General features: G+C 33.6%; 18 protein-coding genes across 30 annotated transcripts; 8 read left to right on the forward strand and 10 right to left on the reverse strand.

Annotated features, from left to right (window-relative positions):
• Nucleotides 1-2,019: 2,019 nt before the first annotated feature.
• Nucleotides 2,020-5,660, forward strand: Sec63 (translocation protein Sec63). Its single transcript, XM_014239824.3, has 6 exons — nucleotides 2,020-2,366; nucleotides 2,941-3,650; nucleotides 3,712-4,234; nucleotides 4,300-4,426; nucleotides 4,511-5,127; nucleotides 5,197-5,660. Exons 1-6 carry the CDS (start codon nucleotides 2,243-2,245, stop codon nucleotides 5,373-5,375), a joined length of 2,280 nt encoding a protein of 759 aa, XP_014095299.2. The 5' UTR covers nucleotides 2,020-2,242; the 3' UTR covers nucleotides 5,376-5,660.
• Nucleotides 5,661-6,229: 569 nt separating this feature from the next.
• On the reverse strand, nucleotides 6,230-12,764 carry Sh3beta (SH3 domain binding glutamate rich protein Sh3beta). Of its 2 annotated transcripts, XM_036364712.2 has the most exons (8): nucleotides 12,675-12,764; nucleotides 12,321-12,595; nucleotides 10,075-10,545; nucleotides 7,869-7,941; nucleotides 7,715-7,803; nucleotides 7,406-7,487; nucleotides 6,495-7,319; nucleotides 6,230-6,404 (listed from the first exon to the last, which is right to left on the reverse strand). In XM_036364712.2, exons 2-7 carry the CDS (start codon nucleotides 12,363-12,365, stop codon nucleotides 6,727-6,729), a joined length of 1,353 nt encoding a protein of 450 aa, XP_036220605.2. In that variant the 5' UTR covers nucleotides 12,366-12,595; nucleotides 12,675-12,764; the 3' UTR covers nucleotides 6,230-6,404; nucleotides 6,495-6,726. The 2 variants fall into 2 exon arrangements, with proteins under 2 accessions (XP_036220605.2, XP_014095281.2); XM_014239806.3 differs by lacking the exon at nucleotides 12,675-12,764 and having other exon boundaries at nucleotides 12,321-12,654.
• Nucleotides 12,765-12,987: 223 nt separating this feature from the next.
• On the reverse strand, nucleotides 12,988-14,302 carry Dhps (Deoxyhypusine synthase). The gene is made up of 2 exons (XM_014239812.3): nucleotides 13,979-14,302; nucleotides 12,988-13,925 (listed from the first exon to the last, which is right to left on the reverse strand). The coding sequence occupies exons 1-2, from the start codon at nucleotides 14,168-14,170 to the stop codon at nucleotides 13,023-13,025; spliced, it is 1,095 nt and encodes a 364-aa protein (XP_014095287.2). The 5' UTR covers nucleotides 14,171-14,302; the 3' UTR covers nucleotides 12,988-13,022.
• Nucleotides 14,303-14,583: 281 nt separating this feature from the next.
• Nucleotides 14,584-16,316, forward strand: UbcE2M (NEDD8-conjugating enzyme UbcE2M). 2 transcript variants are annotated; one of them, XM_036364721.2, is made up of 4 exons: nucleotides 14,584-14,758; nucleotides 14,858-15,099; nucleotides 15,660-15,961; nucleotides 16,049-16,316. In XM_036364721.2, exons 2-4 carry the CDS (start codon nucleotides 14,994-14,996, stop codon nucleotides 16,187-16,189), a joined length of 549 nt encoding a protein of 182 aa, XP_036220614.1. In that variant the 5' UTR covers nucleotides 14,584-14,758; nucleotides 14,858-14,993; the 3' UTR covers nucleotides 16,190-16,316. The 2 variants fall into 2 exon arrangements, with proteins under 2 accessions (XP_036220614.1, XP_014095291.1); XM_014239816.3 differs by having other exon boundaries at nucleotides 14,584-15,099.
• A 277-nt stretch (nucleotides 16,317-16,593) lies between these two features.
• MED24 (mediator complex subunit 24) lies at nucleotides 16,594-23,943 on the reverse strand. Its single transcript, XM_014239802.3, has 12 exons — nucleotides 23,745-23,943; nucleotides 21,726-21,812; nucleotides 21,490-21,647; nucleotides 20,784-21,427; nucleotides 20,531-20,723; nucleotides 19,611-19,783; nucleotides 19,338-19,534; nucleotides 19,109-19,278; nucleotides 18,487-19,039; nucleotides 17,795-17,907; nucleotides 16,821-17,381; nucleotides 16,594-16,751 (listed from the first exon to the last, which is right to left on the reverse strand). The coding sequence occupies exons 1-12, from the start codon at nucleotides 23,862-23,864 to the stop codon at nucleotides 16,652-16,654; spliced, it is 3,069 nt and encodes a 1,022-aa protein (XP_014095277.2). The 5' UTR covers nucleotides 23,865-23,943; the 3' UTR covers nucleotides 16,594-16,651.
• LOC106621096 (chaperone protein DnaJ) lies at nucleotides 21,912-23,676 on the forward strand. Its single transcript, XM_014239811.3, has 3 exons — nucleotides 21,912-22,441; nucleotides 22,528-22,728; nucleotides 22,782-23,676. Exons 1-3 carry the CDS (start codon nucleotides 22,138-22,140, stop codon nucleotides 23,501-23,503), a joined length of 1,227 nt encoding a protein of 408 aa, XP_014095286.2. The 5' UTR covers nucleotides 21,912-22,137; the 3' UTR covers nucleotides 23,504-23,676.
• Nucleotides 23,944-24,664: 721 nt separating the features above from the next.
• Atg18a (Autophagy-related 18a) lies at nucleotides 24,665-30,042 on the forward strand. 4 transcript variants are annotated; one of them, XM_014239808.3, is made up of 7 exons: nucleotides 24,665-24,848; nucleotides 25,807-25,956; nucleotides 26,018-26,189; nucleotides 26,259-26,845; nucleotides 27,189-27,347; nucleotides 28,666-28,793; nucleotides 29,675-30,042. In XM_014239808.3, the coding sequence occupies exons 2-7, from the start codon at nucleotides 25,886-25,888 to the stop codon at nucleotides 29,821-29,823; spliced, it is 1,266 nt and encodes a 421-aa protein (XP_014095283.1). In that variant the 5' UTR covers nucleotides 24,665-24,848; nucleotides 25,807-25,885; the 3' UTR covers nucleotides 29,824-30,042. The 4 variants fall into 4 exon arrangements, with proteins under 4 accessions (XP_014095283.1, XP_069968153.1, XP_014095285.2 ...); XM_070112052.1 differs by lacking the exon at nucleotides 29,675-30,042 and adding an exon at nucleotides 25,699-25,738 and having other exon boundaries at nucleotides 28,666-28,977; XM_014239810.3 differs by lacking the exon at nucleotides 29,675-30,042 and having other exon boundaries at nucleotides 24,668-24,848; nucleotides 27,204-27,347; nucleotides 28,666-28,977.
• Nucleotides 30,043-30,699: 657 nt separating this feature from the next.
• On the reverse strand, nucleotides 30,700-32,299 carry sds22 (protein phosphatase 1 regulatory subunit sds22). The gene is made up of 2 exons (XM_014239814.3): nucleotides 32,147-32,299; nucleotides 30,700-32,091 (listed from the first exon to the last, which is right to left on the reverse strand). The coding sequence occupies exon 2, from the start codon at nucleotides 32,079-32,081 to the stop codon at nucleotides 31,065-31,067; it is 1,017 nt and encodes a 338-aa protein (XP_014095289.2). The 5' UTR covers nucleotides 32,082-32,091; nucleotides 32,147-32,299; the 3' UTR covers nucleotides 30,700-31,064.
• A 192-nt stretch (nucleotides 32,300-32,491) lies between these two features.
• On the forward strand, nucleotides 32,492-39,253 carry ERR (estrogen-related receptor). Of its 3 annotated transcripts, none has more exons than XM_014239805.3 (3): nucleotides 32,492-32,901; nucleotides 35,357-36,048; nucleotides 36,863-39,253. In XM_014239805.3, exons 2-3 carry the CDS (start codon nucleotides 35,434-35,436, stop codon nucleotides 37,820-37,822), a joined length of 1,575 nt encoding a protein of 524 aa, XP_014095280.2. In that variant the 5' UTR covers nucleotides 32,492-32,901; nucleotides 35,357-35,433; the 3' UTR covers nucleotides 37,823-39,253. The 3 variants fall into 3 exon arrangements, with proteins under 3 accessions (XP_014095280.2, XP_069968145.1, XP_069968146.1); XM_070112044.1 differs by lacking the exon at nucleotides 32,492-32,901 and adding an exon at nucleotides 34,690-35,277; XM_070112045.1 differs by lacking the exon at nucleotides 32,492-32,901 and adding an exon at nucleotides 34,690-35,190.
• A 400-nt stretch (nucleotides 39,254-39,653) lies between these two features.
• Uxs (UDP-xylose synthase) lies at nucleotides 39,654-42,008 on the reverse strand. 2 transcript variants are annotated; one of them, XM_014239829.3, is made up of 4 exons: nucleotides 41,770-42,008; nucleotides 40,854-41,696; nucleotides 40,641-40,765; nucleotides 39,654-40,580 (listed from the first exon to the last, which is right to left on the reverse strand). In XM_014239829.3, the coding sequence occupies exons 2-4, from the start codon at nucleotides 41,545-41,547 to the stop codon at nucleotides 40,035-40,037; spliced, it is 1,365 nt and encodes a 454-aa protein (XP_014095304.2). In that variant the 5' UTR covers nucleotides 41,548-41,696; nucleotides 41,770-42,008; the 3' UTR covers nucleotides 39,654-40,034. The 2 variants fall into 2 exon arrangements, with proteins under 2 accessions (XP_014095304.2, XP_036220613.2); XM_036364720.2 differs by having other exon boundaries at nucleotides 41,766-42,008.
• A 202-nt stretch (nucleotides 42,009-42,210) lies between these two features.
• Nmt (N-myristoyl transferase) lies at nucleotides 42,211-44,933 on the forward strand. Of its 2 annotated transcripts, XM_014239825.3 has the most exons (4): nucleotides 42,211-42,375; nucleotides 42,436-42,734; nucleotides 42,922-43,574; nucleotides 43,685-44,933. In XM_014239825.3, the coding sequence occupies exons 2-4, from the start codon at nucleotides 42,527-42,529 to the stop codon at nucleotides 44,249-44,251; spliced, it is 1,428 nt and encodes a 475-aa protein (XP_014095300.2). In that variant the 5' UTR covers nucleotides 42,211-42,375; nucleotides 42,436-42,526; the 3' UTR covers nucleotides 44,252-44,933. The 2 variants fall into 2 exon arrangements, with proteins under 2 accessions (XP_014095300.2, XP_069968147.1); XM_070112046.1 differs by lacking the exon at nucleotides 42,211-42,375 and having other exon boundaries at nucleotides 42,395-42,734.
• A 906-nt stretch (nucleotides 44,934-45,839) lies between these two features.
• On the forward strand, nucleotides 45,840-53,201 carry RecQ4 (RecQ4 helicase). Its single transcript, XM_070112037.1, has 7 exons — nucleotides 45,840-46,215; nucleotides 46,279-46,954; nucleotides 47,114-49,622; nucleotides 50,626-51,387; nucleotides 51,855-52,030; nucleotides 52,181-52,497; nucleotides 52,564-53,201. The coding sequence occupies exons 1-7, from the start codon at nucleotides 46,114-46,116 to the stop codon at nucleotides 52,795-52,797; spliced, it is 4,776 nt and encodes a 1,591-aa protein (XP_069968138.1). The 5' UTR covers nucleotides 45,840-46,113; the 3' UTR covers nucleotides 52,798-53,201.
• Nucleotides 53,202-54,702: 1,501 nt separating this feature from the next.
• On the reverse strand, nucleotides 54,703-57,455 carry LOC118681162 (uncharacterized). 2 transcript variants are annotated; one of them, XM_036364710.2, is made up of 3 exons: nucleotides 57,119-57,455; nucleotides 55,952-56,124; nucleotides 54,703-55,891 (listed from the first exon to the last, which is right to left on the reverse strand). In XM_036364710.2, the coding sequence occupies exons 1-3, from the start codon at nucleotides 57,339-57,341 to the stop codon at nucleotides 54,764-54,766; spliced, it is 1,524 nt and encodes a 507-aa protein (XP_036220603.2). In that variant the 5' UTR covers nucleotides 57,342-57,455; the 3' UTR covers nucleotides 54,703-54,763. The 2 variants fall into 2 exon arrangements, with proteins under 2 accessions (XP_036220603.2, XP_036220604.2); XM_036364711.2 differs by lacking the exon at nucleotides 57,119-57,455 and adding an exon at nucleotides 56,832-56,963.
• Nucleotides 57,456-61,931: 4,476 nt separating this feature from the next.
• Nucleotides 61,932-67,222, reverse strand: MEP-1. Its single transcript, XM_014247576.3, has 6 exons — nucleotides 64,619-67,222; nucleotides 64,280-64,558; nucleotides 63,935-64,201; nucleotides 63,691-63,870; nucleotides 63,236-63,617; nucleotides 61,932-62,554 (listed from the first exon to the last, which is right to left on the reverse strand). Exons 1-6 carry the CDS (start codon nucleotides 67,220-67,222, stop codon nucleotides 62,550-62,552), a joined length of 3,717 nt encoding a protein of 1,238 aa, XP_014103051.2. The 3' UTR covers nucleotides 61,932-62,549.
• Nucleotides 67,223-67,230: 8 nt separating this feature from the next.
• Nucleotides 67,231-76,636, reverse strand: LOC106627450 (uncharacterized protein KIAA1143 homolog). Of its 3 annotated transcripts, none has more exons than XM_036364701.2 (4): nucleotides 76,400-76,633; nucleotides 76,213-76,345; nucleotides 74,150-74,495; nucleotides 67,231-67,259 (listed from the first exon to the last, which is right to left on the reverse strand). In XM_036364701.2, the coding sequence occupies exons 1-3, from the start codon at nucleotides 76,505-76,507 to the stop codon at nucleotides 74,230-74,232; spliced, it is 507 nt and encodes a 168-aa protein (XP_036220594.2). In that variant the 5' UTR covers nucleotides 76,508-76,633; the 3' UTR covers nucleotides 67,231-67,259; nucleotides 74,150-74,229. The 3 variants fall into 3 exon arrangements, with proteins under 3 accessions (XP_036220594.2, XP_036220595.2, XP_014103052.2); XM_036364702.2 differs by lacking the exon at nucleotides 67,231-67,259 and adding an exon at nucleotides 73,878-74,062 and having other exon boundaries at nucleotides 76,400-76,636; XM_014247577.3 differs by lacking the exon at nucleotides 67,231-67,259 and adding an exon at nucleotides 73,878-74,086 and having other exon boundaries at nucleotides 76,400-76,636.
• Nucleotides 76,637-80,136: 3,500 nt separating this feature from the next.
• Nucleotides 80,137-83,831, forward strand: LOC106627429 (uncharacterized). Its single transcript, XM_014247536.3, has 4 exons — nucleotides 80,137-80,343; nucleotides 80,821-81,902; nucleotides 81,966-82,177; nucleotides 82,245-83,831. The coding sequence occupies exons 2-4, from the start codon at nucleotides 80,859-80,861 to the stop codon at nucleotides 83,635-83,637; spliced, it is 2,649 nt and encodes an 882-aa protein (XP_014103011.2). The 5' UTR covers nucleotides 80,137-80,343; nucleotides 80,821-80,858; the 3' UTR covers nucleotides 83,638-83,831.
• Nucleotides 83,832-87,290: 3,459 nt separating this feature from the next.
• Nucleotides 87,291-88,877, reverse strand: LOC106627430 (uncharacterized). The gene is made up of 5 exons (XM_036364698.2): nucleotides 88,776-88,877; nucleotides 88,671-88,688; nucleotides 88,496-88,615; nucleotides 87,708-87,754; nucleotides 87,291-87,613 (listed from the first exon to the last, which is right to left on the reverse strand). The coding sequence occupies exons 1-5, from the start codon at nucleotides 88,821-88,823 to the stop codon at nucleotides 87,427-87,429; spliced, it is 420 nt and encodes a 139-aa protein (XP_036220591.2). The 5' UTR covers nucleotides 88,824-88,877; the 3' UTR covers nucleotides 87,291-87,426.
• A 4,828-nt stretch (nucleotides 88,878-93,705) lies between these two features.
• LOC106627422 (uncharacterized) lies at nucleotides 93,706-100,570 on the reverse strand. The gene is made up of 3 exons (XM_014247519.3): nucleotides 100,230-100,570; nucleotides 94,064-94,206; nucleotides 93,706-94,007 (listed from the first exon to the last, which is right to left on the reverse strand). Exons 1-3 carry the CDS (start codon nucleotides 100,315-100,317, stop codon nucleotides 93,795-93,797), a joined length of 444 nt encoding a protein of 147 aa, XP_014102994.2. The 5' UTR covers nucleotides 100,318-100,570; the 3' UTR covers nucleotides 93,706-93,794.
• Between the last annotated feature and the right edge of the window lie 10,364 nt (nucleotides 100,571-110,934).

Raw genomic sequence — 110,934 nt, forward strand, 5'->3', positions numbered from 1 at the left:
GTTATGCAAATGGTTCCAAACGGTTTTCTGGCTTATCTTTAGTTCCTCAGCAATTAAATAAGTGCTCACGTGGCGGTCTGTTTCCACTATTTCCATGATTTTATCGCAATTTTCGACGACAGGCCTCCCGGCGCGTGGTGCATCTTTGACATCGAAATTACCGGAACGGAACCTAGCAAACCACTTTTGTGCTACACGTTCGTTTACAGTATCAGGCTCATAAACTAAATTAATTTTTTCAGCCGCTTTGGCTGCTTTTTCGTTTTGATCGAAGAAAAATTGTAAAATATAGCGAATTTTCTCTTTGCTGGTGTCCATCTTTCATTGTACAAATCATGGTACCCCCTCCCCCCCTTTACCAAGGATGACATGATGCGAGACTCTCTCATATTCGATGATTTTTCTATTATTCTCTTTCCCTGATTATTAAAATCAGGGAATTTCGAACAGCTGATGTCAAAAAAGGCGGGATGCCAGAAATAAACCAGCTAAAAATAACTAACAAAAGCAGTGCGAAACGAAATTTCAAGGAACGACACAAATACATTTGAATAACGTGCAACTAAATTTTATTTGTTAATTTAATTTAAAACGTTCATTATAAAACCATGATCTTTTATTATGACTTGTTTTGTTTCTTTGTTATAATTTTTTTTTTATTTATATGCAATTTTTTTATGTTATATGATTTTTAAAAAATTTTATAATATAAATACACGTATATAGGGATGTATATGCGTTATAAAGGCCTACTCGGGGACGGAGCACCTAAATATAATATTGAAATACAAAATACCCAAACGTTTTTTTTATAATACCCAATCCATTTTCTTTCGACAGTGGCATGATTGGCAAATGTTATAAAAAATGTGGGTTTTGACAGCTCTCTCTCGATTCAAAGAGTCTCGCATCATTTCATCCTTGCCTTTACGATGCTCAAAACATTGTATAAATCCACCAGTAACCTATCCTAAGATTTGCACTAATCACACGCAGAAATGTCCACTTGGTACGGGTTGCCTCGAAAGCTCTTCTACTAAAATCACACTTTGTACGGGTTGCCAACCAATATTCTACTACTAAAACGTCCAAATGATAGAAATCTGCTATAGTGTGTTGCCGCGCTAAGTTTTATAATTTATAACTTTAAGCTTTAACTTTTTTTATATTTATTTTTGTTTTTGCTAAAATTAATACCAGTAGATTGTTTTCCCTTTTCGAGTTATAATTGTTATGAAAAGTAGATTGCTTTAGAACTGTATATATTATATGGGTGATTATAGGCCTCCTGAGGAACCGAACACCCAAAAAAGATCGATAACGCGCCTATATTGCAAACTCAGAGGTGGTAAGGAAAAACAATAAATTTATAATAGTCTTTTGTTTCAAAAATATTCTTGAAAGTTTTCATTATTATTTCCATTACAAATACATGTTCATAAATAAATTGTTAAACTACATCCTTTTATTTAAAACTCTGTGTCAAAAAAAGGCATATTCGATCAGGTGATCGCGGCTGATTCACACTAATAGGAAAACAGCTGATTCTTTGGCTACTTGTAGGCTTAAAACTTTACTAGAAAATCTTTTAGCGCAAATAAACACGCTTTTAGCGCCGTATAGTATGACATGATGCGACACGAACACTAGTACAATGGGCAATAACGTCATCTCTTAGATAAAAACCGAACGAACTTTTTACTTGACCACTATTTATATATCCTTACAATTTAAGCCAACTCCAGATAATTATTTTATTACTAGGTTTGTTAAATTTTCGCTAAAACATTCATACCTTAAGGAAATTTTCTGAATTTCTTTTATGAGTACGATACTCACAGTATTTTCAATCAATTTATGTATTTTTTATATATATAATTGCATTTTTATCATAATTATTATTTAATTGTAGTTAGCCATTATATTGCATTTTCCGCAAAATTCCTCAATACAAATAGATTTTCATTAGAATCCGCCAGATGTCGCTTCAAGCATAAAATGACATTTCATTTGACACACTTTGAGACAGACGTGTCAATAGACAACGAAATGAAGATTGATGTTTTGTTCGCGGCGCAGAATCTTTTCACATTATTTTTAATTTTAACTAAAAAAAATTACAAATCTTAAAACAAAACTATTGCCCCGTCGCTTAGCAAATACTAAATTCACCTGTTGTTATCTAAAAAGTGCATCAATAGAAACTTGTTAAACAAGAAGTCGAGAAAGTTTGTAAGTTAGCATGGCGGGGCAAAAATTCCAGTATGATGAAAGTGGTGGAACATTTTATTATTTCCTACTATCATTCCTCGCTCTAATACTTGTACCAACAACCATTTATTATTGGCCACGCAAGAAAAAGGAAGGTAAGTTCTTTATTGGGAGTAGTGACTTTTTTTTAAACTGATTCACTGAATTTTCATCTTTGCATATGAGTAATTTCAATGTAGCACATAGGTTTATGTTATATTATTCACAATCCAGTAGTTAAGCGGAAATCCATAACCATAACCGCAGTCGACACGTTCTATTAAGAAGCAATGTCGTCGTACTTGGTGAAAGCGGCAAGTTGTATTAACAACAACATCAAATTATCACGATGTGTCAAGATCGGTGAATCGAATGCCAAGCGTAATAATGTAAAAAGCCCGACTTGATAAATTAACTGATTAAGCTGACAATTGTATGTGGGGTAGAGAAATATGTGTTAGATACATTTATTATTGCCAAGTTTACACAGATATATAGTGCATACGCGCGTTGAAAAAGCTCTTTCAATAATTGTTACATTAAAACCCATGCATATAATTTTTTAAGCTTTAACTATCTTAAGCTATCAGTTAGGTGAATATGCTACATATGATATTAAAGTATAATCAAAACTTTTCACAAACCTTTTTTTTTTGTATAGTTGTTTACATCTTTCCTATTCTTTTATAGATGTTAATAAACGGAAAGAGGAATGCTTATGCCCAGACTGTATAAAGAAAAAAGCGATATTGGCGGCCGCAGAGCCCTATCGTTTGCTGAAATCATTACTAATTAAATTGTGTTTGGTATTTGGTTGGGCACTGCTTGTATTACTTGCATATCGCGTGTCACAATTTGATTATGAAATGGCCAGTTTCGATCCATTTGAAATTCTACAGTTGCCCCCCACCGCCTCCATGGAGGAGATAAAGAAAACGTATCGTGAATTGTCAAGAGTACTGCATCCAGATAAACCAACTGGTGATGAAAAATCGTTCATGATGTTGCGCAAGGCATATCAGGCACTCACAGATGAAACAGCCAAGCAAAATTACGAGAAATATGGCAATCCTGATGGACCCGGTGCAATGTCCTTTGGCATAGCGTTGCCATCATGGATCGTTGAGAAAGAAAATTCCGTATGGGTACTTGGTCTATATGGCTTGATATTTATGGTGGCTTTGCCGTCTGTAGTAGGCATGTGGTGGTATCGTTCAATACGTTTTTCAGGTGATAAAGTTCTGTTAGATACCTCGCAAATGTATTTCTATTTCATACATAAAACGCCACATATGTTATTAAAGCGCGCTCTAATGATACTTGCTGCTAGTTTAGAATTCGATAAACGGCACAACTCGCAAGTCGTTGAAAGACAATCGGACAACGAAGAAGTACCAGCAGTAAGTACATTATGTTTTACATTGTTAACAAACTTGTAAAATAATTTCTTGTTTTCATTAGCTCATTCGACAATTGCCTAATCTAAATGAAAAGTGCAAAGAGCACCCTCTCTGTCGGATGTATTCGATCAAAGCACGCGCTATATTACACGCTCATCTCTCACGTATTCCTCTTAGCGCAGAAACACTAGAGAAGGATCGTCAATTTATTGTTAAAAAGTGTCCATACCTAATTCAAGAAATGGTGTCCTGTGTACATCAATTAGTTATGTTGGCGTATGCGAGACGAGTGCCACGTCTTCCCAGTATTGAGACTATAGAAAACTGCATGAAAATGTCTCCTATGATTATTCAAGGTTTGTGGGACTACAAATCTCCTTTACTTCAATTACCTCATCTCACTGAAGATCAGCATCTTTACTATATCAACAAAAAAAGACATATTAAAAATTTGCAGCAATTTGCACAGTTAAAACACGACGAAAGTAGGCAACTGTTAAAAAGTCTCTCCGACTTTGAGTATGAAAATGTTATGAGAGTTTTGGGGAAATTGCCACTGATTGATTTCTCCATTCGCTGCGAAGGTAAAAAAATAAACATTTTTAATCGACCATCTGTTTTCAAATAAGTATCTATATTTTTCTATTAGTTATCGATGATGAGAATACAAATGTTGTAACTGCTGGTGCAATAGTTACGGTAACGGTAACATTAGTGCGTAAAGACATGAAGACCTTATTTGGTGATGCCAAAGTACCAGAAAAACAAGGTATCAAGTAAGTACCATCCGTATTTTTTCCAAAAATTTCTATTATATTGTATATGTTATATACGCATTTTTTTCATCATCTTCTTTCTAGGGATGACGATGAAGCAGCAGCCGGTGGTGGAGGTGATGAAGAAGAAGGCGCTTCAGCCGCAGCTGCGGTACCAGTTAAAAAACAATCTGCTTGGGGTAAACAACGTAAGGGTAAAGGTGGTAAGGGAGGCAAGAAGTCTGCTAATAATCAGAAGCGGAAAGCGCCTCCTGCTACCGTCGCACAAAGTAAAACTACAGCATCTACAAATGCTGACAGTCACGAGCATAATGACGACTCTGACTCTGATGCTGATGCGAGCGATGTGGAGGAGAAAGATTGCTCGGGCGATGAGTCAGACAGTGACAAACCACATAATAATAAGAGTGAGACATATGATGATGATGATGACGATGAAGCTTGGGAGAGGCTACAAGCCAAACTTAATAAACGTGAAAAGCTTGAGGGTAAATCTCGTATATCTCACACAGTACATTGTCCTTATTTCCCGGAAGAAAAACAGGAATACTGGTGGACATATATATGCGATCGTAAGTCTCGTTCGCTACTCACAGCTCCATACCATGTCACAAGTCTGGTGGATAAGGAGGAAATACAGTTGAAATTTACAGCACCGCGTTGGCCGGGTCTGTATACATTTACAGTATGTTTAAGATCAGGTATGATTAAAAGAAATGTGCATGTATGTCTTGAATGCGATTAATTAGAAATTAATAAATTTTCTTTAGACTCGTATCTGGGCATGGACCAACAGCAAGAATTGAAATTGGACGTTAAGAAAGCGCCCGTCCCACCTACAGATCACCCACAATGGGATCTTAGCGAATCGGAGCCAGAAAATAATGAACAGCACGAAAACTCAAGCGACTTCACGACTGATAGTTCCGAGGATGAGGGTACTGACTAAAAACCTTAGATTGTATTGCAATTGTATAATGATCTTACAATATTTATAGTTCATTTTTTATACAATTTGGTTTTCAAATCTTTTACTTTCTTATATATGTTTGAATTGATTGGATATATTAAAGAAAAAATAAGAATTGCTGGGCGAATTCAACTAAATACTAATAAACTATGATTAAGAATAAATTTTTGAAAGCATAATATTGCTATGGTTTTTAGAGAAAATAGATACCTATTTCAAACAAAGAAATAAAATGTGAAAGAAACCTAAAAGATAATACAAAAACAGACGAAATCTTTTTTTAATGATAAATAATTTTGCTAGTTTTGTATTTACTTATTAAATCCAATTATACAATTTGAAATCAACACATGGAAAGCAAGAAATAATAAAAAATGTTTAATAATGTAAATTATTAAAATTGATTGAAAACAAAATAAATCAATTTAATTCTTATTTAGTGTTAGTTTTATGCGGGTGATGGTGGTCGTCATTAGTATAAGAAACAAGAAAACCCGTTAAATTCGTTTGCACCGAAGTGAGAATACCTTCATAATTAAAAAAGTTTCCATACAAGAACTTGATTTTGATCGGTCGGTTTGTATATGAATATTGTAGCATTGCTTTGGATAATATTCCTTGCGAAGTTTCCTTAGATGTCCTGTCAAATGAAAAAAGTTTTCCCTACAAGAACATCACTCTGATCATTTAGATACTTTTCATATATATTTTATATGGTGTCCGACGTTTCCTTTTGAGTGTTACAAAATTCGTGACAAACTTAATATACTCTGTTTAGGGTAAAAAAATCATCAATGAAATAAATACATACAAAACTTTAAAACACATACAAATTTCTTCAACTTAAAACTCAATATTTATTGACTGATGAATGTATATGTATAACAGTGAATTTATTTAATTCGCAGCTGCACGTTTCTCGCTCTCAAGTAAGTCTTCCACTTTGGCATGGGTGACATTATTCCGCCGACTGGTTTGTGTGACCCTTTCATTGTCGCTTACTTTATACTGGCAAAAATTTAAAAAAAAATATATTTTTTTATTAAAGAAGTATGTATGTATGTAAAGTATGAACGAAGTAAGTAAGTAGATAATTACAAGGAGTATGTTGTCTTGTGTTTACTACGTTCAGTGCCTTTTGGTGATTCATGATCAAATTTACAAATAATGACTAATGAAGTGCTTGGGGATAACTTCAAAACCATTTTAATGTGAGAAATTAAGGACGGTGTATTTAATAAAGAAAAGTTAATTAATGTATGTGTATTATAACCAAAACCTAAGCAGTCGATCGCGGAAGAGGTTTCTCTTAATTTTAATGTTATTATCACTATTCAATATCATCGTGATCGTTGCTAGCAATCTCTTCCCTTATGTCATCTTTATTTGATGCGGTATCTTTTTCCTTATCAATAACTTCTTCCACTGTGCTTGATTCTTCTTCCTCATCTTCTTCTTCGCTCGTTACGTTCTCTTCACTTGCATTCTCATTATCATCGTTATTAGATTCTACAACATTTTCCTTTTTATCTTCTGCTGTCTTTTCACTCTCTTTTTCAGCAACTTCATTTGTGTCTTCAACATTCCCAGCACCATCATTGCCGGTATTATCTGTTTCTTCGTTTTCTTTTTTACTTTTATCCACATCATCCTTCTCCTTGTCTTCAGCATTTTCTTCTTCTTTTCCAGCAACTGGCTCGACTTCTTCATCTTTGTCATTATTGGTAGCTGCGTTCTCTGTTTCTAATTTTGCGGTTTCATCTTTTTGCGTGTCTTTCTCCTTATCCTCTTTCAAAGAATCTGTTTCCACCGCCGTATTTTCTGCTTCTGTGAGACTTTCTTCTTTCTTGACTTCCTCCGTTGCATTGTCTTCGGCTTCCGATTTAATATCCGTTTTATCTTCCGTTTCTTCACTGGATTTATCTAATGGTTTGCAAAATTATTTAAGTAGTTTTGTTTTGTTTTAATTATATTTGCGTATATTCAACCTTAACACTGTTACATTTTACCTTTCGCAACTTCCGTTTCAGCTGTGTCTTCAGCATTTTCGCTTTTTTCTTCGTCGTCGGGTTTAGTTTCCGTTTTTTGCGTCTGATTTCATGATATCAGTGATATTTTTATAAATCCATTATAATTAATTAGGGTATTTTTCCAATGTGCGGGGAAAATGGAGATACATATACATACATAGGTAAAGTATTAAAAGTGTTCAAAATGGGTATATTCAATATATAAGGCTCCGATTCTAAGCAATGCAATGCATTGGTCATGCAATTAGCGAAGCATTAAATGTAACGGCTAAATATGTAGACACAAACCTCGTTCGGATCGTCTGCTCCATTATTTGGTTTTGTATCGTCACTGTTTGACTGCTCCTCAGTCACTTCTTCTTCTTTTGCAATCTCTCCTTTGTGTTGTAAGTTAGTTAGTGACTTTAAAAGTACTTTACATATATATATGTATGTAGTTTACCTATGGATTTGTCCCCTTCTGTATCGGCTTCGGCCGTTTCGGATTTGTCTTTCTTTTCTTCATTTTGTTCCACCTGCGTTGCATTTTTCAAGATCACAATAAATTATTCAGTTTCTTGTTGGCAGGTTAGTAAAAGAAAGCTCCAAAGCGGCGATATTTTTATTGGCGTTGCAGTTCTCGCTAGACGACAGTTACACAAACGTACAAACACATGTTACATGCATACCGCGCTACACATAATAACGCTTACGTCTATCAAAACACATTAAACGCCAGCGCAGTGCGTAATAGTTAAATTTAAAAGCACATTAAGAATTTCTTCAGTAGTTTTACATGAGCGTTGAAACTGGGAATAATCAACTAATGCGTGGTATATACCTCCAGCACACTCGATTCGTCTCAAGAACCTACTACCATCATTTAACGTTAAGCATACAAGTATAACGTACATGGCTATGCTACGTCGCGGCGATTTAATTATCTGACTCAATATCCAGACAAAAAAAAAGAAAGTACATGGTTTTATTATTGTATAAATGTATTTTATGCTCTTTACATAGCAGTCGTTTGTGATATACATACATAATAATATTGAATTGATTCCTTCAATTAATTAGATTTATCTTTTCATAAGCATGTTCCTTTTTCAACCAATATGGCAAGTGAAACTAACTGTCATACGTTTATGAGAGCAAATGTTTATATTAGGACTTGGTTAACAATATTATTTGCACACAATTATTATGGTCTCATATTAATTATAAATAATTTCAATTATCAAAAGTAGGAAAATTTACGTTGTTACTTCTAAGCTGTAAACTAACAATTCAACGTTCATTTGTTGTAATTGTTTTAGCGACTTCAATTTATAACTATTATTTGCGCCCCTTTGTGACGTGTGTTTAATTTTGTGTTTAAAATGTATTTCCAGTTTATCATTGATGTTGATACTATAATATATTTCGCTCCCATGAAGAAATTCTTCGTTATTAAATACTTGCGCATGAATCAAATATTGTGTATAAAAAAGTTATTTTTATTTATTAACAACTGATCTCAATCTCGCGGTAAAACACTTACTATCGTATGTGCAAAGTAGCAAAGTATGTACTGCACACATACACAAACCCATAAAGATTAGTATTACATGCAATGAATAGAACCATACTAAAAGTATGATATATCATATCAATGATTAAAATTTAATCGTTATTGACGTTTTAAAGATAAATGAAAAGATACGTATTTAGAACTTGTAACTTGATTTAAAAAATAAACCACTAAGATAAGTAATAATTTTCATTGGATATAAAATATAAATTAAAAATGGATATAAAAATTAAAAACGAATTATATGTTATCATTTATGGGTATATATGCATATTATAAAATAAAATTTTTAAATAATTCCAATCGAAATTCACCCCATACAAGTATCGGTTTACTTATACATAAGTGTAAACTTACTTTATTTTATTCAGAAATTTTAAGTTAAGCACGAATACACAACTATTAATAATTTAAAAATTCAATTTTGTTTTTATGTTTGTGTTAATTTAACTTAGTCAAAACTCAAACTCGCGTGAGGGTATGAGAAGAACTGTGCCTTGTAACCGCATTGGCGCCCAACAAAATTAGGAGAACTATTCACTTCACTTTCTTCTTAGTTACGCCAGTTTGCTATATAAACTATGTAGATATGTGGTAAGAATTAAGTAAATCAACTTTTTGACTAACGAATTTCATATAAGCATAAATACTGTTCTTGTCTTTTTTAATAAACACAAGCACAATTGCTTATTATGTCATACAATATTTAATGAATATAAATATTTAAAAAAAAAAAACGAAATAAATACATATGCATGTTATGTACGAAATGATTATTTATCATACTGTTTGTTAGTTTGTATCGTTTGCTATTCCTTTTTAAATTTACGATAATTGTTACTGTTGTTATTTGCACAATAAAATGTTAAATTATAATTAATTTAATATTGCAGAAATCAAAAGCAAGTAAGCATCAAATATAGTAAAAAATAAAATGAAAATTAAGGTTTTTAATTACATATGTATACATCTATGTAATGTAAACCATCGTTAATGCTATTAGGCTATACAAGAGCATTACATTATTTGCTTGTCATTAGCAATACTTAGCGCTTAGAGTGTAAGAATATTTGCAAAAAAAGTCGACTGTTCAAACCTCAGCATTCTTGGTATCGCCATCACCGTTTGCACTTTCCCCAGCATCGGCAACGGCTTGACTGTCGTCAGCCGCTTTACCGGCATCTTCACTTTCAGCTTTCTCTCCCACATTCTCCTTGTTTTCGTCATCTACTGCTTTTACTTCGCCATTTTCTTGCTTCAACTCCAGCTGAGCACTAGAAACGGCTGTCGTATCGGCCGGTGCCAGCTTCAAGAACTGCTCCAATGTATCTATTTCATTGGCCAAATCGAAGGCATCATAATCCCCGCAATATTCTTCCTGGTTAAATATTTGTGGTGGCAGTGGATGTCTTGGATCTGGGTCACTTACTGTCGCACCATTGCTGGTCGACTTTGTTTGCATCAACTCTTTTTCGCTTTCTTTGCCTGGTTCTGTTATGTCCACAGTATCGTACTTGATATTCTTGCTGTCTAAAATCATCAAAACACGTTGCTGGCGTTTTTTGACCTAAAAATTTAAAGTGCATGTGTTATGTTCAACTCTTCTAAACTACAGATTTGAAACTCAATAAAACCAGCCAAAGAGGGGTAATCTTTGTAAAATTGTTTAATGAGTAAATGTGGTAAATAATATAATAAGATTGTATAATATATATATATTTTTTTTTGATAAAAATTGTGAGTGTTGTTTATAAACGTTTTTAATATTTCATTATACCCAGTAAAATGAAATTAAAAGGTGAAAGGGGAATTAAGGCAGCGCAAGTTAACAAAATGTTTATAATGCTTCCGATTGTATTTTGAAAGAGACCGCTTCGAAAATGGTGTTCACAACGCACATACATACATATGTGTGTGTGTATGTTAGATTGCGTTTATGGTCATGTTAATATGATATCAGTAAGAAGCAAATAAATTCCTTGTGATAATATTATAAATATTTATATGTTAAATATATGACACACGTATGTATACCTAAGAATATGAAGCTAGATAATATTGATTAGATAACAAATTTGATATCAAACCCAAAATATTTCGTCACTATCAATATTAGAAACTATTTCATATGTATGTATCTTCAAACATAGATGTGTAAAAGGTGGACATCCGAATAGGAAAGATCTGTCCTTTTTAAAAATGTAACGATCAAGTTATAATAATAAAATTGAACAATAAGTATTAAATACTATAGTTTTCATACATAGTGTAGGGAATAACTGAAAGCACTAAACATTATAAAACCGGTTTGAACTAAAATGGTATACCAGATGACTTAACCGTTTGGATTGATGCGCATATGTACATATTTCCAGCAAATAACTGAAATTTATAAAATTTCAATTCAGAGATTAAAACAAATTAAATCAGTAAAGTGAAGTCGACCAATTTGGTATGAAGAATATATAAAATAACATTTTTATAATGTGTTTTGTTAAAAAAAACTTTTCAAATTTTACTCTGTATATTATCGGCAGGTATAATTTTTTTTAAAGTTGGGATCTGTCCTTAGGTACTTAAATATGCATGAATTTATTTACTTGCGTATTTATATATATATATATATATATATATATGTACGCTACACATAAATTACCTTTTGCCTTCTGAAATGATGGCACGTAAGCATATAACATTTATGATTCATATCAAAGAATGAATTTTACTTAAGAGCAGTCATATGCTATATGCAGACTCATATGTATGTACATATGTGCGTCAAATTGAGTCTACATTGCGAAAGAATAGTAATTATTACTTCTTATATACTAATCAATCTTTGATCGTTGTACAATGATTTTCGTTTATCGTATGTAACGCATTTTAGTTTAACAGGTGGTGTCTTTAAATAAAAACCAGAAGTGAAGACCACAACACTACCACACAGCTTAAAATGATGACAAACTACCACAAACACCTTAGCAGTAGCGGCCATATCAACGCATGTATAAAATTTGATCGTTCGCCCACCAGAGAACATAACAAAATCCACTTGACATTTAAACTGCTAAATGCAATCGTTCCGTGGATGGTCGTCCAGATATCTAGTATATGTTCGTATTTGTTGTTCAAATCACCCAATTCCTTTATGAGTTAACCAACTTTAATCATCTCATAGTAGAATGACCCAAACATAACCAGATTTTACATTTTTATTTGCACATAAATTAATATTTTGTCGAGTTCTGGGCAGCTAGCCCCACCCGCATACATTTCTTTTACACGATAGCCGCAATTGCCAACATTATTGGCACCTTATAACCATATCTATTATATCCTTACCTCTTTATTTCCGGACATTCCGCTTACATAAACCTTTAAGACCATTTTTAACTTTGGATTGTACACCGACTTAAATAATTGCAAATATTTTTAGAAATTTTTTAATTTCCTCAATGTCTACTTTTCTTTATTTTCGTCACTGTTGCCGTTGCTCTTGCCGCTCCCGTTGTTACTTTCGTTGCTATAACTCGACTGCGACTCTGTGTTGCTGCCTGCCTGACTACTTTCGACACGTTTGTTGAATTCAATTCCAAATAGCCAACATATGTGTTTTCCTTTATTTTAATTATAACGATATAAGCAATGTTTTTTTTAATACTTAAATATTTAATGCAAAGTAAAAGTGAGAAGTACCTATTTCTTTTAATTATACATTTTTAGCCCTTTCACACAAAGGCAATTCACAGAAGTGTTAACAACACTATTCACCAGCTGTTGGAAATTTATCTATCTTTTTATTGCCGGACTTACACAATTTTATAATTATTTAAGATATGCAGAAGTTTAAAAAAATTGTTTTGTTAGTTATAAATTAGATTTTCTTATTGTTTGTAGCTGCAAAAAAAAAATCTTCACATAAATTTGAGTACTGTCGAGTTAGCAATCCGACTGAGGTTAGTCGTTATTATTAAGCTATATTACTATTACTAATTAAAAATCCGAAAAATTTGTTTAATTTTTTTTTATTTAGATATAAAACAATTATTGTAGTTCGGTTTCCTTTTTTGCATTAAAATATCTTTTAACAAACGTCTCACCGACAATTAATGGCACTACTAAAGTAGCTTCTGCATAGACCTTAATAGGTGAAGCTTCCTTCTTTATTTTACCCCAAGATATGGCCTCATCTGGACGAGCTCCACTATCACTGCCATCGAATTCCGAAGCTGTGTTAATAAAAACGGAATAATCGGCTCCATTTCTCATCAAATTCGCATTGCATATGTGATGCTTTATGATACCGCCACCAATTATAATCATTCCAGATTTGGTGGCTTTCACAGCCATAGTGTTAAGACGTCGCAAATCGGACAAAATATCTACCACTAATCCTGGGTGACGGAAAGAGTGGAAATACATCATGTCACCTAGGCTACCATCGGTAAGCGCCGGACAAAATACAGGTATTTTATGTTTCGCAGCCCAATAGTATATTGAGCTTGTGTCATTTATCCTTTCTCCAAGTCTTTGTATAATACGAGAGGGAGACCAAATCATGCCTTTCGTTTTTTGCTCTTCAACCATTACATCAAGTAACGGCATAAGCCAATCCTCGAACTTGCAATAGTTATCGTTCGGTACAAGTAAATTACCTATACGATTTATCCCACGATCCCGTAAATCTCGTCCAGATAATTCAAATGAGCCCATGTATGTGGGTGCTAGACATTTAATAAAGTCTTCCTCAACGCCACCCGCTGTCGTCACTACACAATCCACCATTTGGTGTTCAACGAGGAATCGCAATGTCTCACGTAATCCGGACGATACTAGATTAGATGTGAATCCAAGGAAAATTGTACAACTATGTTTTCGTCTTATGAATTCATCTGTTTCATGCAAATCGGCTTCTTCAGGCTTCAGCGGCTGCTGCCTACAATCAAGCTATGAATATTTTAAAATACATAAAACTTTCCATAACAAATTGTTGACATTACCATTTGATTGATTTCTCTTATTGCCAATCCAAGATTAGTAGCTTGAAACCCAGTGTTAACATACGATTCGAATAATTTTGAGTAATCAATTCCTTGGTTCCAATCATAGCCCTTTACAATGGGAGTGTTTTCCGGTATATTTTCACTTCGTTTAAGTACCGCTTCTTTGGCGATATCTGGTTCAACGGACATTTTCTTTTGTATGAAACCTATGTTCACTAAAATTATTAAACTTTAAATAAAAGATCTAAGAACTTTATACCAATTAGACATTGTTTTGATTCAATTTGAATGTTCGACAATGGAAAGTACCACATGCTTGCGAATGAATAGGGTTAACGCTGCTCCCAAAATATATGCGCGAACTTGATATGAAATCATTTAAAGCTGGTAACTTTGCAGTTTAAGAAATAAAAATGTAATACGTTTTTCAAATATAAAAAAATGACTTTATTTTCGGAATAATTTAAGTAATCCTTTAAATCCGAACCAAACTCAAGTCCACAAACTCTTATAATGTATTAAAAAGAATAACTTTTCTATCTGGCTATTGATAAATAACGACTTTGACATTCCACATAATAAATGGAGGACGGCAACACTACAACTTACTTTTTGGCATTTGCAAATTGAAAGTCAAAGATTTGGAGAAACTCAGAAAAGAACAAATCCATATAGAATAATCGAAAAGGATTTTTGGTGTTGGGCTATTGGGATTTTAAAAGTAGTTTTACAAAGTGTACAATAGTGGGAGTGTTGTTCGATATAGTGGAGATAAATGTATGTAGCACGGTGCAGAAAAAACGCATCATCAAAATTAACAACAACAAATTGTGCCAGCGCCCTGACTCCGACCCTTTTGTGAATCTTTAATTGCAGTATTTAATTAAACTTAATAATAAACTTAAAACTGTCAGAACAAAAGAGAAACTGGCAAAGAGCTGCAAAACGAAAAAATAACAAAGTTACACTATAAGAAAAATACGGAAGTGCACGGAGGAGCAACAGTAACGTTATGATCAAATTGTTTTCACTGAAACAACAAAAAAAGGATGGCGAACAGTTGGCTCGCACCGGGCAGCAAAAGAAAGCATCAGCTGCGCAGCTACGTATACAAAAAGGTAAAGTTTATTAAAAATATATATAATTTAATTATTGATAAAGAGGAATTAAAAACCAGTATCTTTAATAAAAACCAATTATTTCCGTAATTTCAGTATGCATATAAGCATGCGGATGAATATAGCTTTAGGCTTTTTAAATAGTAATGATCATAAAACAGTGGATATAGTTTCCATTGTATATAAATCTTTAACTAGTCAAGGTAAATGGAACGATTCGGGTTTATGTTTACCTTATGTCCACTAAGAAATTTCGGTTGTTCTGTTGAGAGTTGGGTCATCAGGTTAGACGTCACGGTTTTTATTCACTGAAAGGCAATTAGAAAGTTTCTAGTCATACAGTGCCTACAAATTTTAACTAAAAACTAAATTCAGTAGAACAATTTCGACTTCTTTGTTTTCTTAATTTTATTAACCTCAAGAAGTGTAATCAAAACTAGACTTAACTCAGGCAGCAAGCTTATGGTTTATCTTATCAATGTGGTTTATAAAGTATTTAAAAAAATTGTTTCATATGCCTTGATGACTATTTTAAAGTGATTTTATTTATTTTTATATAGACATCAACGAGTTAAACCTGCCGAAAACATGCGCCACTGAGTTTCCCGATCCAAATGATTTACTCAATTTTAAGCTAACGATTTGTCCTGACGAAGGTTTCTATAGAAACGGACGTTTCGTTTTCAGTTTTCGTGTAGGACCCAACTACCCACATGAACCACCAAAAGTAAAATGCGAAACACAAGTCTACCATCCAAATATCGATCTAGAGGGCAACGTCTGTTTAAATATTTTGCGTGAAGACTGGAATCCAGTACTGACAATTAGTTCTATTGTTTACGGATTACAATTTCTATTCTTGGTGCGTTAAACCTGTATATTCCATAGATCACCAATACTAAAATTTTTATAACTTTACATTTCATTTAAAATATATAATACTTTACAGGAACCTAACCCGGAAGATCCACTGAATAAGGAAGCAGCAGATCAATTGCAATCAAATCGTGCGCTTTTTGAACGCAATGTCTTAAGAGCGATGCAGGGTCATACTGTGGGTGATACCCAGTTTGAGGCATGTCTCAAGTGATATCGAGAATCAACAATTTAACTTTAGGATCAGCGTCTGCCTTCTCAACTTTATATTAGGTTTTGGTGGGCGTTTTTATATTAATTTAATTTTCAATATTAATTAAAGAAGGAAAGAAGCAAGTTAATTTGATTTGATTTATTTGTGTAGATTAGAAAGGCCGCACATTTAATTAGCGAAAATCGTAAGTAATATCTCTCATATTCCACAATTACGGATTAAGTAATAAACTTTGTTTTCCATCACAAACATAGCAGTTACAGAAAGCATAAACAAGATTGTTATTGTAGTATATTAAAAATTTACTGAAACTTTCACGCAAATGTTCTTAGGACGAGACTTTTTTTTTGACCAAGTCCTAATTATTTACTATTAGACTTTCATAAAAATAATTAAAATTCATCTTTGGATGTACATATGTATATGTATGCATGTAGATATATTTAGTCACATTTGTAAAATTTACAATTTCAAACTGTTCTCTTTTAAACGAATATTACGCCAAACACTTAAATCAGATACAGCCGACTGCCGTCCAGTTGGTGTCCGGAGATCATTAAGACTAAAATATATCAATAATGTATGTACATATATCACATACGTTAATTTATTTGAATTTTTAATTACTTACCGACATATCAAGCCGACACTAATATCCTCGGTTACCATAATTTTGAGTAGATTTTGAACGAGTTGTGTAGGCAGTAATTTGAGTACCGGCCGTATACGCTCTCCACCACACTCGACCAGCAAAGAAATAAAACGATATGTAAAATACACTTTTGGTGTCAACTCGTCCGATGTTACAAATTTCTGTAATACTTTAAAGATATGTTGTACACTAGATTGCAATGGCTCTTTAAGATTTGCGGATCGGGCTGCATCGCGGGAAACCGTCGGACCAGCATTATCAACATTACTAACAACACCGGTAGCTGACAATAGGGGATGAGTGTCACTAAGGAAATCATTCGAACAAGAGTTATCTGAACCGGCTTCCTGATTCAGTTTTCGTAATTTCGGTACATTATTTAAATCCAAATCAACGCTGTTGCAATCGGCTTCACTAGGCGTGCGCGTACGCTTTTGTTGTAAGTTACCAATAGCACCTTGACGATGCTCCAGTGCAGATATAATGCAGTATACGGAGAGCAAGGCCAGAACATGTGACTGAGGTTCATTTATTTCTCCGCTAGAAGTAGAGAACGAGAGTCAAATTAATGGACTTTTTGCTGTTATTTATTTAATAATATGCATAGTCCTAATATCCAAAATCCTCAAATTTGTGAGTATGTAGAATTTAGATCGGCAGAAATTACGAATAGCAGTTTAATAAAAAGCTGTATAATAGCCATGCATCACTGTGGATAATAGAGATAAGGGCACACTAATTGCTTTTAGCTGAAATTTGGTTCTCTTGGAATGTTGCTTTGACATATTTTTAGCTTTAATAGCACAAACACACACACATGTATACGAATATGAACACATAACATACATATATTATAATACAGATTCGATTTTATATTCTATTAAAAACCATGTATTTGTTTACTTTCTTCTTTCAGTATCAATAATTCTATATATAACATTTAATATACTCACCCAACCATTTGATGCGCATATGATGGAATTACGTCCTTTAGTAGCGCCTCAGTGTTGCGTTCAATGTCCAAGTGTAAAATAGCAAATACTATATCCATAGTCTTCATCATGTCCTTTTGAAAAATAAAATCATAAAAATTCAAATTGTAAAATTCTTGCGTTTGGGAGTTAACACTTTTTTTTATACGCAAACTGGATATATTAAGTTTGCCAACGATAGGATTTAGATATCGATCTGAGATTTTGCACATGTCTTTTTTGCACCAAGAAACTGCTCATTTGTCGGAACACCTTAGGATATAGCTGTCATACAAACCGATCGATCAAAACCAAGTCCTTGTATGGAAAATTTGGTTAGTTGACAAGATATCTTCACGAAATTTGGCATGGATTATTGTTAAACGCAACAATACAATATCCAACCAAATTGTTCGGATCGAACCACTACAACATATAGCTGTGATACACACTGATCGATCATACCATTCCTTGTATAAGAAAACTGTTTTAGTTGACAAATTATCTTTATGAAATTTGGCGTAGATTATTGTTTAAGACAACGCTACATTTTTCGTACATATTTCTCAAATTGGACTACTATAGCAATCATAGCCTCGGTGCGTCCGAAGTCAACGTTTTTCCTTATTTTATATTAAAATTTGGAAATTCAAATGAACATGTGTACTAATTACCTTTGTATATTTGCAGGTCATTATTTCTTGTACCAAATGTCTTGTTAACCAAGTTGGGCCGCCAGACTGCAATAAAGACTCCAACACCTGTGCGGACATTACTGGCAACCAGCCATGCTCTGTCACTGTTTTCCACACCTCACGAAACTGATCAGAAAGTGGTGTTTGCGACACCAAATTCTGTGTGAGCGTTATACTACGTGATTTGGTATTGCCCGAGGGATGTGCATCTTGTTGCATTTTACGTATTATTTGAAAAGACAAGCCCAGGCGCTCTTTTACATTTTCCTGTGAAGCCATCTCTTCACTGCTGAGTGGTGTTAAAAATTGTTGTATCATATTTAATGGCTTGAGCAGCTCATTCTCACGAACTGAATACATATAAGCGCATAAAAATGAAGTAGCGCACACGGAGAAGGAGAACATTCTACGTTTGATATTCTCTAATATACTTTTCACATCAGTCGATGTAAGTATGTCTTTTTCCCATGCAATAAGCACATGATTGAGCACTCCCGGCAGATTTAAGCATATATCTTGCCATGTGAGATTGCTGCAAAGAAAGCATTTATTATTGCAATCTTCACGAGGCATATGAAAATTGTAATTGCTTGTTACCAACCTGTTTTTATGTTGTGCTTCGGGGCTTCGCAAACTCAATAACAATTCATCCACAATTTGTTCGTCGCAGAGTGCAATCATATTACGTGGATTTTTCGGTTTATTACGTTCAGCCATGCATTCACGCACCCACTTCTCGAAGAAGGAGTCACCATGTTCCGATAAAACGACCTGCAAAGAGCTAATGGTTTTTAATATGATCTTATATGACTTGAGTCTCATACGCTTACATCAGATCCATAGGTTTGTACTATAAATGTCAACATGAGGAATGACACATCAAAAAGTGTTGAACGTATAATTGAGGGTTTACCAATTTCACCGGGAACCTGTTTCGAATTTTCATTACACTGTATCAGTCGTGTAACGAAAGTTTTTAAACGACCTTCTACTGTGGCCACAGACAATATCAAATCGAAACTGTTACCTATTTTTAAGTATCGGGCGATAATCAAATACGTGTTTGTTGTAATTATTGTTACAATATAAAAATGTTTACATACCGACTAAAACTTGGCAGAGCACACCTAATAGCGCTTCCTGCACTTTGTTGTAATCGGTGCTTAGTGTCTTAAGTACACCGGATAGCGGCACTTCTGCGCGTATGATGAAATTAATTATTGACAAAGCTTGGTTGCCTGTTTCACGTTTTTGAAGCATCAATGACGTGCTCTCTCTGCAAAATATTAACGTTTCACATTAATTATTTAGGATTGTAATTATTATGTATATGAAATAATAAAATTATTTAAATTTTTAAAATTTTCTTATAATACTTCCTAAATAAACATATATTAGCAGGGTCGCGTATAATGTATTTAATAAATAGTTAAATTAACATTTATATAAAAATTTTTCTTTTGCAGTCCAGAAAATCATAATCGAAAAAAATTTTTTAAGTTCTAATCCCAAGTACTGGAGTCAAAAATTAAAAATAAATTTTTAACCCCAAATACCGGATTGAAAATCCAAAAATCGTATTGAAAAGGTTTATAATAAAAAAATGTTTTTAAATTTACATATCTTTTTTCTTGTGAACTTTATGTTCTACTATCATGAATTGGATATTTTTAATTTGTTTTTGGGATTAAAAATTAAATTTTTTTATACTATACTTAGTTTTAAGTTGGATATTTCATCTTATTTAGCTTAATAACATCTAAGTAAGCAAAAATAGTAGTTAAAAAAAGAAACTAAGAATGAAAGTATTATGAAGAAAGTAATTTTAAATTCCAATACGAAGATATCCAAGATATAAAACTTACTTCAGATATTTTGTATTAAAAATTAAATTTTCTATTCAATCCCTAATATTTTGGATTAAAAATTAAAAATTTAATTTAAAAAATAATTTTTACAATTCGCAACCCTGTATCCCTATTACTAGCCTTATCCTGTATTTATAATTTCATATGTTACTTGCCGTTGTGTAGCAAAATGTTTAACATGCACATCAGTCACCAGATGTTGCTTAGTCCAATCGTTCAATAAATACTCTATAATATTGCACGAGCACTTCGTATCCATTAAATCGAGCAGCAAATTATCTTCTAAAAGCAGCTCAAAAGCCTCAACTACCTCAGGGATATGATCGGTGGGTGTTTGCTCATCATTCGCTGAAAACACAAGATAAATTAAATACATTTCCTTAACTATAATTAAAGATTTAAGCTTACAACGTTGAAGTGTATGCAATTGCTTGATGATGTGTGGTACTTTGAAGAATGTGAATGCGCCCCACAATGTGTCACGGCTAACTTCCACGACATTACTCAGTGAAATGAAGCCCGCGCGCACAATTTCGTAAATTAAACGCGTGAGTGAATAGTTTTTGAGCCGCTGTATCATTTGCAGTTCAGCGACAAAGTATGATGTGTCATTACATGGATTTAATAATACTTCCACCGCCAAGAGCGGTTGTACGCAGTAGCTTATTGACTCCACACCTTTTGAATGTAGACGTGGCATAGTTAACTTGGTAGCATCTAAATATGCCAGCTGTTGCAGCGATTGTGCTATAGACATATTACGCGACGATAAATGGCTACTGGTTAGTATATTCTTAAAGCCATTGTATTTGTCACGGATTTTACCATACACTTCAATATCATCATAACAACCGATATAAAATATGCCCATTAAGTATTGATTGGATATAAATTTGTCGACAATAATGCATGTCCGTTCAAACATATATGATTGTTCAGCGGTAATATCACCGCCAATTTCATAGTTTTTCATGATCATAGCAACTATTTGCATTATCCAATATACTAATGAAGCAATTGCGTTTGGTAATATAGCCTCTTCTGGTTTGTTTCTGTTAATAATGCAGAAATATTAGAAACGTTAAAAGAAGTAAAAAGAGATAGTGAAATTTACCTGCATGTTACACCATCCATAACATCTTCTAGGAATTCTAATAACGCTGTAATGCAATAAACACGATCGAAATTATCGTATTTCGATATTCGTCGTAAAACAGCGGCATGTGAGACCAAATTTGCACAGAGACAGTGTTTTAAATAATTTAATATTAACTAAAAGTATACAAAAGATATGGAAATATTTATGAAAAAAATTTGTGTTTATAAAATAAGTGAATAGAAATAACTTACCGGATTGGCATTCGAGCCCACCAAAGATTGCTGTAGTATACAATCAGCTAAGTTATAAGCATCACCACTAACTCCGCGTGGAAGTACCTATAAAAAATTCAAAATTAAAATATTTAATCTTTAACAGAAGAACTTCGAAAATACGATAATGATTTTATATTCAATATATATAAACCAACTTGTCAATGGACCTAGACAAAGCAAGCTGACGCATTTTTCAGACGTCTACAATATGAAAACATTTAATTATTTTAGAATTTTTTTGTCAACGGAGCGAGCGAAAGGAAAACTGATAGTGAAGCATTGAAAAACAGACGAAATATATTTTTTACGAAATTTTACGAATTGCTTTTATTTAATTAAAGCTAACAAAGATACTTAGTAGATAATTCTAATTAAATCTGGAAAAACTATGAATGTTTTAAATTCAATTCGTCGTGCAATACTACAAAATTTTCTCAAACTAAATAAATTACAATTGGCTACTGTTGCATATCAATTTAAAGTTGAACGACCAGTTTACTATCCCGACAGACAAAATGAAATGCAACGGTTTAGTGAACAACAGAAGTCACAATTGGTTGCGGAAACACAAGAAAAGAAGAAACTTCCGAGAGATTATTACTACAAAATACTCGGTGTGAAACGACTCGCATCGACGCAGCAAATCAAAGCAGCTTATTATACGTTGGCAAAACGATTTCATCCAGATGCAGGTAGAATTTCTGGGCATTCATAATATTATGATTTTTTTATACATATTTTATATGCTTTGTGATTTGATGACTTTTTCGATTTATAGGTAACTCGCCACCTCACGAGTCCAAAAGATTTCAAGAAATTTCAAATGCTTACCATATTCTAACAGACGAATCCAAGCGTCTCGAATACGACCAGTTGGGCATGGTAAAGGATGAGCAATCATTTCTGCATAAATTCACAAATTCGGGCATCGGTTTTACGAATCGCAAGGGAGAGGTTGTTCTACCCACAACTCGCGAGGGTAAATTGAAAATATATACAAATATTATGATATAATTTTATACTTTTAAATAGAAATGATAAAAATGACATCTGGAGAATCTAGGCTGGAGCTTACGTTTTTGGAAGCAGCCCATGGTTTAAAGAAAAATATTGACTTGCGCTTTCTTAAGAAATGCCCAGCGTGCAACGGTAAATCACCACAGCTCGTCAACCGTAGCAAACCCGAGCTATGCAGAAAATGTCAAGGAATTGGAAAATTAACCAAGAAAACTGCCACATATACCAGTATTCAAGTTTGTGATCAGTGTCATGGCAAAAGATATATCAATCGTAACGAATGCGATATATGCGAAAACCGTGGCGTTGTGCTAGAGACAGTTCGAATTGTAGCACAAGTACCGCCGGGAGTAAAGCATGGTGAATTAGTACCTGTTGATAATCCAAAAACGAAACAACGCATCCATTATCGTGTACAAGTGCAACCGAGTGACATATTTCAACGTATTGGCAACAATGTACTTTCAGACAAGTACATTACTATTTCGGACGCAGTATTGGGTGGAACTTTTAAAGTACGTGGCATATACGAAGAATTGGAAGTTAAGCTAGATCCCGGAACTGAGAGCCACACCACAAAGACGTTAAAAGGCAAAGGTATTAGGTCTCGTGATGGCACTGGTGATCACATCATCAACTTTAAAATACGTATTCCTCGGCAATTAAGTATGAAACAGCGTCAACTAATAATGGCATTAGCCAAAACGGAGGATCACACATTTGAACGACCTATTTAGTGCAGCATATATGAAGTAATTGAATATGCAAAGCCGAAACTGTCAAATACTAGTAAGTTAGGTTTTTAGTTAAAATTTTTGGGTATCCGAAAATTTAAAGTCTTTTTAAGAACAAATATTTCAATTGTTTCTTTAAAAAATCTGTAATTAAATGCACATATTTTGAATTGAAACATGGCTTCCTTAATTCGACTTTTCTTAATCATATTATTGCAGGTAGTTTAGTATACACTCCTCTTACTCGCTTAATATTGGTACCCCAAAGCGCAACATTCCAACGTTCACGCCAAGCGCGTAAAATCATCAATTTCAACAGACTTGTTTTACTTGGTTTTTGTAGTTCCATTGTATTATCTTTCATTTTAAAGATATTGGAAACAAAATACAAATTGTATTCACTTAGATCACGAAAAACATTATTTCAACCTAAAAAATAAACAATAACTGAACGGTGATGTGTCAGATTGTTATTTATGTATCGAATATTGCATGTTACCGAAATCGATTTTTCCAGCAGTCTCCACTAGCGATACCTTAAAAGTTGCGTGCTAACTTTGATTCTGTCCGGTATAATTTTCAAATTATTATGTATAAATTATATTTCTTCAATATTCTTACATTTTAAGTGAACAAAATAAATATTTAATAGTGAGTGATATACTATTAATCATAATAAGACGAATTGTAACATTGACGTAGATATCCGAATAATTATCGTAATAACCTTTGCCGGCCAGGGAACTTAGAGAAGTTAGTTCTTCCAACTTCTTCTAAGTTCTCTGGTTTGACACTTCAGTTTTTATGTTTTCAAGAATTATGAAGAATGAAATGAGTTCCATTTGTTCATTTGTTCTCGTTATTGTGACATAATTTTGAGGACAGTTTCCAATTAAAGCCTTGAATCATAATTAAATATCTATGAAAGTAGTTTGCACAGAATTAGATATTCTATCCTCATCTAATTCACAATCGGTTCAAGAAGTCGAACTGGGCTTGCTTGTTGTCATTTTGTTAATGATTTTCTCCAGATAATATATTCCAACACAAAAATATTGCCATTGGAAATAAATTTGATAGTGTAACGGACATTAAAAATGCTTGTCAATCATTTACTTATCGCAAATTTATCGACACAAATAAAAGCATATGGACATCAAAAAGGCAAACAACAAGAATAGACGTACAGATGACAAAGATCATCAAAACAACTTCGACCACTGAAAATTAAACAAGTAGTTCTTTAACTTGTTATTATTAAGAAATATTAAAGTTTTAGTTGGTTTCTCTACAAAGAGCGCGAAAACTGTGAACTGAACATTATTATAAGGCAGGAAAATCCAAGAAAGTAAGTACATACATACAAATTATTGCTTATTTTGTTTTTTTGATTAAATTTTCTTTATCAGTCAGCAAGCTTTTCTCTACATAGATTTGTTTGCTCACTTTTGTCTTTTTGTTTTGATTAAATAAAAATATAAATTGCATTCATGATGTATTCCAATATATGGAATGTATGCACATATAATTTTCAGCAAAAACATACAAAATTAAGTAATTTTTTGTCATTGCGTGTTAATAAATTATTCAATAGATATGTATATGTCAAACATACATATTTATGCAAATATGTGTATAATCGAATAAAGGAAACACTTCGTAAATATTAAATGACAGCCAAAGTTAATTCAAACCCGTATCAAATGTGTTAAGAAAATGCTGGTAAAAATAAATAATTTAAGACGTAAGACTTTTATATAAAAAATAGTATATTTTAAATGAAATTGAACATTCAATACAAAAAGATAATTAAATAAAATTTTGATAACATATGGTGAACATTCCTCAATAACGTCTAAAAGGAACCATATCCCACCATAAGTACCCTCACATAATTTATGCATATTTTATCTGTGAATTAATATAAATTTTTTCACACAAACTTTTTGAAAGGTATGTGTGTATATGCCCTGAAACTATGTGTCTTCAGTAGCTGAAGATGCGATGAAGGGTTAACATTTTTCAACCTGTAACCTAGTGTCTTTGTAATATGTGAAACATATTAAGATTTTCTTCGTCTTTCTATATGAGAAAAGTTCTGTTGTTAAAGAAGTATAAAAGGTGTATGTTATTTATAATGCAATCGAAAAAATTTTAAACCTTTACTAACATATGTTCACAATTTTCATATTATATAGGTTTCCTAAACTATCCTAATATTTTATTTATTTAACACAAGTAAGTTTAAAGATTCAAAATCTCTATACAAAAATGTTATATTCGTAATATTTAAAAACAATTTACAGTTCATCATAAACTAGAATAAGGTGAAATCTTTTTGAACACAAAAGCATTGTTTCGTTGTGACATATATTACTTTGGATAATGATGAATCTATTGGGACGCCCTGATATTGAAGCTGGCGAAGTTTTTGTTAATTTCAATCAAAATGATACGTGAGTTAAATTTTTTTGTTTTTGTCTAATAAAATAACTAAATGTTTAATATATTCTTTAGATCATTGGCAGTTGCAACACGATCAGGTTATAGTTTATACAGTCTTAGTTCAGTAGATTTAACATTGGATAAAATATACAGTTGCCACACAGACGAGATATTCCTTATTGAGCGCCTTTTTGAAAGTTCACTGGTTGCAGTTGTCTCTCAGCGGTCACCGCGAAAGCTTAAAGTAAACAAACAAGTGTTTTTTTTATATGTTTTATAATGTTTTAATTATTTCGTTTAATATTATTATTAGGTATGCCATTTTAAAAAACAAAGTGAAATTTGTAATTATTCATACTCAAATACCATATTGGCTGTTAAATTAAATCGGGAACGTCTAATTGTATGCCTGGAAGAGAGTTTATATATTCATAATATCCAGGATATGAAAGTAGTCCATACGATACGTGATACTCCGTGCAATCCAAATGGTCTCTGCGCACTTTCTTCCTCATCAGAGCACTGTTATTTGGCATATCCGGGAAGCGTCACCTCTGGGGAAGTTCAAATTTTTGACGCAATAAATTTACATGCCAAGACCATGATACCTGCTCACGATTCACCATTGGCTGCATTGGCATTTAGCCCGTCTGGAACTGAGATTGCCACAGCTAGCGAGCGTGGTACCGTAATTCGCGTTTTTTCATCTCTTGATGGCAGCAAGCTGTTCGAAATGCGTCGTGGTCTCAAGCGTTGCGTGGCCATTGCATCGCTCTCGTTTAGTACATGCTCAAAATATTTAGTGTCGAGTTCAAACACGGAAACCGTACATATATTTCGTTTGGATCGGTCAGCTGCCGAACAGGCTGACTCAAAACAAACATCGGATGATTGGATGGGGTTCGTTAAACATATATTTGTTATTATTACATTTTTCTTGTTTTAAGTGTTACTATTTTGCATTGTACCTTTTGCCTTTTTTTTTACTCTTCTATCGTTCTTTTATTTCTAAAACATACATTTTTACTCATATGTTTTACGTTTCTTTTTCTTCCTTGAAAATCGCACACCCGTTCTCAACATCCAACATCTACACCTGTTTTCAACACCAACCAAACAACTCTCAACTATCAACCATTACATAATACCCTAATTCGACACCCTCGCCACCTTTCATATTTTGTCATCATTGTCCAACCGTTTGTCGTCGCTCTACCCCACGTCAACTCTCTCATGCTGTTAGTTACTCCTTTTTTAGATATCTCAGCAAAACTGTGACCAGTTATCTGCCCACACAAGTAACGGATGTATTCAGCCAAGGTCGAGCATTTACATCGGTAACATTACCGGAGGCTGGTGTTCGGCGTATGTGTGCAATCACAACAATACAAAAACAACTAAGGTAGGTTCACTTGAGGGGGGAAAAGGTTAATTCTCGCAAAAACAGTCATTGTTTTGTACATTTTTTGTGCACATGGTACATTAAATTGTGAAACTCGAAGACTGTGATATTATATAAAATAGTAACAAAAACATATTAAAAAATACGGAAATGGCAGCAATTATTAGAACGTGTCTCAGATAAAAGTAGAATTGTGGTGCGCCTTATAACTTAATGCTGGCTCATCCGAAATCAAAAACTCAAGCTTCGTTCGTTATTTCACAAAATTTCAAATTAAAATTTTTTTTGGAAAGGAAAAACGCAATTTTTGCCAAATAAAAATCAGCTCATTTGTTATTGTAAAATAAAAATTATTAATAAATTTGCAAATAACTCCGGCTAAAACTCATTGAAAGTTATGTACGGGAATAGTGTTCACAATTTTAAAAGGATCGCTAAAGTAGTTTTAAAGTTATGATGGTCACCGCTTTTGAAAACACGAATTGAGGGAAAGACACTGTAAATTTTGGAACACTAACAAAATATGATTTACATAAAATGATCATAAGGCATTTAATTAAAAATTTTTAAATGCAAAATAAAATTTCAATACCTTACCCTAGAGGTATAGCCGTATAGCCGTTAAAGCCATTAGCTGCCAGTTATGCAATATTTGTATTTGGATGACTAGATGACTACGAAGTTCAAATAAACTGAAGAAAAATATTTTCTTACAAAAATAGCCTATAGCTTTATCTCCAGCGGTGGCGGTATGTGTACTTAGTTATACATATGTAGAAATACCAAAATAGGTGCTCGTAAGGGATTATATATGCTTTCTATTGATCGATTGTACTTAAGCTGTAGACAATGTAGGAGCACATTTCAGCTTTTGTTTTGTATGCATATGCACTTACATACAGAATTGAATTGTATTTACCATTGTGTGCTTGATAACATATGCATGGTTTACAGGTATATTTTGGTCGTACTTTCACAACATACTGCGATATGTATATAGATGCTTTTTAAAACAAAACCAAATTTTTTTTCACTCGAATACCATTGCTCAAAACAAATATAAATGAGAATGTAGAAAATATCGCATGTTTTTTGAACCATAATTATGAAATTTTGATGATTTATAAAAGTAATAAGAAACGGTTATAATGGTATAACGACTATTTTCTGGTATTATTACTCAATATTAAAATGGTTTTAAGTTCTTAATATCCCATATCTAAAGAAATCGTATTTCGGTTTTTTGGCCTAAAATATTTATTTAAAATTTACCAAGCATACTTATATGTATTTATTTCTTGGCTTTTGTTACTTTCAGACTTTTGGTAGCATCACAAGACGGATACTTATATGTCTACTCCATACCCTCAATTGAGGGTGCTGAATGTCAGCTTATTAAAAAGCATGATATACGCCTAGACGATTCTTATGCAATGGATATTAAAGGCAGGATTTATTACTAACTTTTCTTCCACACATACTACAATTCCATTGCTCGACGTCATAAGCTAACATAATCACACCATAACATATAATTAGCATAAAATAAGCTTAACACATTCATTTACATACATACATATATTCGAATAACAGTTGTGCTCATGAAAACTCACAAAATCTTACCACGCAATTCAGTTGTACTCATTTTCTAAAAAATTTTGAGAGCGTAATCAAAATAATTATGTGATTTGTTACATTGGTAGAAATACTAAATCGGAAAAATTAAACATTTACTTACAATGGCCTTAGCTTTAAACAACAGATCGCATTAAACTTTTAACGTTGTTGTTGTGACTCCATAATGCATTAGTTTGCTGGGGGGTCAGTTCTTGGCCAGTTCGGCTAAGCAGACCCTGCTGTCCTGGTGACGGATAAGTCACTCATTCTTTTGTTTTTTTTTATTATTCTGATTTGATTTCGATTTTACCCATTATTTCTTTATTTTGATCTATTTGTTATTTTACTTGTTTTTATTTACTATTTTTATTTTTTATTTACTTTTTTTGTTTATTTACTATTTTTTTTTATAAAATTTTTTTTTTTTACTATTTTTTTTTATAACATTTTATTTTTATTTACTATTTTTTTTTTATTTACTATTTTTTTTTTTATAAATTTTTTTTTTTTTTGCTATTTTTTTTTTATAAAATTTTTTTTTGTATTTACTATTTTGTTTTTTTTTTTTTATTTATTTTTTTTGATTCGTGAACTTTTACTACTAACGACAGTACATTCATTCGGTATAAAAAATGAGTATCGCTGATAACGCTGAGTTTTGCTGAGGACCTACTATTATTATTTTAAACTAGGTAAATTTTCTGTTACAGTTGATTCGCCGCAACCGCTGGGAGGTGCAGGTGCTGGCACAGCTGTTACTGAAGTTATAAGTGAAGATGAGTCATCTAAACAGAGTACAGCCAGTGGAGCCACTTATGCTTCTGCAGTGAAAGGCGATGAAAAGGCCGTACAGCCTTAGATGTGTTACACTTTTAAAGATTCGCTATTACCACCACGAACTTCACAAACTACCTAATTCTGCAAATAAAGTTTTTTGCAAAAAGAATATTCATCAACGTCGATTGGGTATTTTTCTGTGGCAATGTGATGCAGTTTTTATTTTATATAAACCTAGGGTTAGTGCTCACAATTTTATCTGTAATTTACATTTTCCAAAATTAAATTTTCATTTAAAGAACCACTTATTGTTCTTAACTACAAAATTAGTAATGCTCGATCGTAAAAATGGGTATATCTTTTGTTTATAGATTTGAATATTGAGATTAAGAATTAAACTAATTAGCTTAAACATGTCTATATTTATAATAAAAAAGATTTGGTACATAAAAGCTTATACCTTCCTCTCCCAATATCATTTTTTTTATATCTCAAATGTACACCTGTGCATTTTTTAAATTTTGTCAACTTACAGTAATAAATAGTTGTGTTTGCATTTGCTAATATACATATATAAAACTCCAACATATTGGTAAAAAAAAAAATGAAAATAAAGGTTAGCTGTAAGAAATTTTGTTTTAACTTACTTTAATAAAAAAAAAATTCACATAAAAAAAATATATACGAATTTTATATTAACATATTGTAATGCATAAATGTAAAACTGATAAGTGTATATATCATTATAATTACGACGAATATATTAAAGTTCAACATTTTGTTGTCCTCACGCCTTGAATTCTTCTTCTGTGGATATTATTCGACACACTTTTTTGTGTAAAGAAATTAAATTTAATTAATCAAATCATGCAATTCAAAGTTTCTACGCCTGATTAGGACAGGAAAACACTTGAACACACTCAAAAACAAGCTTACCCATCTTTTGAAACACATGCCATTATGTTTTGTATATGTTGTGAAATCTTTATTTAAATGTTATTTATTCGCTTTACAAATACTTAACTACGAATTTGTCATCAAATAAGAAACAAATCCAGCACTCTATGCATACACTTGTATGTGAGGGAGGTATGACTAATTTCCATTAAAAATGGTAGACGATAAAAATGCAATTATGCGATTCATCAGTAAAATATTAAAAGAAAAATGTATAATATAGTAGAATAATTTTGATTTTGAATGTTTGCTGCCAGGCTTTCGAAAAAAATTAAAACTAGATTCAGATAATTTTTTAAGTTTCCAATTTTCTTCACATTGAATATTATTTTATTAGTACATAAAAATTACTTGAGATAATAATTTTTACCGACATAGAGTGGCGTCTATTTTTTCAAGCCATGGCAAAATGGAACGCAACTTGAAGCGATACATCTTATCTGTGGCTATGGGATTGTGTTCCAAGTAAACAGTTTTAAGTTTTGTATTTTCTTTTAGATTTTCAATATTTTTCCAGTCGGAAACACTGTTATCATTTAGCCATAATTCCTCTAATTCTTTTAAATCGGCAACGTTGTCTATTGATTTTAATCTATTTTTGGCCAAGTCTAAAGTGTCCAAGTTGGTATTCGAATTCAAATTTTCAATAATTTCTATACCATTTTCCGATAAATAAAGTTCAGTTAAATTAACCAATTTATCCAAATTCTCGATTTTAATAATACGATTAGCTTGTAAACTTAAGCATTCCAGATTGACCAATGTGTCCAAGTTTTCAATTTTAGTTATCTTATTCTTGCCAAGGTATAACTGGCGTAGATTTACCAGCATTTCAATATTTTGAATTTTACGAATTTTGTTATCACCCAATTCTAGCATAGTCAAATTAGTTAACATGCCTAAGTTTTCAATAACTTGTATCTTGTTAGCACATAAAAAAATTTTCTCCAAATTAACTAATTTGTCCAAATTTTCTATTTTAGTTAAACGGTTAAAGCTCAAGTCTAACTGTTCTAGATTCACTAATGTATCTAGATTCTCAATTTTAGTGATTTGATTATCGTAGAGTTCTATTTCTAGGAGCGTTGTCAATGTGTCGAGGTTTTCAATTTTCTTAATAAGATTCCAGCGTAGGTAAAGACGTTCAATACATTTCAGTGGTTCAAAATTCTCTAACTTATCAATACGATGATGGTTTAAATCCAATTCCAAGCATTCGGGGTCAATTAGTACAACGTCTTCAATGGAAGGAAGTGGCTCTTCAATAATTTCTGTTTCGACAGGCGGCCCAATTGATGGGATCTTTGATATTGTGTCAATAGAGGTGTCAGATTTCGTGAGATCTGACAACGCTCCATTTTCTGCTGAGTTTCCATCCGCCATAGCTTAGTACCTAAAGCAAAAACTATTAAATCCTAATAGTAAAACTTATTAATTGAAAATATCACCTGGTTTAAAATCAGTATAATCCCGCATAAATAAATGAAAACTAATGCGAAATCATATAGCTACGACGTTAGTGTTGCCACAGTATATAATTACACTCAAATTGAGTTTGAAAAATATTTAAAATGAAATAGGACTCTTTATTAGTTAGAAATTCTTAATAACTATTAAAGTTAATATAATATCAAGTTACAAAGCTTTGAGATACATCTAATAGAAAATTTTCGGAAAAAATTTATTCTTTATATTAATAGAGTTGGATGAACTTTTGAGATGTCTATTGATTCCTAAAGATTTTTCAAGTTTCTTTTACTGTGACATTTATAAAAGTTCTGTCTACAAGTGTATTCGTTTAATTTGCTCAATATTTTTATCTTTTGAAATTGTTTTCTTGAGTATTTTTTACATTTAATTCTCATAATGAGTAGTAAATTAACATAAATGAGGTGTAAAAGGCAGTTAATAAAATGAACAGCGGTTGTGGATAACACCAAGTTGGATATATTTTGTACGAGTCAATGTTCAGACAATCTATACAAAAATAGTTGCCTGAAAAATCGATGTATCTGGAGTTTAAGGATCGTTAATTTTTGGATGGATCATACTGAGCGTTTTGATATAGTCATCATATCCAAATTTAATTGTATTTGATTAATATCACGAAACGCTTCTATGAAGCAGGACATTGGTTTGGGTATTTCTTATTCGGCACAGCCATCAATAAACTATTGTGCATCAAAAAAATCGACAATATCTCGTAAGTATATTAAATAAATATTACATATGTATGCATATATATCTAAATTTATACACTTGTGTGAATTTTTCTCATTCTGTTACCTTGATAATAACTTTAAACGGAAGATCCCACGATTACTTTCGAGATAAACAAATTAATACCTTCTTACTGGAAACCAATGTCTGGTGGGGAATTTAATGTACATATGTAAATAAAATTTCGAACTTTCGCAGATCAATTCATCTTGAATGATGAAGACCATTACTTTGGTCAGTGTAGTAGAACTTACTAAATTTTTGAAGTCTTAAATAAGATTTAAGTTTTAAATTGAATTTGTAGTTTGAGCCAACTGTGTTTACTATATATGCATAGGATATAACTGTGTACAATTTTCGCATATTTAGGTTTATACAATACCATAAATATAGTTTCTTATAAAAGTAGTTTAGTTTTTTAATATTTACCAAGTAATTTATTTGAAGAACGCCTATTCTGAGGGTAAATTTTAATTATCATTTAAACCCCCATTGATATTTGTATATATGTACAAAAACGTAACTCTTAGTAATTAATAAAAACCATAAAAATATGAATTAATATATCAATTGTTTTTTGCTACGTCATTTTGAATACAAATTTGCTTTATTTCATTAATCAGTACTTGAAGCTTGTCGCCAATCAAACACGCGCATTCTGAGTGATAATGGCCTTTTCGTTAGAGCTATCATATTTAAATAGTTAAACTAAAACATTGGTACCTATATGATTCTGCCATTTTCTTATTTTAATATACTCTCAACAAACATACGTACATATGTGCGTGGACTGCATTTGTGCTATCCTTATTAGATTTACTGTTATAATATAAAGTAAAGCATACCAAGTATCAACAAAAGAATATACATATGTGTTAGTGTGCATAATGTGTACATGTATGTAGCTAAAACAGAACAGTCATCTAAAGCCCACAGTCGGTTATTAATAGCCTTTTATATTAAAATAATATAAATATATATATATATTATATATACATATAAATATTGAATATAACTCATAGCTAAAGCATATGAAGAGTTCGACTTTATCATTAAGTTAAAAATGTGTCAAGTAGCATTTGATAATAAATAATTTTTTTTATTGATATTTAAGAAATATGTACTCGTGTATACCCATATGTACATATATTTACCTAAAATATTTTTCTTTAAAATAAGTTTTTGTACAGCTATAAATGCGCACTCGTAGTAATAGTTATAATTTACAGTTATGTTAAAATACAGTAAATATAAATATCTATATACCTATGTATGTGCTAACTTGTTTACATATTATTTTGACCTTTAGTGCATTTAAATACGTAGTATCAACGGCTCATCACTACAAAAAGAGAACAAAATTTTTTTGCACATGTGCACATGTACATACATATATACTTGTATATACGTACATAAATAATCTAACTTAGGTGAATCTCAAGTACCTTACATAATTTACGATAAAACTATATAATTTAATTTCTCTTAAAACTCTAAAATTAATCTTTGACACTCAAGTTGTATGAAATATTGAATTGTTACTTAATCAAAAAGCAAAGTTTTATCTATTGTCTCATCTAAATTCCTTATCTGGTGTTGGGATGCAATATTTCCACCTGAAAGTATGATCAACAGTATTTACTACAACTAGTTGAACTAAGTGATTTTTTTTCTAAGTGATCTTTCTCTTCTATTAAATATGTACGAAGCCATTTCTGATCGATTAATAAGTTTAAGAAGTAGTAAAAAGTATTTAAATTAATGTACTTTTATTTTTATTTTACTTTGTTTTGCTTTGACTTTTGAACTTGAATATTGATTGCACTTTTTTCCATTAGGGCGCTTCTTGATCTTCCATGAAATAAATGTAAGCAAATCACTCTACAAATTTTTTGCATTTACATTTGTTGTTCTATACTTTGTATGCGTTTGTAGTGGTGCGTTATCAGCATAGGCACAATGCGATTACATCTGTAATTGATATTTCTCACTTTTTGTAAGTTTCAACAACGCGTGTACTTGCCTCTCTTCAATGAGATGTTTGTACTGTTGTACAATGTGTATGCAATGCACTTCTTTGTTGAGGTTTTTTTTGTTTTCCAAACGTGAGTCTTAAATAATGCCGTGAGTTTAAACATTTGTGTACTTGCTATCCACTTTTTTGATATAATATTAAACATGTATACATACATATATACATATATATATTTTTATTCATATGCTCGTATGTGCAGTATAGTACTTCTGGAGTGGAGTAAATGATCGCTTTTAGGTAAACCAGTCTGAATGTCATTGGAAGGTTTACTAGAATAGCTTTTTGCAGCTTTTAAGCCCTCAATGAGATGAACATAAAATTCAAGTAATATTTTGAAGCTTTCTTTAAAATTTATTTAACATATACAATATTTTATTAATGCTTATACGTTTGTTTCCAATAGATATTCAAAAGACCGACAATTCCAAGGTATTATAAAACATAATTGAAATTCATCAACAGGAACAAAAAGTTCCTACAATGTCGGAGGGCGGTGTACTCCACATAAAACAGGAGTTGGATATTAGCACCTCATGTTGCAGTCCGAGCACGTCTACCACAGTAGGCGTAAATCGCTCGAATTCGTATTCAAATGGCACCAGCGGTAGTACAAGCAGCACTAGTAGTGGCAGTGCGATCAGTGGTGGTGGAACAGGTGGCAATACATCAACCAGCGGCAACAAATCTTCACCTTCAGTGTCTCCAGAACGTCAATTGTGTAGTTCAACAACAACGCTATCTGCTGATTTGCATAGTGTCACCCTAACGGGATGTGAAGCAAGTACACCAATTGCCTTAAAATCAAATGATTGCGGTGTTAACAATACTAATAGCAACAACAGTGCTGGATCAACTGGTGGTGGCTCAATACGCGATGAATTACGCCGTCTTTGTTTGGTGTGCGGTGATGTTGCATCTGGTTTTCATTATGGTGTAGCTAGTTGTGAGGCATGTAAAGCGTTCTTTAAGCGAACCATACAAGGAAATATTGAGTACACGTGCCCTGCTAATAATGAGTGCGAGATTAATAAGCGCCGACGTAAAGCCTGTCAGGCGTGCCGATTCCAGAAATGTTTGCTGATGGGTATGCTAAAGGTAAGTTTAACCCCCTGTGTATTATTCTTTCAAGGAGTTTTTGTACCCTGAACACGGTGTAGTAAGTTTGTCACGAAACTTGTAACACTTAGAAGAAGACGTTGAAGACAAAATAAAGTATATATAATATTATATATAATAGATCAGTGAGACGAACTGAGTTGATTTAGCCATGACCGTCTGTCCGTATGTATATAGGTGAACAAGTCGCTCAGTTTTTGAGATATTCATATGAAATTTCATATGCATATATCCTTTTCTTCTGAAGAAATGAACAACTTATTCCAGTTGTCGATATCGAACCACTATTGGAAATAGCGGTCATACAAACTGATCGACCAGAATTTAGTCCATGTAAGAAAATGTTGTTTATTTGACAAGATATCTACTTGAAATTTGCCATGGATTATTGTCCGAGACAAGACTATAATTTTCGATTACTATTGCACATAGTTGTAGGGTATTCTAGTTCCAGTGCAACCGAATTTAACTTTTTTTCTTGTTTTAATTTTATTTTACTATAAAATTATAGAAAATCTATTTTCGAATAAGAACAATAAGAGAAGGCATCATATTGACATAGACAGGTGATATTAACATATACGTACATACCATATTCCAGGGGCTAGAAAAAAATGTAAAATAAAGCTATGAATTCAATGTGAAACATTTATTTGTCTCCCATACAATGGAATGCATTTATAGTATATTTTGAATGAGAATTTTAGGTTTAATATATGTCTCCAACTATATAAAAATATAATTTTAGTTGAAATAATTAAAAACAAATCTCAATACCTTCTATATATTTTAGGAGGGCGTACGTTTGGATCGTGTGCGTGGAGGTCGACAAAAATACCGACGAAATCCCATTTCGAATTCATACCAAACCATGCAACTGCTTTATCAATCCAATAGTACCTCACTGGAAGATATCAAAATTCTTGAGATACTAAACGCATATGAGCCAGACACTTTAACGGTGCAACAGCAGCAACAACCACATACCACTACCGAAAGTAGTAGTAACACGGGCACCGGCAAAGCCACTCAGAATACTTCTGTCAAGTTGGAACAAAATAATTGTAGCAGTGGCGGCAGCAATAGCAACAACAGCGAAATATTGTCTTCCAGTGCACAACCAGTATGCATTTTTCAAAATAACAATTGTGATGCCGAAGAAATTCTTGCTGTCCTCAGTGATATATATGATAAGGAGCTGGTAAGCGTGATTGGCTGGGCCAAACAGTTGCCGGGCTTCACTGAGCTGCCGCTGAATGACCAAATGAAATTGCTGCAAGTTTCTTGGGCGGAAATTTTAACATTACAGTTAAGTTTTCGTTCACTGCCATTTAATGGCCGCCTGTGTTTTGCAACAGACGTATGGATGGACGAATTGTTAGCAAAAGAATGTGGGTATGCTGAGTTCTATTATCATTGCGTACAAATTGCTCAACGTTTGGAGCGTTTATCACCACGGCGCGAAGAATATTATTTGCTTAAAGCATTAATTTTGTCTAATTGTGATATTTTGCTGGACGACCAAAGTTCATTACGAGCTTTTCGCGAAACAATACTTAATTCATTGAATGACGTCGTGTGCTTACTGCGGTATGGGTCCGCAGTGTCACATCAGCAGCAGCTGCTCCTTCTTTTGCCAGCATTACGACAAGCGGACGGCATTTTGCGTCGATTTTGGCGTGATATTTGTCATGAGGGCAAAATAACAGTGAAAAAATTGTTTGTGGAAATGCTGGAACCAGTGTCCAGGTGAAAATGTCCTTGTAGAAGTTGCAAGTTATGAGTGTTCTTGTATATAAATATTTCCCCATTGTTGTTGTAAGAAAATATTTCACCAGAAACAACACTTTTATCAATAATATATATGGAAACTCAATTTAGGGGTAGAAAATTAACAGTTCAGTTTTTCTCCGTCTGTGACGGTGTAGTGGGTTTTTGTGGAGTGTTAGTGGGGCTTTCAGAGGTTACAGTATCGAATTTATTTCTAGCAACAAGTTTACAAACAAACCACTTTGTAAAAAATCACACTTTTGTTACAAATTCTTTCATGAGAAATATAATTCAGGCCATTCGGAAAAAAGTGCATACTAAATATTACAATTGGATTCACAGAAAGAATTTAGAGAAAAGTAAAGTTTTAGAATTGTAGCGTGTCATATGGTGGCTTATTCATGAAAAACTTTGCTTTTTTGTAAAAAATATCGTCGTATATAATATACTAGTTTTCGGGAGTTTGGAAATTTTTGATTTTTAGCATTAATAATTACATATGCATAATATCTTGTGATGATATATGTATCATACATTAGAAATTTGTGTACTTAGCTTTTGTGAGATATATATATACATATATACATATATATATATATACCTATATATATATATTTGAGCGACTCGATTTTTTTTCTATCAAATCGCATATGCGGAAAATGTCTAAACCGGTTTCGAGTCAGCGGCCACCTACAAATCAACCCGCTCTATTAATATATAATATTTTTTCCCAGCATAAAAAATTCTCTATATACATACAAACATTATATTTTTTCCCAGCATAAAAAATTCTCTATATACATACAAACAAATTATATATGCATATAGAAATGTTAATAAACAAATTTACTTCTTTTATTTTATTTTTTTTTTTGAATAAGCTTAATTTCGTTAATGAAATTGATTTTAAATGATACTCAATTGAAAGCCTATAGCCTTGGTGAAAGCATTGTAACAATATATATCTAAAGATGAAATGCAAAGTTTTATTCGCGTTTCGATACGGCATATAGTGTACAATATTGCACAATAAATCAAAATACCGCAAATGGTATACCTTACGAAATACCTCCTTTATAACAGTCAAAATAGAAAATATAAAAAAAAATTCTAATAAAAACCAAAATACATATATTTGTATTGTATAACCCATATATATTTGTATGTATGTGAATTCAATATACATACTGACATATATGAATAACAAATACTTTGTAGATGAATTTTTGTAAATAATATATAAATTAGCTTAGTCACTAAGGGCCAAGTAGCTTTTAAGTGGTAGTAATAAAGTGTTAGATAATATTTAATGTGTATCACAGTAATTTTAGAAAATATATATAATATACATATACTTGATATATTAACGACCAACTGTTTGCATATTTCTGAAAATAAAATACATAATGATTGAGCTGCTTTCTTTTGATTTCTACTATGTGTAAGTAACTGCATTACGATCGTTGATAAATGTGTGATTTCTAAATAGGAGTAGTTGTCTATGGAAAGTTAAATATAAAAACATATATTTTCCCACAATAGGAGAATTTCACAGATTTCAATCCGTTCCGCGGGGATAATGAAGTTTTATGGATATTTCGCTTGAGGAAAACACTCAATGGTTTAGTACTTCTTGCCTAGATACCAACACTATTTAATTTTGGTTTGGTCAAAATTAGCAAACTTTAAGTTTATAATTAATGATGATCCGAAAAAATATTTCCATTTGGGAGTTTAGCGAAAATGTTAGACCATTTGCAAAACCAGAATAATCTCCATAGAATATGTATCGTAAAATTTATTGAACGTTAATGTGTTATTGCTTTAGAAAATTTATTAAGTTTTTTAAGGTCTAACATAAATAATATAAAAAACAAACTGTAAGAAACCACAACGTATTTATCTTTTGCATTGGACTAGCGAAAAATAGCTGCCTTCTTGGCATAGCGTATGGCATGAGAATCTCAAAGGATATGTTTTACAATAATTAAGTGACTAAATACGAAACATAAAGTCTAACTTCTATTTACAGAAAAAATATCTTAAATTACACCGTTCTTCGTTTAAATTATAAACTCTATATTCTACTTTCAGACCCTGTTTTTTAAATAATTATTTCACAATTCTTGTTTTAATGGCGCTAAAATAACACTTAAATTTTGAACCCAGTTATATCATTTTTAAACAACACAATATTAAGTTTTGTCTGGTACAAAATTCTGCCTACTATGTTGGCTCCGTTCTAAATCAGGAGAATCGAAATATTTTTTAGAGTCCTTTTGGAATCGATCAGATCTTTCTAGTTCACGTCGGAAATAGCTGATCGTGCGCGATAATCCCATATGTAGTGGAACTTTTGGTTCCCAATTGAGAATGGTTTTTGCTCGCGTTATATCAGGCTTACGCCTCTGCGGATCATCTTCAACTGCATCCGTTTGTTTTACTTCGCTTTTGCCGCCCACCAATTTTTTTATGATCCATGCGAACTCTTCGATTGTGTGCTCTACTGGATTACCCAAATTCACTGGCTGGCTGTAGTTGGAAGCCATTAAAGAAATTAACCCATCGACGAGATCAGAAACATACTGAAAAGAACGTGTTTGCTTGCCATTACCATAGACTGTTATAGTTTCATTACGCAGTGCTTGAAGTATGAAATTGGATACAACACGTCCATCGTTCATATGCATTCGAGGACCGTAGGTGTTAAATATGCGTGCAACACGTACTTTCACATTCTCCTGTTAGGCGATTATTATGTTATTTAAAACTTGAGTTAAGCAAATTTGCGTAAATTTCACCTGTTTCGCATAAGCGTAGCTGAGTGTTTCTGAAACACGTTTGCCTTCATCATAACAGGCTCGAGGTCCAATAGGATTCACATGACCCCAATATGTTTCAGGTTGTGGGTGTACAGTTGGATCACCTATAATGGTGTGCATATTTTATTTAACATTCTTGTTTTCAGCTGTGTAAACAGAAATTAAATTTGTAATAAAACATATTTATCTTACCGTATACTTCTGATGTACTAGCTATAAGTACTTTTGCCATAACACGTTTCGCCAGTCCCAGCATATTGATAGTACCCATGGTATTTGTTTTGATTGTCTTTACGGGATTATACATATAATGTGGAGGCGAGGCTGGTGATGCAAGATGATAAATTTCATCCACTTCAATAAAAAGTGAATTCACAATGTCATGATGAATTAATTCGAAATTCTCATGTCCCAGCCAGTGTTCTACATTTCGTTTTCGACCTGTGAAAAAGTTATCCGCAACGATTACTTCATGACCTTGAACCATGAGAGTGTCCACTAGATGAGAACCAACGAAACCGGCTCCTCCGGTAATTAGAATCCGTTTTCGATTTTTATAATTTAAGTATTTAACCTGTGGATATTTTCTTGGCGTACTCGCTTCTAAAGCGCGGACACGATCTTCTAATATTGCAATTTGAACTTTTGCATGTTCCAATTGATTCAGAAGCTGTTGATTTGTAATGTGTTGAGGAACATTGGTAAAATCCTTTACGAGATCTTGGGAGTTTGCTGTCCAATCATCTTTATCAAAATTTGGGATTGAGTGGCTACCATTGATGTGATGTTTCAAAAATGAACGATAAAGAATTATTAGCAATATCAGGGAGCTTGAGGAAATAACGATGAATTTAACTCTTTTTTTTACAATAGGCACGGTAGGCATTTTGAAGCGTTCAAACTTTTATTTCTTGTATAATTATGAATTCCGTTCGGATTTTTATTAAAACGAAATCCACGAAATATTTTGTGTAGTATTTGTTTAACGTCAGCCAGTTTTTAATATGAAAGCAAACGTGTATTTTCGGTGGCTGCCTAAATGAATATAATTTGTTGTTATTAAAATTGTTTCTTATTTTTATATGCATATATGTGCATACATACTTACTCATTTGCTGTTTGTTATTTGCTACCTTACAAGTGCATTGAAAATTATATACCATTACTCTAAATGGATGACATTAACGCCGTTTCAATACAAAAAATATTGAAAATAGAGAAAAGACAATATAAAATAACGTTTACTGCAAAATCTTTCCGAATAAAAATCGTACGTATTAAATGTGATATTAAAACTCTTTTAAGGATTTTGTTATCTATAAAAGTTCGTTTGATACTTGTCGCAGCTGATTTTGACATTTTTGTAAATAAATGATAACAGTTCTTCGACCATAGTAATGCCACAGTATTTTGTTTACACTTAAAAATATTTAAAAATGAATGTGAATATAAATTTCCAAAAGACGTTTATTCACAGTTGTCAATTCCTATCTGTTCTAAATTCAGTATTTCTTGAACTAAAATAAAATACCAGATAAATGTGAAAAAAATTAATAGAAGTTATGTATCAATAATATTTAGAATCTAGCATATATTTTTAAATTAAGGACATGTGGAATAGTGAGTGAATGAAAACTGTGTCCTGACAAAAAAAATTGAAACAAGTTAAGCTTATTTCTGCAATTCGCTACTGTGAATGAATGTTGGCACAGAGGTAGAAGAATAGGCAAGTTTTGTCAAAAGATTTTTTGATGTGAGTCATTCTTGTCGTTAGGTTACACACGGAAAAGGTGGAATCAAGGAATAGTAAAACATTGACAGGATTGGCTTAAATTACATTTAGTGTGAAAACAAAAGTTTTAATAATGCCGAATAACGACAAGGAACCACAAAATATACAGAATAATAATGAGAGTAATACTTTAGAAAGCACGCAGGTAGTAGCCGCTGCCACTGAAGCATTGATTGCGGCCGCTGTAGCCGGTAGTAAATCGGCCCCCACTGCCAATAATAAGGAATCTGGATCTAATGATGCCGAAAAGCAACGCGCTGATGCAAAAGCTACTTCGGCAGGTAAGAATATTTCATATTTACCTGATAGGAAGATTTTTTGTTTGTTAAAAGTGCCAAAGCTTTGTCTAAAGGTGAGGTAGATATATGAATATTTGTACAAATGTGTATTCGTTGGGGAAAATGCCACTTTGCAACTATATTTGTATATGTATGTGAATTTAACAAATAATTCCAACTAAAATTTCAGGTTTACTTAGAAATCAAGGTTTGCTAAAGGTACTTTCCGAAGTCGCAGCTGCCGGCCGACAGTCGAAACAATTCGCCTTTTGGTCTACACAGCCAGTACCCAAACTGAATGAAGATATTACCACAAATGAATGTATTGAACCTGATAAAGATATCTCGGAAATTCGTCCGGATCCATATACTTTGCCAGAAGGGTTTAAATGGGATACTCTTGATTTGAACAGTACCACCGATTTAACTGAATTATATACCCTGCTGAATGAAAATTATGTGGAGGATGATGACGCTATGTTTCGTTTTGATTATCAACCAGAATTTTTGAAGTGGTCATTGCAACCACCCGGTTGGAGACGAGACTGGCATGTGGGTGTACGTGTGGTAAAGTCGGGACGTTTGGTTGGTTTCATATCTGCCATTCCAAGCAAGCTGCGTTGTTATGACAAAGTGCTTAAAACTGTTGAAATAAATTTTCTATGCGTTCATAAGAAATTACGTAGTAAACGTGTTGCACCGGTGCTTATACGTGAGATTACTCGCCGTGTAAACTTGACTGGAATTTTCCAAGCTGCGTACACCGCGGGCGTTGTACTGCCTAAACCAGTGTCTACATGTCGGTATTGGCATCGATCATTAAATCCCAAAAAACTTGTTGAGGTAAGTAAAAATCGGTGTGAAATTCTTTAGTTTTAAAAAGTGATAATTGTTAATCAAAATGAATTTTTTTAATGCCATTAAAAATATTTTGTTTTTTCATTATTTTGCAGGTCAAGTTTTCACATTTAGCACGTAACATGACAATGCAACGAACGATAAAACTGTACAAACTACCCGATCAGCCAAAAACCAAAGGATACCGTCGTATTCAACCCAAGGATATGGACAAGACACAGAAGCTACTTGAAGAGTACCTTAAAAAATTTTCTTTAAGCCCAGTCTTTTCAAAAGAAGAATTCCGCCATTGGTTTACTCCGAAAGATGGAATTATTGACTGTTTCGTAGTCGAAGATGAGCATGGAAATATAACTGATATGACAAGTTACTACTGTTTACCATCATCGGTGATGCATCACCCAGTACATAAGACTGTACGTGCTGCTTATTCTTTTTATAATGTGTCTTCAAAGACACCGTGGTTGGAATTGATGAATGATGCATTGATATCGGCAAAAAATGTACATTTGGACGTCTTCAATGCACTTGATTTGATGGAGAATAAAAGCTTCTTGTTTCCTTTGAAGTTCGGTACTGGCGATGGCAATCTGCAATATTATCTATACAATTGGCGTTGTCCAGCTATGAAGCCAGAAGATGTGGCGCTCATTTTAATGTAGTTGACATTAGCTAGAAAAGGCTACACACACTAAAAACAACATAAGAAAATAAAGGAAAATTGAGCACATACCACAAATAGTTAAATAATAAAAAAATCCAGTAAAGGAAGAAGTTTGTTTCCATAATACGTTACGTAAGAAGATAATGACGACAATTAATGATATTGTTAGACTACATAAAAGTAGAATTAGAGGTTTGGAGGTTCAATGTTGGATTCCCTTTAAAAATAGCGTGTGTGTTGAAAATATGAAGTTGCATATGAGCAACTCTAGTTGAATACAATATAGCACAACAAAGTTAAGTAATTTGCCATAAAACCATACATATGTATCCATGTACATATTTCCAATTTTATACATATACGTATGTAGATGAGTACGCTTCAAACTAAGTTTACTTAATTCTTTCCGCCATAGCAGAGCAAAATTTGTAATTTTGCTACACCTATGTATTTTATTAAAGACTTTTTGCAAATCTCTATTGGTAACGTTAAATTTAATGAAAGATAAAATTTCAAACAGCACAATTCCGTGAGCTTTGGTTTCGGGATGTTTATGGGCTACGAATAAAAGCAATTTCCGATTTCTTCTTTAGATTAATTATTAACAAATGGATTAAACAAATAAAATACGATATTTTAAGCATACAAATGTGGTAAAAATATACAACTCTTTAAATGTATTGTGAAGTTTTAATCAAGCTGGTAATTTCTTGTGGTGTGAGGCATTTCCTACAAATATATTATTTAAAGACTTCATACACACCATTTTTAGTTACACCTAAAATGTTTCGGTTATAAGTATTTCTCTAATTACGAAAGAAGTTTAAGTGACGTGTGTTCGTGTTGTTTTTTAGAAGTAATGATAATTAAGAAAATAATATAATTAAATTGAAGAATAATATCGAAACTTTCTAAACTATATATTATATAATATAATATATTGAATATCGGGAAGGTTTATCTCTCAAGTGTTGTTTCATTGCACGATTTACATATCTGTACATACAAATATATACATATGTATCAATAAAAAAAATTGGTAATAATAGCCGGCTTGATGAAGTAGTGTTAATTTGACCATTTTTTTCACTTCGCTACTCTCAATGGCTTGGCGAATTAAAACAATGTGTTATTTAATATCACTAGTATATGTGTTTTATTGCAGTATCTTATTCGATTCGCTACTATCCAAGGATTAGTTAATAGAAAACCTATTTTTGAAGCGTTATCTATAAGTTACTGTTTCAGTATGGTTGCAGTTATCAGGTTACAAAAGACAGGTGCTATATGATAGTGCTAGTCCGAGTGTTGTCTACAAGTTGCTTGTTCTATTCGCTTTTCGCCAAGGCTAAGCAAGCAGTAGAACGATTTTCAAACAACTATTACTTTAAAAATCGATATATTATATATTAAATCGATATTTTTGAACTCATAATTATCCTGTAACTTATTAAATTTTTTTTTAATTTTACTTTCGTTTCGTACTGACAACTCAAATTCCTCAGTTGTGGAATATAAAAATATTATATCATCATTTATTTTATTAAAGTTCAGAAGTTAATATTTATTTCAATCTGATCATTCAATTAGCAAGTCAACGCGATCCGTTTCTTTTTCATCTATGAAAAACCTAACATAACGACAATACAATCGTATTCCTGTATTATATATTTGATATAATTTCGAGGAATTAGTTAGCCCGACTAGTTGTATCGTCTAAGTACTGCTTTAGGGCGAAGGTGTATGGCGCGAAAACTGACATTTGACACATAACATAAAAGTAAATTTCGCTAATTTTTTGCGATTTCAAGAACTGTTTTAAAAGCTAGGAAACATTTCTATCAAATATAGATTTCTACTATGAGTGATTCCACTTATAAACATAAGTATCAAAAATACAAGCTACGAGTGAAAACATGGGAGCGCGATTTCAAGCGTAAATTTTCACGAGTTCCGTCCAAGGTGCGTAGTAAACATGAAATAAAAAGTGAAAATATGTTTGCATACATAACTTTTTTATTTTAGTATGATATCCGTGAGGCGCCACAAGAAATACGAGATGCTTACAAAATGTACTACAAATTGAAAACCTCATTTCTGGAGGATACTTTGAATGATGTTTTTGATGACGACGGATTTAGTGTTCTTGAAATTTCGCAGAGTCGAAGCGAATTAGCAACAAATGATGAAAGTTCAAAAATGTCCAGTAGCATTGCCGCGCTAGTTGGTAGTGCAACATCTTCAAATATGCTAGAAGAAATAAAAACACCTAAAGAAACGAAAAGCAACAAATACAAAGGCGTGACTTATGCTGATTTCGAAGAAAAAGTGGTCAGAGAATTTGATGCGGTAGAATTTTGTGAATTAAATGAAAAAGCATGGGGGCCCGAACAAAGTATACAAAACTCAATGCCTGAAGAAGAAGTTGATAAAAGTCCCCGCGAACCAAGTGCTTTGACGAAGCCTTTCACATCAAGCTTATGTGCAAAACTTTTAAAGGCGTCATCATTCAGTAAACGCAATCCAAGGAAGTCACTTTCTCGCGTTAATTCGGGTATAGGTACACCAATATCACGTCAGGAATCTTTGTGTAATACATCGCAGCAATCGGAAGTTTTACCCGATTTAGAGACTATATTACTACAAAAAGCTAAGGAGCAACAATCGTTGTCCGCCGTTGCTCTCAATCCATTATTAGTAGGTGAGAATTCAGCCTTTTTCTGCAACAGACGGGTATACGTAACCGGAAGTTTTTAATATTTGGAAACGATAATACAACATCTATCTAAAAAGCTAAAACTGTTATTTCCTAAATATTTCATTTAGTAAAAACAAAGTTTATTTTATTGCTAATTTTCAGGCAAGGACACCGCTACTCAACTAAATATAGATGCCGGCTGGCTTAACCGTAATACCATCGATGAGGGACTAGAAGGAGGTGTAGAAACGCAATCAGTTAAATCACTGACTCGACCTGCAACAACAGTGGAAAAGCGTTTTGGACTAAGCAATATCAGTGTGAAAACTGTGGTACCCTTGACCAATAATAATAATATAAAACATGAAGAAACGTTAAAAACAAATGTCGTGGAAACCAAACCAGCAACTGCAAACAAAACACTCTTGGCGACAAGCGCGTTTGTTAATGTAGATGTTAATGGCGACTCAGATTCAGTTGTTTCTGATAGCGGTGGTGAAGATGCGGAACAAGCTTATGTACACGTCGCCAAAAGACGTCGAGTGCTGAGAACAATTGAAAAAAATCAAACGAATAAGAAAGGTGATTTGCCAACGATAAAGAACGAGAAAAACGAGCTGAAAGCAATAGCATTTCAGGAAGAATCAGCTACGTCAGAAGTTCAACAAGAGAAGGTACAACTTTATGATTTCTCGGCAGATGACAATGGTGATGCAGACTATTCACCACCTAAAGCTAAAAAAGGAGCGCGCAAAACTGTTAAACCTGCTAAAAAGACCGCCAAAACCAAGGAAACAAAACAAAAAACTAAAGAAAATTCTAAAAAAACAAAAATAATGAATTCCGTGAGAACAAGTAGGACTAGAGGTAATAATACCAAAAAAGGCGCATCCAAAGATAAGAGCGACATTACTGCCACGAACATGGAGGAGGTAAGCGAAGAACCCGATGAAAAACCACCAGAAGCAGCTATGTTGCGTTATACAATGCTACTCGAGAGTGGTGAGCTCACAAGTACGCCCCGTGTACCAAATAGTGAGCTGGAGAAAGCCGACGATGTAGCACAGCGGTATATAAATAGCACACATGTGGTAGTCGCCAAAGCGGAAACAGCAGCAACTAGTCAGAAATCTACACATTTACCAATCATTGATGAGAAGCGTGCGACAGCACGAAAGAAGCTTGAAGAAAAAGTTGCAGCTGGTAAACTTAATGAGAATTATGTATCGATAAATCTGCAAAAGAAGATATATGCACGCGGTAAACGAAATGTTAATTACTCTAAATATAAGAAAAAAATGTGGCGCCACAAAAAGAAAATTGCTGCACTCGCCGGCCCGGATATGGATATGGGCGGTTGTGATGGTGGTGTACTAACGTGCTTCACTTGCGGGCAAGTGGGACATTTCGCCGCACAATGTAAGATAAAGGGCGACGCATTATTGCCTCTAACAGCACAACTTGAGGAGGATCCCTCACCATTTCCAACGCTTGAAGAAGCTGAGCGTATGGCTGCTCAGAGTGCTGTGGTGGCACATAGTAGAAATATATCGAAATTACCAGCTGCAGCGAATAGCGCAATGTATCAAAACAATGAGGAGGATACTGAACCGCATAAGAATTACGAGCATGATGACACAGTTAATCAAGCGTCAATTGCTGGTAGAGACAGTAATGCTGATGCCTCCGAAGGCGATGATGACTCCTCGGAAAATGACGATAATGAAAATATGTATTTTGAGAGCGATGAAGAATTTGAAAATATTAATCTTGATGAGGTGACCACATCGGCTACACAAGAGTCACCGATTAAAAAATATGTGGGTCATAAAATACCGGAAGATTTTCTTAAAAAAGTCGGTCTACATTCCAATTCTGAAAATGGCAAAACATCTGATACGAAATTCGGTGGTATTACACCCATTTATGAACTTGATGCCGATGATAATGTGCGCGAGGACATACCCACCGAAGTTACAGAGGCGCTACGTATGTTCGGGCATACAAATTTTCGAAAAGGTCAAGAGCGTGCAATTATGCGTATATTATCTGGCGTGTCAACGTTGGTTACATTAAGTACAGGAAGCGGTAAATCATTATGTTACCAATTACCTGCTTACCTATACAGTCATCGTAGGCGTGCAATAACATTAGTTATATCACCACTTGTATCTCTTATGGAGGATCAGGTGACAGGCGTACCACATTTTCTGCGCGCACATTGTTTACACACCAATCAAACGCCTCAACAGAGAATCAAAGTAATGGAAATGATAACGGCGGGTGAAGTAGATATTCTATTGGTGTCACCGGAAGCTGTTGTGTCTGGTGAACGTTCGACAGGTTTTGGTGCTATTCTGCGACAATTGCCGCCAATCGCTTTCGCTTGTATTGACGAGGCGCATTGTGTGTCTCAATGGAGTCATAATTTCCGTCCAAGTTATCTGATGATTTGTAAAGTGCTCAGAAAGAATTTGGGCATTCAAACGGTTTTGGGCTTGACCGCAACAGCAACTTTACCAACGCGTCTTAGTATTATCAGCCATTTAGGAATACCAGACGGCGAACGTGGTGTTATCAGTGATATTCCATTGCCAGATAATCTTCTATTGTCTGTATCAAAAGACGAAAACAAGGACGCTGCTTTATTGGAATTACTTTTAAGTGATCGGTAAGTTATATTTTAATTATAAAATGCCTATACAAAACTGTTAACATTAATTACCACGTACACGGAATGTCTTGTTTGGTGAAGTTGGTAAACCCATAAACCCTTTTTGTTAAATTGAAATATTTTATTTTACCCTGAACAGGGTACATTAAGTTTGATAAAAAGTTTGTAGCACTCAGAAGGAGCGTCGGCGACCCTATAAAGTATATATGTACATACATACGTATAGCATATAGCTGTCATACAAACTGAACGATCAAATAGATGTCTTCGTTTAAAAAAGGTTTTTAATTGACGAGATATTTCCACGAAATTTTGCATGGGTTATTGTCCAACGGTACAATCTTCGAAGAAATTGTTCAGATCGAACCACTGTAGCATATGGCTGCCATACAAACTGATTGATCAAAATCCAGTTCTTGTATGAAAAACTTTTATTTGACAAGATATTTTCATGAAATTTGGAATGGCTTGTTGTGCAGGGTAATACTACAATATCTGAACAATATAATATAATATCGGACCACTATAGCATATAGCTGCCGTACAAACTGATCGATCAAAATTTAATCCTTGTATGAAAAACTTTTTTCTTTGCAAAGATATCTTCACGAAATTTGGCACGAATTATTGTCTAAAGCAACGCCTCAATCTCAAATTTGTTCAGATCGAACCACTATAGCATATAGCTGCCATACAAACTAAACGATTAAAACTGAGATAAATAACTTTTTGTACCCATTTATGTTATGCTAGAGAACGAGATCTGACCCATTTCTGTATTGGGTCTATAAAAGCGTAATAAGTCGCAACTAACAAGATTACGCTACGGCAAATATATTCGTCTCCAGCAATATATTCGTGACAGTCCTTGACCGAATTAAATACGGGTCCGTTCCGGTTACTTAGACCCAACTGTCTAAATATTATACCTTATGTTAATTTGTATATATGTATTGTATGTAAATGTAACATTAGCAGTTTTATATATTGTAAATTCCAGGTTTAGTGACTGCCAATCCATAATCGTTTACTGTACACGTCGCGATGAATGCGAGCGTATCGCTTCGTATCTCCGCACTTGTATGCAGGATCAATGTAACGATAAAAATGTAACGGAAAGCGGTAAGCGCAAACGAAAACGTACTAATTGGGCGGCAGAACCGTATCATGCTGGCATGCCGGCTTCACGTCGTCGCACAATACAAAATGCATTCATGCGTAATGAGTTGCGCATAGTGGTGGCCACCATTGCTTTCGGTATGGGCATCAATAAGCCCGACTTACGTGCTGTCATCCATTACAATATGCCTCGCAACTATGAGAGTTATGTACAGGAAATCGGACGTGCCGGACGTGACGGCAAACCGGCACAATGTCATCTCTTTTTAGATGCACGCGGTGGTGATAAGTGTGAGCTACGTCGTCATATCTACTCGAATTCGATTGATCGACATGTGATAAGAAAATTATTGCAACATGTCTTTGTACCGTGCGCCTGTGCCAAGAAGGAGACATCAGAGGCGCAAGTTTCGCGAGGGAATATGTTGAAAGCAACAAATGCGGAGGAAAATAATCGCATTTGTCCCGGCCATGAAATCGGTTTCTCCGTGCAACGTACAGTTGAGGTATTGGATATACCAGAAGAAAATATATCCACATTGTTATGTTATTTAGAACTGGATTCTCGTTGGAATATAAGTGTGCTCAGCAATGCTTATACTATGGCCAAGATCATTTCATACGGTGGTGCAAAGTACCTGAAGTAAGTATTCTAGCGATTAAAGCCTATTTTTATATCCTCAGCGGGATATATAATATTATATTAAGTATACCACGAAGTTTGTAACAAGCAGTAGAAAACGTCGTATATATGCATGATGATGCATGATGAGCTGATTCGATTTAGCCATATCCGCTTGTCTGTCTGTATATACGCTAGCTCATCAGTTTTTGAGTTATCGATCTGAAATTTTACACACGTTCTTTTCTCCCCAAAAAGCTGCTCATTTATCAGAATCGAAGCTATTGAAACACTTTAAGATATAGCTGCCATAAAAACTGATCGATCTAAATCAAGTCCTTGTATGGAAAACTAATTTATTTAACGAGGTATCTTTATGAAATTTTACATAGTTTATTGGCAACACATTGTTCAGATCGGACCACTATAGCATTTTATCTTGTTTTTTATCAACACATTTTATATATTATATAATTAATATATTTCAGACATGCGGCCAAAGAATGTCCACCTTTAGCTATGGCAATCGCTTTGGAAATAAAACAAGATAAATTTAAGGATGATGCGAATATAATTGAATTTTCAGTGGTTGATATTGCTGCAGCGATCGGCTGGAATAGTGGCGTTGTAAAATATCAATTGAAAAATTTGGAGTGGATTGAAGGTAATTTGTTAAAACTCATATACGAAATTGTATTTTTATGTAGTAGTGTTGATTTTACTAATACAAGTATTTCGACTGTTTCCCAGAGAATATAAAATTTCATACATTCCAACAATTTATAATTTGATTAAACATACTCATATTTTTCAGTCGATGGATATCCGCGACGTTCCCCGATTAATGTAAATTTCCACGACATCGGTTTTCGTTTGAAGGCGCCGGGAGATTTTATACCCGAAGAAATAGATGATGCTCTCGATACACTCTATAATCGTACAGTCGAACAGGAGAGAACGCAATTGATACAGCTACAGTATGTCTTTCAAGGTCTATCTTTAGTCGCCTACAATAATTATGTGCCGTGCATGAGCGCTAACTATGCTCCAGATCGTTCCAATCAACTTAAAGGAATTATACGCGATTACTTTCTAAATGATTATCCTAAAGAACTGAAACTAGAACCGGATGTAAGTCTTATATTAAGTCAAATAATTTCACAAAAATTGAAATTAAAAAAATTATCACATTTTCAGAATTCCAATATGTCCGATGGTGATATTGAACACGATGTACTCACGCTCATCAGCATGTATCCAGATAATAATTTCAGCGGTCGGAATATTGCTCGCATTTTCCATGGCATAACAAGTCCAAACTTTCCAGCTGTTATATGGGGCCGTTGTAAATATTGGAGAGCTCACTCAAATATTGATTTTAATCGCATTTTAAAATTGGCGAACGCCCTTATTGTACGACGACGCATTTAATAATTTTTTCTTTGCTTAGGGAAGAGGTCAGTCTAATGTATTGAGGCAATTTTAGTTTTTAAAACTTATGATAGTTCCAAAACTTGCATATCCATCATAAATTTAAATTCATTTATTATTGTATGTTATCCATTTTAACTATATAACTTGTTCACAAACAGTTTTTAGCTTTATCAATGCATTTGCTCATTTAATTTAATACATAAATTATTTTTAATATTGACAAAACTGAAAAGACTTCAAATAGAAATGCCTCTCAAAATAGACTCCGTATAAAAACGCTTTTTTATAATTGTCACAAGACATATTAGTTAATATATATATACACTTTAAGCTTTACTATGTATTTAGGTATTATTTTTTTTTTTTATAAGAATGTTTTTAAATAAAGTTGACAAAAAATATTTTTACATATATTTTAATTTTGAGTAACTGGATAATACGACTATATTCATTGCTTTTTTGCATACGAAAGAAATTTTGTAATGCAACTTTGCCTAAAATATTGTTAGAGTTAAAGCAACATTTTAGTAGTATAACAGTATAATAGTTTTGTTCACCTAACGGTTGTTTGTATCACCTAAAATTAATCGAGTTAGATATAGGGTTATATATATATAAATGATCAGGATGAAGAGACGAGTTGAAATCCGGGTGACTGTCTGTCCGTCCGTCCGTCCGTGCAAGCTCTAACTTGAGTAAAAATTGAGATATCTTTATGAAACTTGGTAGACATGTTTCATGGTACCGTGAGACGGTTGGTATTGCAGATGGGCGTAATCGGACCACTGCCACGCCCACAAAACGCCATTAATCAAAAACAAATAACTTGCCATAACTAAGCTCCGCAATAAGATACAAGACTGTTATTTGGTACACAGGATCACATTAGGGAGGGGCATCTGCAGTTAAATTTTTTTTTTAAAAAGTGGGCGTGGTCCCGCCTCTAATAGGTTTAATGTGCATATCTCCTAAACCGCTAATGCTATAACAACAAAATTCACTGGAAGCAAATGTTTTTAGCACTTCTATTGACGGTGTGAAAATAGTTGAAATCGGCAACTCCGCCCACTCCCCATATAACGGTACTGGTAAAAACTACTAAAAGCGCGATAAATCAAGCACTAAACACGCCAGAGACATTAAATTTTATCTCTGAGATGGTATAAGATGACTTTATAGGAACCGCGTTCAAAATTAGACAGTGGGCGTGGCACAGCCCACTTTTAGGTGAAAACCCATATCTTGAGATCTGTTTAACCGATTTCAACCAAATTCGGTGCGTAACGTTCTTTTCATGTTTCTATGTCATAGTGCGAAAATGGGCGAAATCGGATTACAACCACGCCTATTTTCCATATGACACCATTTTAAATACCACTTGATTCTTTCACTTTCCACTATGCAAATCAAGCAACAATGATTATATCGGCGTAAAACTTTGCGTGAATAATACGTTTAAAGTATGCCACCTTGTGACCAAAAATTTTCTAAATCGAACCAAAACTGTTCAAGCCCCTAGGTACTGAATATGTGGACCCCAGTACCTATAGTTGACTTTTTACCGTAAATATCAGTCAATCCACAAAGAAATCTCAAACGAGTATACCATTTGACTTTGCGAGAGTATAAAATGTTCGGTTACATCCGAACTTAGCCCTTCCTTACTTGTATGTATATAGGTATAACATATACATAATATAGATATTATACATATATGGCACATGACTGTGCTGTAGCTCATATCCATCGTCTTCCTTATTTTTAATAGAGTTTTTCCTTTAAATTTCGTGAAATGAATGACATTCTGTGCCGTTTTATTGGACTCTTTAACTAAATTTATATTTGAATACCTTACTATTTCTATGATTTTTTAATCATGTTGAAAATAACTCCAAAAAACACTTTAAAGCAGCGAAATCAAGTACTTTATTCACAATGCAATAATACCGTGATCGAATGACTCTTATCTAGTGAAAATGTTTCTGAATTTACTTTGAGCTTCTTGCAATGAAACGTGCTTAGTCTCTGGTAGACAGAAGAAGCCTAAAATGAAGAACGCCAAATAAAAAACACCAAATGTAATGAAGTATGTAGCCAAGCCGTCTTTATCTGGCGTGCATGCGCTGATAATAAGTAATACGAACATCTCCACGATGAAGGGTAGAGCAATGTAGTAGGGTTTCAAGTGCAGCGGAAATGCTTCCGTCAAATATGCTGAGGACGCGCTATTAACGAAGCTCGCAAACAGTCCCAACACGAAGAGCATATACAGTACAGCTCCCATTTTGGATGAGGAGAAAAAGTTGAAGAAGTCATTGTAAATGACGCCAATGGCGATCGCCAAGATACCGCTTAAAAGTGCGCCGATAAGAAGTGTCTTCTTGCGGCCAACTGAGTCCAGGCTGAAGGCTGCTATGCAGGTGCCTAGCCACAAAAACAAACCGTATATTAGCCAAGGCCACGTGACGAATTGTTCCGCATATACTGTAGATGCCCATAAAAGTGCTGCAGTAATGGCTGGCGAGAATGAGAGAGCAACCAGGCCGCGATGTAAGCAAAGCTTTACTAGTGCTGGTATGCCTTTATCGCCATTCGGGTCGCTGGCTTCAATGTAACGTTTATGCTCCTCCAAGCGCTGATATGTTTCCTGTGTTACAACGAACGGACGCTGCAAACGTCGCAAGCAATCGATAGCCTCATGCTCGTTATTATGCATCAAATGGTGAACCGGTGATTCGACTACAAAGAAGTACGACATAACAAACGTTAGCACGGCGTAGATGATAGCGATGACACCATGAAGTTGCGTGGTTCCAAATGAATTATTGGAAGATGATGTGGTATGACTGAAAGAGGCCGCGAATACAATTTGGAGGAATATTCCGAGAGCGATACTGCCTGATTCAAGGATTCCGGCGCCCAAGCCGCGCCTTTCACTGTTTACCTCTTCGCCAATCAGCACAATCATTGGCACGAACACAAGGCCCACAGCGAAGCCATTTAAATAACGGGCGGTAGCAATCCCACCGTATTTATCAGCCAATGTCACGAAGAATATACCCCCGATCAAAATCAAAAACGCTGAGAATATCTAAAAGGGAAAAGAGACATTGTTAATAAGCCCAATTCCTTGCGTTTGTGTTGACCTGACATAAATGAGCTTCTTTAATACACGGTTAGTAATAAATGCTGAGACTGAAGCTCCAAAAATTGCGGCGACATACCAACATATCAAGATATGGGTATCTGTTGTGAAGTTCTGCACATTGTCAAAGCCACAGCTCCAAGCGATGTTCATGCCGCCCGTAACTAAAACGAATAGAGCTGAAAATTGACGGGATTAGATTATTAAAATCTGGACACAAGACTGTAAGAACAGCAAAACAAGTAATTTTATGTAAAACGAGCCTTGAAGAAAATGTGGAAGAAGGAAAAGTTTCGCAAAAATTAAAATTCTGTTTATTGGACCTTAATGGTTGGTCCTAACCTGTAAACACCGCTTTATAAATAACACTACTCTCGAAGAAGCAAAAATTATTACTCAGTCTGCAAATTCTATAATTTTGATTTGCATATCGCACGATGTATGTAGTATCAAGAAACTGACTTTTTGAAATCGATTCAAAAATCCAAAAATCTCAGAGATAGTCTTATCTGGTAAAACCAAAGATGATTTCAGAATATAATTAAAGCAACCACCCTTTTTACTTGTTACCTGTAAAACGTTCATAAAGATTTGGGAAAATCGTGTTTGTATTATTAGGAAAGTTGAGAGTTTGTTGGGTGCGTTCACTTTTATGCAACTTCAAGTGCTCATACGAAACGAATGTGTTAAAAAAAACAGACATATATACAAATTGATTTTGTATATAAAAAGGTTTAGATTTTTATAACTTGTATTCCACTTTCTGAAAATAGTGCAAACGACTTGTCTACAATGCTAATTCCCTTTCGTCGTTTTTGCATTTAATATTCTTTGCTCCCACATTCGTCGTTATGGACATCTTCAATCAAATAGTTGCTTCGCTGACCTTCAAGTATTCCAACTCCATAAATATGCTGACACAGTTTATTTTTAACGAAAACAACCGACAATTAAGCGCCAAAAGCAACAACACCAGCCTTCATAAACAGAATGTGCTCGTAACTTTACAGCACATACAAATTGTAAATGCATTTCATTTCTGCAAAGCTGTAAATGATAGCAGACTTATAGATCCCGTTTTTCACTCAGAAGCTAGAGAAGCCTTCGAATTAAAATGACGAAGACAAATTTTCGCTCCTATCAACACTGTTACTTAAAAGTATACTTGTATACCTGCTCCAGCTGAGTTCATTTGCGGCTTATTGGCTTGGTTGCGTGCGAACCAACCTTCCGTCGGCGGTATAGTTTGCTGGGGAGGTTGCGGACTGTAGCCGAAACCAGTGGCTGGGACAGGGTCTTCTACATGGATCGCAGCGGGAGTGGGCTGAGTTCCTATTGCACCATAAGTTGGTTGTCCACCCGTCTGGACAGGCGGATATGAGCCACGATTTTCCATATTTATTTAAAGCTTGTTGTTATTATACTCATTTAAAAATAAACGGGTTAATATGTAATTATTTGCCAACCGCTTTCTCGTATAGTCGCATTGTATAAATCTACAAGTAGCCAATCCTAAGATTTTCACTAATACACACGCAAAAATATCCCACTTGGTACGGGTTGCCAACCAATATTCTGCTACTAAAAGCACACTTTGTACGGGTTGCCAACCAATATTCTGCTACTAAAAGCACACTTTTATGTATAGTCGCACTCGTACTGATTTCTCGAAGTGGAACATTGTATAAGCCTACAAGTAGCCAAAGAATCAGCTGTTTTCCTATCTGTGTGAAACAGCCGTGATCACCTGATCGAATATGCCTTTTTTTGACACAGAGTTTTAAATAAAAGGTTGTAGTGTAACAATTTGCACTTAAAATGGAAATATCTGGAAAACAATACGTTTCCGGTGCCAATAGTTATATATATTCGTGATCTAGAGAATCTTCTCTATCCAACCATACCCCTCTTAACCCTGAAATCGTGGGGTGCTAAACTAAAGTTTTCCCATTGCTATTCCTCACCACCTCTGAGGTTGCAATATAGGCGCGTTACAGACCTTTTTTGGGTGTTTCTTTCCCCAGGACTAAACCGGTAAACTAAGAATTTAAATATTCAACAGACAAAGAATTTTTACTCACAAAAACATAAACATGTAAGTTAAAAAAGATAAAATTGGAAACATTTAATAATATTTCAATACAATAAATAATAATTTAAATAATACTATGTAAATTTAATCTTTAGGAATTAAAACAACCGAAAAATATTTGAATATGGAATAAAAACATTCTTAAAGTTATTAATTTTAAAACATAACACGGCAACACACTAGAGCAGATTTCTGTCATTTGACCGTTTTAGTAGTGCTTTTAGTAGCAGAATATTGGTTGGCAACCCGTACCAAGTGGGATATTTTTGCCTGTGTATTAGTGAAAATCTTAGGATTGGCTACTTGTAGATTTATACAATGAAGTGGAAGCTCAGTACGTGCATACCAGCTCTGTGAAGTCATATGCTTACATGTTTCGAGTATGTGTGCGTGTTTGAGTGATATCTGCTAATATATATACTCATATGTTATACTGTCAATCCCTGAAATATTTATACCCTGAACAGTGTAAATATGTTCAGTATGATGAGCTGAGTGGATTTAGCCATGTCCGTCTGTCTGTCTGTATATATACGCCCCTCTCGTTTCCTCACTAAGAAGCTGCTCAACAAAACGGCCGATATCGGACCACTATAACATAAAGCTGCCATACAAACTGAACAATCGGGATCAAGTTCTTTGTATATGTGAAGCTATAATACCCAGCTTCGGTGCAACCGAAGTTAACGTTTTTTTCTTATTATACTCTCGCAACCTGTTGCTACAGAGTATAATAGTTTTGTTCACCTAACGGTTGTTTGTATCACCTAAAACTAATCGAGTTAGATATAGGGTTATATGTATATAAATGATCAGGATGAAGAGACGAGTTGAAATCCGGGTGACTGTCTGTCCGTCCGCGCAAACTCTAACTTGAGTAAAAATTGAGATATTTTTATGAAACCTGGTAGACATAGTTCTTGGTACCGTGAAACGGTTGGTATTGCAGATGGGCGTAATCGGACCACTGCCACGCCCACAAAACGCCATTAATCAAAAATAAATAAATTGCCATAACTAAGCTCCGCAATAAGATACAAGACTGTTATTTGGTACACAGGATCACATTAGGGAGGGGCATCTGCAGTTAAATATTTTTTTTAAAAAGTGGGCGTGGTCCCGCCCCTAATAAGTTTATTGTGCATATCTCCTAAACCGCTAAAGCTAGTCAAATTCACTGGGAGCAAATGCTTTTAGCACCTCTATTGACGGTGTGAAAATGGGGAAAATCGGGTGACAAGCCCCCCCACTCCCCATATAACGGTACTGTTAAAAAATACTAAAAGCGCGATAAACCAAGTTCTAAACACGCCAGAGGCATTAAATTTTATCTCTGGGATGGTATGAGATGAACCGCGTTCAAAATTAGTAAGTGGGCGTGGCACCGCCCACTTTTAGGTGAAAACCGATATCTTGGGATCTGCTTAACCGATTTCAAACTCGGTGCGTAACGTTCTTTTCATATTTCTATGTTATATTGTGAAAATGGGCGAAATCGGACTACAACCACGCCTATTTCCCATATAACACCATTTTCATTTCCATCTAATTCTTTCACTTTCTACTATGCATATCAAGCAACAATGATTATATCGGGGTAAAACTTTGCGTGAATAATGCGATTAAAGTATGCCACCTTGAGCCCAAAAATTGTCCTAAGTACTAAATATGTGGACCCCAGTGCCTATAGTTGACCTTCTACCGAAAATATCCGTCAATCCACAAAGAAATCTCAAACGAGTATACCATTTGCTTTGCGAGAGTATAAAATGTTCGTTTACATCCGAACTTAGCACTTCCTTACTTGTTTTATTTTAAATTTTAATTTTGAGTAAATCAAAAGATTTAAGCAGCAAACTTTTGCAATATATGATTATTGATTTCTTTAATTAATGTTATTGTTTAACATAGATATTTGTAAAATTTCAAAAAATATATCCTCAATACAGATGACAAGTGATCGTCACAACAGGTTTTGATAACAATCAATTTCTTTTTAATATTTGGAGTGTTGAACTGATCAACAAAAACATATAATATAATATGATAATTTGTTGTAAATATCAAAATAAATATATTATTTAATTCCTTATCCTCTATTTATTACTTATTTTAGGTAATTACACTTTTTTCGTTTATACAAGGGTGGTAGGATAGGTACGCAGACTACAAAAATAAATTACAAAAAATTATAACTCAACATAGAGGCATAAACTTGACTTAGCGATTATCCAACTGTTTGTTTGTTAGTTTGAAAAATATATTTTCTGGAGGAGGGGGAGAGAACTTTCTACTTCGCCAATTGTGGCTGTTGCTTCGACGTCGTATGAGCCCAATAATCGTTTTCTCCAGATAGTGGTGGTAAATCACGACTTGGAAATTTTAGACAAGTGGGGCCATAATCTTTCTATTCACTGTATTGTTGCGTTAAATTCCCATCGATCGAGAACGAGTCGCCTTATAAAGCATCCAAGCGTTTTTTCCTTTCAAAAACAAGATTTGAAAGACGATCTGATATTGGTCTTTTTTTAAACGGCAGGCGCGCCTGCGTCAAAACGCGAACAAAAACTTCCGATTCGGTAGATATTCTGTCAGTAGTCGTCTGCAGCAATGTACTACACGTAATGCAGATATTTCTCTTTCGTAAGTCAACTTATCGGGCGGCCAAATACTTATCGGGCCGCTCTCGTACAGTCAGCAGGAGTTTAATTTTCGTTTCTGTTGCGAAACTTGCTTCGACTATATTTCGAAAAGGAGCGGAACTTGTCGAAAGAATCGAACCGAATTCAGTACCCTAAAGTGTTTCGAATATTTTATCACAGGTATTGATGGGCCCTGACTAATGACTCGCATTAATAAAACAAATTATTTGCTTCTGTAATAGTAACTAATGTTTTTTTTTTATTTAAAACTTTTGTAATCGTTATTTTGTGTTTATTATTATTTATTATTTATCATTGATGACGTGAAGTAAGAAATTGAAATTAAAATTATGATATACACATATAATATAAATAATAGCATAAATTTACCTTTTGTATACCTTAAATGTTTTTTTATTTTTATTTTATTTTTTCCTTTCTATTTTAATCATTAATTTAACTTCATTTATGCTTTGTTTATATGTTACCAGATTTATATACGCGTTTGTATAGGAGTTTTAATCAATATTTAAAAAATAAGTAATTATTATAATTAGTGCCTTATACGAGTATACATGTATATGTATATATATATATTAAATAATATATATGTTATGCATGTCTAGCCCACAAGCCTGTATTATTAGCTAACACCCAGACCTTGCGCCTTTAATACAATGTATACGAATGACAAATAATGCATTCCGCATGCAAGTTTTCGTTAGCATATTGTGGCCCTTATAAATACTAATGTTATTGAGAAGTTTTACAGTAATTTGGAAAGCTATTTTTGAGGACGGTGTGTGTGTGTGTGTAGTTAAAAGAAAGACATAACTAAAAACAAAAATACTTATTTGTTTCATTTTTTTAATTAAACATTTGCACATAGCTAAAAAGGAATATTTGAGAAAAACAAAACAAAAATAAACGGAAATGATTTGGTCCTATTCATGCCCAAAAACCACCACTACTGACTCCTCAACGCAAATCAAAAACTACCCTACCCAGAACTTCATAAAGCCTGCGGCATAAAAGTGGCATGAAACACAGAATTTTGTCTTAGCTCTCAAAAATACTTTCCACTGTTAATTTTTCAATATTTTATTAATTAGATTTTAAGTTTTTTTTTGTGTTTTAATGCTTAGTGTAAATTTGGGTGTGTATGTATGTGTGTATTTTTATTATATATTTTTGTGTTTTTTGTTTTTTTTTTGTTTTCTTCTTCTGCTATAAACTAATAATATGTATTCACTTATACTTCTGTAATTATTTACCTTTATTATTTTTTTACTAATTTACACGCCATTAATGTGCTTACTCCTGGTTTTCCACATCTTTAATGTTTCATTACATACTAACAGAATTAATAAATAAAATTACTGTACCCACAAAAACACACGCAATGTGTGCTTGAATCGAGTGTGTTTTTGCTGTCGCACAAATTGTTTAAAAGTTAAATTTAAAATTATTTTGGGTGACATCCATCAACTGCATTCAACTAGCCGGCTAAAATAGTGTAGTGATAGTGATTTAGATTGAACGTTGATGACTGCGCACTTTCTGCCCGTTTATCAAAGCTATGTTTGTTTGTTATTGTTGTTGTGTTTTTCTTTTAGTTGTTTTCTCTCTGTTTGCCATGGGTTTCAGCGTAGCTTAGCGGCTGCTATTTGTTTGTATGTTACAGCTTATATGTATGTACTTGAACAGGTGTGATTGGATCGTCGTGGCAGCGTCGAATCAAGCAAATTACGAAATGCGACCTGATTTGGTAAATTTAATGCACGCTTTTTCCACTACTCGATTTTCCTTCACTATCCTTATTGCAGCACATTTTATATAATATTTCCTACTGAATTATACTGCAATATGTTTAATCTGAAAAGAAAAAATGTGTTTTTTGTATTATATATATAAATAGAAAATTAAAAAAAAAAAAATTAAAATAAAAAGGAATATAAATAAATACAAGCAATACATTTACTCCTTAAAAGACCCTGGATAATAAAAATCCCCGTCACACGATAATCAGGTTTAAATAAACGCATTGGAACCCGAATCATGTACATTGAAGGGTGTTTTATGTTGCTAACAGAACAAAAATACATTTTACGAGAATGCCTATTTACATTTCTCAAACAAGTGTAAAACAAAAAATTAAAAATATTATTTTCATTATTATTGCTATAAAAAACATTAATTCGCTTTTGCATTTGGAAAAGTTATTGATGATTTAGTAATTATAGTGTTAGTGTTATATGAATTTAGTATGATCTTTTTGTTCCATGGTTAAGTTTTGAAATATATTCGAGAAAACTCTTACAATTTCATACTGTTTTTATAGTTTTTGAGCAATAACTCAATACGTCAGATTGCAACTGACAATGGTGGAAGGGCTAAAGCCAGATATATTATATAAATAATAAATGGAAATAAGGTTAGTCAAAAGTTTAAGCAGTGGTAAAGTCTTTAAATAAGATTACAAATTCATTGCAGAATAAAATTATTTATACTAAGGCATTAGTTGAAGTTAGTTTGCAGTAGTTTTTATATATTTACCTATGATGTGACTTTCCATATTTGTTATACGAGGCTTTGACGATGGTTGCGGTATAATTGTGATTTCGTCATTGATTTTAAGCGGCTTCAATAATGAGTCATTCGTTGCCATCAAACTACTACGCTGTTGATGATTAAGTGCGCCCATACCGCTGCCGCTGGCCATACCACCTGCACTTGACGCTGCAGCCGATGTATTATTCTTTTTGCCATCCATAGCCTTTTTTGCGACTGTACTGTGCGCCGTATACACGTGTGTCTCAAATTGTTTGTACATGCCAAAGGTTGCTGTACACACTGTGCATTTGTAGGACAAATGTGCAGGTTTCAGTGTCATGTGATGGTCGCGCGACACGTGATTCAACAGTTTCCATTGATACATCTGTTTTATATTTATAAATATGTTTTATTAATATATTCGATTTTTTTTTTTAGCTTTTTTTATGTTAACTTACCCTGCCACATACGGGACACCGGCCGGCATCTTTTCCCTTATTAGCGGCTTCTTGCATCGAGCTTGTGACCAAACCATGAGAGCCCAGTAAATGTCGTTCCAGACCTTGATCGGTAAAGAAACGGAATTGACACTTTTGGCAATTTAATGGCGGCCGGTTGTAAATCATTTTTGGGTGTATCTGCAAGCAAAAGTATACGATAATTAGATCGACTATCGGTATGATAACATGAGAAGTAGCATACCTTCACTTTATGCATCCATTGCATGTGGTTGCGTAGTTGTTCCAAATCCTTAATGTAACCATCACAAATTTCACAGATGACAAATTGTGTTTTGCTATTGCCACCACCACCTACCATTAGGTTTTGGCCAGGCTTCATACCGGTCGGTGGCAGTTTGCTTGTTGACGGCGAGGTCACAACTGGCTGCGCAGTGTTTTGGCGAGGTAGTGGAGTTATAGAAATACTTGGTTGACCGGTAAGCGTTTTTTTAGCAAAAGCATTTGCTGCCTATGGGCAAAAGTGGTTACAATTTGCATTTGTTTTTAATTTTATAGCTATTGTTTATGTTTTCAAATATTGACAAACCTGCAAGAGTTGTCCGCCTGGTACTTGGTAGTTATTGGGCTGCACCACATTCGTGGCCATTTGGGAGCGTATAGGTGCGGGTCCACGTAGCATTGGCCCACTTGGCAAGGGACCGGTTTTTTGTGTTGTGATAACTGGAGGGCGGCCGCGTATCTTATTTGCAGCGTTTTGTGCAGCAAGTGCCGCCGCTTGCATGGTACGCGCTTGAGCTGCTGCCTGTTGCTGTTGTTGTATGGATGCAAGCGCTGCCTTTTGTGCCGCAGCTTGCGCAGCCATTGCCTAAGAAAATCAAAAAGTTAATAAATGAAAAAATAATATTGAGTAAATGTTTCATTTTACCTGATACGCCGTCGCAGTGCCCACGAGTCCATGACGCGGTTTGATACGCGGTATTTTCGCTGGTGCCTCCCAATCAGCAGGCGGTGCTAAATTAATTTCAGGGCGGAATTTCTTCGCGCAAACCGGTTGATGGCGTGCCAATTTAGCCTTGCCATTATCTTCGAATCCACAATTCGGGCACTGATGATACGGTAACGGTTTAATGAGACGCGCTTTGATGTTGTGTATCGCTTCCATGTGATAAACAATTTCGGTGGCGTTACGTATCTCAAAAGCGCAGAAATTACACTTATACAACGCACCATTCATATGGGGTGTTTCATAATGATTGGCCATGGAGAGTGCAGATTCCGACTTGAAATTACAGAACTCACAGCGTTTCATGGTAAATTTGAAGGGTGTATTCTTTTTGCGTGAAGCTTCCAAGTTGCCAGACAGTGCTGTTATAGCACGCTCAAACTCTGTAATATTCTTTCCCAGACTTTTGCGCATTTTACGTTTTTGCAAACGTATTAAATCTGACTGTACAAATTCTTGTACCAGACCTACACCGATGTCCATGAAAAATTTACCCAGTGGACTTTCGAAATAATTCTCTTGACCGGGTTTCGGGGCTATGGTGGAATTTTGTGCAGAGGTGCTTGGCGATTGCACAAGTGCCGCTGCTGGTTTAATGGCGCCTTTTAGTGCGGGCAAATCATCGGAAACTTCTTTGATTAAGACTTTAGTGCGCATACCGGATTCCGAATCATCGTCGTCGTCATCGTCATCATCTTCTTCCGATTCCTCTGACCACGACTCATCGGGATCGTCGGCGCCACGTCGCCGTTTCTTCTTTTTATTGTTTTTGTCTTCTTTGTCTTCCTTATTCTGTTCGGTCATCATGTCGAATTCATCAGCTTTATCTGCGTCAGCGAGATCATCTTTCGTCAGTTTATATTTATCTTCGATATCTTTAACTATATTCCTGAGATTGTCCACTGGTGGCTTCTCATAAATATAGGGAACGATAAACGAAGGTGCCTCTAGTACAAACATGTCGTCCGTAAGGCCAGGTAGTAAATTCGCTGCATTCGCACTACCAAGTCCTGGGAAGGAAACAGGATTTATGCCACCGGCATTATTTATGGGCATACTTGGATTTCCGACAGGTATAAGTTTTGGTGGTCCTCCCGGTGATGCTATATTAGCTGCTGGCGTAATATTTACGGGATATACGTTGCTCTCGGCTACTTTTCTGGCAGCTGCGACTGCAGCAGCAGTTGCTGATGCGGTATCATGTGCCATAAGTGAACGTGCATCTTTTATGGAAATTTGATTAGTAGAGGATCCAGGTCCTACGCTACGCTGACGTTTACTTGGCGGTTGCGAGTCATCCGAGTGCTGTGGCGAGTCCATAGCCATGCTCTTGCGTTTACTCAAATCACTTGCCGCTTGTAGTCGTGGCGCAGGTGTATCATCCTCAATAACTACGCAATCATCATCTTCGTCATCGTCAATGATTTGTGTCTCATTCGATGCTTTTTGCTTTGACGGCATGTTGCTATTAGCTTCTGTATCTGAATCTGAGGCAATAACTACAGCGCCATCTGAGTCACTGCATATCGAACGTGTCTTACGTACAGCAGTAGCATTCGACGACGTCACTGCCGTACTATTTTCAGTGTTGTTTATTGTAGTATCAGCCGCATTTGCTTTTGATACTGCCATCACTTCATCGTCTGAGTCATCGCCCAGGTCCACAAAGCCACCAGCGTCGTTCTTTGGGACACCGTTTTCTTTCTTTTGATCTTGCATCTTTATATCGTTGCTTATCGAAAGTGGGTCTGCCCCGGTATCATCGACACCGACACTTCTGCTGTCATCCGTTTCATTCTTGTTTGCATTTAATTTGTGCTCTTTGTCTTTAATCACCTTGCTCTCATGACTGTGTATATCGGCGCCCTCTATTTCACTAACGCTATCGGTATTACTGCTAACGGTGGCTGGTCTTTCTAAACTTTCACTTGGTTCATTACTATTGTCTTTTGGATCAGTCGCTTCGCCAACAGTACTACGCGATCGGTGTGTGTCATCGTCGCTTTCACCACCACCAGATTTGTCTGTGTAAGTATTCGAATTTTGTAATTCATCATTGCAAAAACTTCGCGATTTATCCTTTAAACTGGCCACCATGGGAACGATTAAGCCATCGACTTTATTATCATTATTTAGTCGTTTTTCTTCTTCTACGTGCGCCGCATTCCCATCATCTTCGCCCGTTGACATTTTACTATCTTCACCACCGCCACCTTCTACACCTCTGCCGTTTTCTGTGGTAGATGATGCCGTCATTTGGGAATCATCTTCTTCTTCGGTATCAGCGCCATCTACGTCCATTTGCTCGTTACGCATGTCGACGTCCGTTGACACTTGACTGTTATTGATTTTGTTCAAACCATTCTGTTCTTTCAATTGTTGTTGTTCATCATTGCTGACCACTGCCGAAGCATTGGCATCCGTGTAATCGCTACTACTGGGCACTGAGTGTTCCTCAGTTATAGCATGAGTGGAGGAAATGGGTTGTGTTGTTGCCTCTGGCATTATACCATCGACTTCAGTCATTTGCTTCAAGCGTTTATATTTTCTCAACAAAATTTAACTGCAAAAAGAAAATAGTGAACAAAATGATGCAATGTTATTTGAAAAGTTTGTTTACATAATATCTACTTAGTATAAGTTAATTGTTTTATTAATTTGTTTTTGATTATTGATTTATTTTATAGATAATTGTGTTTTTTTTTGGAATTATTACTCAAAAATATGTATGTTGAGTATTTACTATATATTCTTTTTTAATATACTAAATATTATTTTATTTTGACATATATACATATGTATGTACTGTCGAATAAAAAAAACAAAAATTACTATTCACTCAAATAGAAAAATACTATTAAAATATTCGTTAAAAATCATAGTAGAATTATAAATAAAATAATAATTGCAGTAAATATATTACTTAAATTTTGAGAATCAAAACATTTCATTAACTTCTAAAGATCTTATGACATACATAAATAGATATGAACGTTCGAGGGAATGTAATTTAACATATTAAATTTTTGTACATATGTATATAAAAAAGTTAATATTAAAAAAATAAGTCAGTTAACAAAGACCAAAAATTTGCAATTCACATATAATGGTAAGTAAGAAAAAACCGATGAAAACGTAATACAAGAAATGTTGGGTAACAAACATATATACACATATACATATGTATATGTTTTATTATATTATATCTATATAAGCTAAAAAAAGAAGTATTCGCAAAAGCCACAAGAATATCTGAAAAATCATCAAAAATTATTGGCAAATGAAAGTTTCAAAGAATCGCTTAAGAAAGGAAAACACAGCATTGGGCGGACTACTGGACGGACATTAGGAAGAAAACTATATAATTACATACATGTATATATATATATATATATATATATATATATAAATATATATAAGTATGTATATAATGCAGCAGCTACGAACAGTGGGATAGAAGATGGAAAGACGCAAAAAAGAGAATTGATGCAATGGATGGACGGACGGAACGACAGAGGGACACACAAACGATTAGACGCCATATTGGATTTTCTATACAAACGTAGAGGTAAGCACTTACTTATATGTATATAAACATAAACACATATATACATATGTATATACTTGTATGCATATATTTATATACAAATGTATATTTTTAAAATGGCGTTTAGATACTATACATATGTATATGTACAGTCGTTTGCAATATATGTATGTTAAAATATACAAATTTTTACATTAAATAATGCATGTAGTTTGTGAATAGTTAAGTATATACCTGTATGCAATTGAAAACACACATACGTAAATGTATACATATGTACGTATGTATCTATAACTAGATAAATCCGAAAAATCAATTGTGTATGTATACATAGTTATATGTACATACCATATGTATATACATACATGCAATAAATAGCTTTAATTTTAAAGTATATCATATAGATATGTACATTTGTGCATATTTGATTACACATATATTTCAGTATTCGCAAGTAAAAGTTCGTGTCCTTTCTAGCTATAGTTAAACCAATAATGAGTAAGGGTACATATGTACATACATATTTATATATAATAGGGGTTTATATAATAAATATATACATACTTCTATATGCCATATAATATTATATTATAGTGCATGCACTCAAATAGTATAAAGTTAATTAGATGTAGTATATAATAAATAATTAATCAGAGACATTTGGATCATCTCTTTGCAGATTGGGTACATATATGCATAAATAGGTAAGTAGATTATACATACATTACATATACATATTTATATATATTTTTATTTTTTTAAGACTAATAATTAACTCTTAATATGTTTTTTTTGCCTAATATAACTCAATAAATCAACATGTACAAATTAAATTAAGCATTTAATTACATGCCTATACACATATAAATCTTTATAGGCAAAAAGGTAATTGTAATTTTTGTACAACCGGCGTTTGAGCAAATGATTGATTGTAATCAAAACAAAATATTTTGATATGCACATGGATTTCTTTGCAAGACACTGCATTTGCTATCCTTATTAGAACAGCGCAATGGTTTGAATTTTAGCGATGCTTTTTTTATTAGTTATAGATTTATTAAATATACAAAAAAAATTTATTTCTTGTTAGTATTTTGTCATTCACTTCATTCATGTCAAAGTCATTTGCAGCATGTATGGATGTGTGCGTTACAAACATTAGCGCTGTTGTTTTAGTTACGCTACCCTATAAGCTAACATCTTTTACCCACCTCTGCACACTGCTTTTGTGACTATTTGCTCTTGTTTCTCTCTCTAATCATTTTTTGTTATTGTTCACTAGTTGGCTTTTTTTTTTAGATTTTTCCTGTTGTCAAATGTAAGTAGACACAGATATAGTAGTTAGATTGCGGCAGGTAAGAAGCACAACAAAAAGTATTGGACTAAAAAAAAAAGTAACTAGAGATTGGAGGCGTCTATGATCAGGCGAACTAAATACAAATATCTACTATGATACACGGTACTCGTTGCCAACTTACTATACTAACTAAAGACATCAGAATGGCGCGAGAGTGTAATCAACTCTTGCCAAACCAATATAACTAGTAATGAACAGGGTTGCTGTATTTACTGCATTTATAGCTGATGATTTCCAGGAAATCAGAATATAAAATTGAGGTAACCCTTTTTCACTGAAGGCACCTAATAATTAATAAAATATTATTTCTTTACGTAAATTTTTATTATTTAATTCTACCATTTTAAAAAAGACACCTTGTTCTAAAATTTTAATAATTAATTAAGCTTGAATTTGCAAATATTTAATGTAAACTTGTTAAGGTGAATCAATAAATGTTTTTATAATCAGTTAGTAGGAGGGTCTGGTTATGCATAGTTCTTGAAAATCACAAAGTACCAGCGTTCACAGCTGTCTTGCGTCACCTTTGGTACCAGGATCAGTCCTACTACATAACCTAACCTAGTAAGGGTTTTAATATATAAATATCTACAATTGTTAGCACGGCAGTTAAGATTCACGCAAAACGGAAGGTCCGGTATTTATGTCCGGCCAAGTGCTGTCACTTTAACTACTTGTTAAAAAAGCCTATTGAACTTTTTTTAGTTGTAGAAAAACTGTTACGAAACACTTGAAAATCTCATTATAGGTCAGCAAGACATTTGTTTCATTGATAATAACAAATATTTACTTAACTGTACAAACATATACATTAATAGCAATGCACTTTCTATAATTCCGCTTCTGTCAAGTGAAGCAACACTGTGTTTTCGTACCGGATTCTCACCGGCCGCCACATAGAAATGCTCTTTTACTTTTGTATTGCTTATTTCATATATTCGCATTTGTTTTCTGTTGAGTATCAGACACAAAATGATATAAGACCACGAATAATTCTGATGACAGCTGGTTCAGTTTGGTTTCCGCTCACACATTTGAAGCACTCTCCAAGCGGCAAAAAGCATCGTAAAGAGAGAGCAGGCAGAATGTTTTTGATTTTTAACTATAAAGCGAAATGTCAAATAGGTAAAACTGCGTGAGAATTTGGTAAACAAAACAAAATAGAAGATTGTGGTGTTTCTTTTGCCACTACTTTTGTGCCTTCGGAGCAGTTTGATGGCGCGCTGAGCTAGTAATGCCAAATACATTCACACATATGTATTTAGTAGGTAAATTTATACATACATTTGTACACTATATATATTTGTATTCATGCTGACAAAACTGATATTGGCACAAAAGCATGTGAGTTTTTGCTGCAGTGAAGATTGAATGGTAATATACTCTTCTTTTAAACGACTATATAGGATTATTACATTTTATATGTGAAAATATACATATGTGTGTATGTAATCCACATCTGTTTAAAGCCCATGTCAATAGCATTTTATTTTAGTATATTACCGCTTGCTACTACCTTCGTATTAAATTTCATTAAATATAGGTATTGCATGTTTTAGATACAAACATACATATGTATGTTATAAATACATATCTACACATATACAATAATACGGTACTTTCATACTCACATATGTAAGTACATTCATAAGTTCATTGAACGAACAGGACCATCTTCACTCGTTAAATATATATATACATATGTGAATATATAAATCGATAATTTTCTTGAATATATTTTATCATTTCTAGTTTTAAAATTTTAGCTTAAGAAATAAAGTTCGATATTAAGTAGTTGATTTCAATGTATGTATGTGTCTGGTTTTAGAGGAAACAATTACTCTCATACAAACTTACATATGCATTTATGGTATATACATACATACAGATATATGTATATATAGTTATGCCTTTCATACATACATAAATGTATGTATGTTACCTGTATATACACATTTATACTTTTGTGTATATATGTACATGTGCAAATTGCATAATGAACGAATATACATTTTTATACAAAACTGAGACATATCGTTTTACTTTTCAAGCATTGGAAGTTCAAGCTTGAAAGACCTAAAACATTATTATTAAAAAAAAATATTTGGTATTCATGCCATTATTAATAAATTTATATATTATTTATATACATCTAAACAAAGTAGTTAAGAATGGATGTTAAATAAAGTTGGATATTTCGGCTTCAAGAAATAAGGGTTTGCTCCTCAATCAATATACTTGTAGTATAAAGGAGCGGGAAATTTTTTTTCTACAAATGCAAAATTTCCTTTACAGTTTCTGGGAAGCTCAAGCCAAGCAAAGTAAATGAAGTGAAGATTAATGTTTATAATATTGAAGTAATTTGTCACGTGAGTTTGTAACTATTCATGTTTTTATGCATACAATATTTCATTGATAATAACCTGAACCATTATAACCAAAACAACAATTGGTTTACCAATTGGAAACTGGAATCGAAGTCATTTATAGTGCAGCCCTCTAACTACTACGATGATAATATTACATATATTAATTTTAATTTTTTACCAACTCATTTAAATGCTTTGTTTATCTGACATGGTTAATTTTGCGATTTAAAGAAAATTTTGGTTTGTGTATTTCATTAAACAATTGATTGTTTCTAGTTGTTGTGGCGAGTACCTAAGCCCTGTTTGAAGGAAAGTGCAAGATCAAATGTCATCGAAATCATTTAGCGATAGATCCAGGAAACGAGCTGTTTCAACGGGGACCGATCAAAGGGAAAGACTTGTTAAGTGAGTGCAAAGGGGTGGTTTGTGTTATGCGGGGACTCTTCTCATTCCCACAACAGCAGCCTACAATTCCCGCAACAGTCGATTTTATGTTACCGGTATTGACCCGGATTTTATACAGCCAAAGGCATCCCTCTCTTTATAGGCAAGTCATTGTTTCTAGTTCGACTTGAGTAGTTAGGCTATCAGTATGTTGTCATATATATAAATTCCAATTATGTATGTACAGTGGTTTCTCAGTTCATTGCATTTATGTACTTTATGTATGTATATATATATACATATTTAATTGGTAGTATTTATATGTAAATTATGTGATGTCATAACTTATTATTATATTATGGTAAATTGAGTTTTATTCTTGTAAAAAAAAAAAATAAGAACGTGACATTTGTTGGTACGACACGTTGAAAGTCCATAGAATAGGAACAATTGGGATTTATATCCGATTAAGAACCACAATGCCATTTGAAGAAATACAATAAATCCAACGAAGTTTCTTATTAATAGTTTTCCTAAATATGTTAGGGTTCTGTACAAAAAGCAAAGTAGAAAGCAATTTACTAACACGACTCATCATTAAATAATTTCCTTTAGTTCATCCTAAAGGAAAATAATAATGTGAGTGGGTAGCTAAGTAGGTAGGTAGAGTGGCTGTCTGACGAAGCACCTAGGCCTTTTTTAAGCCCATTGTAATAAATATGAGCATATTTAAAACATACATTTTCGTATTTAAAGTAAAACCCCAGAGACATAGTCGCTAAAGCCATTGGAATTGCTAGTACTCAACTCGCTCACTTTTAACTCTATCATTTTATCTACGAAATAAAGATATGCGTTCGCCGTTTTCTATATCACAACTATCAAATAATTGATACTTTTATTATAGGGGCGTGGTGGAATATAAAATTTTTAAATTAATTTTTATCAGGTGATTAAAACAGTTTATATAAAATCTAATTTTCATGATTAAATTAAAATAATTTACACAAAGAAAGAGAGAAAAAATTTTCGAATAAGAAAGAACAAGAAAAAAAAACGACTGCACGGAAGTTATAATATACTCCACTTCAGAATTTCGCATGGCATAAAAAGGTATAAAAAAACCATGATTTTGATAGGCCAGCTATATCCTTTAGTTGCCCGATCTGAAATATGCTGTGATACAATATATTGTATCGCTGCTTTGAAAAATCCCATATGGGCGTTTTCGGCAAATTAGCAGATAGTTCTTCTATATACAGACGGACATGCCAAAATCTATTCAGCTCGTCAAGCTGATCATACATACCTATATACAAATAATATTTTAAAGAGTCACCTACGTTTCCTTCCGGATTTTGCAAACTTAATCCCTGTTCAGGGTATAAAAAATATTACTTTACAGTAGTAAATGCGTCATTTGGTATGAGTAGATTGCTTTACACAGATTTACATGTAAAGGAAAAGTATATTAAATTGAAAAAAAAAAAAAAAAAAAAAATTATAATAATGATTCAAGTTGGGTCTGTCATCAGAATATGTATGTATTTTATTATATTGGTTTATAATTTCATAAATAATTAACATACAAATGGAATTGAGTATATGTATATTAAAGAACAGTATTGTTGCCATTAATATTTGTTGTTGGAAAATGAGTATCTAGGAGTGGGCGCTAGGGTAAGGCAATAACTTGATGTTTTTAAATTCTGTATAATCATGTAATCGATAATCTACCATTAACATTAGTAAATCAGTGTAGAATCAGTGTAAAAATTAACAAAATTTTAACTTACATTTTGACCATCAAATGGAAGTGTTGGACACTATTTAAGAAGTAAACAATGCCTAGCGTGACTTTGTATTTGATTCAATTTTATATGTCGTCGTCTTCCTCCTCGTCGACGTTAAACGATAGCTTGCTTTTTTGGTTGTCCTTCTTCTTTTTAAGTGATTTGGATTCGCCTTTGTTTGATTTTTCCTTTCTTTCTTCGACCTTTTTGTTTGTTTGAGAGGTATTGGAACTATGATTATTGGATATAGAGCTGTCGGCACTTGTCAATGCTTCCGAATTACTTTGACTTTCTTTTCGCTTCTGGAACACTATTGGCTTACTGAGATCGGCTTTTGCCTCCGCTGCTTCTGTATGAATAAAATTTAAAGATAGATTTATAAATTGGTCTTTATTATATAAGAGGATTTCAAAATATGTATATTAAAGATATGTGCAAAATATTATATGAAGATTTCCGCTTCTTATATTATCCTTTTACTCTATACTAATGTTGGTGTTTCTTGAACTCTGTCGAAATCATGTTGCGCGTTGAAAGTTATTTTAAAAATTATATACACATGTATTATATTCGTTACTTTTACTATTTATATTTGTTTCTTTAGTTTCTAGCTTCTCGATGATCTACTTTCCCTCCCCTGTTTACTCCACAAGTTTACATATGGTCATACATATTAGCGTCGAAAATGTCTGTTTGTATCGCTTGGGTTTATCGTGATAGCCTTCAGCCTGCCAACCCGCTACCGCCATCCAAACGCTCCTCACTCTTCATGCCATATACTTTTACCTCACCCCGCATTGCTTGCCACATTCGACGCTCCAAATTCTATTCATTACTGGCTTGGACGAAACCACTTGCCATTCTCTTTTCCTCTTTAATTTACTCTGTTTTTTTTTTTACATCTTTATTCGTTAACTTTGCTTTTTGCACGACCGTTCGCTGTTCTTTTCCCTTTCAACGTCTCATTACCCCGCAGCGACTATGCCAACTGCTACTAGGCAGCTGTTGCCTGCTTCATCAATTTCTCTTTCACACAATTTTTCATCGGTCGGTTTGCTTTAGCGGAGCCCCAGTATAATGTCTAAACGTGTGCGTGTGTCACCACATCAAGGGTGCTCCGCTGGCATGTAACTTGCAACGGTGGTAGTCGAGGTGTCTTAAATTGGTGTACAGCATTGCTTGCAGCCTTGATGGTGATGCAGACGGGGATTGAAGAAAACGACGGACCACCGAGGCGTGGCTAAGTAAAAATAATCGGTAGGCGGTGGTATGAGGTCCAACTTAAATGGGACTCCTCTGGGCCAAAAATTTATAGGTTATGTATCTTTTACCGAGGACATTGCGCATTTCAGTTGACCAATTATAAAAGTTGGCTTATATCCATAAAAATAGTTTTTATTTTAGTTCGAAACCATGGGTTTTCCGTAACACATCTAAATAAATAATTTAATGTATGGCTTAAACTTTTGAGCAATGAAATACTTTTTTTTTAACACCTTTGCATACAATAATATGTACATATTAACGCGTCTACATATAAATAAATAACTATTTTAAAACAAAACACCAAATACGAAAACTTCACTTTTTCATATACCTTTCGATTTTTCCACTTTTTTGTTAAATTAAATTTTGCAGTTGGCGAAAATGAGGAAAAAGCGTGGACGAAACGGTTAAAGCAAAGAAAACGACACAACGCTCGACTCTGACTCAACTGAACTGAACTAAACTGACAGCTAAAATTGACAACCAAGAGCCAGTCAGGCAACACTCTACCAGTGTAAACAACAAAAACAAAGCGAAAAGGAATACAATAATTATAAGAAATGACAGAACGGACGGACGGACATCCACATTGTGGGGGACGGTGTCTGATTTTCTGCGCACCAACATACGTATATATATATATATATATATTATACTATAAACTTATGATGACTTTTTTACCTTGACTAATATATGTACACATATACGTGCCAAATAATATTTACTGTTTTTTTGTTATAGTGCCTCCTGGTATTCACTATATAGTATTTATACGCAATTTTCTAAATAAAGACTTGTACCTTTTTCGATTCGAGCCTCCTCTTTCTGCACTTCTTCAGCTGTCAAATCTCCACTCTGCAAAACAACTATTTGGGGCTTCTCCTCTTCGCGGTCGCTATCTGAGCTATGGTCGTCGAAGTCAACTTTTTGACGCTAAAGTTTTCCACATTAATTTTTTCAATCCAGCAAAGCGCTTCTAATAATTACCTTGGTTTCAACAGTTGGCCCCTCTTTATACCCGATTTGTGACTTTAACTTGGCTAGAAAGCTCGGATCTTGTGGTTTAACATACGATATATTACGCTTTCCAGACATAATTGGTACACTCCCTCCTTACCAATCTACGCACGTTTTAACATGCAGTGACACACAAGTTTAAAATGACATAAAACATTCAAAAATACACTTGCATTCACAATCTTTCGGATATATAATAAAATAACGAATCAAAACAAATACGCTAAAATCTTCACAATATAATAAAATACGCGGTAACTTCTATACAAACGCTCACGTTTTGCCGCTAATTTAATGACATCTTCGACTCATGATCGGAAAACAGGGTGGACAACCAGATAAACAAAAAAATATTAATCATATACATATGTATATATAAATTTATAGGTCAGCATTGTATATATTTAGTGTGAAAAATGTATAGTTGTTAAACTAAATGCATAATAATGTTTTTGTTTTTTATATAAGCTTATGGATGGACAAGCTCGTAATTCTTTGACATTTCTTCTGTTCTAGTAATCTAGCAACTCCGTGAAGGCGAAACTTGAGGCAAAGCGTAAATGTGAATTTTGGCGAAGCAAAACAAAGCACGAAATCAGGACAGCATGTCATACAAAATGCAAAACAAGATATTTAATCTTGTAGATGCATACAGTGGTGGGCGAATAAATGTTATGCATGTATTATATATGTATATCTAGTGTATGCTTAAGTAAATAAAGTACAGTTACTACTGCTGTTGCGTGTTATATGAAATATCGCATATTTTCCAATAGTCAAAATAAATAAAATTGTCAAATTAACGCATATTGTTATTATAATTACGATTTTTATTCAATCTATAATATACATATAATACATAAATAGAATTTTATACATATTATATATTACATATGCATGTGTTAATTGTTGTTGTATTTAAAATTAGTAAAATTGCATATATGTACCTACATATATTTGTAGTATTGTTCATATATTAGAAAATAGCACTGGGAAACTGTAGTTTTGTTTTATGATGTTTCTTACCCGATTGTGCATGATTTTGACACGCTGATTTCAAATCTGTGGTCAGTTTTTATCTAGCAGCTCTAGTTTTTTAATATGAACATATTATATTTTAACCAAAAATAATACAATTTTGGAATAAAAAAATGTATTGCTCTTACTTAGCATAAAAAACTTTCTTTTATGTGCTTTTACTGAATTAGTAGAAACATTAGTCTTGTTTTGAATGCTCCAGCAGCAATCAGCTATCATATTTGCATTCCAACCACCCTGGTGGGGTGGACTAAGAGTGATATCTATACTGCGAATATCCTGATGAAAGCGTTCTCCTTGTTCTTTGCTTAAGTCGCCGAAATTTTCTGGGAAGCGGTCTAAATGGCTAAAGAGGAAGTGATGCACTTGATGTTCATATTACATCCTTGTCTCTGGAAGTGTAATATGAGCTTCTCAATATGTTGAATGTAGTCTGGAGACTCTTATTTCCTAAGAAATGTTGCACATCCTAAATAAATTCAATCCATGCAGATTTCTCCTTATCTGTCATACAATCTCAAAAATGTAGGTCCTTTATTAGTTCCTTGATTTGAGGACCGTCAAAAACACCAGCTTTAATTTTTCCTGTGCTCAACTTCGGAAATATTTTACTTATATATAATATTTAAAACATTCGCCATTCTTGTTTAGAGCTTTTACAAACTGTTTTATCAGACCTAATTTTATATGAAGAGGGGGTCATATCATGCAGTCTCTAGCTACTAGGGGGGCTTCATCACACTCATACTACCATAAGCACATGCAACAGGGGTATTTGGTATATCCGCCTTGTTGACCCAAAAGAAAATTTACCAGTTTAAAATCGGCGCATATCAGGCAGTTATATACTATTTAATGGTTTCCCAAAGTAGTTCTTCTTAATGTAGACATAGCGGTTTATTTATGGCATTTGGTAATTTTATGCCCCAAAAGTTAATCCAAGTAAGACGAATAGCGATATTTCAAGAAGTACCTGTATCACAAAAACTAGCGCTGCTAGAAAGAAATAAAGAGTTATATATATATCGTAAGACATATATTTGGAATCTGGCAAATAGTTTTGGAGAAATGAGTGAAGTTGTAAGAATTTTTAACTTAGTGTAATCAGCTTTCAAAACTTTAAACTCGTTTTCTCGAATGACTAATTTCAGAACAATAATTTCAGACAAGGAAATTTTCACCGAAAGGAGACCGATCGCCAAAAATCAAATTTTTCTATAGTCTTTCAATCATATTCTGTATTTATCTATAATAATAATTAATATTTTTTTGATTGAATTTCAGATAATTTTAGTCAGAAAAACTTTGCTCATCGCCTTTTTTCGGAGATTCGTTTAGAGATCGGCTACGGGAACAAGGAAATATAAAAATAAAAAAATTTATCTCCGATTATTGTAGTACTTGAAATTCTATAAATGCACATTTTTTATTTATTTTTATTAAGTAAAGTGTGTCTTTCAAAAAAAAAAAGCATTTGTTGTAACGTCTTTTCGACATATCGATACTGGTTCGATAGTGAGCAGCTTCCATTCTCTGTTATTTCCATCTTGATCTCCTTATAATTCTTTTAATTTATCGGTCATATCACAAGCTGATAGCTGTCTTGACAATTTGGCTTGGCTTTAAGCTCGACGTTTAATCGATCCTATAACGCGCAGTAATATTTTTATTGATTCTGTTACCATGTTCGAGGTAGACGATGGAAATAATTCTATGTGATTCGAATGCTTTGGATAACTTTCACCCTGCGACTTTCAGCATAGTGATATAAAGGATGGCATGAAAGTTTCGAGATGAAATAAAACGGCTATAATTTAATGTTAATGCAAGTGTCCGCCGCAGCTAGCTCGAATAAATTCCAGCTGAAAGACCGCAATTTTCATCCACGTTTTGCAGCGTTAATTGTCTAGGGCTTATATGTGTAGATATAAAATATCGTAGATATCGATTTTTCATAACCCCACAAAAAAAAGTCTAGCGGTGTTAAATCGCACCATCTTAGAGACCACGCCACAGGCCCACGACGCGAGCTAATGTGCTCATCAAATGTTTCCTTCAATAAATTGATTGTTTCGTTTGCTGTATGACATGTAGCGGCGTCTTGTGGGAATCAATGGTGGTCCACATCAACATCCTCTAATTCAGTCCACACTAGCGTATTCAGTGTGCACTGTTACTTTATGACCTACCAAGAGTAAAAAGCAATCGATCCTCTTTGGAACTAAAATCAGTTTCTAAGTGATGGCCAAAATCCGTAACCATATATTATTACTTAAGTTGTAGAAAAAAAGTATTTTGCTTCACTTAAGGACACGGCTCTATAATTTCGGCGTGAGGAAGTAAAGAAATATTTATTTCATTTTAAATATCAAAAGCTTTAAACAAATATTAAACTTTTAGGGACAATGTAAATCACCTACAATCCTGATAATTTTTAAGAAACGAACTAACGGACAATTACAATTCGAAGAGTCTTGTTTAAATATGGCAAAGCTTTGAATACATTTCTGTGAGAGTTAAGCAAGGCGTAAGCCCTACGTAGCTTTTAACAGTAAAGTTTACCCAAACCTTAACCAAATTACGGACTGCCTATATGACTGGCTCTCTCGCTCAACATAAAAAAGCTGGGCTAAAATTTATTGTATAAATGTTGTCAGTAGACAAAATAAGGTAGTGCAGATAAACGCAGTTAACGGTTAAGGAAAAGTGCAAATAATTGCAAATTTAAGTAAATAAATTGTCCCAAAAGCATATATACTATGTAGAAACCGCGTAGAAATCAATTAATAATATAAACGAAATGCTTGAAAGACAAAAAAATGTGTTTATGAATTGTATATAATAGTTTGTGCAATAAATATTAAGTTGAATAACAGGTAAGCATATAAATTATTCACCATACATACAGATATATACATGAAAATGCTGATAAAGAGTTGGTGCAACATAAAGTGAGTTTTGAAATTAAACAAAATTATAACAAAATAGTAAAATATAATTAATAACGAGTGCTTATATGTGAAATAGTTGTGCAGGAATTTTCGGCAAATAAATATAATGGCAAATTAAATTCCTTTACATGAAAAAAAGCAACATTTCAGTATCTCAAGCCGCTCTAGCTGCTGCGCATGTCACTGCTAAGCTGATTGGCCTCCCTTAAATGCGGTTATTTGTTGCTGTGCTGGCGAGCTTTTCCATTGCAAGGTCTCGCCGAGCACTGGTAAAGGCCACAAATTATAAGGACATTCGACGCAACATATTCCATTGAAAATTTTGTGCCAATTAGCAATTTTTTTAATGTGAAAAAAAAATTTTAACTTTTAAAATTTTAATTTCTATTCATCTTCCAACAGCGCCTTTGCAATAACAAAAGTGGTTTCACATCCAGCAAATGGCTGCAGTGGTGCACGGTTGTGGCAGCTCAAGTCCGCGTCAGCATCATGGCAGCAATATATCCTGTGCTAGTCTAGCGCATCGTACACAACATCCAATATCCACGCCTATGTATTCCACCACCAATAAAATGCCAAAATATTCGTCGCGGTCGAACGCATCGCTCAGCAAGCATCATCACTTGTATGGCGTTGGTGTCGGCAGTATGGACCGCGGTGTGGGGGTATGTAGCAATGTAGGCACGCTCAGTAATACGCTTGCACTCACCGCTCACCAGTCGCAATCCTTCAACTCCACTTTGCCACCTGTCAACTATCTGTCGGTTGGTGGCGGCAATGGTACTGTTACAAGCGCTGCTACCGCTGGTGGAGGCGGTGGTGGTGGTGGTGGTGTTAGTTTACATCAACATTCCTATACAGGCGGCCAGGCAATAGTAGCCACCGATCCTTGCCGCAACTATTGGGGTCATCCGAGTCTCTATCGTGGTGGTCGGCATCACAATAAACGAAAATCGGCTGTGGAGTTATTGGCCGAAACGAAACCGTTTTTCATTAAATCCGATACGGTTATGGAGAGATTACATCAATCCAGTTATCGCGCTGCCACCATCGCCAGCGCTGGCAAACGTGGACGTAGCAGCATGGATGCACGTGATGACCTGGGCGGTGTTAGCCGCTATAAGCCGTCATGTTATTCCTCTGAGTTGGTGGATACACGTGATACGCGCGCCGAACATCGTTTCAGTGTACCGAATACTTCAGCGTCAGCCCTACATCAAAGTAGCCGCTCTAATGCGTATCAACATCATCATCATCATCATGATCATCACGCGCATATGGGTAGTACGGCACGCCATAGCGCGCCTACCTCGAGTAGTCTGTTGCAGAATAAGGTACGTATGCTGTTGGCGGGCGGTAGTGCTGGCGAAACGGCAAGGGAACGCACAACTGGCGCTTTAGGTCGCAGTTATCGCGGCGATCTACTGCGAAAAATGGATTTCACGAATAAGAGTAGTGGACGCGGTGGTCTCGGCGGTAAAGAGGTTAACAGTTTTGTATATATCCATGTATGCTTGTTACTAACACTTACTTTCTATAACTTACAGCTAACTTCTGTCAGCTTCTCGAATGATGACGATACGGGCATACGTCTGCCACCACCTTCATTCTTATCACCACAACCATTTGATAATATCTATAGTTATGGCGCTGAAAATAGCAGTGGCGATGAGCCACTAGTGCTGACCGAGAACTATCGCCCCATTAGCCCCCCAGCAGAGTATGCAGCCGATTCTGGCAAAAATGAATCACGCACCCGGTAAGTGAACGTGTGGAGATTTTCATTATCTGCGTGTTACGTAATGATTTCATGTTAATTTTTGCAGCTACAACTATCAGCGTTCACATTCACACTCCCATGAAATGGCCACCGACCCGAATTCACAGTATAATATCAATAGCCATAAGTCATTACCTGATCTACACTCGCAAATAAGTCGTCATTCACCGCACAGTGAAATCCTCAGCTGCTGCAGTCGGGGTAATCGTTCAATCAAATCAGCTGGCGAGTCTTCGCTCAATCGCGACTCGGGCGGTTCATCTGGGCATTATACGCATCGTAGTGAACCTTGTTATCGCCAGCAACGTGACAGTATTGATCGTGATATGTACGCACAGGCTAGTAGCAAGAACTGTTGTCTTAATACCATACCCACACCCATGGAATACCGACGGGACTCTGGTTCATCAACACAGCATAGCGCGAATTCAAATGGCGCCGGCATCGGTTATGCGTCGCCTTCGTATTTGCGCTCCAGCATTGGTGATTGTGCTGAATGTCGCTGTAAGGGTGGTGTACGTTTCGAGTCTGATGATTATTTCTTCAATTTTCCGACACCGGAAGTGCCGGAAGCTTTTCAGGATGACTATACACCACCATCACCCTCAGTGCCGCATTATGATATGGAAGAGACACGTTTCTCAAATATACCCAGCTTCCAAACTTTGCAACTACATCATCAACAACAACAAATGCAAAATCGTGAACAGGAACAACAACAACTCTTTAGTACTTCTGTCTACAGTAGCGGTAGCTTGAAATCACCAAAGAGCTCGACCGCTCAGAGTCCCGGCTCGGCACCGTCAATTGAAGACATTAGTCCACCGCCTATACAATTCAAACGACAACGTTGTATACGCTTCAAAAGTCGCAATCGTATTTCACTGCCAAATGCGCCGTCGCTTCCCAGCAGCATTGCGGCGCAAAGTGTGGAACGCGTCGAGCCCTATCACAGCGAAATGGATCAGCATACATACTTTTTTCCTAAATGTTTTTCCACAGATACTTATTCGTCGCCTGGTAAAAACTATGTCGAAACTCTAACGCAGTCGTCATCAACATTAGCGGTTGATATGAATAGTGGCACTAAATCAAATGAACGTGAGCAAACGGTCTCTCTCGACATGACGCCCGGTACGGATGGTAATTTTGAGGAGCTCGAAAAGTTTTTCGATCGTCTCGGCTTGAATGATGAAAAATTCCATGAAATCTATAGTGTACCCAGGCGACGTAAGAGCGCCGATACTGACTCCGAATGTTCTAGTACTGTATTCTTCTCAGATGTGAGTACTGTGGATTCAATGCGTCTTCCGGATAGTACCGAAACACAACCCCAAACCACTCAACCATATCGACCCTCGGAGCCACCATCTATTGTTGAGCGCAATGCTCGCATCATAAAATGGCTATGCAATTGCCGAAAGTTACAATATGTCTAGGGGGTTGAGCAAATATCTATTATACCATATAATCGTATGCATTACTAAAATACCAAATTGAGACATTAAAAGGCTACAAGGGATTGTTAGGTGTATTAAAAACAATTGAAATGTACTAGTTTGGCAATACTTGTCCTTTCTGACAATGTGCAATAAAATGAATTAATTAGATCACTTCGTTATTCTTATCTGAATTTGGAGTTACTTGATTTTTATATAAGTGTTTTGTTTTTCTTTTCGAGTTCCACATTGCTTGCAGAACTTTTCGAGGAAGTATATTTGATGGGCATGCTGAGGCAAATTAGTTCACTAAGGGGTGTGACTATGAGCTCCTGCCCAGAGTTCTATTATGGCAAGCCGTTTTTGCTATAATGTATAATAAAGAAATTAAAAACTATAGTATTTTGAGTAAGAAACAAGAAAAAACGGTAACCTAGACTGCACCGAAATTATAAACGCTTTACAGTTGCATTTCTTAAAGCTACAATATGTATAACTAAATCGGAAAACGTAACCGGCTAACGAGTTCCTAGTTCTTTCTTGCCACGATATTTGATATAGAAATATTTTTTATGAAGTTCTTTATCTTGATTTTGATCGTTCAGTTAGTATGTCAGCTATATATTAAAGTGGTCCAAACGCCCAATTTTGCGAAGATATGTTGACAAATAAAAAAGTTTTCCATGCAGGGACTTAACATTTGATCGATCAGTTTGTATGACAGCTATATCCTATATTGATCTGATATCGGCGGTTCCGACGAATGTGTAGAAAAAATGAACGTTTGCAAAACTTCAGATGTCAAAAACTAAGGGACTAGTTTAAGTATGGTATATGGTTAAAGCGACTCAGCTCGCTACGCTTCTCATTTATATATGCTTTATAGTGTCTCCGACTTTTCCTTCTGAGTGTTGCAAACTTCGTGGAAAACTTAATATACCCTGTTCCTTCTATAAAATGGCGGCTATTGTATCTGTATTGGATTCAGCTGAAAAACCAAACCTACCAAATAAAGATGAAAAAGTTTTTTGACTATGTCGCCTTTGGGTATTTAACGGCGAGTTTCCCTTAAACATTCTCTCAATAATAGTCCAGCAGTTGTGAATAGTAGAGCACTATGATGATTGAAATATAATAGTTTACGTGTTCACCTTATAAAATCAGAGCCAAGAATCAGGACTCGGTTTGTTGTGCATAAATTTACAAAGATTAAGATCTGTCCTAAACATTTCTTAAACAGTACAGCGTTACTCGAAAACCCTGAACAAAGTGGTTTCTTACTACACTAACTATCCAATATGTATGTATGTACATATGTGTATGCATTTATGTCGTAAAACTTCGATTTTATTAACGTTTTTAAACACATGCAGTTGCTGAGTGGAAGTAAATATATTCTTTGAACGGGTTGGACATCTTACACGCACGAGTAAATCATATATATATATATATATATATATATACGTAAGTGTGCGCACGTGTGATAAGAAAATGTTAACCCTCAAAGAAAGACTGAAAATGAAATAATAAAAGGAATTCTGTAGCGTATTGAACTTTGAAAGGCTTGGGCCGAACTTCGCGATCTCCTCTCGGTAGACAATGTGAAATCTACAATTATGGAAGTATATAAAATTACCGTATCCCAATACTAAACCTTGGGAATCGAACGTAAAGCTCAGTGACCAATGCCCTAGTCTACAAGCGCACTGCCTTAAACCGTCTTACGAAAAACAATATATTGTAGATAACGGCAAGTTTTCTTTTGCATTGAGAAATAACCACAAGTCACAAGAATTAAAATGCAAGCACACACAGATTTATACATATATGGTATATACATACATATGTACATGTTTGTATGACTGAAAGCTACCGCATCCGATGGGGGACAGGACAGAAATTAATAGAAACGTGTGAGAATATCTTTTGATTTACCTGCAACCGTTATTTCTTTAGTTAAATAAAGTGTCACCGGCCACGTGACATTGGTAAAGGAAATACTTATTTCGATATGGCGCACATGTGTGGTGGTCACAAAGCGTTCACTTGGAAAAAGTCACTTCGGAGAAAATATTATATTTGACTGCAGTAAATTTCAAATTTAATACGAAAACGATAAAGGCGTTAGAGGAGTGCAAATTTTCATAGAATATTTATAAATAGTCTAACAAACATAAACATAAATCTAACATCATAAAGCATATACAGTTAACATTATGAATTCTGAAGCTTAGAACTTTAATAAAAAAGCTCATATTTACGTAAAATGTTTATTTATAAAATAATAAAGAAAGGCTCCGAAATATAGATATTCCTCCTTTTATGATAATTTGAGATGTTTGCAAAAAATATATACAAATTGACGAACTGACAATCGACACAATAATTCGGCATAGTAAAGACCTGTGAGCGACTTACCCTTTTCCAGGTAGTTGATGTAGATTACACCTTGTAAACCAGCAAAAAATGGTGACCATCAACTTTCCAGCCGACGGGCAGTCCCCGCTATCTTTGAGTAGGTTTACCGGTTGATGTTCACTGTTTCGACTTTCCTTGATGTTTGGTGTGCATCAGTTCTTCGAATAGCGCATATCACTGATATGAAGTGGTTGTTGTTGTTTTTGTTGTTGTTGTAGCGGCAGAATTCTGCCGAGTTGATAAAAATCCGAGCCCTTTTCGGTTACGTAGACCCGACTGTTGTGGGAACGGTCTCACGGTACTGCATGTTGTCCAGAGTGATCAAACGCGGCACCCAGCTATCGGCCCAGCTTTTTCATGTCCAATATTTCATGCAGAATATAATAACACGGTTTTTTGCGATGACTAAAGTCTTCCGTAAGCACCGTTCAAACACTTTAATATTTCCATTTTTCTAAATACCTGGAAAAATATCAATTTTGACAGTAGCCTTCTACTACACGGTAGTAGATTATACTTCGACAGTGGCGTCATCGGACGGTGAGACTAAGTACTTAGCAGACAGTCCACGCATACAAAATAAGTATTTTCAAGCAACCCGAGCAGTTAATGTTTTTTTCGAATTTAAAACTATTTTAATAAGAATATAAAGTCTCAGTACTGGAGCGCCTACTCCAAGACCTTAGGTATGTCACTTTTAATAGATTCACACATTGCAATTCTATACCGCAAGTTCTCTCCGCATTTTGGTGTATCTTTTTCGCCAATTTGGCAAATATACGAAAATTAATCGAAAATTCGCAACGGTTTTAATGGTGATAGCCGAATATTGGAAACCACTTGAACCCCACCTGCCAACCGACGATGCCATTTTCACCGCACTGATATGATTATCACTTTTTGATCCTTTCGTAATGGTTGACGCAGTGTAAACTTTAATTAGAGGGCCGCCAACGCCGGCAATCAACGGCGACACGCAGTGGGTGTCACTTCGTGGAATTGCTGTAAATATGTGTGGCAGATGCAAAGCGAGTCAAAAATGGCATGCCAGCATATGGTCCATTTCATTGCGACACAACCTGCTAGTCGGTATCACATATACATACATACATTCACCAACCTCGAATATTTCGGTTTAATTTTAAAATTTTAACGCCAATTTGAAAATGGTTTTATGCCATGCACCTAGTGAAGTCACTAAAGCTGAACACACATAACTTTTTATATACACAGGCAATTAATTGCAGTTTTATTATTTTAATACGCATACATGGATATATACCATATACATATTGTTTTATGGATACCTATTTTTTATAGTGTTCCATGTAGCAGAAGCTTAAATTAAAATACTCGCAGTCGGATGCGAAATTATCCCAAAAGTCCACCGAGTAGACCACCAGGGCCACCAAGTAGACCACCACCGGAACCGCCTAAGATGCCGCCACCGCCGCCACCAAGTGCTGGTTGTTGACCTGGTGATTGGCCACCACCACCACCCAAAAGGCCACCCAAGGCATTGCCAACCAGCGGAAGGCCATTTAAATTCAGGAGACAACTGTTTAAATAGAGTTTTTGTCGTAAGATTATATAAAACGTTGTAATAATTTCAAGTACTGCTTAATAAGAATGATTTTTCACTTAGTACTCACCGTAAATCGAGGCGTATCAGGTATTGGCAAGCCCATTGACGCATGCACTGTGGAGCATAAGTGAATATATTATAGTTTTGTGATCGTAATAGATCAGGGTAGATAATTTTTGAAAACAAAAAAAATCATAGTTCGTAAACGAAAGATAATGACCAACATTAAAGAAAAATAATAATAATTTACGAGCGATCTGAGAATCTCGGAAAAAGTAAGTGAAGAGGCGTGTTTTAATTCTTAAGGGTTAAGAACAGTTTATCTCGATTTCCGGCAAATGTTGTAGGTAATAAAAATATCTATAACTTTTTTATATAGATTTTTTGCACACACGACTTATCAAACTTATATACGTCTGTATACTGTTATCCTTGTAGACAATTCTATAATATTTTGGAGTGTGTTTTATACTGTTAGAAAAACTACAAAATACGTGAAGCGATTTCAGCATACGGTTTTAGAGGATTTGAGAAAAGATAGTAAACTTTAAATTGAATAAACCGTTATATATATGACCAAAATAGCAACATTTCGCATGCAACATTAGTTATGGCGAAAATCATCAATAATCGGTTAAAAAAGCTATATAAATGAAAGTCGATCATATTTTGGATATATGACAAAAATAAACTTGAATATAAAATTTCATTTAGATATCACTAAATAAGATATGGCAAAAGCTAACTTTCTTATCATTTTGGTAAAAAATATAATGATTTTATATCTTATTTTTCTGTACACAACCCTATTTGTTTTTTATATTATGTGAGTATGCTATCCTTTAAAACACTTACCGCCATTAATTCTTCACTCGGTTCTGGACAAGTGCCTCTAGTTGGAGCTTGAGTAGATGGTGCCAAAGTAGTGGAAGTATCGTCTGGTTTAATACCTGGTATTCCCCATGGCAAAGGGGGCTGAGAACAAATAGTATGTTAAGAAATAATTCGGAGGCTTGCTTAGAATACTTACGTTGGCAAAAATTAGCGGCTAGAAAAGTTAGTTAGTTGAAAACAGATTTTAATAAAATTTTTTCATTATTATTAAATTGAAAAAAATATTCTTGAATCAACTTACCATGGCAACCGCCATCAACAGGAAAACGCGCAATACTGTTGGAGCCATCTTTAACTAACTAGTTCTCTGTACCGTTAACGGGAAATAATTATTCAACTAGAGCAGCAAGGCTTTATATACTTGAAATTTTGTGAGACATTTCTTATTACACACATATTTTTGAAATATTTAATAATTTTCTTGTTTATAAATGCATATGATAAGTCAGTGTTTATGTGTGTGAGTCGTTGTGATAGCAGCGGCGCCATAAAAACGCAGCTGTTGTTGAGACTGACCTACAGCAAAAATATATTTTGTAAAATATTATCCAAACAAAATGAGGCCAATCCAGTACAGTTCAAAATCGTCAAAAATATTTTCGTAAAAAAGCAACAATGATAAACCGGGATTTTAGTTAATTCAGGGTTTTTCTTTGTTTGTAAATCGAGAACATATTTTCACAACGGTAGTTGAGTACTTTTATTATGATGTAAATAAAAGGCTTAATGTAATGTTAATATGAAAAATATGAATTTATATAGTGAGACCTAATAAATCATTTCACTGTTTATACTCGTATAGTAGTGACGTAGTCGAATTTTTATATTTTGTAGATATGCTTTTTACTTTAATATATTATAAAATGAAGATCTTTTTAAATAAGTCGCTTGAAAAAATTTGAAAATCTCTATTCTTAATAGATATGAGTACTTCGGATCGTGTTGGTGTGTTTCTGATGATTTCTTGAAATTTCATTTATTTAATATTTGACGATCTCATATCATTTTGAACTACATTATTGAAAAACTTTATAAACAGAGTTTTCATCATCGAAATTGTTTCATTACTTTGTTTTATAAAACTGTTGCAGTACCTTCAAAACAAAATAATTTTTAGTTAATATCGGCTTCAGACCGAACAACACGATTTTCGATATATTTGTTCTCTTTTGTAGGAATTTTGGAGTTTCAGAGTCGAAAAAAGTTATAAGGAAGTTAATTTGGCAAATTAAATGTCCTGCAATAGATTTTATTTTTCGTATCGATGCCAAAAATTACTTCTTTTTGAGCACTTCCCGATCTACGTTTTGCTCAGATTTTTATGGCTGCTGTCTGGTGGCGACGCGCTTCATATCCAAATTATCAAGTGAAATTGGTTTAGTCAATACAAAAGTTTGGTTAAGGGACTTCACTTTTTCATCAATATTAATACGACGTTCTTCGAAAATAATTTCTTTCTTTTTTTCTCTATAACATCCTTGCTATCAAAAAGGAAAGGACGATCGACGATGATAAAAAAAGTCTTCGGTGATCTTTCAATCATTAAACGTCTTTTAATATGATTTATACTAAAAAAATTGGCCACTATTTTCCAAAAAGTTAAAAAACAAACAGTTCGAAAACTCGAACTTTTCTACCCAAGAACTGTCAACTCAGCAGTACTCCATATTCGTATAAGATATGGTTTATTTGAGAAATCCTGTTTGTAGATATTTTTCGGTTCAGAACTGAAGGATAGTTGAAAGTTTTTCGATTTTCAAACGTACGTAGAAGCAACAGTCAGATCCATATAATCATATGATATCCAAATTTATTTCCTGCCTTGGCCGGTCACCTCAGAAACATATCTAGGTATTACTTTCGACCTTTTTTACGCTGAATGGAAATCTAATTGAATTTGAAACAAAATTCAAGCAACTATACCTCATTAATATTTAAAGTAATTTCTTCATGAATGACATAAAAATACATCCACACCATCTGATCAAATTTGACGCGAACTCGTTAAGTTTATCCTGCGATTTTTACCATGGAAAAAAAATTGCATGACAAGTTTACTTGAAATTTTGTGTTTCCAATAGAATCACGGCTACGGAAACGTTGAATATGTTGCAGAAGTGTTTTGCGGAGTCTACCTTGTCACATACAGAAGTATTTGAATGGCACTAAGCATTCAGTGAAGGTCGTAAAATCATCAAAACCTTGCATCACTTGCGAGCAGTTCATCCACCTATGTTAATGATGATAACATCGAAAAAGTTTAAGAAATATGTGTTCGAAAATAGTCGTGTTGCTATCAGCTATCAGAGGGTCTCAACATCACTAATGGATCGGCTCAACTCATTTCGGTTAATGTTTTGGGTATGAAACGTTTCAATACTTCTTTGCGAAAATTTCGTAACTGAGGAACTTATATTCTTCACAAGCATCGTTACTGGTGCCGAGACGTGAGTTTGTGAATATGACGTCGAACTGTCTAGAGAATGGCGCCGAAACCGGCAAAATCAAAATTCGCTGAAAGCACTGAAGACCAACCCAACTGAGACTGTGTGGTGGAGTATTTTTTATTTTTTTTATGAACACTGAAGAAAATTTATATTTTATATGAGTAATTGGCATTTATATCTCCAAAAGATTGTAACTTGTATCTTACCATTTTAATTATTAAGCCTAAAAATATGCAGCATGTGTCAGCACATCTAGTATATAATATAATATTGTACATGCTTATACAAGTAGAAGAGATGCTAATAAAGCCTTTGATTGAGCATCTTGGCCATCAATATGTAGTGTGTTTGAAGAAGAGAATAGAAGTCAAAGGTGTATTGTCAAGCCTATCCGCAAAGACAATAGTCAATTGCTCTAAATGTTATTGCTATATTCTTGTCGAAAAAATTATTTATAGTACCCTTATTCTCTCCCAAAATAAAATTAAAACTTAATTACACGCTTGAATAGGTGTGAATAAGTGAATGAAGGGCATGAATTGCTTTTTCACGATAATGCTTACGATGCATAGAGCTTTTGTGCGTGTTTTTAATTTCTCGGCCGTTAAAACAAAAACATTCTCAATCCACTTTTATCTCGTTTTCCTATATTTTTTTTACTCTTTATTCCCTTTTCTTTGTATTTTGTCACTTTTGTCTGTTATTTGTTTTGCTTGCGGTGGGGGTATACGTGTGTGCGAGCGTGAGTGAGCGAATGGGAGAGCTAAAGTGTTTTATTAGTAGCGGCAACATTCCAAAATCGGTGAAAACAAAACTTTGAAAACTTTGCAATTTAATCAATTAAAAAAGTTGAAAACAAATTTACGCCTCATATTGCCAGACTTTAAGTTTTCCACATCGTTCACATACATACACACATTTATATAGTTTACCTTATTTGCTCACGATGCCAAGTCACCACTTCAAAAGGTTTATTCTGGTCAGGCCTTCGTTCACAAAAAAGGTTTGCATGTATGTGTCTGTGTGTGTGTGTGTGTAAATGTGTGTATAGAGAATATTTGAAATTAAACACTTGGCGAGTGCCGCCGTTGCACATAACTGAAGCTTTTCAATTTGTTGCATCAACCGTGAAAATTTATTATTTTGGCCGGCTGTAGACTTTTAGTCTTACCTGTTGGAATGCAAAGTTTAGCGTCTTAAATGAAGGTTTGTGTGTTTGTGTATTCATGTGTGAATTGTGTAAGTTTATTTAGTGAGGATATTCCAGTTAGAAAATACTGAATTAATTCAAATACAAATGGACATTTATCTACATTTTCCATAGCTATGGTGAAAATTTCGGTTTGCAATGGTGTTACTGAGCGGCTTAAAGCACTTATGGAGGGTCGTGAAAACGCAGAAAGCGTGATCATGTTGGTTCACTTCTATTAGGCATTGTTATAATCAGAAAAATGCATGAAATCAGGCTAAAAAATCGTCGTGTTAGCAAGAAAGAGACGGCAAAGGTTGTCAACAATTCTTATGGAAAATTCTTTATAGAGCTTGGTTGATTTTTTGAGTATGAAGAACTTTGCAGTCTGGTCCTTAGCAAAACAACTGCCTTTTTCAAAAAAAAGAATCGTGAAGTTAAACTTGTAAAAAATGTTTTTCAAGCGAGCTGAAATCAAATGTCATTTAGAAGCTAAGTTATGCACTACAGTTGGTTCTCTGTATTAACTCAAAATTAGCAGATTTTGAAAGGGAAATAAAAGTCTGTCTCAAAAACATGAAAACATTCACCGTTCTTTATTTTAACTAACAATGTACGATACTACAATATTACAAATTTTCAAAATTTTTTCTAATATCCTGTGCCACACTTGTGCAATATTTTTAACGTTCCGTTACCGCGATTTCATTGGAAACACATATTCATGGTAAAAATCTGCAGACAAACTTTTTGCGTCGTAAATAAACAGCTGCCAAACCCACACGATCTGTGCCACTTCTACGTTTTCCTTTTTAAATGGTGTATAAAATTTTCGCTCTATGACTGATGTGTTAAAGAGCCAAGTTCGTTCTTCGAAAAATTTTGCATTTTTATATTTCAAATAACAATGGACGGATTTGAAAATTTCTTATTGTTGTGAATGTTGTTATGTATTTATACTTGTATACTAAAAAAACTGAAACAAAAAAAAAATTTTTTTTTTCTGAAATTTGTTTAAACTCAATATTTCGAAGGATAAATATTTTATTGATTAAATAAACCCCTCTCGGTGAGCAAAATAAAATTTCCGAATGATATATTACTAAAGAAATTATGCTAGTGAAGATAACATTTTCAAGATAATAGTCTTTCCAAATTATTGTTTCTTTTCTTTTCACACATTTCTAGATGATTTTCGTTCTTTATGGCTCAAAATTATTATATCAGTAATTTAATCACTTATAAAAAAAATCACCACACCTACATTTTTATAGATTTATCACTTTGTTTCTAAACAAAATTATGCAGCTAAGATTAACTTTTACAAAATAATATTAAATGTAATCTTCAATTTTGCTAACTTTTTTATGACGCAAGACTCGGAACTCTACGATGTCTATAATGTTGATAGATAATACTCTACGTAGAATTGTTATTGAGATTAAATTAATAATGTGTATGCTTTTGCAACGCTTTCAGCAGCCAATACTTAGAAATAATTCATTTTTATAAACTGCTAATTATTGAATAAAAACTTTATAATTATATGAATTGTTTATTTGTATAAAAAAGTAAATAATATTATTATTATATAAATATTGCTTTAAAAGTTCACATATGATATTTATACTTCCTTCAAATCAACATTTTTGCTTTGATCTGCTTCGTTTTTTGCCTCATCATTTTTCGTGGCTGATTCGTTTTGACTCTCAATACCTTTGATCACATCAAAAGACGCTATGTCGCTCTCGGTTGGTTCGGACTCAGTCACAGCTGCTGCTTTCTCTTCCTTGGCGTCACTCACGGTATCATCCTTGGGTGGTTCGGAGTTTTTATCCTAAAAAGTAATTTTTTAATGGTCTTTTTAAATACTTCGATTGTGTTTTTACTCACCTCAACCTTCTGCGTGAGTGCGGCCACTTCATGGAACGCCTCAGCTAAGCCAGGATGAATTTCACTTAGTGGCTGATCACCTTCGCGTATGTAAACTGGCACGTGACCAGCTCGCGGTGGTAACTCTTGATAGGGTGCAGCAGCTGGAATAGTTAATATATTTGTTAAGTAAAATTTCAAAATTTATTTCCGTTAGAAAGTGTTCAAAAAAGTTTTATTGAAGACTTTTCTCTAACTAAAATGTTATATAATTAATGAGAGGTTACTGAGTCTTTAATTAGGAGAATATCTGTCCGATTACGGTACGCCGCTGTAGAAGCTATTGTTTTCTCTACTATAAAACCTTTGCTTGGAAATTTAAATGAATAAATTATAATGGTGACAAAATCTGTCGAAATTCGTGCAAGTTTCAAGTAATGGTAGACTAATAATTAAGAATCGTTACCAAAGTAAACTTCATAAGTGGAAGTGAAGCTATACCAGGCTCCTGTTGCTTGCTTTGAAACCGCATCAAGAAAATTTTTATTGAGATCTAAATATGAAAGAAGTAAATAAAGGTGGCAATTTGAGAAAAACCCTATAACATTAGTCTGATCAGGCTCACTTAGTAAAAATTATGTGGTTATGACAAGTCTCATTCGTTTTGGAAAATATCTGGAATAATAAGTGTGCATCATTTACTTTTTTTCATCATACATATCTTAAATCGCTTAGTGGGAACAAATTATATAGTGACCTTAGCACTAGATAATCCTTTTATTTCTAGATATTACGTAAAGGCTATCTTCTTTGTGCCATACTATGGATAGTGGTGAATCGAACATGCAACTTCTAGGAGAGATTAACAAGCAGTTATAGTTCCCGAAAGAGCTCTTCCCTTCAAATATCAGTTTTTTGATAAAAGAGAACAGAGTTCAAACATATAAAGATCGGTTAGGCCCGTGTTATTCATAAAAATGCTCAGGTCGATCCCTTTTTGAGCTAATTTAAAAGAGATCTGCGGAGGTAATAAATTTAATTACCCTTATTTATGGGCCTATTCTGTGCTCTTTTAATTAATTAGTTATATGTACATAGTTGACAAGTTTTCAATAATGGAGAAATATTAAATTCTTACTTTTACTGGGCAAAAAGGAGGGCTCTGCTAAATATGTTCTTGGAGGAACATCCTTTTAGAAAAATGGTTTGAAGATATGTACCGTATGTAAAAACCAGTCTATACCAAAATTGCTTAATAAATCGGGGTTTTGAAAGTCATTATGCCCCACATTTCTGTTAATTAGAGATCATATTGACGAACGCAAAGAAATCGAACTATGTATTTCAAAAACCTAATTGTAAACCTTAGTTCTCAAATAAAATTGATGCAGATTTTTTGTCATTCCGGGTCAAATTTAATCAGATGGTATGTCTTTCGAAAGCATAACTATTTCATTATAGCTGAATAACTCTGATCTTACAAATCTTTGTCTTCATCATATTTACGTTGAAAGGCCGGAAGTATGATGTAAATGGCTTATACTCGTACATATGTACATACTTAAGTCAATATGTTTCATAAATCTGTATGTAGGTATTAAAAAGGGTATATACTTGAGAACGCAAGACATTTTGGGGCAAAGATTTGCAATCACACAAGCCAAAATTACAAATAATAAGAAATTGTATGCGGATATGTATAAATAAATATAGATACATATGTATGTATATGTATGTATGTATGGATGGGTAAACATATCGCGATTGAAACAAGCTTTGAATGCTGCCTAGGAAATACGCAATGAATAACTTATATATTTGCAAGTACACACATATGTACATATCTCGCTAATAGCTATTGTTGTTATTAATGCATATTTGTACACATGTTTATATTTAACTGTATATAGTATAGAACCAAAACTGATTGGCATCTTATTTGAGTAAATTAATAATTGCGGAACTTTGATTTTCATCGACAACATTGATGAATTGGTTGTATGGTTGCATCATTTGTTGCTTGATTACTTGTTTGGGCGGCCTTTGTAAATACACACTAATGCTGCTCGAGGTATTAAATCGTTGTTAACCGATTATTTACAGCCAGTTAAGCATGTATGCACATACACACCTACACCTACTGCGATATGCGAATATTAGTGATTCTTTTAATAAATAATAACCAAGCAACCACCGGACGAAGCACAGTGGGATTTGTTAAGCAATTAGCGCTTAAAATAATAATGCTGATAGGTGAAATATTAAACTGCTTATTTATAATATGTGTGTCTTAAAGATCTCATATGGAATTATAAGAGCCTCAAATAATTGTTTTTAATATGGAAGTTGCGCTTTTATTACCTACACTTTTTAAATAGCGAGTTTTTACTCAACTTTGAAAAAATTACAAAAAATATAAAAACAAGAAAAACGTTAACTTCGGTTGCATCGCAGCTTTTCCATACAAGACCCTTCCATACAGTAACTTCATCATTCAGTTTGGATGGCAACTATATTAGTATATGCTATAGAAATCCTTTCCAAAAAAATTCGCGTTGAGACTGTATCGTAGTCTCTATCAAGTTTCGTGAAGATATTTTACATACAAGAATTTGATTTTGATTTTGATCTTATAGTGGTTCGATAGATAGATAGATGAAAAAAGCACGTGTGAAAATTTTCAGATCAATATCTGTAAAACTGAGGCACTACGTGTATATGAACAGACGGACAGGGCTAAATCAACTTAGGTAGCGCGACTCACGTCAGAGATCAGGTCATTTATATACGTATATGAGTACATATATTTTATAGGATCTCCGACATTTCTTATCATAAAGATGAATTAACAACTCATTATAATATTTTCAACTCATTCAGTTGATATAAAGTTACTTCAGCTTGCATTTATGCGTCAACAGAAATATTAATTATTTTCGTAAAAAAAACCACTGTTGCTTATACTGTAGTTGTCAATCTTGGCCCACCAGGCATAGAATAATATCGCTAATATGTTTTGTATATATAGTAATTGAATTGCAATATACATTTAATGTCTGGAGGGTATTATATTTTTGCCCTAATTGGAATGTGTGAATTTCTAAGGCAAAGCGAGTATATCGAAGGCTATGAGCTACCCAAGGGCAAGAGCACAAACTGATTGAAGTCTTGGGTATAAAACTACATAGCCAAAGCAATTTTATTTAAGTAAAAATATTAAATCTTCTTGTTTTTGTTGCATTTGCATAAAACTATCTCAAAATATTTTTTGGGTTCGATATAATTCGTACTTATTTCGATTGATCTAGCTCTTTAGAGGCTTTGAAAAACACTGAATTCGTCTCAGTGAAGTTTTCTCAATATCTTTTACTATTCAAAGAGTAATGACCTATCAATAAGTCATTCACCAAGAAGTTCGATATAGCTAACTTTGTCAACATAAGTTTTTTCGCTGTTTAGTTTATTTGCAATGGGCGTAAATAATTAGTGATTCGTAAGAACCAATTTTATCGGAGTTCTAGGTATCACAACGGACCGGCGTTGTAAGCTGTCCAAGTGCGATCCCTATTAAGATCAGCCATTTTACCTAACCTCTATCGATTAAGAAAATTTTACTTGAAGCTCTTTTGCTCTCTGAAACTTTGCTATTTCCATGCAATGTCGAGAGTAGAGAGAGCAAGCTTTTATAAATGATATCTATTGACACCAACAATCTTCATTAGTGCTATGTTTTTGCCTATTATTGTAGACGCAGTACTGTTTGTTTTTATAAAATTTTCGGTAAATTATTAGTCTGAAATCTAAATTGTAGAAAATGGTTGGAAATGTTACATTAGGAATCTCTCATCAACCTTCATAAAGCTTCTAGCATCCTTCTTTGCAAAAGCTAACTATAAAATGAGAGCAAAATTTGGAGTATGGAAGTTCAAGTATAATTTAAAAAAGATATTACCAAATAAGGACCTTAAGTGATGCCGAAAACATAGTGTATAGAAGTGTGTCTGTTCTTGAAAAAAATATATTTTCTATATTCAGACGAAATCTCAATAGTTCAAAAGTTTAAGTCTCGCATAATTCTAACAGTCATAAAATTTTCATAGAGTTGCCCCATTTTCATCTATTGACATGACACTAAACATAAACTACAAGAGTTAAAATACTTTCAGCGCACCCTGTATTTTTCAAGATACACAGGCTACCTCATACAATTGTTCATTATTTGAGGATGCATTGAAAAACATATTTGCGACATCAAATTTCTAACAAAAAGCCATTAAAATAAAATATATTGTAGTTTAAAGCTAGTAAGCAGTTAGAAAGCTGTTCTTTATGGTATATTAAATACTGTTCTTTCGTATCGGCAGCGAAACAGCTGTTAGTCAAAAAATATTTTTAGCTATTAGTAAAAGTAATAAGCGCAAACAATGACTCATATGCAATGAAATGGCTTCAAAAATACAAATGATTTACTAATAAAGAAGAAGAAATATAGTGAAAGTAAAAACAAATTGCTTCTTAGGATTACAAATATTTTAGTTTTGCACAAATTAGATACTATTTTAAGCAGTGATTCTCGGGCGAAAGTATTTAACAAATTTCTGAGCTTTCATACGTCATACATCGTTCCGGGATGGGCTTTTGTAAAACTTTATAGCTTTATTGAATCCGGTGCATGTTCCTTTCAAGTATTTTTGTAAATCTTACCACCTGTTTGAATTACAAAATTTATTTAGAAATGCAAACAAAAGGATGAAAAAATGGCTGATTGATCAATTAAGTAAGTAATTGAGGTAGGTAGGTAGAGTGGTTGTCTGACGACGCACTTAGACCTTTAGGAGGCTCATTGTGAAACCAATTTTAATTTATCTTTAATATCTGATAGTTATAATTTTTGTGCATATATAAACCTATAATAATAATTTTAATAATAAATATTATATATAAGAAATTTTTAATTGTTTTCGATTTTCCACACAATAGGGTCATTGATAGTATATACTGATGGATTGAAAATCTTTAAATGAAAAATCGAATAAAAATCAATAATACAAAATCGGCGGCGAATATATTAAAAAAAAAGAAAATTGTAATGTCAAAACCGAGAAGGACGATGGGAGCAAAAAAATTTGTGACAAAAAGTATCGATCTCAGAGATTACCTTGTTAGCTGCAAAAATATATCTATTACCCGTTAAAATGTTATATCCTGAAGAGAGTATATTAAGTTTTTCAAGAAGTTTGTAACACCCAAAAGGAAATGTCGGAGAATCTATAAAATGCATATATCGTATATAAATGATAAGCGTGACGAGCATAAAATAATAAAAGAACACGTTCTTTTTAAGAACCGTCGATATCGAACCACCTTAGTACAAAATATATAAGATATCTTTACAACATTTGGTGTAGAGTATTGTTCAGGCAACCATCTCCGAACATCTTGTTTAGATCGGACAACCGTAGCGTATAGCTCATTAATTCTTTTTGTGCTATTAGAAATGCACCCGCGAAGGGTATACGCAGCCGAAGTCAACGTTTTTGTGTCTTGTTTTTATTTTTTGCTCGCCAACTGCACGAAGTGATATTTCATTGAAAACTCGATTATAATAATATAAAAGCCTACCAAGCTCTGTTACAAGCGAATAAAGTTTGTTTCACAAAAAAAAAAAAAACCAAATCAAAATCTAAATTTTAGACTGCTAGCAACAACTAATTGCTTAAGGTAAATTGTGTATGTTTAAACATCAAGTACATTGCGTCAATTTACAGCATAATTAAGTCAGCTGTTTGAACGTGTTATTAAGCGTACACAAACGACACTGAACCATCTACTTTACGGCTGACCAACAATCGCAGCAACACTGTATTTACACAACCACATATTCACTTCCACTGTGATAATATTTTTTCTTTAGCATAATTTTTCCATAAATAGTCAATAAATTGTCGTATGGCAAATGTTTGCGATCGCTGGCAATGATCAAAAGCAGTTTATTTATCTCTTCTCCCAGCATGGTCTTCTTCTTTTCATGGCTTTTTGTCAACAGATCTCTGGTTTGTTGAACGGTTTATTCAGTCACTTAAATGCTTTCTTTGTTTAATGACTTAAGCACATACAAATTTACAATACCTGTGCTGTTTGGCTGTTGTTGTTGTTGCTGTTTGAGTACTCGAAAGTTCATGCTTACCAATTTCTGTGGCGCAGAGGCAGAGGATGATGGCCAAAATCAGCATCGCCAGCAAACACGACACACTTCTCACACCGCCTGACCTCATAGTCGGTAACACGTTTAATTGCTGCTGGTTTTTACTTTTACGATGTTTATTTGCAATTTTCGCAATAAAAATCCCTTAAAATTTTACTTCTTTCTTTTAGTTTTATTCTAATACACTTCGTTGGCTTCTCGTTTAGTTGTAACTTCGCGATAGTTGATTTCGCGCTGCTATTGTTTTTCTATCTGGCTCTTTTATCTAAGTTGGTCGTCTGTCGAGTTGCTGCTTAAAAATCTAGTTTCAACTGAGGATCGGAGTTTTGCTGTTTGTAGCTTTTATAGTTTGCTAGCGTTCACTGCGGTTCAGTGCTTTTCTCTAATTCTCTATAATTAATACGCTCTGCGAATGTTTAGTTGTGTTGCTTTGGGAACTTATCGAAGTGAGCTTGAGTGCTAAAGTTAGTCATAGAAATATATAAGTCTGTCAGTCTGTAGATAGGTAAGTCAGTATTACATGACTCAAATGACACGCTATCTCACGCTTCTATATATAAAAATATGTATGTATGTGTCTGCATACGTATGTATTTATATATTTATAAATATTTGGATAAACTATTATACTAAAAGTCAAGAAATATCGACGAAACTAATGCCAAGCCCTAAATTATATTTTTAGAAGAAGTGCTTTGAGTACCATAAAAAAAATAAAAAAATTTCAGAAAATAATGTATTTTTTGAAAAAAAATTTTAAGTATACAAAGAAGATAAGATTAAATTTGGGTGCAGCTGAATATTAAACAAACACATAAATTAAAAAAAAGTCGTTTCGAATTTCGGTAACTCACACAATAAATACGTCAGAAGTATAAAAATTCTCATACTACATAACACAGAAGAAAAAGTAGTTGGATAATGGTCCTGGTGACCATCTTACTCTAGGTGAAACCTTATAACTCAGGACTTACTTAACAAATTTCAACCAAATTTAATGTATTAAATATATGGTATTATAATCACAATCTTATGTCATAGTGTACAAATGAGCGAAATCTAATAACAACCACGCCTACTTTCTAAACATCAAAATTTTGAATTGTATCTGATTCCTTAACTTTACAGTATATGTATTAACTGAGATTAAATGACGTTATCGAAATAAAACTTTGCACAAATATCGTCGAAATTTTTTTTATACCGAAAATATCCTTCAATTTCTGATATGAATTATTGAAATTCGAAAAGATTTTTTCCCTTGTGTGAAAATTGGGCAAAATCAGGGCGATACTTAACCTAATCTCCATACATCTAGTATAAAGATTTTCGAGCTTCCAGTTGACTTTATACCATATATGTACTTATATTGTTGCAGCTGTGAGATATTTTAATTAAATTCAGAGCCTCTTTCTAAAAACAGCGTGTCCTCGAGCTGAAAATGGATAAAAATTGGTTATTATTTCCGCTGGTTTCTCTATTCCTGTACAACTATATACTTGTAATAATAAACAGTAAACTCCAAAAATTAATAAATATTCTGAAGTAAAATTCATTCATTACATCGGAGATAACAGCCCACTTCTTAAAACGTGTTCAGAGGACTTAATACGAATATTAGCGTTTAATTTGCTTTAGATTGCTCAAGTCTGTTTGCGAGATACGGATTTTGATGCAAAAAATTGGCGCCACCAGCTGTTGACATATGTAATTTTTGAGCTCATTAGAATGTAAGGCTTATTTATGTATATATTCCCCTCTTCAACAAATTTTTCTGCTTTTCGTTAGCGAGTTAAGTATTGCACTTTTAGTTGTTAGGGTCTTCTGAGTCTGCTGATCCCTTTAATAGGTTTTCTTATGTAGTGTATATAACTTACACTCAAGATCACAATTGATTCGGTCGGGTCAATTTAAAAAACATGTTTTTATATGTTCGTGTGAAGTTTGATCTACATATGTCAATTAGTGTATGCTTAACAGCTTTTTGTTCTCGTGGTGAAAAGTTTGCCTGGACATTTTTAACATGAAAAAAATTGAATACCGAGTTTGCTTAAAATTTTTGTGTGTTTCAATGGAATCACGGTGAGAATGTGAGTCCTCCATTCAGCTCTGTCAATAACGGTAACACTGATTACATCTCAAAACCTCTTATGGATCGACTTAATGTATTTTGGTTAATGTTTTGAGTATGAAGTGTGTCAATGCTAGACTCGTACCAAAAAACCTGAATTTTTTGTAAGAGCGACGTCAGGTAGCGGTTGCAAAAGAGATGCTTGACAACTTAGCTGATGACCCTACATTCGTCAAACGCATCATTACTGGCGAATGGCGTTTCAAAAGTGAGCCGAAACCGAGAGAACTACGTAAAAGTCGGTCAAAAATCGAGGTGATGCTCTTCGTTTTATTTGATTAAAGTGGTGTGGTTCACCATGAAATCGTTCCACAGAGTTAAGTTGTCAATAAAGAATCCTACTTGGTCGCTTTGAGGCGTCTACGTGAAGCATTTGCGGATTTGTAGACAGTCGCTGAAAAAATTGTCTTTTTTGGCCGTCCGTGTCAAATTTTATCAGATGGTATATTCATAGCTTATTTATATTAAATTCTTCTTACAAAATTTCTTGCAACAAAGTATATCAAAAAAAAAAAAATACCGCTAACAATAATAACCGTTATGTTAACCAGCTGGACAATAGAGGTTGTTAATACGAGTTATAAAACGGTAAAAACGAGCACAAAAGTAATTCAAGTGGAATTTTTTACGGTTAAAGATGCGTCGCACATGCAACTACTTAGCAATATGTATAATATATACATACATAACATACATATGCAGAATTATATGAGTTCAGCAATGAATTGTCAAGGTTTACATTCCATCAACATTTGTTGTAGAATTTTGTTTTTGTTGAATTTGCACTTTTGCTGCAATTTATATTTGTTGTATTGATTTGAAGAACTTTTGTCATATGAGCACTCTTGAGCCACTTGCGCTGATGTTAGGAGGAGGAGGTGGGGGGCGTTATACTCTTCAATTGATTTCCTTTTAATTTTTCCCCCTTCTAACGGTGCTGCAGTGCCAAATCGATGTTTGTTTTATTACTGTTTTGGCACACACACACACACGCGCCCATTATATGCTCTTTCTTACATATGTAAGTGTGTATGCACGTATGTGTGGCATTACATATTTGCTTGTGTTATTTTTGTTGTAAATTCAATTTGCCATTTTCCGCCGGCGTTTGCTTAAGTGCTGAATGTCAACGCAATCAGCGTTAACGTTGTTTGCCCAAATCGTGTGTTATGCGCTGATGTATGTATATATATATGTGTGCGTGTGTGAAATGTATTAATGTAGTACAAATATTCGCACGCTTCAGAAAATTGTTTACTTCCAATGTCAATCACGGGGCGCAGCGAACGTAGTCGAAAATTGCTCTTCCTCTTTTACGTCATTCTACTTTCACATGTTTCGAGGATAATAACGGTGCAGAGTATCTGGTGATTTCTTTTGCCAATACACGTAAGTGTAACACATATACATATGTATGATTGGGTAAGTACAAAGGCAAGCCTTTAGCAAAAATATGCAGCTTATGTGGTCTTAAATGGCCTAAATAGCTGTAAAGTCTGCGAAAAATGAAGATATGGGAGAGTAAGTGGAATGGCTGAGTGGTGTTACTCAGAGCGTATACTCAGGCTAGGATAACCAATGGACCTGCTCTAGGAAGACAATATTATCAAGAAGTGTTCTATTGTGGAAATCTTATCAATATTCTCAATTCAATCGAGTTTTTGAAATAGCTGCTTGAGTAACTTTCAATGATTCTGTGAGCTCTTCTTGTGTTTGGCAACAATCTGTATCGTGTAATGCTTCTACGTCCTCGTCTTAAAACTTTTTTGGCCGCCCAGCAGGTTCTTCGTCTTAAAAGCCAAAATTACCACATTTAAATGTAGTTTAGAGCATGTACAGCATAACCTTCAACTAAAATATGATGACTTTCAGCTGTCATTTTCTTTATATTAAAGTAATGAAGAGAAATTCCCCGCAAAACACTTTCTCAGGCACAAAGGTCGACATATTTGAGTCAGTTATCTTTTTAAATGTACATAGATTCATAGGTATACAGATTGGTTGAAAAGTTGGTTGGTCTTACCAAGAAATAGCACTACTAGCTCCAATTTTTCTTTGTTTACAAGCCGTTTGAAGTTGATGCGTCAGATTAATATGGAAAAAATTGAAGATCGTGCAGTGATTAGTTTGTTTTGAAAAGTTTAAAAGCAAAGTATATTTATGAGCAATTGTTAGAATTTTATAAGGAGTCCTCACCTTCAAAACGTACCGTTGAAATTTGCGCTGGGGAATTTAAGCGTAGTCGTACTAGGCTTGAAGACGATCCACGCGAAGGACGACCAAAAACCGCAACCACAGCAGAAATCTTTGTGCAAGTTTATAATATTGTTCGGGAAGATCCAAGTTTGACTAAGCGTGAAATTATTAATGCCATAAGCATCTCAGACGAATGAGAACTTCACATTTTACACGGAGAATTACATATGAAAGAGCTGTTTGAAAAGGTATGCCGCACACGTTAACAATTCAACAAAAATTGGATCGAAAACAAGTTTCTCAGCATAATTTGGAGTATTTTAAGCAGAACAAAACCATTTACTTGCGTCGTTTTATAACTATGGATGAGACTTGGATCTAATACCATGATGCTTAATTGAAACAAGAACGTTTACAGTGGTCTGAGGCTGGTTGTTCAGCTTCAAAGCAGGTGAAGTCACAACGATCAGCAAGGAAGGGTATGTCGATAGTTTTTTGGAATGCAGACCGAATTTTGTTGATCAATTATCTGCAGAAAGGTAAAACAATCAACTTTCAATGTTATTGTAGCCTTTTGGATCAGTTGGATGAAAAAGTTCGTGAGAAAAGCCTTGGTTTGCCGCACAAAAAAATCATTTTTCATCAAGACAATGCATCTGCTCACAAAGGTGTTTTAACAATGACAAAATTCAACGAATCAAAGTACGAATTGCTTAAGCATCCACTGTATTCAACAGATTTGACTACCAGCGACTACTACCTCTTCAGAAACCTGAAACAATTCCTTCGTGAAAAGCGTTTTTCGTCGCATGAAGAAGCCGTAGACGGGTATCGGGCAGAACTTTCGGAAAGTCATTATAGGGATGGCATAAAATTAGTGGAGGTGTTTTGAAGTTAAGGGCGATTATATTGAATGAAAAAATATATTTCGTACCAAAAACATTATTATTTTTTCATTTCGAGCGCAGAAACTTTTCAACCAACCTCTAGTTGCTATCATAAATGCACCTGTAAAGTTATTACAGCTTCAGTGCAGCCGAAGGTAACGTTTTTGCTTGTTAATTATATTATATATATACAGATGAAACTTAGAGTATTAGCTTTGTGTTGCCTTGTGATATGTGTATCACCTATATTTGCAGTCATACACTAAAAGCCTCTGTTTTCAATAATTGCTATGTTAGATTGGATTTAGATTATTTATAGCAAATATAAACCATTAAGGCATCGATATTAACGCATAATAGAAAAGAAGTCGTCGGTAGCACTTTTTAAAAGAACATAGTACTTTTTTGCCCTGAAATAAATAATTGCCACATTCTGTTGATATCATAAGTATTTTTACTCTTTATTCTAATTTTTGCCAATGCTCTAAAAATAGTTTACATGATTCCACTAAAATGTAGATATAATAATTTTTATAAGGTATAATAATATTTTTTTTTTAATTTTTTAATATTTATGATTTTGTGTTATTTTTTTTCATATATTTTTTATGTTCTGTTCATTTGATGGCGGCGACAATTGTTCGGCTGCCACATGTGACTAGTATTTGACTCGTATATATATTATGTATTGTAAATTCTACAGCTGGCGCTTAACACCATGCACACTGCGTCCATAAATAATGGGACTTTTAATGCTGAGTATTTGTTTGTTAAATTTAAATGATTTATTTTAATGTTTATGATTTAGCTTTTTTTTTGGGTAAACTGTAGGTGTAAATCCTATGAATTTGGAAAAACTGTTATTTTATGGTTGAAATTGTGTGTGTGTGTATTTATATTTGTTTGTATGTTGGGTATATATGTGTATATATATATATGTATTAGTTGGAGTTTGGTTTGGAAAACTATTTATTCATTCAATTTTTTTATGTATATGGGGATGTACATATATGTGTGTGTAGGACTTTAGTTGGCCTAATTTTCGTTGTCTACTTTTCGTAAAGAAAAAATTACGTATATACTTGTATGTATGTATTTGTCATGCTGCAGTTAAAATTCTCATAATTTTTTTTTTGTTTTTTGCTAGTATCTTGTGTTTGTGTGTGTGAGTTTGTTTTCAATTTTTTTCTTTTTCTATTTTCCAAAAAAAAACATTTTGTTTCTTTGTGTGTGTGAGTTTGTGTTTACTTTTTCCTCCTCTCTGCGCAGAGCCTTCATCGACTACGTAGCTAGTTAAACGCTTATCTGTGGCATGCTATTTGCATTATTTTTTCAACTAATAATTAGTTAATTTAGTTAAAAGTTAGCGCAAGTTAACATATTATTTAGTTCAGCAATATTAATTGGAAATTTTCTAAGTGCAAAAGTACTGGATTTCGAACTAGTTTCAAGTTTTGAGTACAAAGTCAAGCAAAGTGTATGTATGTATTGCATGTATTGTTTGTATGTATGTTTCACTACCATATTGTTTTGCGTTAAACGTTCAAAATTGCATACCGTTATGCGCAAATATTCGATACTAAGTGTTTTCAAATGTAAATATGTATATTTTGTTTTTTATCAAGTGTTTTTTTTCAATTTATTGACTTTACTTTTGCTTTTCGTATTTCGTTTGTTTTTTACATAAGTTGTACATATGTATGCTCATATGCGTGTATATATGTATTTTCCGTGGAAAATAAACGATATAAGCCTAAAATGTTGTTAGCATAAATTCACTTCTCCTCTTTTCTCGCATGCAATAAATATTGGTGTATGTGTGTGTGTTTTAATTTTTCTTATTCACTCTTTGTAAATCTCAAAGCATATCAACTGCCATGTCGTTGTCGTTGTTTTTGTTTTGTTAATTGCTTTTTCTTTTAAATATTAAAGTATTTATATTAAATATAAGTTTATTATTATTCTTTCATTAACTGCATGTATAATTGTTTATTTATTTATAATAGTATATTAAATGTTTTTGTTTTTTGTTTTTGGGTTTTGTTAATCTCATTTCAAGTCTTATTTTGCAAAATGTTTTATGCACTTATTTATTATACTCGTATAATTGCCTCATTTCCAACTTTAATATGCACTAGAAAGTTTTTGTTTAATTAATATTTTTTTTATTAATTTCTTGTATGTAAATAATAATTATTATTATATTTGAATAAATATGTACTAATTACAAATTGTATGGTTTTGGTGTTATTTGGTTGTATATTCCATGGTTTCGACTTAATCATCGCTACATATACTCTTTATTTAAGCGCTAAACTTATTTTTACCATTTTACCGTTATTTATTTAATTTACGTTTTTTATTTGTGCAAGAGATTTTTGTTGTATTTTTTTAAATTTTTTTTGGCTGTATGTGTGAATAATGTGTTTGGTTTCGTATGTAGAAAATCACAAGGAGAAATTCATTTCAAATGAAAGGCTGCGACAATAACTAAAGTTTGCCGTTAGAAAAGTTCAAAGCACTTTGGAAGAAGTGCGTAAACTTGCAAGAAAAAAATTATATAAACAGCTTTAACAGGGCCTCAAATTAAAACTTCCAAAAGCAAACGAATGTCTATTGATGGCGTAATGGAATATGTTCGCGAGAACATTTCCCGACATATATATCAAGTGTTACAACTAACAGACTGTATTCTTTCACTCCGCATACGTGATCTCATCTCAAACTACAGAGTCGTAACAAAATCCTTAAGTCGCTAAGCGAAACCCCCTCTTAGAAGCATCAAGAGGTCATTCCTTGATTGGAGTCTAACCATCATCTATTGCAGACGAAGAGCACAAGTTGTACCGAGAATCTAGAGTGATCAAATAAATGTCCTGCATAATGAGTCCCCGCATGACTCTAACCACCTCTTTTCATACTCAATTAATCCCACTCATCTAACACCCCTCTCGCTATGGTACCCCCATCCCATCGAAAGAGCGTTCGTTACATATTTGCGATAACAACCAGATTGAGCCTTGTCAGCCAAACAACAAGAAAAGATAGAAGTTATGATTTTGTCATTCATAATGATGAATCATTATTTCGGCCTAACGACAGTTGATTCGAAATTCATTCGAAAGAAAGATGTGGGAACCTTGTGACTAAAGCATAGCATTAGCATTTTCTTTACTGGAAACTGAAAATAATTTGCAGAAATCTTAATTTGTATTGCTTTCTTCGCTAAATGCGTTCACTTTGGGTTTTAGTAATTTTTCATTAGCCAATTTATAGAGAGTGAACAGCTGAAAATAATATTCAAAGGTGGACGATATCTTCTTTTAAAAGTCAACAAATTAATTAAGTTAGTGTCATCAAATTTGAACCCACAGACCAATGGGTGGTAGTGGTGAACTCAAACAATACATTTTGGTAGTCTTCAATGTACCATAAAAGTTTCGGAAAAAATCGTAAGCAAGATTTTTTGCTTTCAAAAGCTGTTAAATAAAATCAGGATCAGAATTTTATGGCTTTACAGTTATAGATTTTTAATGTGTATCTATGTGTGTATATATGTATGTATACAAGTATGTTTGTATATAAGCAGTTGGGTGTCTACTTTATATTATATTTGTATATCATGCTTATATATACTAGTAATGTTAGTTTTGGTATTTTATACGCTAAAATATATAAGTATGTTACTTTGTATATATATTCATTAAATATCTAGCATTAATAATATGTAATAAGTATTGATCAATAATATTGTGTTTTTCGCATAATCTGTTGCTCAATCTCAAAATGTCGTTGTATATATAATTTATGTACTAATTGTGGTTTGTCTCTTTTGACAATTACATTTTTTACGCATACATGAATACGTAAGTATGTAGAGAGCATTTGCTTAGCTCGTAATTTTTAATAATTTTTTTATAATTATTTACTTAATTTTTTTTTTCTCAATTTTCATAGCGTTCTTAAGATTTTGAAAAATCTTCAACTTCATCATCATTTAAAAATTTTATATATATATATGTATATATATAATTGTATATATGTATATATACTCGTATATATTGGGGCAAGCATATTTTAACTACTTTCCTGCGCTCACTTAAGACTTTCACTGTGTATATCTACAATTTTAATTGCACTCCTTAAAAAATTTTTAGCGACATCAGTCACTTTTCACTAATTAATTCGTTTTACTGACTTAATTGACAATTAATCATTCAAACTGCTAAAATGCGTGCAATCATTTATTTATTTATTTTTATTATTATTTTTATTTATTAGCGTTTCTTCACTACTACTGCTATATTTTGTTTGTTAATAAAGATTTTTTGTTTATAATAATTACTGCTTTCGTTAATGCTTTGCAAATTTTTTCTTATTGCTCTAAATTCCAATACTCGCTTTTTTATAATTTTTTTTTATAATTCTGTTTAATTCGTTTGTGTTTAAAATATTTCTTTGATTTTTTTAAAATGTTTGTAATTAATTTTCATATATTTTTGTTCATTGTTTTCAATCAAACGCATTGCTTGCAGTTTTGTTTAAGCTTTCGCTTTGCATAGAAAATAATTGTATTGACTTGTGTTTGTATACTCGTTTGTGTGTATGTTACATGTGAACCAAGTTCCACTATTGTTCAAAATATCAATAAATATATACTTGGGAATTTCATTAAAAGCATTTTTGTTTGCGCTCAACTATGTTTCTATTAATTGAAATGCAATTTCTAAGCTTTAACTGCGTAAATTATGAATGTATAAGTAGTTTTCTGCTTAATTAGTAAACAAATGTAAATATGTGTGTATGTTTGCATAGTAATTTTTTTTGTTAATTTATACTAGAATTATTTATATGTATATATATTTATAATTTTTTGTTTTGTTTTTTATTTTTATTATAAACTTGATTTATGATTAAGTATTGTCCTTGTGATATGTTTCTAAATGTTTGCTCTCATTATTCTTAATTCTGAGTAATTGAATGTTAATTAGTACATATGTATAATATGTAAGCATGTACATATTGTGTTAGTTTGTAAGAAATTGAATCTGTTGAAATGGCTTGCAATAAAAATAATGCAAAAGTAAATTTTTGGGGTAGAAAACTGGCGTAAATATGGCGTAAATAACTTTGAGTTGAAGGAAAAGTTCTCTCTAATTATTAAATAAAATAAATATAAAATTTAATTATATTTGAAAATAATTATAAGCCATTTTAATTGTACAATTTTAAGGTTACTTTAGTAATTAATAACAATATAATTGGATTAAATTAAACAAATAAAGTTAATTTCGAAGGAAATATATACACTTATTTAATTTTAAGCGTATTTTAAAAATAATGAGACATTTCGATTAGGTAATTCATGGGTTAAAGTAGTAACTAATCACAATATTTTTTGATTAAATTACAAAATATACAGTAAATAAAAAAAAAAATGAAAGTAATTCCAAAAAAAATAAAAATTAAATAT

Source organism: Bactrocera oleae, chromosome 6 (assembly GCF_042242935.1).
Source record: "Bactrocera oleae isolate idBacOlea1 chromosome 6, idBacOlea1, whole genome shotgun sequence".
Classification (NCBI taxonomy): Eukaryota; Metazoa; Arthropoda; class Insecta; order Diptera; family Tephritidae; genus Bactrocera; species Bactrocera oleae.

What these genes read in the sequence shown, in the direction of transcription:
- Sec63 (XM_014239824.3), top strand. Translation starts at nt 2,243, where the DNA reads ATGGCGGGGCAAAAATTCCAGTATGATGAAAGTGGTGGAACATTTTAT. An exon ending in GCCACGCAAGAAAAAGGAAG is followed by an intron (nt 2,367 to 2,940) that starts GTAAGTTCTTTA and finishes ATTCTTTTATAG; the next exon opens with ATGTTAATAAACGGAAAGAG. An exon ending in ACAACGAAGAAGTACCAGCA is followed by an intron (nt 3,651 to 3,711) that starts GTAAGTACATTA and finishes TGTTTTCATTAG; the next exon opens with CTCATTCGACAATTGCCTAA.
- Sh3beta (XM_036364712.2), bottom strand. Translation starts at nt 12,365, where the DNA reads ATGGTCTTAAAGGTTTATGTAAGCGGAATGTCCGGAAATAAAGAG. An exon ending in GAATGTCCGGAAATAAAGAG is followed by an intron (nt 10,546 to 12,320) that starts GTAAGGATATAA and finishes TTAAATTTTTAG; the next exon opens with GTCAAAAAACGCCAGCAACG. An exon ending in GAGCAGACGATCCGAACGAG is followed by an intron (nt 7,488 to 7,714) that starts GTTTGTGTCTAC and finishes TCATGAAATCAG; the next exon opens with ACGCAAAAAACGGAAACTAA.
- Dhps (XM_014239812.3), bottom strand. Translation starts at nt 14,170, where the DNA reads ATGTCCGTTGAACCAGATATCGCCAAAGAAGCGGTACTTAAACGAAGT. An exon ending in TAAGAGAAATCAATCAAATG is followed by an intron (nt 13,926 to 13,978) that starts GTAATGTCAACA and finishes AAATATTCATAG; the next exon opens with CTTGATTGTAGGCAGCAGCC.
- UbcE2M (XM_014239816.3), top strand. Translation starts at nt 14,994, where the DNA reads ATGATCAAATTGTTTTCACTGAAACAACAAAAAAAGGATGGCGAACAG. An exon ending in GCAGCTACGTATACAAAAAG is followed by an intron (nt 15,100 to 15,659) that starts GTAAAGTTTATT and finishes ATTTTTATATAG; the next exon opens with ACATCAACGAGTTAAACCTG. An exon ending in GATTACAATTTCTATTCTTG is followed by an intron (nt 15,962 to 16,048) that starts GTGCGTTAAACC and finishes AATACTTTACAG; the next exon opens with GAACCTAACCCGGAAGATCC.
- LOC106621096 (XM_014239811.3), top strand. Translation starts at nt 22,138, where the DNA reads ATGAATGTTTTAAATTCAATTCGTCGTGCAATACTACAAAATTTTCTC. An exon ending in ACGATTTCATCCAGATGCAG is followed by an intron (nt 22,442 to 22,527) that starts GTAGAATTTCTG and finishes TTCGATTTATAG; the next exon opens with GTAACTCGCCACCTCACGAG. An exon ending in TCTACCCACAACTCGCGAGG is followed by an intron (nt 22,729 to 22,781) that starts GTAAATTGAAAA and finishes ACTTTTAAATAG; the next exon opens with AAATGATAAAAATGACATCT.
- MED24 (XM_014239802.3), bottom strand. Translation starts at nt 23,864, where the DNA reads ATGAAAGATAATACAATGGAACTACAAAAACCAAGTAAAACAAGTCTG. An exon ending in ATTGCATACACTTCAACGTT is followed by an intron (nt 20,724 to 20,783) that starts GTAAGCTTAAAT and finishes TTGTGTTTTCAG; the next exon opens with CGAATGATGAGCAAACACCC. An exon ending in GCTCTGCCAAGTTTTAGTCG is followed by an intron (nt 19,535 to 19,610) that starts GTATGTAAACAT and finishes ACTTAAAAATAG; the next exon opens with GTAACAGTTTCGATTTGATA.
- Atg18a (XM_014239808.3), top strand. Translation starts at nt 25,886, where the DNA reads ATGATGAATCTATTGGGACGCCCTGATATTGAAGCTGGCGAAGTTTTT. An exon ending in AATTTCAATCAAAATGATAC is followed by an intron (nt 25,957 to 26,017) that starts GTGAGTTAAATT and finishes TATATTCTTTAG; the next exon opens with ATCATTGGCAGTTGCAACAC. An exon ending in ACAATACAAAAACAACTAAG is followed by an intron (nt 27,348 to 28,665) that starts GTAGGTTCACTT and finishes TGTTACTTTCAG; the next exon opens with ACTTTTGGTAGCATCACAAG.
- sds22 (XM_014239814.3), bottom strand. Translation starts at nt 32,081, where the DNA reads ATGGCGGATGGAAACTCAGCAGAAAATGGAGCGTTGTCAGATCTCACG.
- ERR (XM_014239805.3), top strand. Translation starts at nt 35,434, where the DNA reads ATGTCGGAGGGCGGTGTACTCCACATAAAACAGGAGTTGGATATTAGC. An exon ending in TGCTGATGGGTATGCTAAAG is followed by an intron (nt 36,049 to 36,862) that starts GTAAGTTTAACC and finishes TATATATTTTAG; the next exon opens with GAGGGCGTACGTTTGGATCG.
- Uxs (XM_014239829.3), bottom strand. Translation starts at nt 41,547, where the DNA reads ATGCCTACCGTGCCTATTGTAAAAAAAAGAGTTAAATTCATCGTTATT. An exon ending in TAGTACATCAGAAGTATACG is followed by an intron (nt 40,766 to 40,853) that starts GTAAGATAAATA and finishes ACACCATTATAG; the next exon opens with GTGATCCAACTGTACACCCA. An exon ending in GCTACGCTTATGCGAAACAG is followed by an intron (nt 40,581 to 40,640) that starts GTGAAATTTACG and finishes ATCGCCTAACAG; the next exon opens with GAGAATGTGAAAGTACGTGT.
- Nmt (XM_014239825.3), top strand. Translation starts at nt 42,527, where the DNA reads ATGCCGAATAACGACAAGGAACCACAAAATATACAGAATAATAATGAG. An exon ending in TGCAAAAGCTACTTCGGCAG is followed by an intron (nt 42,735 to 42,921) that starts GTAAGAATATTT and finishes CTAAAATTTCAG; the next exon opens with GTTTACTTAGAAATCAAGGT. An exon ending in ATCCCAAAAAACTTGTTGAG is followed by an intron (nt 43,575 to 43,684) that starts GTAAGTAAAAAT and finishes ATTATTTTGCAG; the next exon opens with GTCAAGTTTTCACATTTAGC.
- RecQ4 (XM_070112037.1), top strand. Translation starts at nt 46,114, where the DNA reads ATGAGTGATTCCACTTATAAACATAAGTATCAAAAATACAAGCTACGA. An exon ending in GAATTACTTTTAAGTGATCG is followed by an intron (nt 49,623 to 50,625) that starts GTAAGTTATATT and finishes TGTAAATTCCAG; the next exon opens with GTTTAGTGACTGCCAATCCA. An exon ending in GGTGGTGCAAAGTACCTGAA is followed by an intron (nt 51,388 to 51,854) that starts GTAAGTATTCTA and finishes AATATATTTCAG; the next exon opens with ACATGCGGCCAAAGAATGTC.
- LOC118681162 (XM_036364710.2), bottom strand. Translation starts at nt 57,341, where the DNA reads ATGGAAAATCGTGGCTCATATCCGCCTGTCCAGACGGGTGGACAACCA. An exon ending in AATGAACTCAGCTGGAGCAG is followed by an intron (nt 56,125 to 57,118) that starts GTATACAAGTAT and finishes GTCAATTTTCAG; the next exon opens with CTCTATTCGTTTTAGTTACG. An exon ending in TATTAAAGAAGCTCATTTAT is followed by an intron (nt 55,892 to 55,951) that starts GTCAGGTCAACA and finishes TTTCCCTTTTAG; the next exon opens with ATATTCTCAGCGTTTTTGAT.
- MEP-1 (XM_014247576.3), bottom strand. Translation starts at nt 67,222, where the DNA reads ATGACTGAAGTCGATGGTATAATGCCAGAGGCAACAACACAACCCATT. An exon ending in AATGGATGCATAAAGTGAAG is followed by an intron (nt 63,871 to 63,934) that starts GTATGCTACTTC and finishes TTTTGCTTGCAG; the next exon opens with ATACACCCAAAAATGATTTA. An exon ending in GGTGTCCCGTATGTGGCAGG is followed by an intron (nt 63,618 to 63,690) that starts GTAAGTTAACAT and finishes AATATAAAACAG; the next exon opens with ATGTATCAATGGAAACTGTT.
- LOC106627450 (XM_036364701.2), bottom strand. Translation starts at nt 76,507, where the DNA reads ATGTCTGGAAAGCGTAATATATCGTATGTTAAACCACAAGATCCGAGC. An exon ending in GGCCAACTGTTGAAACCAAG is followed by an intron (nt 76,346 to 76,399) that starts GTAATTATTAGA and finishes GGAAAACTTTAG; the next exon opens with CGTCAAAAAGTTGACTTCGA. An exon ending in GGAGGCTCGAATCGAAAAAG is followed by an intron (nt 74,496 to 76,212) that starts GTACAAGTCTTT and finishes TTATTCATACAG; the next exon opens with AAGCAGCGGAGGCAAAAGCC.
- LOC106627429 (XM_014247536.3), top strand. Translation starts at nt 80,859, where the DNA reads ATGGCTGCAGTGGTGCACGGTTGTGGCAGCTCAAGTCCGCGTCAGCAT. An exon ending in GTGGTCTCGGCGGTAAAGAG is followed by an intron (nt 81,903 to 81,965) that starts GTTAACAGTTTT and finishes TATAACTTACAG; the next exon opens with CTAACTTCTGTCAGCTTCTC. An exon ending in AAAAATGAATCACGCACCCG is followed by an intron (nt 82,178 to 82,244) that starts GTAAGTGAACGT and finishes TAATTTTTGCAG; the next exon opens with CTACAACTATCAGCGTTCAC.
- LOC106627430 (XM_036364698.2), bottom strand. Translation starts at nt 88,823, where the DNA reads ATGGCTCCAACAGTATTGCGCGTTTTCCTGTTGATGGCGGTTGCCATG. An exon ending in CGAGTGAAGAATTAATGGCG is followed by an intron (nt 87,755 to 88,495) that starts GTAAGTGTTTTA and finishes TATGCTCCACAG; the next exon opens with TGCATGCGTCAATGGGCTTG. An exon ending in CTGATACGCCTCGATTTACG is followed by an intron (nt 87,614 to 87,707) that starts GTGAGTACTAAG and finishes CTATTTAAACAG; the next exon opens with TTGTCTCCTGAATTTAAATG.
- LOC106627422 (XM_014247519.3), bottom strand. Translation starts at nt 100,317, where the DNA reads ATGAGGTCAGGCGGTGTGAGAAGTGTGTCGTGTTTGCTGGCGATGCTG. An exon ending in CCTCTGCGCCACAGAAATTG is followed by an intron (nt 94,207 to 100,229) that starts GTAAGCATGAAC and finishes TAACTATTCCAG; the next exon opens with CTGCTGCACCCTATCAAGAG. An exon ending in CACTCACGCAGAAGGTTGAG is followed by an intron (nt 94,008 to 94,063) that starts GTGAGTAAAAAC and finishes ATTACTTTTTAG; the next exon opens with GATAAAAACTCCGAACCACC.